The sequence below is a fragment of the Anolis carolinensis genome, chromosome 2 (assembly GCF_035594765.1).
Source record: "Anolis carolinensis isolate JA03-04 chromosome 2, rAnoCar3.1.pri, whole genome shotgun sequence".
NCBI lineage: Eukaryota > Metazoa > Chordata > Lepidosauria > Squamata > Dactyloidae > Anolis > Anolis carolinensis.
The window spans coordinates 289,784,484-289,894,672 of record NC_085842.1 but is presented as its reverse complement, the minus strand read 5'-3'; the positions used below and the strand labels follow the sequence as shown (position 1 = coordinate 289,894,672).

The 110,189-nt window shown below is 40.5% G+C and overlaps 1 protein-coding gene across 2 annotated transcripts; it reads left to right on the top strand.

Moving 5' to 3' along the window:
* The first annotated feature begins 13,500 nt into the window (after window positions 1-13,500).
* arsb (arylsulfatase B) lies at window positions 13,501-108,664 on the top strand. Of its 2 annotated transcripts, XM_008102914.3 has the most exons (8): window positions 13,502-13,858; window positions 26,664-26,850; window positions 31,425-31,615; window positions 33,195-33,402; window positions 55,816-56,059; window positions 60,572-60,642; window positions 104,108-104,230; window positions 105,426-108,664. In XM_008102914.3, the coding sequence occupies exons 1-8, from the start codon at window positions 13,583-13,585 to the stop codon at window positions 105,689-105,691; spliced, it is 1,566 nt and encodes a 521-aa protein (XP_008101121.1). In that variant the 5' UTR covers window positions 13,502-13,582; the 3' UTR covers window positions 105,692-108,664. The 2 variants fall into 2 exon arrangements, with proteins under 2 accessions (XP_062828424.1, XP_008101121.1); XM_062972354.1 differs by lacking the exons at window positions 104,108-104,230; window positions 105,426-108,664 and adding an exon at window positions 97,026-97,393 and having other exon boundaries at window positions 13,501-13,858.
* The last annotated feature ends 1,525 nt before the right edge of the window (window positions 108,665-110,189 follow it).

Sequence of the window (110,189 nt, the reverse complement as noted above, 5' to 3'; positions counted from 1 at the left end):
GGTTTGTAATGTCAGAAGCTTAATTTTTTGTTCGTTTGTTTAACCTTTAAATCATCATCACACACACACACCCCTTTTTAAGGCCAGTCTTTGTATTTTCTATGGCAATATGAAGCTGAGCATAAAACATTAAGTATTTTGACATTTCCCTTGAATGCATAAATGTGTTTCTCTCCTCAGGAACATAATAATTAATCTAAAAGAAGTATCACTTCACCTACTCTTTGTTTTCTTTAAGAGGATTATCATAGCTATTCGAATTCCGCTCTTTTTAATCAATCAGTTAAATTAAATGGCAGAGGGCCTGTGAAGTGAAAGGAAAGTTATGCATATTTGTATATTGAATTTAGAATCATTACAAAATGTAATATTTAACAGCTTGGATTCATAATGGATATTATGCAAATAAAATTCATTTTGATGTTTCAGGGGCAAGAACTGCTTTGTCAAAATAACACTCCACACTAGAGAGAGAGGACACAACTTTTTACAACTGTTGTTTGGCCCTGCATAGGTCCAGATCTAGGTCTGACCAAACCACCTGTTGATTGATGAAAACCACTCCCAGAAATGTTGAGATGATAGGATGGATCCAGCTGAGTGGATGCCCCCCACATGTTCCTCCTGTCAAACTAAGTCAGACCAATAACTCACCATAGCCCCAGAATCCCACATGGGAATCCTTCCCCAAATTATTAGTGCCAGAGACCCTGGTAATAGATGTCCTAGATTCAAGACTCTTGCCAACCACCCCCAAAATTATGACAAATGACAAGGAATCCAATATATCAAAATACACACACATAAAACATGTACGTAGCTCCCACCCAATCAGAGTGAAAATAACATCTGAGTCATTTAAAACCATTGGCTGCCAGTACCTGTTTCTTTTCCAAGGCTGTGCTAAGGTGCACAAACTCATGGGAAGAAGGAGCCAGTGATCCACCAGGAAGATGAACTACCTAGGCTCCACTGCCACTCCAACTCTACAACTACACTGTAGAATTAATGCAGTTTGACAGCACTTTTACTGCCATGATTAAATGTCATGGAATCTTGGAATTTGTGGTTTATTGATCTACCAGCACTCTTTGGAAGAGAAGGCTAAAGATGATGTAAAACTACAGCTCACGTGATTTCATAGCATTGAACCATGGTAATTAAAGTGATTTCAAACTGCATTAATTCTACAATATGTGTGCACATATGAAGCCATATTCAGAAGTCAAGGAAAAAGGAAACATACCGTACTGCGCTGCTTCACCTCAAACTAAAATATTTTCAACTGTCCATGCAACAGCTGATGAAATCCTGACGAGAGTGCAATACTCAGGAATGCTTTCGCCAGTTCCTTCCCCTGAAATACAGCCTACAGCACCTGGTGTTTGTTAGCAGATACCCATCAAAGTACTAACTCAGCCTAGCTTCCAAAATAAAAAGGGAAGCGGTGCCTTTTGGGTACTTATGCCTCTAAAATAGTAGTCCTCCCAAAATATTGGTACTCTAGAGATAGCTATTAAACCCAACAAGTGAATGACAGATATCAAACAATAAAACAGTGATTATTTTTTATGTTGAGCATAAATGTTAGTATTTTATGTCAGTATTAAAATAGTGCTGGGCTTGCATTCACACTTTTGAGCAATAAATTTCTACAGTACTTTTTGAAGGTCATTTAAAACTAGAATTGCCCAAAAGTGCAGGATCTTGCAAAGGAACCGATATATCTAAAGCTTCTGTAAAGAAGCTGAAGCATAAATAAGACATGCCAGTAGAAACACAGTTTGAATAATGAGCACCTATCATTGCCAAGGATTTAATGCAGTTTGACATTACATTGTACAGATCTGAACATCCGTTTACAAAGCAGGTCACAGTAAAATATAGAAACTGACAGGATCGCTCCAAATGGTAGCTGGAGTGGGTGAGGGGAACCCATTTGGAAATTCTTCTCTTTAAATGATTTAGACCTCTTTTGTTCAACCACTAAAAAATCAGTTCTTTCTTAAAAGGTGACATTGCATGTAACCAAGTAGCCATTGTATATTTCTTTGCCAATACTTTTAAGAGATGTTAAGTAGAACCCAACATGATTACGGAAAAACAGACAGAGGCACAGAAAACTGTCTAGCCATTTTTGCACAGTTCGCACAGCTCATACATAAGGAACACACAGGGGAAACTATGCATCCTCCCATTCTTTTGAACTGCCTAGACATGCACCTGCAGTGTAGCATTATTGCAGTTTGACACCACTTTAACAGCCATGACTCAATGCTATAAAATCAGGGGAATTGTAGTTTTACAAGGTCTTCAGCCCTCTCTGCCAAAGAGTGCAGGGGCTTCACCAAATTACAACTCTCAGCCTTCATCTTGACCAGTGAGGACCCCCTGCTTCAGCATTCTCGCTATCTCTATTCCGTTTACTTAGATATATGGTGAGATTTTACTATTCTTGCATATAAAATATGCATATTAATTTATGTTGCTGAATTCAACACCTTTTCCAGGATAGTCTTCCTTCCTGAAATATTTGCCAAATTATGTTTCAAGAATCCACCATGTCGGAATGATCTGATGTAAACTTTAGGTAGGGATAGCTGAGGGGAAAATGTCTCAGCCTTTTCTTGCAGTGTCTTGTGACAGTTTGTGTTCAGGGAGTAAAGAAATCTAAATTTGTCAACACAACTTTGTATAGAAACCACTATGACTAACTAATTTTTTAAATCTGGATATTTAAAGCTAATTGGTTAAGTAAAATAAGCAAGTGTTTTAGGGTTTTCCTTTGGCAAAGAAAACAAAAATATTTATATTAAAACGCGGAGTACAATTACGGCATTTAGCAGGAATACAGAAGCAATTAAATTAATTACTAAATATTTTAAAGAAGGGCAAGGGTCTATCCCAACATGCCAATTAATATGTAATGATATTATATTTTAATAGGTTTTTAATTTTATTCAGATTTTAGTGCTGCTTTTGGCAGGAAATTAGTGCAGAAATACGACAAGTTACTTACATGTAACTCTGGTTCTTTGAATGAGCCTCACTACACAACGATATAGAAGTCAATCATTTTTGGTGTGAATGGTTAAGACTTTCTCTGTATATATTTCAGATTTCAATATTAATGTCAAAAATACGTAGTATGATTTTACAGAGGATTTGTGCTACATTAGAACAGTAAAGACAAATATCACTTAAGTAAAATAAACATTAAATATTAAATAACCAAAAAATAAAATAAGGTGTAAACACTAAGTTAATCTGGGAATCTGCTATTGCAACACATCCAATGAAGTGGTTTAAAACCAGTATAAAGATAAGGACTAAGTACGTTCTAGTCTACTTGGAATACACGAAGCTCGTTCCAGAAGCATGTTTAAGAACTGGTCCAAGAGTCCAGAAGAGCCTTGACTCTTCTGCACACAGGCCTAAATGGGGCCAATTCCATTCCCTCAATTCAATGTCTGCTGCTAATAACAGCCAGATAGGATGTCAACCACCAGATGAAGCACGGGGTGCATGAAAACCAATGACAGGTAAGCCACGTGTCCTTTACACTTCATTGGTGATTAGTGAGCTAACTTTCCAGAAGATGGGTCACTTCTTCTAAAAGAAGCATCCTGCCAACTTCTTGAGTTTAAATGATAAAGTGACAAGAATAAAAACAGTTCCAATCAAGTGCCTGCTCTGCTGAAGCCCAGAGCTGGAACGTTCCCAGAAAGCCTGCAAAGATGGCAACAGCAATGACAAAATGCATCTAAATATTAAGAGGTTTTTGGCATTCCAGTCAACTGACTGGTCAACAAGATTGAATAATTCACTTGGCAAAACAGCAGATGAGCCAGGAGTGCCCTTTTTAAAATTAACTTAGGAGGAAAAGGTGAGATGTTGTAAACCATTGATTCTAAAACTGCAGGTCGCAACCCCAAATAAGTTCCCCTTTGCACAATGTTGGGGTCCTGAAAAAATTGGCAACAGCAAAAGGTTTCTGAATGCCACCCATTTACACAAATCTGTTAGCAACAACATGCAATGTTTACAATGGACTCTGCAGAAAATGATTTAGCTCAGTGGTTCTCAACCTGTGGGTCCCCAGATGTTTTGGTCTTCAACTCCGAGAAATCCTAACAGCTGGTAAACTGGCTGGGATTTCTGGGAGTTGTAGAACAAAACACCTGGGGACCCACAAGTTGAGAACCGCTATTTAGCTGTACTCCATAAAAATGGAAAAACAGCATGTTTAATAAGCCTTGCAAATGCTGATTCGTTATTAGTAAACATTTGAATTTTATACCTTTTTATATACCTATATAACTGGGGTTACATAAAAATTTCTCAGATGGAAAGGGGACACAAGTAGAAAAGTTTAGCAAGCCCTGTTTTAAACAATCCTGTGTGGTCCATCTACATTCAAATAAATCAAAAAATGTTCCTAGTGAATTTATGTATAAGTTCTAGATAAGAAGCTGGGAGAACTACTTATAGTGCAAAGAAACTATATAACACATGGAAGCAAAAGGATCTGGCTTCTGAAGCATCTTGTCTTTGTAGGAAATTACAATATAAAGGATCTGAACAAAGAACAAAAAACTAACTTGCCTGACGTATCAATATAACAGTAAGGAAGGTGGCCTTGAGGGTCAGTACCCTTAAATCAGCAGAAGGGAGTGGTTCAAATATTTTCTTCATAAGCTTTGAAAGAACCACAGGTAACAGCCATGAGGGCAGAAATAGATTGGAACAAACAATTGTAAGAACTTCTTAACCAACAGGGCTTTCAGGGTCAAAAAAGGGGTTTATTATCAAAACTACTGGAAAAACAGGAAGAAACAACCACTAGTTATTCTTTTATAATGAAAGCCAAACCTTGTTCTTACAAATCTGATAGAAAATGTATGACTGCATGGATTGAGAAAGCTGAAGCAAAAGAACCATTTTCACAGCCGTACTCTGAAAAGTTTTCAGTGCAAATAACCAGTGTTATACATAGCTTAAGACATGCTAAAACCACTCTATTAATTCCTACATTTTTCAAAATGGCAATTTGAGTCAGGCTGTGAGTTGGAAAGCCAGGTCCAGATCATAGATTTCATTTCTCATTTGTATCATGAGTTCTAGCATTTGCAGAAGGGGAAGACTTGTCCAGCATGACAATGGAAACATAATAGCCATGACGACCACCATGAGGTGTATCTTGTGTTCATTGCCTTGTGTTTCCACCAGCACCGTAGTTTATAAAAGTAAAAGGTGAAGAAATGTAATGGAAAGGATAGTTCCATTTGTACATGAAGACACCCCCTTAAGGATTTGCAGCCTACATGCTTTTGCAGCAATGCACCTCAGATTTTATGTCATCCTGCAAAGTGAAGACATTTATGTGATACATTTCCCATTCAACCTAATCTGATAGAACATCTTTGGAAACAAAAAGCACCCTGAGCAGACATGGGTTGATCTCTTCTGAGGAAATCAATGAGGACATTGTCTAGCCCAGCAGGTGAATGGCAAGGAATGCACTCTTGCTTCACCAAGGGCCACACATTTTGACAGCATTACAACCATCTCCCCAGTTTGAGATGTTATAGTAATAGTGGGACATGGCTTCCAAAATGAGAACCTGCTTTAATTTGATGATGTCTCCATACAACATCCCACAAAATTGGAGCTAGTTGGTTGGATCTCTTGAGCCATGAATTAATTTTTGGATAAAATAATATTACGGACTAGTGTAGTCGGCTTCAGAAATGAAGTCTGGCATGGTGAATCACTACTGTGGTAGATAATAATAATAATCATAATAATCATAATAATAATAATAATACAGTAGAGTCTCACTTATCCAACATAAACGGGCCGGCAGAACGTTGGATAAGTGAATATGTTGGATAATAAGGAGGCATTAAGGAAAAGCCTATTAAACATCAAATTAGGTTATGATTTTACAAATTAAGCACCAAAACATCATGTTATACAACAAATTTGACAGAAAAAGTAGTTCAATACGCAGTAATGCTATGTAGTAATTACTGTATTTACAAATTTAGCACCAAAATATCATGATGTATTGAAAACATTGACAATAAAAATGCGTTGGATAATCCAGAACGTTGGATAAGCGAGTGTTGGATAAGTGAAATTCTACTGTAATAATAATATCTTTATTTATATGCCACTTTTCTCCCTCACGGGACCCAAAGCGGCTTACAACATATTAAAATCACATAAAAAACAGTGTATATCAATAATATAAACATAATAGGCTAAACAGATAAAGAAAAACAACTAAAGTTCATGAGGTATGATGAAGTTATGAAGCTCTCAACTTGGTAGAATATATTTTGGGAATACTTTGAAGTACTTATCAACCTTACGGTTTGGGACCCGCCTACCTTAGAGACCGCATTTCCCCCCTACGAACCCACATGATCTCTTCGCTCGTCGGGGGAGGCCCTTCTCTCGCTCCCACCACTCTCGCAGGCGCGGTTGGTGGGGACGAGAGAGAGGGCCTTCTCTGTCGTGGCCCCCCAGCTTTGGAACTTGCTCCCTAGGGAGATTAGGCTGGCCCCCACCCTCCTCTCCTTCCGGAAGAACCTGAAAACCTGGCTTTTCCGGAAAGCCTTTGATGGGTGATTTCTGTTGGTTAAAGTTGTCTGCCTACGTAATAATAGACCCACTGATTCGCCTTCTTATTGTCATTATTGTCATTTCTAGTACTTTAATGACTATGTCAATTACGTAACTACCTCCCCCCGATTTGACGCATTCGTCCTTTTGGCCCAGATTTGTGTTTTATATCTATCTGTTTTTAACGTTTTTTCTTGCAAGGTTGTTTTTATGATGGTTTTACTGATATTGTTGATTTATTGTTGTAAATTTGTTTTGATTTGTTTTTATATTGTGATGTTGGGCAAGGCCCCATGTGAGCCGCCCCGAGTCCCTACGGGGAGATGGGGCGGGATACAAGAATAAAATTATTATTATTGTTATTATTATTTGATAGCCATGTTTTCACTTACATTTCAAAAAACTTTCCCACATCCCTGCAAGTATTTGTGGGCCTCTCTAGGTCCTCCAGTACTATTCCAAAGTATGCTCCTGGCCCAAGCATAGTCAAAATATAGGGTTTGCTGTTGTCCATGGTTTCAGATATCTACAGGGGATCTTGAAATGTAATCCCCAAAGAAACAGGGGTTGAACTGTACTACTTTGTTCCTTCACCCAGAAAGGTTATAAGCGCTGAAAGGTTATAAGTGTTTCATACTGTTCCTTTGGTAACCTTGAGGTTCTCAGCTGTGCACTACCAGCTGGCAAATTACTCTCCTTGTTTCTAGCAGGGCCTCTATTTGGCCTTGATTGTAGCTTCATTCATAATACTGTATAGCAGCACAACAAAGGATAGTGCTGCTGGCTTCCATTTTAGAGTTTCCACTCCTAGCAGATAATTATCTTCATAGCTATTTTATATGAATTTGTGTGCTGATGGTGACACTATGAGAATAATATGTTGTGCTTATGAAATCAGCAAGAATTCAGAATAAATCGGTATAGTATAGTGGCACCTACATTTATATACAGTACACCAACCAATAGCATTTTGGCATTCTATTTGACAGGGTTTTGTGCAGGCTCAGAATTCAAAATTATTAGTATTTGTTGTCAGTTGCTGTGTTTTTCAGAATTTCTTAAAATATTATTTTAAATCATGTCAATGTCTTAATCACACATTCAGATGTTATTGAAGTTCACAATGATGCAAGTACACATAGTTTGGGGTATATAACATATTTCTCCTGTTTTTACACAAACTTATTTACAGAAACTACTTTTGCTTGTGTTTTTGTAATATGACCTTCCTTTCCACATTTCACCTTCTTTATTGCACTAGTTAGGCTATATGTAAATAGATATATGCATTTTGTGTAAATATGTGTATTTTGTATAAATATACTGTATTTACTAGAATCTAATGTTCACCTTTTTTGACTAAATGACCTTACCAAAATTGCAGTGCACATAATATTTACGCCACACAGTAATCTTAGTGCTGAGCCAAAGCAAAAGGGGAAGCTGCTTCAGGAGTTGCACCTGGAGCTCCTTTTTGAGGGATGTCATCTCTAATTAAATGCTATGTAATCCTGGGATTTGTAGTTTGGTTAGGCATCAGTAATCAGCATTCTTTGGCAGAGAAGGCTCAAGACCTTGTCAAACTACAGTTTCTATTATTCCATAGCATTGAACCAAGGCAATTAAAGTGGATTCATTCTACAGCAGAGATGCACCCCAAGGTTTTCCTTTCCACTAATGGAAGCTTTGGTGTTCCAACACAACTGTTTATAATAAAGGAATTCTAAGCAGGCAGCAACAGTAATGCACACCTTTTTTGGCCAAATTGCAAAGAGCTTACCTTTTGCTGCCACACATTACATTCAGCAGCAAAATTTGGGGTTTTTTTTTGTTTCAGGGTTTTGAAACTTGAGGTGCTCATTAGATTCGATGGCAATTAGACTCAGGTAAATACAGGTAACTATGTATTTTCCATAAATGAAGATTCAGACAGGATATATATATCTTTTGTAAATGGGAATTCAGACATTCAGCCATCCATATCCATTCATTCTATATCTACCAATTCAACCAACCACTGCTCAAAAATATTCGAGGGCAAACCTTGATTTTACCATGGACCAAGCACTGTTCTGATGTGTAGACATACTGGTACTCTGTATACTATGCCAGTGTACATAATGGGGCTTGAACATCCATGGATTATTTTTTTTTTTGCCATGTCAGTTCCGAAACTAAAAACCAGCCGATACCGTGGGCCCACTGTATATTCTAATGCTTCCATTAATTTTAGCTCCAAATCATGACGTTTATATTTGTAAAGCTAGTGTGCTTAAAAAAACCATAATTTCTATATGTTGTTGTCACATCATCTTTCTTTTTGCATTCAGTGCATGCTTCTTCTTAGAGTGCATCTATACTGTAGGATTAAATTACTTCCATTGCTATGGCTCGATGCCATGGGATCGTGAGTGTTTAGCCTTCTCTGCCAAAGAGTGCGGGTGCCTCACCAAACTCCAATTCCCATGATTCCTTAGGATGGAGCCTAATGAAAGTGCTGCCAAATTGCATTAATTCTATAATATAGATGCAGTCAATAAGCGGCTGAGGGGGGAAAGGAAGGGGTCTGAAGCTGTTAGGAATTGTGGGAGTTGAACTCCAAAATATTTGGAGGGCCCAACTTTGCCCATACCTGGTCTATAGTAATATTACTTTGTATAATGTTTGTATCTACTTGTAAATCTTCTTTGTTTGGTTCTCAAACTTGTCATTTAAAACAATATTCTTATTGAGAATTTTAAAAAACACATGAAAAAATACAAAATCAAAGGAAAAAGGAAGCAAAAAATCTTCCTTTTGACAGTTCTATGTGCACATATATTTATTTATCTTTCCCTTTAAACATGACCATATATTATTTCCTTTAAAAACTCTAATCACTTTAATCAGAACCCAAAATCACCAATTTGTTTTCTTTCTTTTTCTTTTTTGTAAATCTTTTACATCAATTAGCTTTGTCTGTTTGATATGTGTTGGACTGCACTTACATAAACATCACTGAATACAGGACTTGTGAATAAGTCTGAATTGCATTGATTGTTAATTGCTTCATTCAAATCCAATTCATCTACTGCCATTAATCTTTCTCCTGTCTCAGCACTTTTTGTCTTAGTTACCTCTCTTTTATCTCTCATGAAAAAAATCTGTTTGATTTTCAAAAGTGCTGTCAAACACCTTCTGAAGATTTAATTGTTTGTTTGATGGTCTATATGAGAGGCGGCTCTTTTGTAAGATTAAATTGCCTTTTGCTAAATACTAGCCTTCACAAACCTTTGAGGAATCAAATTATAATTGTTCTGATCTGAAGTTGATGCTGAAATGGTTAAATAATGAGACAGATTTAACTGCAACTGGCTCCATGATTGACAGGACTCTCAGCAAATGCCCTGTGATGCTCCCCTCCTGTGTTGTGGGGGTTTTTTTTGGGGGGGGGGGGTTATGCAGTGACAACAAGTGACTAACCTGGAGCTTCCTTGAAAATGTCCTATAATTTCTTAAATCCTACAGAATAGAGATATTACATCTGGGTTACTCTGCAGTGTTACATATATACACATACTATATAGATAGCTTGAAGGAATCCATCACTCAATAGAGTGGATGCTGGCTAGGCATCAGTGATGATCCTTGTTGGGATGCTTTGCCCCATTCATTTTCTGAAGATGCTGGGCGATGATGAAGCATCATTATTTTTGGTGTGAGAGCCGTGGTGGCACAATGGATTAAACCTTTGTGCCGGCTGAACTGCTGACCTGAAGGTTGCGTTGTTCACCTGAAGATCAATTGTTCGAATCCGCAAGATGGGATGAGCCCCCATCTGTCCGCTTTAGCTTGTGGGGACATGAGAAAAGCCTCCCAGCAGGATGGTAACATATCCGGGTGTCCACTGGGCAATGCCTCTGTGGATGACCAATTCTCTCACACTAAAAGCAACTTGCAGTATATTCTCAAGTCACTTCTGACTCTCTCTCTCTCTCTCTCTCTCTCTCTCTCTATATATATATATATATATGAGATACCCAGAACACATGGGAGGCAAGTATGGACCTCTAAAGGACTTTGGTCTACATTAGCTACCAGTAATAATGGGAGCTGTAACTGTAAACATGGCCACACCTTCCCTGTTTTTAGTGTGGAAATGCCTTGGTCTTTATGGCCCATTCTTTGTCTTCTAAACCGATTGCCTGGTAAAATCCAAATTATCTGCTCTGAACTGGACTTTGAACTTTGGACTCATAATCCAGTTCAAAGAAGATAATGAGCCTTACTGGTTTGATAATCGGGATTATATGGCAGTGTAGAGCGGCCTCAGTGTGTTTCATGGCTGTGAGTAGATTCCAATCTTGTTGTCCAGAGTCTTTGAATGCATCTCTACACCATATTAATACAGTTTGATGTTGCTTCCATTCTCATGCTCAATACTAAGGAATCAGAGGAGTTGTAGATTTACATGGGCAAAACGTCAGGAGAGAATGTATGACATAGTCATACAGCCCGGAAAACTCACCACAACCCCGTCATTCCAGTCAGGAAAGCCTTCGACAACACATGATTCTATGAAGCTAGCTTCAAACTGCGGTGCCCATGTGTGAAAGAAAGCTCTCAGTGTGCACAGGTGCTCTGTGGTTTGTGTTCCCACCATCCAGGCCTCAAACTGGTCCCAGGGTTTCCTGTGTAATCATCTGCACAGCAAAGCTATTTTCTTCAATGCTGATTTGAAACTACATTCAAGGGACAGCGTTGATGTGCCCAGAGCCCACTACAATGCCCGGGATTCCATAGTGTTGAGCCATTGCGGCAAAAGTGTTGCCAAGCCTAATTCATTCTACAGGGTAGATGCACCCCTAGTAGAATACAACTGCTGGGAAAAGCACAATGGAGGTGCATTACACGGTCAGTGTAGATCAGGCATGGGAAAACTTGCCTGATTGGTAGGCTGTTAGGAATTGTGGGAGTTGAAGCCAAAACACCTGGAGGGTCGAAGTTTGCCCACGCGTGGTGTAGATCAGGCATGCGCAAACTTCAGCCCTCCAGGTGTTTTGGAGTTCAATAATTCCTAACAGCCTACCAGCTGTTATATACTAATGTCCTTTGACCAGTAGCTGGCCACTTGGAGTGCCTCTGGTATTGCTGTGAGAAGGTCCTCCATTGTGCATGTGGCAGGACTCAGACTACATTGTAGTAGGTGGTCTGTGGTTTGCTCTTCTCCACACTCGCATGTCGTGGACTTCACATTGTAGTCCCATTTCTTAAGATTGGCTCTGCATCTCATAGTGCCAGAGCGCAGTCTGTTCAGTGCCTTCCAAGTCGCCAAGACTTCTGTATGCCCACAAGGGAGTTTCTCATCTAGCATCAGCCACTGATTCAGATTCTGGATTTTAGCCTGCCACTTTTGGACTCTCACTTGCCAAGTTTTTTTTTAACTTTGTGTTTTCAAATACAACTTGTACTTTCGGTTCGCTTTTGACACTATAAATAAATCTTGCTGTTATCATTGCAACATTCACACTTGCCTCAAACAGGTAAGAGTTTTTTCTCCCTCCCTGGACATTCCACAGTTACAAAAACCCCACTTGACTAGTTACCAACAGACCTTAACAATCTCTGAGGATGCTTGCCATAGTCTAAATCATGTTTTATTAAGTCTGCTATTTTATCTCTATATGTTAATGTTTAAATTTTATAATTGTGCATGTCTTTTCTTCATTGTTTTATATTGTTATTGTTTTTATTTGGGCATGGCTCCATGTAAGCCGCCCCGAGTCCCTTCAGGGAGAAAGAGGCGGGGTATAAAAATAAAGTTATTACTATTGTTGATGTGGGCGAAATGTCAGGAGAGAATGCTTTTCGACCATGGCCATACAGTCCGGAAAATTCACCGCATCCCAGTGATTTTGGCCCTGAAAGTCTTCAACAACACAATAAAATAATTACTGGCATTTCTTTCATTGTAAGACACCATCAAGGAGCCCTGGTGGCGAAGTGTGTTAAAGCACTGAGCTGCTGAACTTGCAGACCAAAAGGTCCCAGGTTCAAATCCCAGGAGCAGAATGAGCACCCGCTGTTAGCCCCAGCTCCTGCCAACCTAGCAGTTCGAAAACATGCAAATGTGAGTAGATCAATAGGTACCGCTCTGGCGGGAAGGTAAGGGCGCTCCATGCAGTCATGCCAGCCACATTATCTTGGAGGTGTCTACGGACACTGCTGGTTCTTCGGCTTAGAAATGGAGATGAGCACCAACCCCCAGAGTCGGTCACGACTGGACTGAATGTCAGGGGAAAACCTTTATCTTTACCTATTATTATTATTGTTTTTATTTGGGCATAGCCTCATGTAAGCCGCCCCGAGTTCCTTCAGGGAGATGGAGGCGGGGTATAAAAATAAAGTTATTATTATTATTTTATTATTATTATTATTATTATTATTATTGATGTGGGCAAAACGTCAGGAGAGAATTCTTCTCGACCATGGCCATACAGTCCGGAAAACTCACCGCATCCCAGTGATTTTGGCCGTAAAAGCCTTCAACAACACAATAAAATAATTACCGGCATTTCTTTCATTGTAAGACTCCATCAATTGTAACACACATGCCAACAGGTAAATAAAGCTGTTATGAATTGTGGGAGTTGTAGTCCAAAACACCTGGAGGGCCGAAGTTTGCCTTGCCTGGTGTTGATGGTGCCACAGGCCAACGCCACCAGGAGGTGGAATGCAACTTCAATGGAACCCGGCAGTTGTGTTCCACCAGGCGGACTGCGAGGCGTCCCAAGGCGCTCTCTGTATTCTATCCTCTTGCCGCTGAACTCGGCTTTGCAAGAGGCGGGTCGGGTTTCCTTCCTCTTCCCTTCCGAGGCGGGCGGGATCTCTGCTCTTTGGGGGCGGAGGCTGAAGTTCTCGAGGGCCGGCTTCTTCGTCCTTCCTTCCTTCCTGCTGCCAGTTCCTACCAGCGATGCCCACCTGGTGCGTCCCATGGCTGCTCCAGGTCCTGTTGCTGCTGCTGGGGCTGCGCTTCTCCCTGGGCGCCCCGCAGCAGCAGCGGCCTCCTCCACACCTGGTCTTCGTGCTGGCCGACGACTTGGGCTGGCAGGACGTGGGTTGGCACGGCTCCCAAATCCGTACTCCGGTCCTCGACGCGCTGAGTGCCGCGGGAGTGCGCTTGGAGCGGTACTACATCCAGCCCCTTTGCACCCCGTCCCGTAGCCAGCTGCTCACCGGCAGGTATCAGGTAAGGCTCCTTATCTTCGCTGCAAAATGCATGCAGCTTGACCCTACCTTCACTGCCATGGCTCAAAGGTATAGAGCAGGCATGGGCCAACTTGGGCTCTCCCTGCAGGTGTTTTGGACTTCAACTCCCGCCATTCCTAGCAGCCTCAGGCCCCTTCCTTTTCCCCCTCGGCCGCTTAAGCGGCCGAGGGGGGAAAGGAAGGGGCCTGAGGCTGCTAGGAATGGCGGGAGTTGAAGTCCAAAACACCTGCAGGCAGGGCCCAAGTTGGCCCATGCCTGGTATTGAGTCTTGACGATTTAAGTAGATTCACCCTCGGTAGTTTGAAGGAAGATTGAGGTTTGGGAATGATATTTCTGAAGCTCTATGAACTCTCCTATCTCTTGTCCTGAAGTTCAAAGTTATTGGCCCTCCACTAACTGCTTCGTGCCCTGAAAGGTTTTAAAAAATTTTATTACAAAAACCATAGCAAATTCCGCTCCTCGAAAAGTGCCATCAGGTTAAGTAAGAATGGTTTGGTTTCGGGAGACCTCTAGTGGCTTTGAAAACTTATTTCAGAATGGTTACAGGATTTTAATCTCATGGCCTGATTATTTTAATTTTAACAAAATGTTCAGACATTTTGTTCCATTTTGCTTTCAGCTTGCCATAATTTATTTATTTATTTATTTACAGCATTTATATTCCATCCTTCTCACCCCAAAGGGGACTCAGGGCGGATCACATTACACATATAGGCAAACATTCAATGCCTTTTAACATAGAACAAAGACAAGACATAGGCTCCGAGCGGGCCTCGAACTCATGACCTCCTAGTCAGAGTGATTCTTTGCAGCTGGTTGCAGCTGGCTTGCTCTCCAGCCTGCGCCACAGCCCGGTGTCATAAGCCACCTTGAGCCCTACATCATCAGGGTAAAAGAGGGATAAAAATTAAATAATTAAATAAATGAAGGTCTCAAGAGGTAGTTTCTCAGCAATTGTGACTTAGCGCAAGCTAACACAAGGGGCTGACGCTCAGCCAGCATAGTTGATCTCTAATAAGTGCTACAGTCGAGTTGTATCAAAAGAATTGTTTTGAATTGAGCTCTCTCTGAAGAAGCCCTTCTTACATTTCAAAACATGCTTGTAAGACTCCATCAATTGTAACACACATGCCTTGGAGGTGTCTACGGACAACGCTTAGAAATGGAGATGAGCACCAACCTCCAGAGTCAGACATGACAGGACTTAACGTCAGGGGAAACCTTTACCTTTACCTTACAAGACTGTAAACAAGAACCACAAGTTTTGTGGCATTTTGGACCAAAAAAACAACAACAAACCAACACGAGCTTTTATCAGATCACGAAGTGTTATGCAAAATTCATCTTATGTATAAACTGTGTGACTGTATATGTATATTAGCATATATACATGCACATCAGACATGGCTGATTATAGAATTGGAATTTAGAGGGATTATAGGTAAAGGTTTGTCCCCTGACATTAAGTCTAGTCGTGTCCAACTCTGGGGGGTGGTGCTCATTTCCATTTCTAAGTCGAAGAGCTGGCGTTGTCCATAGACACCTCCAAAGTCATGTAGTTGGCATGACTGCATGGAGCGCCGTTACCTTAGCTGGAGCGGTAGCTATTGATCTACTCACATACAGTATATATGTTTTCATCCTGCTAGGTTGGCAGAAGCTGGGGCTAACAGTGGGAGCTCACCCTGCTCCCCAAATTCAAACCGCCGACCTTTCGGTCAGCAAGTTCAGCAACTCAGCAGTTTAACCTGCTGCGCCATCAGGGGCTCAGAGGGATTATACAGAAAGTTACTAACAGTGCTAATTCTTCAGTTCTAATACACGCTCTTCCCTCCATATAAACATCCCATGTAAAAATAGGATGCATCTTTGTATTGTGGGGATATATATATATATATATATATATATATATATATATATATATTCTGTTGGCATGTATTTATAACTGATCATGTCTTACAATGAAAAAAATGCAGGTAATTATTTTATTGCTTTGTTGAAGGATTTCATGGCCAGAATCACTGGGTTGCTGTGAGTTTTCCGGGCTGTATTTACAGTATTTATTATTTATTTACAGTATTTATATTCTACCCTTCTCACCCCAAAGGGGACTCAGGACAGATCACATTGCACACATATAAGGCAAACATTCAATGCCATAACATAGAACAGAGACAGAGACAGACGCAAGCATGGACTGGCCTCGAACTCATGACCTCTTGGTCAGAGTGATTTGTTGCAGCTAGCTGCTAACCAGCCTGCGCCACAGCCCAGCCATGTATGGCCATGTTCCAGAAGCATTATCTCCTGATGTTTCACCCACATCTATTGCAGGCATCCTCAGAGGTTGTTAAGATCTGTTGGAAACTAGGCAAGAGGGGTTTATATATCTGTGGAAAGTCCAGGGTGGGAGGAAGAACACTTGTCTGTTGGAGGCAAGTGTAAATGTTGCAATTAGCCAGACATTAAATAGCCTTTCAGCTTCAAATCCTGGCTGCTTCCTACCTGGGGGTATCCTTTGTTGGAAGGTGGCCTGATTTTAGAGTTTTTTAATACTGGCAGCTAGATTTTATTCATTTTCATTGTTTCCTCCATTCTGTTGAAATTGTTCAACATGCTTGTGGATTTCAGTGGCTTCTCTGTGTAGTTGACATGATGGTAATTAGAGTGGTCCAACATTTCTGTGTTCTCAAAGAATATGCCGTGACAGGGGAATTCCAGACAAGAAACAATCAGGACCAGCTAACACCTCCCAGCAGCAGCTATTATATATACCCCCAAAGAGAACTCAAAGCAGCTGTGGCTCCTTCTACGGTGCCATATAAAATCCTGATTATCTGCTTTGCACAGTGTAGAAGGAGTGTATGTTTCCACCTTCATGGGCCAGGTGAGAAGACCCCTTCCTCAATCTTCAAAATTCCAACCTTTGAAAATAGCTCTTGAGCATCTCCTGGCTGTCCAGATTTGCTGCCAAGGAAGTGGCTGGGAGGAAAGGCCCTCATTGTGGGTAGCTGTGACTGTATGTTCGTTCTTTCACCAAAAAGATTCAAAGGGTTTGGGGGGAACATGTGAACATCTGGGTCATGGAAAAGAAAAATCATCAATACTCAAACCCATAATCAATAGTCCTGGTGATGTTCTTCCAACTCACTTCAGGAAATAAAAAGTCAACCTCTTTCCAGAATAAATATCACCAACGGGGAAAAGTGGAATAACAGTATGAGTGAAGGGGAAATAACCACTAGACTTGAAATGTGCCAAATGTATATCTATATGTATATTTTATGAATGTTTAATGTATTTGATTTTAATTGACTGAGTGAACTGTATTATTTTTATATATGTGTTTTATTGTAAGACGCCCTGAGTCCCCTATTGGGTGAGAAGGGTGTGATACAAGTATTGCAATAAATAAATAAATAAATAAATAAATAAATAAAATAAACAAGTGATTTTAGGCAGTTCCTCTGATTTAACCTGTTTTTTATTTGTGTCTATTGCTATATTTGATTCTAAGATAATTTTCTAAGGTTGACGTGTACCTGTTAACTAGGAAGTTTGAGGTTTGGGGTAGTTGGATGGAGAAAAAGCAAAAGGAAGTGTGCAACTAGTGGTTTAGCTTACAAAAGCCGATATTGCAGCAACTGATTAGTTTCTTTTAACACTCTGACAAGTTTCTTCATCAAAGACAATGTGTCCCCCTTGCAGCAGGAATGGAAGTAGATAGTCATACCTATTATCATTCACCTCATGATCTAACTATTGACATGTTAACAACTAACAGAGAACACCAAAGAAGCCCCTGCATTTCTCATACAGGTGTATAAGGCCCAAAGCCAGCAAAGGTGTTTTGGCACATCATGCAGAAATTATTATTATATTTATTTATACCCCCCTTTCTCTCTCACAAAGGAGACTCAAAGCAGCTTAACATAAAAGCATTAGTATTCAATTTAAAATATACAGATACGCAAACATTAAAATAGAATTAAATATAAACAGTAGTTTAAAATCTGAGTTAAAATCCATTAAAACATATTCAAAGTTTAAAATGTCCAATAAACACTTTCCCTGTTTCTGTCTGTAAAAAAATTTATTATTACAGTAGAGTCACACTTATCCAACCTTCGCTTATCCAACGTTCTGTATTATCCAACGCAGTCTGCCTTTTACTAGTCAATGTTTTTGTAGTCAATGTTTTCAATACACTTCGATGTTTTGGTGCTAAATTCGTAAATAAAGTAATTAATACATAACGTTACCATGTATTGAACTGCTTTTTCTGTCGATTTGTTGTACAACATGATGTTTTGGTGCTTAATTTGTAAAATCATAACTTAATTTAACGTTTAATAGGCTTTTTCTTAATCCCTCCTTATTATCCAACATTTTCACTTATCCAATGTTCTGCCAGCCCGTTTATGTTGGATAAGCGAGACTCTACTATATTAATTATTATTAAACCACTGAGCTGCTGAACTTGCTGATCGAAAGGTTGGCAGTTCAAATCCAGGGAGCGGGGTGAGCTCTTGCTGTTAGCCCTAGCTTCTTCCAACCTCGCAGTTTGAAAACATGCAAATGTGAGTAGATGAATTGGTACCACTCCGGCGGAAAGGTAACGGCACTCCATGCAGTCTTACCAGCCACATGACCTTGGAAGTGTCTATGGACAACGCTGGCTCATTGGCTTAGAAATGGAGATGAGGACCAACTCCAGCGTCGGACCTGACTAAAGGGAAAACCTTTACCCACTACCCTTTTCTGATACTCCAAAATTTGCTTTATTGGGTTCTACTACCATTATGCCCAATGTCCATCCCTGGCGGGATCTGGGAATTGTAATTCAACAACCTATTTTTCCAAGCTTTAGTTCAGCATTTTCCCCTCTCCTCTGCTTACCATATATCCATATACAATAGTCATCCTTAGAATATTATTGGCATGTAGTCCCATATATGCCCATTACAAGCATTCCTCAGTTAGTAAAAGCTCTTTTTTACGACAACTTTTAAACCCACCAATTCCTCTTTTCTCCCACATACTGTATTTAGTCGAATCTAATGCTCACCGTTTTGGGGGCTAATTCACCTTGCCAAAATTAGGGTGCACATTAGATTAGCTTAATACGGTAATCTTAGTACTGAGCCAAAGCAAACCAGGAGGCTGCTTCAGAAGCACTTGGAGCTCCTATTTCGAGGGAGTCATCTCTAATTAAAAGGCCAGGGCTCAATGCTATGCAGTCCTAGGGTTTGTAGTTTGGTGAAGCAGCAGCATTCCTAAATGGACAAGGCCCAAGACCTTGTCAAACTACACCCCCCATGACTCCATAGCATTGAACCAAGGCAGTTAAAATGAATTCATTCTACAGCATAGATGCACCCAATAATTTCTTTTCCATTGCTGCAAGCTTTGGTACCGTAACACTTTTGTTTTTAAAGAAGGAATACTAAGGATGAAGTAAGTGTAATGGCCATATTATGAAGAGTTCACCTTTTACTGCTGTGCATTGCATTTGTCAGCAAATACTTATTTTGCTTTCAGGGATTCGAAAATTGAGATGCTCATTATATTCAATGACACATTAGACTTGAATAAATATGGGGTAGGGAGTTAGCTTAGAAGTATTATTTAGCATCATCAGCATTAGGAAGATGGTAGAAGTTGTTGTTTTTGGCCTACAAGTCGTGTCCGGTCTAGGGCGACCAAAAGGGAAACCTAATACAAGGTTTTCTTGGCACGATTTGCTCAGAAGAAGTTACCTTTACCATGCTCTGAGGATGAGACAGTGTGACTTGACAGTTACCCAGTGGCTGAGTGGAGGATTTGAACCCTAGTCTCCAGAGTCCTAGTTCAGTGCTCAACCAAACCACACTGACTTTGTGTGGTGAAGGAGAGCCAGAGAAACACAGGTGCTCTGTGCCAGGTTGCAGTACCCTGTATGCAGTAAACAATGCAATAAAACTTGATCTGTGAAAGGGCAGATTTCTGCTCTACTAGATCCTACTGCAGTTATGTTTGCCTGCCCACAACCGGTACGGTAAATGGCAGCCTAGCTAGTGCAGGGAAGTTTGCTGTTTGTTTTGGGGTATATCTAAGGATCAAAGCCATGCTGCCGAGAAGTTATAGCATTGGAAAGCATTGGAAAAGTCACTTCCTTTTTTAGGAGCCTAGATTTAAGTGTTTCAATACTGCTGCTTTAAATGTGTGTGTGTTTTAATTCTAGTACAGTAGAGTATCACTTAGCCAACATAAACGGGCTGGCAGAATATTGGATAAGTGAAAGTGTTGGATAATAAGGAGGGATTAAGAAAAAACCTAAACGTCAAATTACGTTATGATTTTACAAATTAAGCACCAAAGCATGTAATTACGTTGGTGTAATTTTTTTGTCGACCAAAAAAAAGCAGTTGAATACACGGTAACGGTTATGTAGTAATTACTGTATTTACAAATTTAGCACCAAAACATTGCAATGTATTGAAAACATTGATTACAAAAACTTTGACTATTAACAAATTGACTACAAATAAAGATAGAATTGCATAAAATGAAATTACAGTAACAACATTGTTGGAAATTAAATCTCTAAAAGTTCAGTCCTTGCTGCCTAGAGAAAGAGCTGTGGATCCGGGTGGGAGGCAGACTGTGTTTGATAATCCAGAACGTTGGATAAGCAAATGTTGGATAAGTGAGACTCCACTGTACGTAAATGTTGGGTCTATATCCTTTTATGAGTCTCCTTTTGTGTACTGATATAAGCTATAAGCCAAAGCACATTCACATGTCTCTTTCGAACAAGGCTGTTAACTGCTTCTGTATCCTGCAGTGTTCATTATTTCTTACCATATATGTCAAGACGTGTTTGCAGGCTCATCTGGTTGTTTTGCAACTGCTCAGCAGATGGAGGTAGAGGAAAACAGTATGGGAGACAACTAAACTGTTAGGCAGCATGACTTGCTCGTGACTGCTGTCCTGTGATATCCATTCTAACATGGAGATCACAAGAATTATATGCATCCAAAATGTATGCAGTTGTAAGTGGATGGGGAGAATATATGTAAATATTTTCAGTCATTCAATGGATGTCATTTAGGGAGACAGAAGCTGAAAGTTTTGATGCTTATTTAAACACTTCCTTTCAATCATCTTGTTAGGTCAACTTGCAATGTTGCAGTATTCTTTCAGATTCAATCTGAAAAGTTTTGTTACTACATTTTCCAATTATTATAATAATTACCTATATATACATATACATGCTATTATTGGTTCTCAGAAAAAAAATTAAATACTGATGGTGGTTTCATGCATTTATTATGCTAATGTTATAACTCTTTGTTGCTCAACAGATGCATAGCTTTTTCTGCAAAGGGTTTTGCAGGTATGTTGAAAATGCCCAATAATGCCTAACCACAAAGTCATTCCTCTTTCCTTGATCTTTAGTGTGTAGGTTGCCTGATTCAGTTTTCTTTGTGCAGTTACTATTATATTTACTACAAGAAGAAAATACTAAAATTTTAAATCGCCTAGGTAAAGGTAAAGGTTTTTCCCTGACTTAATGTCCAGTTGTGTCCGACTGTGGGGGGGTTGTGCTCATCTCCATTTCTAAGCCGAAGAGCCAGCATTGTCCATAGACACCTCCAAGGTCATGTGGCCTGCATTACTGCATGGAACGCTGTTAATTTCCCGCTGGAGTGGTACCTATTGATGTACTCACATTTGCATGTTTTCGAACTGCAAGGTTGACAGAAGCAGGGGCTAACACCGGGTGCTCACTCCACTCCCCGGATTCGAACCTCCAGTGTTTCGGTCCGCAAGATCAGCAGCTCAGCACTTTAATACGCTGCACCATCAGGGGCTACGCATTCTTTATTTACCTCTTTGAAACTATTTTACTTTTCCTTCGTCATTTATTTTTGTTATCTGAGAAGAAAATGGTGAAAACTGTTGAAGCCCCTTCTCAGAATCTCATTTTTGGAATTTAAAAAGCTAAGAGATCAATTTACCAGCTTCAAAAAATCCAAGGTGCCAACATCCATTACAGTTTGTGGCTCACATTCCATACCTATCAGATGCAGTCTCTCCCATGCGTAGTTTCTTAGACTAAAATGCAGCTCTGCTAGTGAAATTGATTTCAGAAATGAGACCTGTGGAACTACAGTAACTACAGTAATTAATGGGTATAGGATACAGTAGAGTCTCACTTATCCAACACTCGCTTATCCAACGTTCTGGATTATCCAACGCATTTTTGTAGTCAATGTTTTCAATACATCGTGATATTTTGGTGCTAAATTCGTAAATACAGTAATTACTACGTAGCATTAATGTGTAACAAACTACTTTTTCTGTCAAATTTGTTGTATAACATGATGTTTTGGTGCTTAATTTGTAAAATCATAACCTAATTTGAAGTTTAATAGGCTTCTCCTTAATCTCTCCTTATTATCCAACGTATTCGCTTATCCAACATTCTGCCGGCCCATTTATGTTGGATAAGTGAGACTCTACTGTATTGACAAAAATAGTGTTTCAGGGTTTGTATAAAGCATTCCAAATAACACATTTCACACTTCTAAAAAACCAAGATAAACCACAGTCCAACCATCTCAATAGTAGCCTTCAATCATGTCATTAACAGTTTACAGGGTTTCATTAAAAACATTGGTACATAAGTATATTCCAGGTTGTCAGGAAAAGCTCTAGATTTTGTTTTAAAAAACAAGCAGCATCAGCAATATTTTGGCAAGGAGCCCATTCAAGGAGCATAAATAAAGCCAAACACTTTGCCAAACACTCTGATGTCTGATAAGAGGACCCATAGGACGTCATCCCCACAGCAGGTGTGTCCATTGTAGGTACAGTTTCAAGATGACCAAATCTGTATACCACATCTGCAGGTACATATTTAACATCACATTTACCATGTACAGCAGCAGTTTTATTTATCTATGCCTAACGTCTTTAAGGACTAATAAAACAGGTCCCTTCTTAATGATTCATTTCCTGGAACAAAAACATTCTATTGCAGACCTTATATCTTGGCTATAACTTAGGTAAAGGTAAGGGTTTTCATTAGCTCAGAGATACCATCCACTGAAAACGAAGCCCATTCTACATCTTGTTCTTTAACTATTTCATGCATTCCCTTTACAAGCAAGAGCTATGAATAGTGGGTGGCTTTTAACCTTTTGTTCTCATTCATTTTTCCTCTTCCTTGCTTATGCTTGTATGTGTTGACATTCAGTTGCTCACCCCAATTGGAGCTAATTAATTGAACTAGTGGGATTACTCAATTTCCCAGTCATCCGATGGATCTAGCAGGGTAGAGTGGTTGACTGGAAGCCACAAAATAAAAAAGAAACCCCAATTTGTTTTAGAACTTGATCAGTATTACTGGATTGTTGGCCATCTCCATTCCCCCTTCTGTCTTAGTCAAAATGATCAACAACACACATGGACTTACAGGCCATTTAATTTCCTGGCATAAGAGTCCCCATGTCAGTTCAGCCTGGCCATCTGGTTTCCAATCAAAATTGAAAATTGATATTTTACTGCATTGGTTGGTAATATTGACTTCTCCCATTGTTTGTTCATGAAAACCTTACACCAGATGCTTGCTCCCTCCCTCACAAATGACACACCATCTATTTCTGCTAAAATGCTCTGTCTAGAGAGCCCGAAGAAACCAAGTTACTGATTTTGTAGCACTTTAACACGTACTGTGTAGTCCAAAGGAAAATGGTGCTTGTTTTTCCATCCTAATTTGATTAAAACATAAAAACCTAGAAAATTATTAACCTAGTGATAATGACTGGTATTCCTGCCTCAGAACTGACCATAAATCAGTTATGAAGTATCAGATCAGAAGTACTGTGTCATTTTTGAAATGGTTTTTCTTTTACACTTCCCACAAGAAAAATATAACCGAATGACAGCAGCACCTCCATACCACCCTTTAAATAAAGTCAATATGTATAATAAATATTTGACAGTGCTTTTTATTTGAACGAGACACGCTAAGCAATGAAAATTGATGCTCTGTTTTGCTTAAAATTTTGAATAACTTGGCTATTCATGAAATGCTCTGCATGGCTGTCGCTGAATGGTTGATGGGTCATTTGTAAATGAAGGCAAATAATATGCTCTGGTAGTCTGGCAATAACAATATTTTTTAAAAAAAACTTTACATTTCCATTTTATGTTTATGTTCAGTTTCAGTAGCTCCTTGTTTCTCTGCTTTCTGGAGCCAGCAAGAATCTTTCATTTGGATAATCTTCAAGCTCCTCGGCTCTTCCAATTATTATGTTTGGCTGGCATGAAAATCTGTTTTACTACATGATCTATTTTTTGTTAATTGTGAGACATTTGGTATTCCTCTTTAAATGCTGCTTTCCAAAATAGGTTAATGGACCCATGACTGGAAAAATGAAACATGAGTATTTGTCATTCCTGTGGTTTGCTGTCCTGAAGTTGGAAACAGAATGACATGCAATTAAAACTTGTAGTTTTAGAAAACGACTTTGTGAAAAGTTTGCAGCATCATACATGAGGTTGTGTGCACATGGATCTCACTCCTCCTCCAAATTATATTTAATTATTAGGGGATTTATTATTGAGGTTTCTAACTTTTAGAGCAGCGTTTCTCAACCGGGGGGGGGGGGGGGTCAGGACCCCTTGGGGGGGGGATTGTGAGGGGGGTTCAAAGGGGTTGCCAAAGACCAGTATTTTCTGTTGTTCATGGGGTTTCTGCGTTGGAAATTTGGCCCAATTCGATCGTTGGTGGGGTTCAAGGAGCTCTTGGATTGTAAGTGAACTACAAATCCCAGCAACTACAACTCCCAAATGTCAAGGTCTATTTCCCCCCAAACTCCACATTTGGACATATTGAGTATTTGTGCCAAGTTTGGTCCATATCCATCATTGTTTGAGTCCACAGTGCTCTCTGGATGTAGGTGAACTACAACTCCCAAGCTCAAGGTTAATGCCCACCAAATCCTTCCAGTATTTCCTGTTGGTCATGGGAGTTCTGTGTGCCAAGTTTGGTTCAATTCCATCATTGGTGGAATTCAGAATGCTCTTTGATTGTAGGTGAACTATGAATCCCAGCGACTACAACTCCCAAATGACAAAATCAATCTCTCCCCAACCCTACCAGTATTCAAATTTGGGCGTATCAGGTATTTGTGCCAAATTTGGTCCAGTGCATGAAAATACATCCTGCATATGATATTTACATTACAATTCATAATAGTAGCAAAATGACAGTTACGAAGTAGCAACAAAAATCATTTTATGGTTGGGAGTCACCACAACAGAAGTAACTGTATTAAGGGGCCGCAGCATTAGAAAGGTTGAGAACCACTGTTTTAGAAGCTCAGAAGACTTCAAAGGCTTCATGTGTTTCATTGATCTATGAATGTTGGCCTACATTATATGACTGAATGATAGAAGTATTTTCATGGGTTCCAATGCAAACTATTTTGGTGCTTACTTTGGCATCAGTAAAAAAGAGGAAATGCTTTAAAATGTGGAGGAAAGGGACACATTTTTGCTAAAATTCCCATATGCTATTGTTTTTGTATATGATTACATTGTTAGATTTTTCTTACTAGAGTGATGATCCAATTTTCAGTTAATGTCAGGTACCCAGTATTCTAGTGGGTCAATATTTCATCATGAAAAGGAGCAGACAGATAATGCTCATAGAATCCCTTAAAATATTGAGGATTGGTGAACCTGTTGAATAGTAGAAAAGCAAGGAGAAGCACCTTCTCTGATTAGAGGAAAAAGTGCCTCCATTTCTCATTTCCTATCTTCCTCATCTCCTCCAGCCTTCCAACCCTTTGCCTCAGGGTTTCTCAGTATTTAAGGGAACATTGTATGAAATCTAAGGGGAAGGAGGAGTTGAAAGAGGTTGGCTTCCATCTGCTTCTTTCTGCAAATGGATATAAGTGATGGATCCCTTCTTCAGCCTGACATCAGAGTTCCTATATTTTTGGGTTCCTGTCATTCACGTTTCCCCTACAGATCCCTCCCTGGATGATCCTGATGTGAACATAACATGATCCTTATGTGGAACTGTTGTTCCTAGGGGTTCCCTATGGCAAGTGTAATGAAACCTTCTATCAAACGTAATACAAATAGCCAAACACAGTTGTAAAAGGAAGAGAACAAACAAGTTGTTATTAATATACAATTTCATTATACATTAATCCCTGGAATAAGATATTTAAATATGAACAGCAGCTCAAAATACCATGTACTTCTTTCCCTGGCCGACTCCTCCTATCTCTATTATAGCTTTCCACAATCTTTCCCCTATCTCTCTAGCTAGGCCATTGTTCCCTATGCCATCTTTCCACTCTTTGCCTTCTGTCAGAGACAGACCTCAGTTCTGTATCCTTTATTTCCACTTCACAGCATTTCCTGAGTGATGATGTCCCCAACTCTTCCCTTAACAATATCTAGCCTCAGCCCAAAATGGAAAAAGTGGGACATCTGTATTTTGTTTCCTTTTAATTGGGTGCACAGCATGGGTGCCTTCCAAATGTACACTAATTATCTTCAAATGATCTGCGCCCCACCTCTGCCACCCTCCTCAGCACGTGTTGCTGTTTGTCTTCATAACATCTCTCAGGTGCAATACATGTGAACTTGCATTGATTGATTTAGGAGTGTTCAAATTGGTTCTCCTCTAAAAATAAATATGTGGCTGCAGACAGGGCTGTTTATGCATTGCCATATTTTCTTGTAACCAATATGTAAAGTACACTTGTTTTCATTAGATCCATACAGGTTTACAGCACGAAATAATTTGGCCATGTCAGCCCAGCTGTGTCCCACTGGATGAAAAACTCCTGCCTGAGCTTCTTAAAGAGGCAGGATACGTTACTCATATGGTTGGGAAGTGGCATCTAGGAATGTACAGAAACGAATGCCTTCCAACTCGAAGAGGGTTTGATACCTATTTTGGTAAGTAACACACATACTCCTCCTTCCTTTAGAATACCACCACCTTCTAGAACTGTGATACTATAATTTACTTAGTGCAAAGTTGGGGGATTGGTGAGCCTCCAAACATTCACAAATTCCACTTGTTATCAGCTTCTCCCAGCATGGCCACTGGTCAAGGATGATGGAAACCGGGCATCCAGTAACTTCTGGAGAGCTACACATTTCACTCCCCTTAAAGGAAATGGGAAATGGTGAGGAACCATGTAGGAAGGGCAATGCTGATTTGCATGAGTGTAGCAATCTGATGTATCTGTAAAAAATTAACTTTGCTCCTCCCTCCCCTTTAAGACAGTTTCTGGGATGTTGCCATAGTGACTACATGTGCACTTGATGCCACCATGGAAGCACCAGTTTGCAACCATAGATGGTTGACATAAATCGGTGGCCAGAAAAGTGCTCTCTTATAAAAGTATACAGTATTTCATCTGTATAATAGTTGCATTTTAATGCATTTTGGCTAAAAAAAGAGAAGTGCAACTATTATGCAGTGAAAAAATTAATGCCAGTATTATGTATTGTCCCCTATTCATGATTACAAAGACATTTTATGCATGATACTGTAATTTACTTCTGGCAGATAATTTATATACAGTACAGTGGAGACAGTGGAGGGAGACAGCTTTCCTGCTGTAAACAATCTATTTATTTGGGACATTTCTATATTGTCTTTCTCCAAGGACTCAAGGCGGTTTACAACCTTAGTTAAAACATAACAATATAAAATAACTTATTAACCCCTTAGCTAGATTCCAGGCTTCCGTCTTCATGTGAATTGCTGCACTGTATGAACAACACCTTGTCTGCATGTCCACTTCCCTTTCAGCTATGCTGCTTCACTTGGCTGAGTCCAAAATCACTGGATATTGTCACTCTCTTCAACTCAAGAGTTTTCAAACTCAGCCGAGGGAAGCACCATAGCTGTAAGTGGGATGGGCACACAGGTGAGCTGTTGTTTGTATAGTGCAGCAAGACACATGAAGAGGGAAACCTGGAGTCTTCCCCGCACTAGCTGGGCTGTTTACAGGAGGGAAGCTGTCTTCTTCCACTGGGTACACTCAGATCCTCTGCCAGCAGTACATTGAAGCAAAGAAACAAGACTGCAAAGATTTTGTAACTCTTATGGTAAACTTCCACTAGATGTTGGAGGAGTCATGCTGGAGGACCTATAGAGATTTCTATAGAGGTGTTCTTGCATGTAAAAGTAGTATTTCTCCCATTTTGTGGGAAAACCATTATCCCATTTTTGTGAGAGTCCTATCACCTAACCCCAGTGACTCTGGAGGGCTGACTGTATAATGAAACAAATATTATTTCTACCTTCAATTCAGAAATCTTTTTTACTCAGTGTTAGTAAGCATAAATAAATGTTTCACCTGTATAGAACACGCTTCCAAAATTAGAATAGCTTTAACAACATTACAACACCCTTGACAGCTAATCCACAACAACAGAGCAGAAATAGCCTACTTTCTTAAAAATATATCTTCAGGGTAGAATGAAAACCAGCAAGGGCTTCTAGATCTATAATACTAATAGTTGTGCAGAAGAGATAATTTCAGCAGGTGTAGCTTGTTACCTGGCTATATGACAAGCAACACTTGCTGAAATTTCCTCTTCTACAAGCCATGAAGGATACAGGAGATGTTTTCAGGTTTTAATTTGGCAATTCTGTCAAGGCGTTGGTAAAAGCATCTACATTGAAGGGTTAGCAGCTGAGAAGTTTGCTTTGCATGGAAAACACTCAGAAAAGCACAGTTGCACAGCAGTAAGGAAGTAGAACTCAGTTGTTTTATGCTGTCTGTGTGTGCCCAGGCTTGCTAATTAGCTCTCCACCCTTGACACTTTTGCTAGCACATGGGCCTCCCCTTCTAGAGCAAAGTTAATGCTTTAAATCAGGCCTGCAGGTGTTTGGGCCTTCAACTCCCAGAAGCCCTGGCCAGCTTGTCCAATGCTATAAGAATGGTATATCTATATTAAAAAAAACAACAACAACTTAAATGTATATACTCTCATGTTAGAATTTCTGGGAGTTGAAGGCAAAAACATCTGGGGACCCACAACTTGAGAACCACTGCTGTAGATTAATATTTTTAATGTTGTGATTTACAGTAGTTGTTTCAAGCATTGGCTCTCCATATATTTTTGATTCACTTCCCAAGAACTCTAGACAGCATGGCCAGGTGAGGAATTGTGGAAATGAAATCCAAAACACCTTGAAGGTAAAAAGTTGTACAGCTACTAAGTAACTTTGTTCCTATGCTCTCGGGGTTTTTTTAAAAAAAGAAATAATAGTCATTTAAGTATTACAGATGTTCATGCCAGTCATTAATTGACTGCAGATTTGTATTAAGAATGGAAATAGCTATTAGGAGTCCATTCAATGGTTAGAGATATTGATTTAAGGAGCAAGCACGGTAATGCCTTGGGGAAAGAAACTAAGTTTTAGTGTAGGAACTCAATTCCAAGATTGGAAAGATACTCATGGATTTAATCTAAACTAGCTAGATCATGGAAAGTTGAGAGAGGCATCATGGGAAGAAGAAGAGGCAGGGAAAGATCCTTAAGGGTATCAGTTTATATCATAAAGGGGTCAGGATAGGTAGACATATAGGGAAGGTGATACAGGTTACTCAAACAATCAAACCCCATTACTGCTGCTCACTGGGATACATTCTTCTATTCTAAGCAGCGTTGTGTTTCCAATAATAACAGGAATGAAATCTGAGCCTATACAAGTAAGAAGAAAGTGAGGGGGAAACTGACAGGTATCATTGTCATTATGATCAGGTTGGGAACATGTATATTGTCCATATTTTTTTTGACTATAGGTTGAATCAGGAAAATGCTTCATGTTTCTACTATATGCAACTCCAAAGAAAAAATATTTTGAAGGTGTAGGGATAAGATAATGATCATTGTTAGGGAAGCAAGAATTGTGTTTGTTTTATAAAGCACCTTTCTGAAATGAAAGGCTTACATGGTATAATCTTTCATCTGTGTTGGCTCATGCACGTCTTTCATAAATGTTACAAAAGGGCCTAGTTAGAAGCTGACAGATGCACACAGGTCAGTGGAAAATATTGCAGGAGAATATCTACTACCCCTTAAAGGAACATCGTCATCCCTGAGTTAATTCATCATTACTAAGTCATGCTCAAGTAACAGTTGAAGAATTACCTTGGGAAATTCAATTTCTAAATTTGGGAAAGGAATTTGCTTGCCTGTCTCTAGATCTGGCAACATGTGATCCGCCTGGGAAGATCACTGAGCCTTACCAAAGTAGATCTTTTCTGGGTCAGAATATACCTCAAGGAAAGATATTTTATGGCCACAATAGAAAGAAGATATTCTATGGTATATTCTTACAGCCCTTTCGCTCTCCATTGATTTTGAGCAGGGGTGAAGTGAGCTTTCTGCCTGCATGAGCACACTCTCACAGTCACATCCAAAAACCACAAGATGCAGACCTGCAGGCTTTTGTGACTATAACAATGCCAGTTCTGTTTCCTCTGCATGATTTTCTCCCTCCCATCTTTGCTTGATGAAGATGTCAGTGAGCTTTGACATCTAGTGTAATGTATTTCATACTTTCTGGTTGGCCTAATAAAGGTATCTATCACCAATATGTATTGTAGATTTTGAATTTAGAAATGGCGATAGTTGATTCTGAACAGTGACTGTCTTATTCACCAGTTGGTGTCAGCACCAGATCAGAAATGTTCACATAGTTAGCATGAAAAAAATATTTTGATCATGTTATTCTGTGAATAAAAAGAACACAACAGTATTAAGTTATACCTACACTAGCTGTGCCCGGCCACGCGTTGCTGTGGCGAAGTATGGTGGTATGGGAAATAAAGTATTGAAGAATTGGTGGTAGTTAAGATAAAGGGTAAAGGTTTTCCCCTGACATTAAGTCCATTATAAATGGGTTATATAGCTGTGTGGAAGGGCCTTGAGTCTACACTGCCATATAATCCAGTTAAAATCAGATAATCTATATTTTATAGGCAGTGTGGAAGAGGCCTGAAGCCTAACTCTGCCTGTCCCCTGGGCTGAGTGGGTTGCTAGGAGACCAAGTGGGCAGAGCTTAGCGTTCTAACTGGCAGCAATTGGATAAAACACAATTATTCCTCTCCCTCTAATTAGGACTTTATTTTTCTTTTCTTTTTGTTGTATGAACGTAGAGGCATGGATGAGGGGTTGTGCTGCCAAGTTTAGGGTTTCTGGGATGTGTAGTTTTGTTGTTTTGTCCTAGGCCGAAATTTCATTACCCTTTTATATATATAGATTGTCAAGCCTGTATATGTTGATATTATTTCCGGGGCTTTCCTTTTTGTGTAACACTTAGTAGAAAATATCTTCCCAAATGAATTGTTGATTAGTTTGATGTTTTAAAAATGTTGTTTAGACAACAGTCTATGTTTTTCAACTTATTTTAAAAGAAAGCTGTGATTCTTGCTTTCATTTCTGTTTTAATGCCTGTTCTTCTGATGTTGTGATATGATTGATCTGTTTTCTTTTTGCTTTAGGGTACCTTCTTGGAAGTGAAGATTACTATTCACATGAGCATTGTGTGCCTATTGTATCGAAGAACGTAACTCGATGTGCTCTTGATCTTCGAGATGGAGAAAAAATTGCAGATGGATTTAAAAATATGTATTCTACTAATGTATTTACTCAAAGAGCACAAGACCTTATAGCAAATCATCAGCCTGAGAAGGTACCCTGTCTCTCTGTTTCTTAAAACATAATACTAGATTATGCATTTTGATGCATTTCTGATCAAACAGGTCTAGATCCCCGTGAAAGTGGAAAAACCATCAATATCTTGAGGCCCCCAAACATGCATGCTATGTCGTCATTGTCTTCATCCTTCTCAAGGAGATAGAAAATAAGGAGGAAGACATAGAAAGACATTTTTGCAGCAGCTGCATGTCTTGTTCTCCCCCCACTGCCAGGCCAGAGGTGGTATGGTGAGGGTGGGAGGAAGGCAAAGGCAGTGGGAAAGGGCTGAGGCAGCTACTCTTATGGAGGCTGCCTTGGCAGGTCTGATCCTAATAGGAAGTCCCAAGAATGACAAGTATCTGCCCTCCTGAGTGAGTAAAAGAAGAAGGGAACATATAAGGCAACGTCCAATCACCTTTCCAGTTTCAGTGACTCCCAGTAATACCAGTGTTATAAAACTCCCTCTTGAAATGGTTCAGAGCAGTGGCAATGGCAGCATTATGAATTCTAACCCACAGAGATTGAGAGACTATAGTTCTGTGATTAGCCACTTAATTGGTTATGATAAAGGACTTATTTATTTATTTACAGTATTTGTATTCCGCCCTTCTCACCCTGAAGGGGACTCAGGGCAGATCACATTGCACACATATAAGGCAAACATTCAATGCCATAACATAGAACAGAGACAGAGACAGACGCAGGCACGGGCTGGCCTTGAACTCATGACCTCTTGGTCAGAGTGATTTGTTGCAGCTGGCTGCTAACCAGGCTGCACCACAGCCCGGACTTACAACTGTAGAACATATGGAAACAACTTTGTTGGGCTACAACTCTCGAAACCTCCCTGCCAACATGGACATAACTTTTGTTAAGGACATATGAGTAAATAGAATTTCATGCATTTACTTCATAGACATCACGAAGTCAGGGCAGCAGAAAACAAGCTTGCTCCCTCCTCCATATGATTTCCCTTCACATATTTATACATGGCCATCATGTCTCCTCTCAGTTTTCTCTTCTTCAGGCTAAACATGCCCTGCTCTTTCAGCCGCTCCTCGTAGAGCTTATTCTCCAGACCCTTGATCATTTTAGTCACCCTCCTCTGGTCACATTCCAGCTTATCAACATCTCCCTTCAATTGTGGTGCCCAGAATTGGACCCAGTGTGATTCCAGGTGTGGTCTGACCAAGGCAGAATAGAGGGGTAGCATGACTTCCCTTAACCTAGACACTATACTCCTATTTATGTAGGCCAAAACCCCATTGGCTTTTTTGCTGCTGCATCGCATTGTTGGCTCATGTTTAACTTCTTGTCCATGAGGACTCCAAGATCCTTTTCACACATACTGTTGTCGAGCCAGGTGTCCCCCATTCTGTATCTTTGCATTTCATTTTTTCTGCCTAAAGGAAAGCTGGGTTAAATCATGAAATACAAAAAAAATAGAAATTCACCCAAAAGAACTTCCTCATTCTTCACTATGGAAGTATTTTCAGGTAGAAGCTTGTCTACCATTGTTTTGGTTCTTACATTTAATATTGTGATGTCCTGTGTTCATTGCGTATGTGTTGCAGCCTCTCTTTCTCTACCTTGCTCTGCAATCAGTCCATGAGCCTCTTCAAGTACCTGAGAAGTATGTAGAGCCATACAGTTTCATTAAAGATGAAAAGAGGCGCAAATATGCAGGAATGGTATCCATTCTGGATGAAGCTGTAGGAAATATCACTGAAGCCCTGAAGACACGTGGACTTTGGAACAACACAGTTCTCATCTTTTCTACAGGTAAAATTGAATAGTCATACCCACAGTTATAATTCTGTTTTTAATTATCTTGATGTAACAATTAACTTATTGATATGATGATATTACAACTGAGGAAGGGGAAAATGTGAGGGGATAAAATGATAGAGATCTGGCATCACCATTGTGACATGGATTATGGTACTCCAGCACTGTCGGAGCCCTCAGTGGTGCAATGGGTTAAACCCTTGTGCCAGCAGGACTGCTGACTGACAGGTCGGTGATTCAAATCTGGGGAGAGTGGGTGAGCTTTCTCTGTCAGCTCCAGCTTCCATGCGGGGACATGAAAGAAGCCTCCAATAAGGATAGTAAAACATCAAACATCCAGGCATCCCCTGGGCAACGTCTTTGCAGACGGCCAATTCTCTCACACCAGAAGCAACTTGCAGCTTCTTAACTTGCTCCTGACATGAAAAAAAATTGTTGTTATAACTGATGGCACACACTCCACTCCCTCTGCAGCCAGACAGTGCCCCAACCAAAGCTTTTCTGGGGCACTGAATCTCAGGACAATGGGAAATGAGATTCTCAGTGCTCTCTCAGTTGCAGGTGCCACAAAAACAAACAGCTGGTTTGAGTTTCCTGTGTTCTGATGGTATGTCAGTTGGCAAGCCATTTTTTTCACATACTTTTAGTGAGATGAAAGAAACTGTTTTTTAGAATAACATCAGAACGTCCAAACAAGGCATTACTATGTTTGACCAATAATCCTTTCATTAGTTCAGCAAAATTACATATCCATTACTACATTTATTACCTTCTGATGTGCAATATTTTAATTTATAAAAAGCATTTCCCAGATATTTTTAAGTATGCCCGTTTTATTCCGTGACCTGATGATCATGCAGACTAGATTATAGCACAATTCGTAGGAACTGAAGAGCTATCTCAGCTCTAAACAGGAGAACATAGAATAAAATCTTGCACAGCTTTGTCCTTGTATTTGGTAGGATTGTTTTTTCTATGCCTGTTTTTGCACTTAAATTAATAAGGCCCCAGCAGCCGTTTAATAGATAGCAACTTGTTGCAGCACAAGTAGTCTTTCACATGACTCAATTTAGAGCATAATGACGCCAGTTTAATTGCCATGGTTATATCATATGGATTCATGGGAATTAAAGTTTAGGCAGAGATATTCCAATTTTCAGCCCCCCAAAAAACCAGGATTCCGTAGGATGTCATCATGACAGTTGAAGCTATGATATGTAAGTTTTTATAATGTGGTGGAAAGACTCTGAGATTTGAAAGGTTGTCCCTGTTGTATCAGATGCTTGCCTGAAGAGGGTGCCACAAGAATGGAATAGGACTTCTGTTTTGAGAATTGTGTCTGTATTGTTAGGAAGAGTCCACACATTAATTTATTTCCACTCTGGATAAGGTTGCTTTGATAATTTCTCCTTGATTTAAAATGTAACCCTTTTCTTTTCTGCTACTTCTGTTACTAATTCTCAGAGTTTGTCACACTATTCTCACCAAGGACAACAAAACAAAGGCTTGTATGTTTTCTTCCACTGACAGCTGCCCCAAGTTAGTCAACATCCTGTTCCTAGTTGGCATCTTGGAGACAGTTGTATCAGTTTTTCTTCTAGTAACTATAGTAATGAAGAACAGCTGGCCCTTTTGACATCTTGAGTTAGGGCTGTATAGTGGTCGGTGTATCTATCTAACTATGACTGGGAGATCAAAGTTCAAATCCCTAGTCAAAACTTGGAAGTAAACTTTAGTTAGTCACTATCTTCAACATTGCTGGCCTCATCTTATTATTGTGAGAAACAAAGGAGGGACTAAATCAGGCATGGGCAAACTTCACCCCTCCACAGGTGTTTTGGACTTCAAAACACTTGGAGAGCTGAAATTTGCCCATGTCTGGACTAAGGTTATTGTGAGCTTCTTGGAAGAAAGGAAGCAGAGTCCACATGGAATAGGCACATATATGTATGTATGTATATGTATAATTGCATTTATTGCTGACTTTACCCTTTGATTCCCACAACCACATTTATATAGGATATATTTCAAGGGTTTAACGAAAATCTCACAAAGAACAGCCACTGAAGATAAAAGAATGTTATAACCCTTGTACTGTGGATGGTATTGTGGTTGTGGTTGACAAACGGTGGGATTCTTATTAAAATCACATGATTAGGGCTTGTTGGGTCCTTCCAAAGAACTTCTTTAATGTGCTTTGCTATGCCTTTCCACCAACTGTGCCAACAGTTAGACAGGAGAGTCCCAACAAATCCTCTTATCCCACTTTTTCAGCTGCTTTTAAAGTATCCCAGTTTTTCTCACCTTCTCCCGCTTTCCCCCTTTGTCCTCAGTATCTAAGCTGCAGAATGAATGCAGTTTGACACCACTTTAGTTGCCCTGGTTCAATGCTATGGAATCCCAGGGGCTAGGAGCCCTGGGAGGAATGGGTTAAACCCTTGTGCCGGATGAACTGCTGACCTGAAGGTTGGCAGTTCAAATCTGCAAGACAGGGTGAGCTCCTGTCTGTCAGCTCTATCTTGTGGGGACATGAGAGAAGCCTCCCAGCAAGATGGTAACACAACCAGGCATCCCCTTGGCAATGTCTCTGTAGACAGCCAATTCTCACACACCAGAAGCGACTTGCAGTATGTTCTCAAGCTGCTTCTGACACAATAAAAAAAATCCCAGGGGCTGTAGTCTTACAATGTCTTTAGCTTTTTCTGCCAAAGAATGCTGCTGCTTTATCAAACTACAATTCCCTGGATTGCATAGCCTTGAGCCTGGGCAATTAAAGTGCTGTCAGACATGAAGGAAAAAAGAAAAGGGTGGTGAGGAGATACAGACATGCTTTGGTTCAGCACTAAGATTTCATGGCAGGCAGGGAGGGGAAAGTCATGCATAAGTCGGATGTTCGTAACTTGGAGATTGCCTATATTGTGGTTTGTCTATCAAATTAGGTCAGCAGAAGTGCCTGATGTAATGGAAACATTAAGGCCGTGTTTCAAAATAACTAATACGTAGCATAAAGTTCCATTTGGAAATTTCAGTAAAGAGTAATTACATTTATTTAGCATTTTCAAGTGGGGCCCCTGGTGGCACAGTGTGTTAAAGTGCTGAGCTGCTGAACTTGTGGACCAAAAGGTCCCAGGTGCAAATCCCGGGAGCGAAATAAACACCCGCTGTTAGCCCCAGCTCCTGCCAACCTAGCAGTTCGAAAACATGTAAATGTGAGTAGATCAATAGGTACCGCTCCGGTGGGAAGGTAACGGCGCTCCATGCAGTCATGCCAGCCACATGACCTTGGAAGTGTCTATGGACAACGCCGGCTCTTCGGCTTAGAAATGGAGATGAGCACCGACCCCCAGAGTCGGTCACAACTGAACTTAACGTCAGGGGAAACCTTTACCTTTAGCACTTTCAAATTAATTTTACGAAGTTTATTCTTTTTTTCTGTTTACATATAATTGTGCTAAAATGTTGCCCTGAATGATCACATGTGGAGGATATAGTTGTTGGGAGAATGTAGAAATGCAGGTGGATTTTCCACTTCGTTTCTTGCTAGTGGCTCAGGGCCAGAGTATCTGGAACACTACCTCCCTCCATATATATCTATCAGATACCTAAGATCATCAACAGATGCCTTACATATTGTATATCTCACTATCTCATGAGGTTACATGAGATAGTGGTATGCACAATACGTGATTATTCAGGGAAATTTCTCTTGAGGAAGGTCAGTGTGTGTCCATTCCTTTGGACTTTCTGGCAGCCAGAAAAAATTGTGCTGTTTTGCATATCCTTTTGCTTTTAAAAATAGGGATGTCTGCTCTTTTTTTAAATTGGTTTTAGTGCTAGTTTTAAAGAGGCATTTGCACCTTTTCACAGTTATTTCAGTTACTCATTTTACTTTTTAAAAGTCTTTTTGTTGGATTGTTGTGTGTTTTCCGAGCTGTATGGCCATATACCTCACAACCTCTGAGGATGCCTGCCATAGATATGGGCGAAATGTCAGGAGAGAATGCTTCTGGAACATGGTCATACAGCCCGGAAACACAACAACCCTATGATTCTGGCCATGAAAGCCTTTGACAAGTTTTTTTGTTGATTGTGCACTGACCCAGGGACACTGACAGCCTGAAAGACGATAAATAAATGCCTTCAATATATTAGCCAAAGGTTATTTGTTATCTCTGTGTCTCTTTACAAATGTTTCCTTGCTTTGAGAGGGGATTGTATTTTTATGCATATACGAGTACAATCGCTTTTGAAACTTTCAATCAATTTTAAATAGCTAGCACAAGCCTTTTGAGTTCTGATAGCAGAATAAAAATAATAAGACATACTTTTTGCGATCTGTATGGGGCTGTATGTCTTTGATTCATTTTTAAATGCCTTACTTCAGCCTATTCTGTTTTGGCTCAGTGTAGCTATGATATAACAGTATGTCTTTCTAAGTCAGTATAGACAGAAATGGAAGCACTTGTGCATCATACAGAGACAGAGAGCCTTAAATCCTTCAGTGCAGAAGTTCAAAAGTTCGGTTCAGCAGGAATGCTAGAGGTCAGAAATGAACTCACTTGGTTGAGCTATGAATTGAAGCTTTCATGGAGGCGGCATAGCTGTAGTAAATACTATTAATCCTTCCCTTTCATAAGCTCTGAAAGGATTCACCCACACAATTTTAGAACCAATAATGAAAAATAAATGACATGCTTTTATTGCTATCTTTGGCACTTGGTTCTGAATGCTTTGACCGAATTGAAATGTACAGAAGAGAAGCCTGGAGTCCTTGTAATCTTGCCCTTTAGTTAAATTCAGTCCACAACCTCATGCCTTTTTAATAAGTAAACGTTTCAGACATTCCTTATTGGCACCACCCTGTATAATTCTTGGCATATATGGTCTCTTTCTATTGTGCCTAATATAGATAGCTAGACTTCAGACTTGTCAGATGGATTTAGGTCTTCTTGCCAAAAGGGATTCCAGATACCAGATGCCTCATGTTGCTGGTTTACTAACTTATTGCTATAGCTTTGAAAGTTAATCTTAAATATGAAACTGTTTTAAACTTTCCAAAGAAAAAGGTGACTAAAGAAAAACATGTTATAGGTTTTATAAAAATTCTGTATAGTGTGGATAATGTGGATGGAGGGATAATTTTCTCCCTCTTTTACTAGTAGAACAGGGGTCATCCAATGAAATTGATTGCAAGTCCCAGGAGATAAAAGAAAAGTTGCACTTCAAATAGTGTATGTTTAACTTAAAGACAGCACTCTTGAGGAAAAAGAACTTGAGAAAGCTGCATTTCGGGGTCATGTCTCCCAGAAAAATTCAGCCAGTATGGCAAATATAAATTTTAAAAGGTAATTTTTTCAAGTTGTGGGTGATTTTTGGCTTTTGTAATAGTTTGGGCTCATTTCGACTGAGAAGACTAGACCTCTTTGTAGCTGTTAATTGTGATAGTCAATTAACAGTCCATTCCTAGAAGCATTATATCTCTATTTACCACTTAGTTGAGAACAAAAGCAATGAACTGTTACTTTTATTCTGTGTTTGTGGTCTTTTAGGGTTATCTGACCGTCAAGTTACCCTTGGAAACATGATGCTTGATCTCTTATCTCTGTAAAAGAACAATAAACATTGTTTGATTACTGCAGCAAAGCTGTGGTCTTATCAATCTTCCTAGCAGCTTCAGTTCAATTTAATTGGGAATTTAATTGGGAACAAACATATGTAATATAGCATACTACATTTGCAAATACATTAAATTGTTTAGTTGTAAATAGTTTAAATGGTAAATGAAGTAAAAAGGTTCTGCGTTGTGAAGTTCAGTCAGTGAGATCTTTGCATTTACTACTATTCCCATTTGTAGTTTGGCCTAAATACCCTAAAGGCACAAAATCCATCTGGATCTTGGAGGCTAAGCAGGAGCAGCCTTGGTTAGTTTCCGAATGGGAGACTGCTAATAAATTCCCGGTTATATTTCAGAAGAAGGAACTGATGAAACCCGACCTAGGATTCCCTACCTAAAAAGCCTTTGAAATTACTGGAGTTGTCATAAGTCAACAGGTGACCTGAAATCATGTGCTTCACAGATTTGAATGTTTGTCCTTTTAAAGGAGCAGACACATAGAACTGCCAACATTGTTTTCCTTCTTTATCTTCTGGAAAAAGCCACAGGGTTAAACTGCACAAGAGCTTAGTCACATAGCTCAAGCCTTATGTGCAGGATCTGTTTCCTAACAGCTAGCCATTAAAAGAGGCTCGATCCATATTGGACATCGCGAAAGTTTAAATAAGTATTCAGGACTCCAGATGTGGATTGTGCAAGAAAACAGAGGTGAAAGAATTTGACTCCTGCCCTAATATGCTGGGATCTTGATCTGATTTGTGGACACTCTGGTGGTTATTTGTTAAACATAAAAATTACATTCAGTTGCATGCTGAAAGCCAACTTGGAAGGCGCTGAACACTGCGCTCTGGTGCCACGAGATGTAGAGCCAACCTTAAGAAATGGGGCCACAAAGTGAATCATGTGAGTGTGGAGAAGAGCAAACCACAGACCACCTACTAGAATGCAGCCTGAGCCCTGCCACATGCACAATGGAGGACCTTCTTATAGCAACACCAGAGGCACTCCAAGTGGCCAGCTTCTGGTCAAAGGACATTTAGTATAATGCCAAGTTTTTAACTTTGTGTTTTTAAATACATTACAACTGTACCCTCGGGTGGCTTCTGATATGATAAAAATTTAAAATATTACATTCAGTTTTGTGTGCAGAAGCAGTTTTCCTAAACTTAGTTCTCTAAAGTGATTTGAATTAAAGAAGTCAGAAATAAGGGAATATTTAAGCATTCTAAGTCTTCTCAAGTCAAAGTTGTATCATTCCCAAAAATAGGGGAATACATTTATGTATTGTTATATGCATTTCTTTATTATGAGGCTCTGAAAAACATTAATTTAAAAGCATATTTCATCCAGATTAAACTTTGGATGTTTTTGAGTCCAGAATTTCCCACATGAGCAGAAGAGCTCCTTCCTGAGAGCTTTTTTAATGGAATCCTGCTATACTGGAAGAAAAGACAGTCTTGTATAAATTTAGTTCAGTTCATGAGTTTAGCATATACACATTCAGTAAATGTGCAGCATGTTGTATTAATAGAGTGCTAACCATAATCTCTGTAGTAAGACAGGTTTATTAATAAATATTACATTTGCCATGTCCTGCTACATGGGCATTGGATTTTTGCCATTTAAAAAATGTGATTATGTAATTCCCTGGGAAGACATTTTGTTTTTCTTGTACATTAAGCGGTTTTGCCTTTAGGTGTTCTGTGTAATTTCTCAGATTCCGTAAATGGTGTGGAATGAGACAGTGAAATGTTACCACTTGCTGCACGCCTGCTGAGATTTTAAGACCATCAAATGATTTTCTAGTTAATTAATAGCCTGTCTTTTCCTTGACAAGGAACAAGCCGATTTGTCACCAGAGCTCAATAGCTGATTGTGCTCTTGTTTGATGAATCAGATCTCCTGGCTTAAGCCAAGCTTCATCCTTGCATACTTCAGTGCCACAAACCACTTGTGATAAACAAGCAAAAGGTTTGCCCCCTTTATTCCTTTCCTTTTGGGGGAATTTAATCAAAACAATGCAGTTTATCCTAGTAAACCAAAATAGCATTCTTTTCCTAGACAGAGATAGTGGAAAACACTAGCATGTGATAAAGTTTGCCATAGATATGTGTGGTGTAAGTTAACCACTACAGTGTCTTGGTAGTCCAAGGACACTCATGCCCCTTACCTACAAAGAGGTACAGCATCAAAAGGGCTGGCTGTCGGCCCTCCATATCCATGGATTCTGTAGCAACAAATTCAACCATCCATGGCCTGAAAATATTCTTTAAAAAATCTGAAAAGCAAATCTTATTTTTTCTGTTTTATATAAGGGACAGCATTCTACTTCACCATTGTATATAATGGGACTTCAGCATCCACAGATTTGGGTGTTCATGGGAGGTTATGGAAACAAGCCCCAGTGGATACCAAGGGCCCACTGTGTCCAGCCAGCATTTCACTTGCCAACGAAAGTTGCCATATGGCATTTGCAACCAGAAGCAAAGAACACAATGATGTATCCTTTATTTTCTTGCATAAAACTGAAAAGACTGGCAATTGAATCATTCATCAGTGCTGACTGTAGAAGAGTATTCTCTGCTATACTTAGGACCAATTAACACTACGTAATTATAGCATCGTTATTTCAGTTTAACTGCTGTGGTTCCTGGGACTGGTAATTCAAGGAGAGATATTTAGAAGTCTCAGTCATAGTGCTTCTCTCTGAGCTACAGACTTCAATATCCCCTAGGATGTTGCTATGTTACCTAAAGTGGAACCATAGAGCTATAATTCTGTAGGGTACTGTTCCATTATCTAGGCAGAGGCCACTAGGAGGTGCTAGAGAGAGCAGGGTAGTCCATTTTACGGAGAGGGGGGAGTTGAAGGAGGAAAATCGTTTCTCCAGTTTTTGCTAGTTATTCCCCCTTTCCCCCTTCCCATATCATAAACTAGGGTTGCTTCCACGAGAGGGACATGGGTGGGGAGAATAACAGGAAGACAGGGGGAAATGGTTTTACTCCTTCAACTCACCCTCCACCCCCATAAAATGGACTATCCTTCACTCTATAGCACCCCTAGTGGCTTCCACTTGGATAATAGAACAGTACAGTAGAGTCTCACTTATCCAACCTAAACGGGCCGGCAGAACGTTGGATAATCGAATATGTTGGATAATAAGGAGAGATTAAGAAAAAGCCCATTAAACATAAAAATAGGTTATGATTTTACAAATTAAGCACCAAAACATCATGTTATACAACAAATTTGACAGAAAAAGTAGTTCAATACGCAGTAATGCAATGTAGTAATTACTGTATTTACGAATTTAGCACCAAAATATCATGATATATTGAAAACATTGACTACAAAAATGCGTTGGATAATCCAGAATGTTGGATAAGCGGGTGTTGGATAAGTGAGACTCTACTGTACCTTATGTAGTGTGAATTATCCTGTGGCAGTTTTTAAACTGCCAGTATCAGGTTTATTACAGTATGAGTTGTCATGAATTATAGCCCATTTTGTCAGTTATTCAGCATTATTGTGTCTAACATACATGGGAAAAGAATGGGGGAAACGCTTGGAAGGGTAGAGGAAAAATAAGCATATTTGGGTGCCAGCTGTTGCTACATAGTAACTAGCTAGAATCAAATGGTCATAGTTTGGACAAGTTATATTCTGAAGTTCAAGTCTCAAAATTTCCCAGGCAATGCAAATGATAAAGGTTTGCTGTGAGATTTCTGGGCTGTATGGCATTTCACCCACATCTATAGAAGGCATCCTCAGAGGTTGTAATAAAGGGACCATTTGGCCAGACCAAGTGAGGAAACCTCATTTCCTCACAACTGAAACAATTCCTCTTTTAATGTTATGGCTTGACATTAATAGTTGTTTAAGGTCAGTGTTTACAGATCAACACTAAATACAAGTTGGTTCTTTAGAAGTATTATCTCCATTACTTTTTGGCTAAATTGGAAGTTGTTGGCTGAAATCAATGTCTGCCACCTCGCACAGATAATTTAGTTATGAACGAAGGCATGCTGGCACTTTATCATCCCCAGCCAACGTGGCGTGTTCCACCCCAAGCAGCTTGGTGGGACTTGCAGATTTTTCAGTGGAGGGCGCACACCATGACTGTGTGTAGCAAACATATTAAGGACTTTAAACTAGGATAACAAAGTTGGGAGATACCCAAAAATTGAGCCCATAATGCACATCAGTGTGCCTAAGTATAAACCACATCATATGGCCAATCCAATAATAGGACAGGTGCCCTGCACATGTGCGTATCATCAGGGAAAGATTTTTTTTAAAAAAAAACCTGGTTCCTCCATAGCCGTGAAACTGCAGATCCTGCAGATCTTGGAATTGGTTTGAAGTCAGCCTCTGCAGTGCATATAAGTACCATCAAGGTTATGAACCAATCCCAAAACTTCAAATGTAATCATTTGCACAGTGAAATCACTTCCTTCTTTGCCTGTTTCACACTGATTTAAGTGGTCAGTGTTAATGTGTCCCTAGTAAGACTACATTAATCAAATTTTAAATAATGAGATCTGAAAATGTCAAACCTGCAAATGTGGAGGACCTACTGTACAGTACAACACCATGGGATACATTCTTGGACTTCAAAGCAAAATGTGAAACTGTGGATCATAGTGAACATTATTATTTTCACTGGAATGAATGTTGGATCTACTGCGATATAAGAGACCTGTAGTTAAACTGTGTATATCAGCTCTGTAAGTAAAGAGGCATACTACATATCAGGGCCGTAGCCAGAAAAAAATTTCGGGTTTTTTTTTTTAATTTCGGGGGGGGGGGGGTTAACCCCTTGCACACACCCCTCCCCGCTACAAACCTGTCAATATCTGCTTGAGATAGTGCCTGGAGGGACTCTTAATGTTTTGTGTCTCATAGACTTAGCATGGGGATTTGGTTAACCAGTTAAAATTCATGAGTAAACCAGGGTTTTTTTTATAACCTGAAAAATTTCGGGGGGGGGGGGGGGAGTTGAACCCCTAATGTCAAGGACAGAACGCCACAAGATTCAAAGTAACAGAGTTTATTAGATTACAGAACTCAAAAATGCCCGTAAAACACAAGGGCCAGGCAGTTTTTGCCTTTAGGAGCAAAAAGGTGCAAAAGTAAATGTTCAAAAGATAAACCGGATTAAACCGGAGTTTAATCCGGGTAAAAAACAAACTGCTTGCGTCAGCCTGGGTATAAACGAAACGAAAGCCAAGGAACAAAAGATACAAAGAATGCAACTAATTGGCAGCAGATTCCTCTCTGCTGCCAACACTGTGCTTAGAGTAACTTGCGTCGCTCCCCCACACACACAGCAGACAGGATCTCCAACACGAGTAAATCAGCCAAGGATTGTAGCAGTTGAGTAGACCAGTTCCGTTCCGTAGATCAAAGCCAGAAGCAGACGTTTGTAGTTTTTCCAAGTCCAAGAAGGGGGGAAGACAAGCCGTGGTCAGTTCAGTCCGAGTTCTCAAAGCAGGAGATGGCGTCCGTCAAGAAGACGACGGAGGGTCAAGCTAATAAGAGTAAGCACAGGTTTGCACAAACAAATGCCCACACAATCCCTCCCGCCGTCTGACCCTGGATTCCAATCAACTTACGTCACAGCACAGGAAAGCACACAAGTCTTCAGGGAAGCGTCCCACACACACACGGATCCCAAGCGTTTGCCCAGATTACCTTGCCCAACGCAATTTGCAATTGCTCCCAAGCCCCATTTTATGCCAGTTACAAATCTTCATCACTGTCAGCTGTCCTCCTTAACCCGGGCGTTTCCTCATCACTTTCCTCGTCAGAGCTGGAACACCTCTGACTACGCCCAACAGCATCTCCAGCTGTGGATCCCGTCCCATCCCTCCAGCTAAACCATGGGTCTAATCCTGAAGGTCCCCATTCATCTTCTGTCCCATCATGGCCAGTGGCACCCACTTCCTCCCTTACCCGAGTCCAATCCATCTCATCCTCCTCTGAGCTAACCAGCCCCTCCTCCATTCTCTCCGTAAACCCTTCGAAAGACTCCTCGTCAGATGGTGCTGCAAATATGTCTCGCAGTCTTTTTCTCTCTCGCTCCTCGAGAGTATCTGACTCTCGAGGAGTCTTACGCCCACGTCTGTCAGTAACAGAGCCATGAGGCTCAATCATAACACTTAAAACCGCCCCCTCGCTACAGGCCTGCTACATATGCCTTTGAAGGCTGTCAGAAAGGTAGTAATGCCAGAGGTGAATGTTGGACATGATCCAAAATGATATGCTTTTGGAATTCAACTTTTAATGAAATTGAAGGTGTGATAACATACATAATCACTGGATCCATTGTTATGCAATATTTGTATTTCTTTTTGAGGATATGAAAATGATTATCCATTTGTTAACAACAGCACAGGTGGCCATCAACTACAAAAGGGGGGATTTATCTTAGTATTCATTACAGACAGACTGTTAAGAGATTAAAATATGGTGTATATGGCCAGATTAACCTAGTGAAAAGAAGACAAGCAGATAATTGATAGAAAAAGGTGGTGTTTTTGTAATATTTTGGAATAGTAAGTATATAAGTTGCTGTCCATCCCCATGCTTTACTTTATGTAACAGAAGTGAACAACTGATTTAAGTGAAGCAATTGTGCTGTTTTTCTTTTCTGATGTGCAGGAAAAAAATGTGTGGATATAATTTCTCATTTTGCATCATATTATTCTTTTTAAATGCATAGAAAATGTGTCTGTCTAAAGCAGAGCTTTCCAAATTGTATGTTGGCTTCGAATGTAAAAAGAAATCACAAAAATCATGGAAATGTATGTTATTATCTGACAAATCATATATTTATAAAAATGTAAATGGAAGTTTTTCATAAGAGATGCTGTATTCCCATGCATTTCATTATTACAATTTAGGTATGTGTCTATATCTCTTATAAGGAGTTGGTTTAACCTCCAGTTTGCTAGTAAAATTGAATGCAGCAAAATAGTATTGGTATAAAAACAGACATGGGCAAACTTTGGCCCTCCAGGTGTTTTGGACTCCAACTCCCACAATTCCTAACCATCTCAGGCCCCTTCCTTTTCTCCCTCGGCCGCTTAGTTAGGAATTGTGGGAGTTGGAGTCCAAAACACCTGGAGGGCCAAAGTTTGCCCCTGCCCAGTCTACAATGAAATGAAATGTTTGGAAAGCTCTGCTATTTACAAAGAGAAATTTGTTTGGGAAGTAGATGCAAAGTGTCATAATTTCCAGACTTGCTTCATAGTTCATACTAAGATCATTTATCGTGGATAGTGGTCTATATTTTGCAAGTATGTCCCTTTAATTACAGCTCTCTTTATTTGTGAATCATAGTTGAAGACAGGGAAATGCAGAGCAAACCACGTGGAGCTAAAATATCCCTGATGCGGAATTACAGCTGTGCCATTCATGCCACTAATGCTGAAACGCGTAATCCTTTGTTTTTATTGTTGGTGTTCCTGGGTTGGCTTGGGCGCTCAGATGCTGGCCAGTGTTCATTGGCTGCAGGGATTGTTATTGGAATGGCTGACAGCTGTCTGCCAGGCTGTCTGCAGAGCCTTCCTGCGCTTGCTGCTGTTCAGCTTCACAGAGCCATTGTTCGCACTGAGACTCCCTCCCCACCCTCCCCCCACGTCTTAAAGTCTTTCCCAGCCATATCCTGATACGGTAAACCGTTTAAATTAGCTCCAGATTGCTCTGTTTATTTTGTGTGAGATAAGCGACAAAGTGCACCCGCAGCCTTCCACCTCAAGTAAACCAAGGAGAAAAAGAGAGGAGGAGAAGGTAATCTCTGGAACCAAAGGCAAGCTTTCCCCAAACAAAAAAATATACATATGAGGAAGCATTCACATACATAGATTAGCTTTCTCTCTCTCTCTCTCTCTCTCTTTTCTCTTCACCACATGCCAAACCTTTGCCAGGCCTTTTTCCTGGAAGTTAGTACAAACTAAAGCTGTGCTTATTTATTTTAAAGGAAGCTGTTCTTGTATGGTTGGCAGGGATGGTAAGGAATCCCCTGCTTGTTTCTGTAAGAGCTTTTTAAAAAAAAATTTGGGGAAAACCTGTTGCAAGATTAATGCTTAATGTTACAGTCAGCCCTCCACATTTCCAGGACCCTCAAGAAAGTGAAAAACAATGAATAAAGAAATTTCCATTTTCCTCTAAAGAATTTTTAGGTCTTCCAGCACATCTCTGTGATCAATGTCTGCTAAAAACGGACCATAAGATTTCACTGCAGGACCTAAAAACTCCTAATTTCCTCCATTATGACCCAGGAGCTTAAGGAGTAGGCAAAGAGTAAGCATTCCATCTGAAATCTTGTGGCTGCCTCCTGCAGAATTCTGGGGCTTGTAGTTCAGGAGAGGGACTTTTAAAATGCTCAGCCCAAGCGGTCCTGGGTCTCACTAAACTACACACCCCAGAATTCTGCAGGAGGCAGCCATAGGATTTCAAATGGGCTGCAAACTCTTTGCCCACTCTGCTCTAGTGTGATAATGCAGTCAACAGTGGTGGACCTAGAGAAAATCCTTTAATCACTTATATGTGGAAGTCCAGCTGTTGTTCTCATACACGTTCTGAATTTTTTTTTAACTACAATGCTCACACTCCCCTAATTTGCACAATTGCTAGCCATGTAGGTTCGAGAATTCAGTAATAATAATATATATATTAATAAAACTTTATTTGTATTCCGCTCTATCTTCCCAAGGGGATTCAAGGCAGATTCCAACATACAGTGCCTCCACAAAACAAACAAATACATAAAATCCCAGAAAAAACCCACATATGAAAATAACATTAAGGCCTAACATCAAATTAAGGCCTAACAACAGTAAATTGAACATAACATCATTAAATTAAACTACACATAGGTAAAAGTAAAGGTTTTCCCCTAACATTAAGTCCAGTTGTGTCCCACTCTGCGGGTTGGGGCTCATCTCCATTTCTAAGCCGAAGAGCCGGCGTTGTCTGTAGGTGCCTCCTAGGTCATGTGGCCGGCATGACTGCATGGAGCGCCGTTACCTTCCCGCTGGAGCAGTACCTATTGATCTACTCGCATTTGCATGTTTTCGAACTGCTAAGTTGGCAGAAGCTGGCACTAATAGCGGGTGCTCATTCCGCTGTCCGGATTTGAACCTGTAGCCTTTTAGTCCGCAAGTTCAGCAGTTCAGTGCTTTAACACGCTGCGCCACCGGCGGCTCTAAACTACAAATAGTCAGACTAAATTATATAATGTTATAGTCCCCAAAGTATCTTTACCAAGCCTTCTTGTATCTGTGAGTGTTGGTGATAACACTATTAACACAATTTTTGTTCCTGGGTTATAAATGTCATTTCCTAATTGGTTCTGTCATTTAAAAAAAATGAAAAAAGTTTATTAAACTGCAAAAACTTCATTTTTGTGGGACATCCTGCGGCACATTTTGCTATAGCTTTTCAATGAACCATAGCAAAATGTGCCGCAGGATGTCCCGCAAAAATGAAGTTTTTGCAGTTTAATAAGCTTTTTTCATTTTGCTATAGCTTTTCAATGAACTAAGGAGCCCTGGTGGCGAAGTGTGTTAAAGCACTGAGCTGCTGAACTTGCAGACCGAAAGGTCCCAGGTTCAAATCCCGGGAGCGGAGTGAGCGCCCGCTGTTAGCTCCAGCTTCTGCCAACCTAGCAGTTCGAAAACATGCCAATGTGAGTAGATCAATAGGTACCGTTCCAACGGGAAGGTAACGGCGCTCCATGCAGTCATGCCGGCCACATGACCTTGGAGGTGTCTACGGACAACGCCGGCTCTTTGGCTTAGAAATGGAGATGAGCACCAACCCCCAGAGTCAGACATGATTGGACTTAACGTCAGGGGAAACCTTTACCTTTTACTTCTATGAACCGCTTATAGAGTCTCAACCAATTTAACAGAGTTTGTGGCAGCCACAAAAACAGTGTTTTTGGATTATAACTACTTTAAAACTAAGTACCGCACAATCAAACAGGAAAATAACACTTTCAATCCAGCAATGAAACATTTTAAAAATTTTGTTACATAGTGTAATTTTTCTTTACTGTCCAGTAGAATTTGTTTTTGTGGCTGTAAAAGTTTATTTTCCATGCAGCTAGGAGTGTAAGATGTGAAATTTGGCTCTTTAGAGTTCCTGTGTAACATCTGTAAAAGCGCCTTAGCCGTGCTCTCATTTCCTCTATGGTCCTTTTGAAGACATTATAAATATACATTTCAATTAGGCCCTTTAAGTTTGAAAAGAAGGGAAGGAAGATCAGATGAGTACATTCTTTCTGAAAAGAACAAATTGCTTTGGAAAGCAGACGGGAATGCCCAAGCAGGGCCTTCAAAATAAACTTCCTTCATTGATTAAACACACACACACAAATGTTCCAACCACATTTTAACATGTTTTGACCCTTGGAATTCAGTATTCTGTTCAGTAGACACAAGGCTTTGGCTGTGGTCCTAAATAAACGTACATGGAAGTAAGTAGGCCTTCCTTCCAAGAAACTAGTTGGCATCTACAGATCTTCCACATTCAAAAACAGGCATGTATGCAGAACAGCTATTTGTCTCTCTCTGGCACCTTGCAGAAGAATGTGGCATGCAGAAAGTCAGGTTGCATATGGAAAATGTCTTTCCCATGGACATTGAAACTTGTTTTCATTGAACATGTTTTGTGCATGTGATTTTTTCTTGTATTCTCATGTGGCATTGCATCACTGACTTTGGGCTGCTGGTTCAGGATATGCTTCAGATTTGGACAGAATCTTGAATCCATAACCAAACTGAGCTGAGATTAAGGAGATATCTAAATGCATGTCCAAACATTTACATACTTCTCCACACGCCCTTTACATAAGGGAGAAACCAGGGAAAGAAAGGGGAAGACGTCAGAAAGGCTGGATTTTCTCACACCTCTTTAATTTATAGGCAGTACATAATCATATTGGAAATGGAATTAAACACAGATGTTAACATAGCTTTAAAAAAAACTATACTTGGATTCAAAACCAAAACCAAAACATCAGTCGAGAAATCAGATAAAATCTAAGACTTGGAAAGGCCATCATTGAAGAACTAGGTAAAATCTTCAAATGGAAAGAGTTATCATTAAATGCCGATGTCAGAATAATCCAGGCCATGGTATTTCTGACACATATATATTGTTCTGAAAGTTGGGCATTGTAAAAGCTGACAGCAAAACATCAACTTATTTAAAATGTGGTGCTGGAGAAGGGTTTTACAGATGCTGTGAACTACTAAGTGGATTAAATGCAGATTATTGTATTTGGATATATAATGTGATGATATGACTAATTGGAAAAGATGCTAATGCTTGGCAAGGTGGAAGGCAGTAGAAAAGGAGAGAGAGAGAGCACTACAAGTAGATATAGTTTCAATAAAAGAAACCTTGTCTCTCAGTTTTCAAGGCCAGAGCAGGCATGTTGGCGGCTGAGGCTTTTGGTGGTTTCTCATTCATAGAGTTGCCAAAGGTCAAAGTCAAATAACATGAATCCCCTACCCCTGTTCTGTTGTATTTTCTGTGCCTTTGCTGCCAATTGAGAAGAAAACAAAAATATATTAAAGTGGTTATAAATCTGTACGATGTTTTATATACAGATTTTCCCCAAACCGATGAGGAAAATAAAGGAAAGCATATCACTGTCTGAAATTTGTAACATTCCTTTCCCTCCAAACTTATAAATATCCTTCTGAAATATTAAAAAATTCTTAACTAGGGCTGTCATTGTTCTGTATGTCATGTATGTTAAAATGTCCCTTTTATTGTTTCTGATTTTTTTTCACACCCTCCTAACGGTAAATGCTGCACCTATGCTGAAACTTCATCGAATTCTGCCAATAAGTTGAAAAGTTACCTTCCCCTTTTAAAAATAAGTAGATAAAAGCAAGTAATGTTAATATCCCTGCATATATTTGTTTGAAATTTGGAGTCTGTGAGCCTTTGTTCCTCTAATTGCTTGTTGCTCTGTCTGCAAATCCAAATAGGAAAAAAAACTCACGAAAGCCATTGGTTGATTTTAACTGATGATCAATCAAACACATAAAGATTGGGATTCAAAGTCAATTGGCTTTGGATCACAACTGAACTTTATGGTTGGTACACTACACACATCCATACTATCTGTTGTGTTTGTGCTTAAGAGAGGTGTATTTGTCAAGCTACAAGTCAAGCCTAACATCTTCCCACCATACGAAAACAATCAGTTAACTTATTTTAAGAAGAGCTCCTGCTCAAAGAGTGTAGAAATAGGGTGTGTTTTGCTGCAGTTTTGCAAACTAGTAAAACTACTGTAGCTTTTACTGTTGAGTGAGTCAGTCATACACATTACTGTGCTTATTAATTTCTATATTTTCTTCTGAACATTATGTGCACGTAGTTTGTACCGAATTACTCTCATTGCATAAAAACAGCATGTCAGCAACTCTTATTCTTGGAAGAGTCGAGGCAGACGAAGTAATTTTTATTACTTCTGCTATTGAATTTATTAAATAAAAGAGACTACTAAGTTCTTTATTAAAAAAGAGTCACTAAGGAACACATAAGTGTGCTCATTCATTCCACAATTTAATTAATTGTCACATTTTCAGTGTGGCACTGTGGAATTGGAGGGATTTGAAGGTCACTCAACCACAGAGAGTAGTCTAATTCAACCTAAATTCAACAATCAAAATTAACTTAGTTTTCGCTACCACAGAATATTGTGATTAGCAATTTGTTAGATTTAAATGCCCTTTAAACATACTGAAAAATTATAAAGAGCGATGTTGAGATTTGCATTACAGTAAATATCAAGCGGGAGCCCCCGCTGGCACAGTGGGTTAAACCGCTGAGCTGCTGAACTTGTTGACCAAAAGGTCAGTGATTTGAATCCCCCCCCCCAACTTCTGTCAACCTAGCCATTCAAAAACATGTAAATGTGAGTAGATCAATAGGTACCGCTCCAGCAGGAAGGTAACGGCGCTCCATGCAGTCATGCCGGCCACATGATCTTGGAAGTGTCTACGGACAACGCTGGCTCTTTGGCTTAGAAATGGAGATGAGCACCAACCCTCGGATTCTGACACGACTAGACTTAATATCAGGGGGAAACCTTTACTTTAGATATCAAGCAGGTATCCAAACTAATAGCTCCAATCTCACCCCTCCATTCATGTGTGATTTGCAGAATCAGGGCTGAGTGGGATCAAAACTGAGGGAAGCCACCCATTCTAATGAATCCTAACAGCTTTTTAAAACAATCAATCCATTCATTAAAGCATGGGATTAACTTTAACTCTGAAACAGGATCAGGAAACAGTGAGTTAGGCCACATCACGAGAAACATCTTGTGAACCAATCAAACAAAAAAGTTCATCAACTCATTATTCTTAAACTTGCATTTGGGATATCCAGACTAAGTTCTATTCACAGATGAAAACCATGACATGATCTTTGACCAATCGCTTTCTCACAGTGTGATTGACCTCACAGGATTGTTGTGAGAATAAATGGAAAGGGAGATATATTTCTCACTGAGCTCATTGGCAGAAAGGTGTGCCATAAGTGTTATATATAATAAACATATTCCAAGTGAATTAAAAAAATAGGATGGATGACATAAGGCATTAAGCAGTTTTGTTTTAGTTGCATGGTATAGGTGCCCAAACAGAGCACAGAATTTGTATTTACTTGAAATGTTAATTAAGTTTTTACTTTCCCTTTTAAAGTATAGTCTGTGTTACATATCTACCGTTAAAGGAAGTTTAGGTGCGTAAGCTGTTTGTATTTCAAATAACAAGGCATAGGATCAAAAATTTTTAGAGGCCTCCAATGAAGAATTCATGGGGATTATGTCAATACACACAGCACTGACATAGCTAGCCATGGTTCACTTCCCTGATGAAAGTAGACATACTTCAGGTGCTTTAGGAGGCTTTTGAAGCTTGCTTACCTACTGCCATTGACATGTTATTATGGCCTGTCATCTTGAATCAACTGAAGTATATCAAGGTGATTGAGCAGCAAATAGTGTCTTGACCACCAACTCTTCATTGTGTTATTTTCTGTCTCGTTATTTTATTTTCCTTAGGCAAGAACATTTTATGAGTCAACAATAAAATACACTTTTAATTCTAAACAGTAAAAATCAACAAATATAATGACTCTCAGATCTCTCATATCAGTCTGGCTGACAAAGCAAAATGGAATTGTTAATTTGTATCTGTTTTGTTAATGTCCTTACAGATTGAGATATCCTTGCACTTCCAGCAAGGCCCTGAATGGAATTAAATATGATAAATGCTGGGACTGTCACAATCCTCAAAACATAAGCAAGAAATGGGGAGCGGGTGGGGAAGAAATATGGGAGCCCTTTTAAAACTGGTTTTTATTTTTGCATAAAAGTGTGGGTTTCATCCCTGCTAAGGGTTTAATAATCGGATGGCTTCCCTTCTACATGGGTTTCCTAAAAGAGAAGGGGCAGGGAAATGCTACTTTGTCAGACCAAACAAAGTAAAAAAGTGGTGGAATGGGGACAAGGAGAATGTTTGGCTGATTTGAAAATACTTAATCTGAATCCGGTCCAGTTGTTTCTTTCTCATAGAAGTGAGTGAGATGCTCCTGCATGCGGCAAAGACTGCAGTTACTGGTTCAGAATCTATGACGCTTGAGTTTTTGTACTTTGCTACCTGTCACAGGGCTGCTGACAAGATCACAGAGACCTGCTCATTACTCATTGGCTTGACATATTAAGTGATGGGTTGCAGATGTGTTTCTGGCCTTTGAAGTTAGATCACCTTGCCAGAATTTCCCTATCATGAGATACAAAGCAGGGTGCCTCTTAATGGAGGCAGGTCATTTGAGAAAACAAGAGTATCCCTGAATCTGCCAAAGCAAAACAACATTGTTGACTCAAATTTCCATTGTATCAGATGGAATGTCTCCTTGATTGAGACTTTTGTAGGAAGATTTAGGACTGTGACAAATCATCATATGGAACACATGGCAATTTGTTGGAAAATGTAAAGGAAAAAAGGATGGTATTACTATAGGCATTTGTGGATGGGAGGTCAACAAGGGGGAAAGGGCTGAAGGGATTTTGATAACTAAAAGAAGTAAAGTTTCTGTATTACTTGCCCAAACTATAAGAGGATTCTGTGAAGAATTATGGGAGTGGGAATGTGCAAATAATAATCGTGCTAATGCAGTTGAGTCAAAGTGAATTGTGCAAGTCAGGAAATGACTTCCATAAGCATGATCAGACTATTGCACAAAGCATCAGATAACTATGAAAAGTAAGTTGAAAACTTGTCAATTGGATACAACTCTGACACCCTCTTTCCATGTTTTGAAGCAGGGCTGGACAGGTTGTTTTTGTAGCTCTTGATTCTCCAAGACTTCACAAAACTTCCGTCCCCCCGTGTCCCCCCCCCCCCCCAATTTGTTTCTCTGCAAAGTTTTGAAGTATCCTTTTAAATAGTCCACAGGGTCTATCAGTGTTTGAACATGAAAATGCATTTCTGACAGTCAATGAAGCTATATGTATGGGATCCCAGTGGCTGAAAACTGATCCTTGGAGCTGCTCAAGTTGCCCACCCCTCCACTAAACATTGCAATATATTTATCAATTGATACCTATAGGTTTGCTTTTAGAAGATAATTTTGGATTGACACATATTTTTCGCAAATCAAAAAGCACTGCTGCTATGTATACCGTAGATTTTAGTACATTTGTACCAAACCAGCAGTCAGAGGAGATTTCTTGTTTTTGCTGTCAGATAGAGCACATTGATGTTGCTGTGTTCCTTCAAGTCATTTTTCACTTATGGCGACCCTAAGGTCATGGGTTTTTCTTAGAATAGTTTGTGTCTTTCCCTGAGGCTGAGACACTGTCATTAGCCCATGTTCACTAGTAGGTTTCCATGGTTGAGTGAGAATTTAAAGCCTGGTTTTCCAGTGTCCTAGTCCAACCACACCGGCTCTCAAGCTATTATTACTGCTGTCAAAATCAAAGAAAGGTGTTATAGTTCAGGTGTGCATTGGCACCCATTACTCTGAGTAAATATAGCTGCAAGGTGTTAGAAAGCAACTTAGGCTCCAAGAACAAGATTTGCTGCCAAAATATACGTATATTAGCTGATGTCTTAGCTAATGGAAATCCAAAGTCCATCTCCTGTCACTTAGTATTTACAGGTCAGAGAGAACGCTGAATTTTGTAATGCAAGCACTAAAAATATGTCAAAATTATGTCAGAATTACTACTGTTAATGAGTGTGATTGATATGTCGGCCTGAGTTTCTTGTGCTCTTGAGAACAATACATCGATAGTATTGTAAACATGATTGCATTAGATCATTGATGGCTTTGCAGAGGGATTTTAGAGCCGTGTTGGTGGTGACCTCATTGGGCATGTTAATCTGACAGGGACTGCTGAGTTTGCAACTGATGTACAATTTCGCACACAGTCTAGAAGTCGGAGATGAGTGCTGAAGAGCCACATACTCTCTATACTGCTGACACAAGTTCGGTAGCAATTCTGTGCAATAGATATCAATAGTAATTCTCAAATGCTCAGTAAGAAAAATGCACCAGAAGCTATATGAAAGGTAACTTTTCTTGCTGTTGGTCAAGAAAGTTTGCTTTAAAAAGGAATTGACACTGTAGATATTTATAGATGTTCTCCAAAACACAGCATACATAACATATTTGGTTGGATATCTCTTCCAACTCTATGATTCTATGACACAAATATTTTCCACAAATATTTTCTCTTATCAAATATGTTTCAGATAATGGAGGCCAAACTTTAGCAGGTGGAAACAACTGGCCATTAAGAGGGAGAAAATGGACATTGTGGGAAGGAGGAGTCAGAGGCGCTGGTTTCGTTGCAAGTCCTTTACTGAAACAAAGAGGAGTGGAAAGTCATGAACTTATCCACATTTCTGACTGGCTGCCGACTCTGGTGAAACTTGCTGGAGGATCCACAAATGACACCAAACCTTTAGATGGTTTTGATGTATGGAAAACACTAAGGTAAGGTCTAAATACCCTAAAGTCACCAGATCTATCTAAGGTGGGTCAGCCCTGGTTAGTACCTGGATGGGAGACAAGCAATAAATACTAGATCCTGTGAGCTGTATTTCAGAGGAAGGAACTGACAGAACCCTATGTAAGTTGTAGGACTACCGTATATCGACAGGCAATTTGAAGGCACACACACAGACACAATACTCTCAGTCAATCATCCAAAGCAGATGCTTTAAAGACATCCCCCCAGTGGATATTTATTTATTATTTATTTATTTACTGCATTTATATACCGCTTTTCTCACTCCTGGGGGGACTCAAAGCAGTTTACAACATAATGGCAAAATGCCAACCCTACATTAGAAAACGTAACAGACTGATCAAATCATATTGCAAGACCCAACCCATTATTAATCAAATGAAAAAGAGAGATATATTTTTAAAAATATTTCAAAATGCAGTCAGAAACACATGCATGTTTTAGTAGATTTACTAAGGGGATCATAAAGAATATGTTCTTGACGCTGGGATATCAACACAGTGTTTTAAAAAGAGAGGTTGGCCATAGGGTGGAATAAAGCAGTATAAAATGTACTCAAGAGCACATTTAAATAGATGGAACTTTGGAAAATGCTTTATATGTGAAAAAATAAAGGTATAAAAGAAAAAATATGAAAATTTCACTACTTATAAGAAAACTTTTATGATGGAAACATCATGAGCCAGCATTATTATTATTATAGTGATCTGACTTACGGCCACTGCACCACACATGTCAAGCATCTAGTCATGAGAAAGGTATGCCTTTTATGTCCCACTCCCTGCCCATTGTTGTTGTTTACCTTCAAGTATTTCTGCCAAATAATGACACGGGCTTTTTTTCTCAGCAAGATTTTTTTCAAGGAGGGTTTGTCCTTGCCTTTCTCTGAGGCTGAGAGAGTGCAATTTGCCCAGGCGACTGGGTGGTCCTCCATGGCCAATCAGGGATTCAAACCCTGGACTCCTTGAGTGTTGTCCTTGTCCAACACTCAAACCGCTACACCATGCTCCCTCTCTAACCCCCCTCCCCATAACTCTCCATATTATTTGCAATGGACCCAGCATTCCCTTGTGTACTAGTTGTTTAAAGAACGTAACCAGATACATTCTGGCATGATTGAAAAGTAACTGGTTTTCAATATCCTAAAGTAAACAAGGTAAAGGAGGTGATAATTGCTTAATTAAGCTATCCGTAGTACAGAAAGTGGTTTTCAGGCTTCTATTGTTTCAGGGAGGGCATTTAATTGAAACAGTAATGCCTAGTTTTTTTTTAATAGATTGGATTAAAGTGTCTAGGTTTTAGCAGTGTGATATATGCATTGTGTGTTTTATAGAATTCTTGGTAGACCCCCATGCAAGAAAAACATCTGCAGCAATTACAGTTTTGTAATAGAGGTACATGAAATTGACCACAGTCTCCTCCTTGCTTGAATCTGTCATGCATCAGTTACTTACAACAGCTTTCTATTAGAGCTATTTAAACTATTTTCGCCTGCCTGCAGTGATGTTTTTATTATTTTATCTGGTTGGACAGGCATCTCCTGAGATGCTTTGGGTATTGAATATCCTCCTGCTCTGGGAAACAAAGAGTTGTGTTGTGTTTCACGAACCACCGGGCATTCTCTAGCCATTTGGTTCTGTGAACTTCCTAAGAGGTCAATGTAATCATATTGTTGCCCTTGCTAAATTCTTGTTGTGTGTTATTATCTGACCTTTTCCCCAGTCTGAGAACTCAAAGCTGCTTACAGAGTTTTAAACAGATACAACTGAAAAGTCACTCTATACAAAAGTTAAAAATATAATTAAATGAACAATAGAATTAAAATCAGTTAAAAACTTGACCACTGAAAAGAAAACAAACCATGCAGCATGTTCTGTTATGTCCCTTTCCCCTTAAGCAATCTGTCCTCAACTTTGAAAGGCCTTCCAACACAAAATGTATTCTCCTGCCTTTGGAAATATAGGGAGGAGGGCAGCAGTCTCACCCAGGTGCTTCAGAGCCTTGGAGCAGCCACTGAGAAGGCCCTCTCCCATGTTCTCACATAATCTATATATATAAAAGAGTGATGGAATCCTGGCACCGAGCAAAACAACAAAACTAAACACCCCCCAACCTCAAAATTTCACAACACAATCCATCATCCATGCCTCGAGGATGAAACCACAAAATATCACGTCACGAACCTCCACAGGGCCTAAAAAAACCCAAAAACCGGAGCTATTTAGTGCAATTCCAATGGGCCACAGCAACACGAGGCAGGGCACAGCTAGTATACTTATGAAGTAGTTGAGATAGAGAAATGGACTTCCCCCAGAAGATCTGAAAACATAAGCAGGCTCATATAAAAATATGGCCCTTCAGGTAACCAGGACCTGAGCCATATAAGGTTTTTTATATGGTTTTATAGTTTTTTACAGTTTTTTAAACCAACCTAAGTTTCTGAATAGTCTTCAAGGGCAGCCCCACATAGAGTGTGTTACAGTAACCCAAACACAATTAGGCAGTTCAATGATCGTTTGCCCTCACCCAGTTCATTACAACTTTTTAACTTACACAGCTTCTTTAGATTGAAGTGGAAAAGGGTGTTATCTACCTACCGATGACACCAGACTCCAAAAAAGATTTGAACAGTTTGTTCTTACTATTTTAGTGGTTTCGTGTATATGTTAAAAAGCAAAGAGGAGAAAATTAAATCCTAAGAGCCAAAAAAGCCCAGTGGCTAAGGGGTTGAACAGGAACTTCTGAGAGTGCTCTTTTGTGAACAACTGAAGCTTCTGCCTCCCACCACACGTTCCAGCAAGGTGACCAAGAATGGCACCGTGGTCAGTGGTATCAAATGGCAGGAGAAGTCAAGCAGAGCCAAGGAGGGCAAAATCCCCATGCCTCCACAAGCATGGTTGGTGCAGACAGGATTTCTCAGGGTTTGCCTAGACTCTGGAATCCTCTTCCCTTTGAAGCCACAGTGGTCCCCCTCTGTTGTCCTTTCATCAAACCCCCTTATTAATCCAACAGGCTTTTATACAGATAGTTTTTAAGAAACAGTCTAGGGAGTGCTGTATTGTTTTAAACAGCTTTTTTAATTGTATTGTTTTAACTAAAGATTTAAGTTTTAATTTTGCTTCATAGTCACTTTTTGTGTGCTTTAACTGTTGCCCATTTAAACTGTGAGCTCCCTTGAGTCTCAATTCTGGGAGGAAGGTAGGATAACAACAACAACAATACTTTTTAAAAAAAGAACTATTTTTAACATCCATATATACTGAGTCACGATTTCATGGAAACCTTTTGTAGCTACACCTGGTACAAATTGTTGTTACTTCTCCTTTACGATCTGCTTTGGTCTAAGATTTATGTTTTAAAGGTAGCACTTCCTATCTGCTGATTATCTGGCTGAGTTAAAGTCTTAATTACAAACGTATATGCCTATTCAACTAAATCTTGTTAAAATTTATAAGAAGCCCTATTCCACGTTCTTTCTATCCATGTGATAAAATCTGTCAACAGGAATAAAAGCCTTCTCAGTGGTGGCACTTCAGTTTTGGAAACATTGACAACCTTCAATCATTTAAAACAGTGGTTCCCAACCTTTTTTTTGACCAGGGACCACTTGCCCAGGGACCACTCTCCAACATTAGTACCAAAAGGGTTACGAATAAATTTTGGGCAACTTTAGATTCGGTTTGGTTATTTGGGGTGCTGATTCAGAAAATTGCACTGGATAGACCATATCAGCTCTAGTTTCTGATACAGAAGCTATTATTTCATACATTTGTATCCCGTCCTTCAGGGCGGCTTCACAACCGGCAATCATTAGATGCCAAATCAACAATTATAGAAACAAATTACTATTAAAACAGATAATTAAAACAGCAATTATAAATCATATGCCATCCAGTAGTCACCATCCGCTCACCCACAGAAAACCATATTTAATAATCTAGAGCTGATGTGGCCTATCCAATGGAATTTTCTGAATTTGTACCCCAAATAACCCCAGGAACAGGCCCAAAAGCAAAGAGGCTGCGGACCATATTTTAGTTTTTGCAGACCACTGGTGGTCCACAGATCAACCACAGGTTGGGAACCACTGATTTAAAACAAATTTAAATATTTTTGGTTCAGGCATGTTTTTATTGCTTTGGTTTTTATTTACATGTTTTCTGTGTTATAGTATTACTGTGTTGTAAAATCTCCTATATTGACTTGTTATTTTTAGAAGTATTGGGTGTAAATCCCATTGAATATTCTCTTTTTCTAGGGAATAACAATATTCTCATCCTAAAATCAAATAAATAGAGCTGCATTTCCCAGTGCAGATCAAAGACACTCGCTATACTGTACCCAATTGTGTGCAGCCTTGCACCATTAATTGGTTGACAGACTCCCATTGTTCATTAGAAAGATCATAACAGGAAGCATTGAAATGGTAGGCATCTGTTTCTGTAAAACCATGTAACATTTTCCCTAATTTATTCTAGTGAAGGAGAACCATCACCCAGAAAGGAGCTGCTTCACAACATCGACCCTATTTTCGTGGACCCATCTCCATGTAAGTTTGTGATTAAGGGAGGGGAGGGATTCTCCCTAAATTCAGGTTTTATTTTTCTCTGGGTGGAGAAATTAACACCAGCCATTTTGCCACTTTGCCATAAAACATTGTGGTGATCTCATCTGCAGAGTGTAGTTTACTACCTCCTAAATCATTCCCAGAGTTTGTTGCATTCTCTTGTGGCTCACAGTTACTTGTACGTAAAATGTAATGTAAGCCTGAATGTGGAGCTGTTGACAGATAGCCACATGCCTTCAGTACCTAGTGAGGCACCATGCCAAAGACCAAATGGCTTCCAGTGCTGAAAAATGACTGTTACCTCCTGATAATGATGTATATGGATGCGTACGTTGTTTCATATATAATAAAAGCATCATTGTTGGCCTTGCAGATGAGGGGATGAACAGAGAGAGGCTTCCCTTCTAATGTGGCTATGATGTTCCAAGTCTCATTGTTGCATTTGTAGTGTAATCACATGAGTCTGAGATTTTTCCAGTGCTGCCTCTCTGCTAAATGAGGTCTTCTTTACAACTTTCCCTAGCTAGTTTTGTTTGCTTGTTTGAAAAAAAGATTTTTTTATCCAGAGGGGAAAAAAATCAATATGAGGTTTGTTCTAAGGACATTTAAATTGGAACACATTCTTTTTACACTCTTCATTCCTTAATGAAAATACTACATAATAACAAGGAGGATGTCCAGAACCGCAGATGGCGGTTTTCCTTGCCGGGTTCCCAGGTCTTGTGACTGGATCAGCCTTGCACTTTTCCCTTCCCCCTTTCTCCTCTTCCAGAGTGGAAGTGAAGGAAACAAAGTCTGGGGAGGGAATTTGGACTGGGGAACCATACTGAATAAGAGGTGCCATGCCTTGTTCCCTTCTGCCCTCTTGTCCAGAGGACATAGTGGTGCACAATTGTGTGTGACAGACAGGCAGACAGACAGACAGACAGGAAGGAAGGAAGGAAGGAAGGAAGGAAGGAAGGAAGGAAGGAAGGAAGGAAGGAAGGAAGGGAGAAGGAGAGAAAATGAAGGGCATAGCTCTTAGCCAGTCCTCATGGAAAGGAAAAGAAAAAGCCAGAAATAAAATGTGCTCTGACTCTTGGCCAGGCCAAAAAGTATACTGCCTCTGAAGTCATACATAGTGCTCTTAGAGTATATTTTTAGTCTTTTTGGTGCCACAAAAAAGTAATATGAAGCACAAGATGGAGCAGCTGGCTCACCATGCACACCCTTGCCGCCATGTGCCAATGCAAGCCTCCTCTTAGCTGCATATGGGAATCCCTCCGAATTCTTCTTCATGCCATATGGTTTGCTAGGTGTGAAAACCATCACTCCTGAGAAAAGAGTGACAGCTGTGTGAGAGAAGACTTCCGTGTGTGCTGTGCTCCAGACATTTTCTCTATGCTTTATTTACATTCTAGTCTTCCTCAAAAGAAACTAAGGTGGCAAACATTGATCTATTGGGAAATCTTCCAAGCAGATCTACTATATAAATATAACTGCTCCAAGGTCACATTTCAGCAAGGTTGCTGTATCCTGTATCTTTAAGACAAATTTTTGGGATGCCTATTCTCCTGCAATCAACTCCAATCTGGGAGGCTTCCTAATGAGTATCTCCTGGCAAACTATGACTCTTTCCTTTCTGCACAATTTTTGAGATTCTGGTTTCCATTTCGATTAGCTAGTTTACTTTCTCTTTCAGTTGGTTACCAACATGTGGCTTGAATTTCACCCGGGAGTTCCCCCTTCCGCTAGCCTTTAAATGACCTACTCATCATTTATCAAAGCATAGCCTAGAAGTAATGAAAAGTAATGCAAAGTAATTGTAGTTAATTCTTTCCCCCTTTTTTGATAACAAGAAGACATTAAAAAGGTACATTATGATTGTAATGTAACAAAGGATAACTTCACTTCTTTTGTGGTTTAACTGTAATATTGGTTTGATTATTTTTGTGGCTATGAAATGTTTATAGCCTATTTAAGAGTATACATCCCTCTTGTAGTGTCTAGTCCATTGCTCCAATTTTTCCCACTTCCTCAACCTGCCTGAAGTGCAGGAAGTAAACTAAACTTATATTGCTCTTGTTGGTGGACTACACGGAGAGAAGGCAGAGAAGAAAGAGTGTTCAGTTCCCACTTATCCTGTTGTTGTTTTCAGAGACCAAGGATTTTTAGAAAGGATAAGCTGGAGTCAAAACAAGCCTGGAAGATCTAATGTTTATTTTTGCAGTCCCTTTTCTCGTCTACCAGACTGTCCTTGCTTTTCCAATCTCATCTGAATCCTATCCTGGAGTATTTGTGATTAATATAAGACATTGCTCTGGTAGATCTGTCAATAGACATTGTGGCAGATCTACCAGGATTTTAAAAACAGGGCACCTTGGAAGTCTCCCATCCATATTTGTATAGACCAGTGGTTCTCAACCTGTGGGTTCCCAGATGTTTTGGCTTTCATTTCCCAGAAATCTTAACAGCTGGTAAACTGGCTGGGATTTCTGGGAGTTGTAGGCCAAAACACTTCAGGACCCACAGGTTGAGAACCACTAGTGTAGGCTATTATTCAGAAGGAGGAACTGGCAGAACCACCTCTGTGTATTCCTTAAGAAAGCGCTATAAAATTCATTTAGGTCAGCAGACAACTTAAAGGCACATGTACACATTTATATATACAGTAGAGTCTCACAACATAAACGGGCCGGCAGAATGTTGGATAAGCGAATATGTTGGATAATAAGGAGGAATTAAGGAAAAGCCTATTAAACATTAAATTAGGTTATGATTTTACAAATTAAGCACCCAAACATCATGTTATACAACAAATTTGACAGAAAAGGTAGTTCAATACGCAGTAATGCTATGTAGTAATTACTGTATTTGCGAATTTAGAACCAAAATATCACGATGTATTGAAAACATTGACTACAAAAATGCGTTGGATAATCCAGAATGTTGGATAAGCAAGTGTCGGATAAGTGAGACTCTACTGTATATGGATATGTACATGTGTGCATGTGCCTTTAAGTCATCTGCTGATCTAAATGAATCCAAGGTGCCCTGTTTACAAAAACCTAGTGGCACAACTGTGTTTTTAGTTGCCCATGGAAAGAGAGCAAGGCAGGAGCCATCCTGGCCTCCTTGGGGAAGGAGTTCCAAAGAAATGCAGCAGCCACTGAGAAGTCCCTCACCCAAATAAGCCTATGAAAGTGGTGGGACAGAGAGATGTCCATAGATCTCATTAGGCCTGTAAACAGAAATTCAGTAGTTCTAATATTCTGGAACCAAGCCGTGGAGGGCTTTATAGGTCATCACCGACACTTTGAATTCTACTGGGAAACGGACAAGCAGTTATTGGAGTTTTTGCAACAAGGGAATTGCATACTCTCTGTAGCAGTCTGGCTGCAGCTCTTTGGACCAGTTGAAGTTTCTGAGTACTTTTCAAGGCAGCCTAATGTGGTATCCTATTGGGAAGCATGTGTTACAATACTTCTGCATGAGCTACGTGTTTTTCTTTACTTTTATTAAATATTTATGCTTGCTATTCTGGCAGTTGCAAACACAACTCTCAAATAAATGAAAATCAATATTAGCATAATAAATGTAGCAATAAATAACAATGAAAAATACTGTGGCAAAGTCATAGAAATACAAAAATGCCAAGACTAAACAACATAAAGCAAATAAAGTAAGATGAAACAAATCAATGTTTATTTGGGTATCTAAGAGCTGTTGAGCAAAGTACCCACCAGGAAGGTGAGTCTCTGATATATGGCTATTACAGCAGAGAAGACTTTATATTTAGCAGTTGTACTTCTTAGTTTAGGAGGACACGGGTCCCAAATAACAGTCATGAATGTATGGGAAGAATAAAGCCTTTAGGTAAGCTGTATTTTAATGTATGAAATATACTGGATATACAGAGTTAATTGTTGCCATGAGTAGTTCAAACATGCCCATAGATTTGTTGCTGATTACTTCCCAGATGTTTCTAAGTCAGCCTTTCCTTATACACATTTAACTGAATTTATATGTAATCCTGTATATGCAGAAGTGAAAAAGATATCTAATATATTTATGGATACATATGCAGCTGAAATGTTATCTTTTTCATAACATACCTACTGAATGCTGTTGCCCCAGTGCGAAACAAAAAAAAAATGGAACTTTGCTCAGGTGTTGTTTTTTTTTTCAGCAGCAGCAGCATAAAATATTGGAGAGGACATAACATAAATAGCTATAATTTACATGAAGACAATGTTTTTTTTTAAAAGTTTTATTCCAGTAGAATAAATTCTAAAGTCTAGTTTCAGTAAAAATAGTACAATTGGGTCTCAACATTTGCAGGTTTGTGGATTTGATTATTTGCAGATTTTATTAATATGTCATCTCTAGAAATCTTTAGGCTTTCCAGTGTAATGATAATGATAATTTATTTATTACCTGCTTCTCCTTGTGGCTTGAGACAGGGTGCATCATGGTTTAAACTTTGAGATAAAACAAAATACTATTAAAATACATATAACAAATATACACAGATAAAAGATAGATTAAAATTTAACCTACAGGTGAAAATTCACCAGTAAAAACTGACTGGGTAGGTCTGTCAGAAGAGAGAGGTCTTCAATTGTCTTTTAAATTCCAACAGCAGCTGTTGGAGCTCTTCTGGCAGGCTGTTCCACAGCAGGCATGGGCAAACTTTGGCCCTCCAGGTGTTTTGGATTTCAACGCCCACAATTCCTAACAGCCTACCGGCTGTTACTACCTGGTCAGGTTTAGACTCGCTGGGACTTCAAACCGATTAAGATGGTCCACCCCAGGAGGCTTATGGATCTGGACAGATTCTTGATGGCTCTTGGGGACTTTCCTATCACCTTGGCAGGCAAATTTTAACCTGATGTTTTAATTTTGTGTTGTGTTTTCTAACTTATTGTGTATATTTTTATTGGGTTTTGTTTTTGTCCTTTGATGTTTTATATTTTATCATTGCTGTATTTTATTTTGCTGTAAGCCGCCCCGAGTCCCCTTCGGGGGAGATGGAGGCGGGATATAAATAAACTTATTATTATTATTATTATTATTAATAATTCTGTCAAAGCTCTGGCTGGAATGGGGAAATAGCCAGGACAATGGACATAATAGGTCCTGAACGTCCCTTCTCACAGAGCAGAGTCAAACCAGCCCCTTGGTTTTCCAAGAAGTTGGTGGTGATGAAGCAAGTGAGACGGAGACTAGAGCAACATTGGTGGAGAACTCAAAGCAAATCTGACCAAAGCTCCAGATGACCTCTCCCAGTGATATTCAGGCAGGCTTTTAAAGATGGAGATGTTTAAGATCTAGTCAGGGAGTGCTTTGGTTTTAAACTGTTTTGACGGCTTTTGACTGTGATTTTTTTTTTTTTACTGCTGTATGTATTTAATTCCATTTCAGTGTTTGCATTTTTGTATATTTTAAATTATATGCTAATGCTTTTATGTCAAGCTGCTTTTGAGTCCCTTTTGGGGAGATGAAGAGGAGTATAAATAATAATAGTGCTATCATTGTGGAATCATAGTGCTATCATTGTTTATAATGATGATGATGATGATTATTATTATCATAAACAATGATAGCACTATGATTCCACTTCAGCTTTCATGTCAACATTCTATGATATCCTGGAATTTGCAGTTTAGGAAGAGAACTTTTACATTCTCTGCCAGAGAGCCCTTCATGTCCTACTAAACTACAAGCCTTAGATTTCTGTAGGAGGCAGGCATGACAATTAAAGTGGAATTTAATTCTATATATGTGGAGTGTGAAAGGGAAAGAACAAAAAAAAATCCTTTGGTTCACATGTGGCCACAAAACCACATTTTGCCCACCCTTGATATACAGAAACACTATGATTATATGATAGGTATATGTTTCAAATTAAGTGGATTTTCGAGCACTGGGAAGAATATTGCAGAATGTACACTTCATGCACATTTGTTATAACTTTGCATCGTTCCTTTAAAAAACAAGTTACTGACGGCTTGGCAGCTGTGAAAATGATGTCAGCTCTTCCATTGTGACGGATCTGCTTTCTTTTAGATTGTCTTATGGCATTTTATCAAGTTTCAGTGATTCAGCTGAATTAAAAACCAACTGGATCTAAGTCAAAAACTCCCCTAACTGCTAAACCAAACATATTTCTGGCCATGCAATCATTTCTACATGGCCTATTGTACAGCAGTACTCTGTTATCAGCAATTTTATTTTTCAGAATATAAACTGAATGATGTCATGAAAGGAACTAAATCCAAGCCGGAGCTGAGGGCTATTAATCATAATCTGTCAATATACTTCTCCATGTGGCCTTTTGAATCATATATAAATCAAGAAATGGTCAAAATCTTGGCAAGAAAACATTATTCTTATCAATCTGAAATTTTTGAAAAATAACAGGAGTTTCCAAAGGAGGGGGTGAACAATTTTGGCAGGTCCAGAGCCAATTTTCTATGTGTTAGAAGTGCCAAAACCAAACAAGACAAAAACAAAATGAGACACAACTAGAAGCCTTTTTTGGCATTGAAATGCAACCTATTTTAAAGGTAAATAGCCATACTTCCAGAATAGTAAATTCTCTTTCTTGAGAAGGCAGGAGGAGGAGGAGCAGAGGTGAGCTCATTGACTTCTCTCATGTTCCTTTGGACTTTCTGAAAGATGAAGACATGGCTACTAGTTTGACACTTGTGTTCTTGCTCCTTAAAGTCCAATATTTGATATTTATTGATATTGTACTGCTTCTTCTTACAAGGTAGAAAGAAACTTACCAGGCAACAAAGAAGGAAGGATGTGTTTGGGGTAGTTCTCTTGGAAAGCCCAATCATCTGGACAGTTTCCTCCATGGCCAACCATTGGAGGTGCACTCAGGTTGCCCAGCCTCGGTTTCAAAGGAAACAGCAACAAATCCTATCAGCATGAACGCACCGCACCTGACCACCTAATATTGCCATAAATTGGAACCAGTCATTTGCATCCAACATAGTACCCAAATATTTGTGAGGTCATGGGTCATTAATGGATTGCTTCCAGTTAAGAAACATTGATTTCCCAATGATCCAGCACCCATACAACACCGAGAGAGCTAGTGTGATAATGCTCAGCCAAAAATGAATACAATACAGTGCTGTTGTGTGTTTTCCGGGCTGTATGGCCATGTTCCAGAAGGAACATGGCCATACAGCCCGGAAATCACACAACAACCCATGAAAGCCTTCGACAACACACAATACAGTGCAATTGAGATATAACATCATCTCTTAATATCATTTGTCCACCCTAGTCTAAAGGTTGACTTCCAAGCTTGAAATTAATGTGCTGACATATGGAGACTTCTGAGTAGGAAACTTGCAGTATCAATCAAAACATTACATATTTCACACATGACAAATCAAATGTGCATTTCTCATTGCAAGTGCCAATTTGCAAATTGTGGGTACTAGTAAAGAGAGGTTGGGCATCATGTTCTAGGGGCCAAAGCTGTTTTCTTTCCCAGAAGCCCACATGCTATGGGCAGGGCTCAGAAACCAGTGAAGACTTTTCTCAGATCTACTCTCAGATTATATGTATGGTTTTCCACACAGTGCCAAGAGTCAGACTTTTTTTTGTCTCTACCCAAACTTCTGCCTGGGCAGTTTTGGCATGCAGGCCAGATTTAGTAAGGGGAAAGATAGGGCCAGTGTGACTTCCATATACAGTATGGAGGTTTCCTTAAGGGACATCAAGTATGTATGGAATTAGGGCGCACCCAATTGGTGGGCAAATAGCTCTGCTTCACTTCTAGGAGGCAGGAGAAACATGGAGTGGTTTCAGCACTACTTAGCAGTCAGGTTGGGTGAAAGGTTTTCATTGCCCAGTAGGCAGGTCAACTGATCAATGGGTTGCTGTTGGATAGCAGACAGGTCAGTCAATGCCTCGATCTAGATCCTTACTGCAGGCCAAGCCTATTCTGCCGTGGAGTGTGGTGGAGGCTCCTCCTTTGGAGGCTTTGGAAGCTTTCAAGCAGAGACTGGATGGCCATCTGTCAGGGGTGCTTTGAATGTGATTTTCCTGCTTCTTAGCAGGGGGTTGGACTGGATGGCCCATGTGGTCTCTTCCAACTCTAGGATTCTATGATTCATCTAAAACCAATAAAACTGTAGCTTTTCCTGTTATAATAAAATATGGTATGTATTCATTCTTTCTAAATAAAAAACCCCACACCCACTTTAATATATGAGCCTTTAAGTCTACACATCATAACGAATTTAGTTTGGACATATTTGCACTTAAAGGCATAGATCCAAGACATGGAAATTAAGTGACTGTATAAAATAAGTCTATTTCTTAGTATGAGCCAATTTAATCAAAATTTGTGGTTCTACTCTTGATATCTTCAGATGCATTACTTCATGCATTATACTAATAATGGCCAGAATGAGTAGCCACAGACTGAAATCCTGCTCTGTATGTATTATTACATATAAAGTGGGGCAAAATGTCAAATAAGCACATTGCTTGTAGATTTGTGCCTAGTGTTTTGTATGCAGGTCAAGTGATTTCTTTAGAATTTGCACATCAATGACCAATAGTCAAGTAGCTGTCATGGATGAGCACCATCCAGCACTGTCATTAACTGAAATTAATTCATTATGTAAATGAAAGCAGATGGACACATGTGCAGTTTCAAAACCCTCATGGAAGATAGAAATAGAAATGAGCCAAGTAGTCATTACTCCACTGCTCCAATGTAAAGTTTAGCTTCTAGCTTGGCTGAGCAAGTCATGAGGGGCTTTGTGAACTGGCTCATTTGATCCAAGAAAGAGTTAGGGCATTTGAGCTGGATACCACATCACCCAATGAATGATGTTATCTCTTGATAACAAATGGATTATATTGCTTGGGAACTTTACTGTCTTGCAGTCTACCATATGCCAATTCTGGAGGGGTGCCATTGCTCCCCACACTATCCACTATCACCGGTTATTGTGTTTGATATGGCACACCTTTTTAGCATTGTACAATTTTACGCTATAGTGAAGTTTCCGCATTGTTCCAGAAAACAGCATGTGCTGCCTGTGATGTCATATTCATCAGTACCTTCAAAACTGTGCTCTTTTGTATGAGTGCCATAATTTATTGTGGAATTGCCAATTTCATTTTTAAGTAATATTTTACAGTGTGTGGATATTTAGTTTATAATAAATCACTCCTGAATTCCATTGACATTATATATTGCATATGGTGGAAACACCAGAAGAATTTGTCTTTATTATGGGACAGTTAGCTCCTTTGGGCTCCATTTTTCACAGGCTGCACAAGGGCTAAAAGAGATTCTGCGAGTTATTAAATAGCTCAGTTGATTTGTTTCACCTTTTTTTTACACTGTTGGGTAAAATATAGAGTCAATATAAAGAGAACAAACAAAGATGGTGTTACTTCTTTTTTGTTGTTTGTTTGTCTGTTTGTTTTATGGGGATGGTGGTGTACATGAATGTGTGTAGTAGTCTATATTATCCCTTTTAAAAATAATGAAAATTACCTGACTGTTGTGTCTGTGCACTTCTAACAACACCTGACATCATTTGAAGAAATAAGTGGGTTAACAAAATGTATGTGATCTTTTTCTGCTAAACAGTTGAATCCGAAACTGTAGAATTGTAGGATTTCTAACATTTTGAACTACTGCCTCTTTTTTCTGATTTCAGGGTAGGAACAAAGCCTCTACAGGAGTTGTTCTCAACCTGGGGTCCCTAGATGTTTTTGGCCTACAACTCCCGGAAATGCTAGCCAGTTTACCAGTTGTTAGGATTTCTGGGAGTTGAAGGCCAAAAACATCTAGGGACCCCAGGTTGAGAACCACTGCTCTACAGGCACAAGTGCATAATAGTTTTATAGGCATATCCAAGATTACTTACTTACAAGGTTAGAAGTTAGAGCAGTAGTTCTCAACCTGTGGGTCCCCGGATCTTTTGACCTTCAATTCCCAGAAATCCTAAAAGCTGGTAAACTGGCTGGGATTTCTGGGAGTTGTAGGCCAAAACACCTGGGGACTCACAGGTTGAGAACTACTGGGTTAGAGGGATGCTTATGTACATGAAAATGCCTTTAGAAGGTAGAACAGATGCTGAGTTTGTTTGTATAACTTTAGCCCCATGCAGGATTTTGCTAAGCATGTTACCATGTTTCCCTGAAAATAAGACAGTGTCTTATATTAATTTTTGCTTCCAAAGATGCTCTAGGTCTTATTTTCAGGGGATGTCTTATTTTTCCATGAAGAAGAATTTACATTTATTGCTGAACAAAAAAATTGAACATTTATTATATACTGTACAGTAGTTGTCATCACAAACCAGCATAACTAGACAAACTGCGAATCCTATCAAGAATTTCTTGTTACTACCATTATTTCCATGTACAACAATCTATAGTACAGTATGTACATTTACCGGTCCTGCATGCTCTGGTGTTCTGTTTGGCGGGCATGCTTCCAAACAAAACCTTTGCTAGGTCTTACTTTCAGGGGAGGCCTTATATTTAGCAATTCAGCAAAACTTCTACTAGGTCTTATTTTCTGGGGATGTCTTATTTTAGGGGAAACAGGGTAAAATAGCATACTATTGCTACTCCCTTCCTTTCTCCGCAATCTTCAAATAGACAAGTGCTTCATCTCCATGCCTTCTCTTCCAGAAAGACTCTGGAAAGAGATATGCAGGGATAAATTTAAGTAACTTATGTAATCCTATTGAGACATTCACTAAACATGTAGACAAGGGGGAGCAAGTTCTAGATGTCCAGGAGCCATTCTTTCATTCCCAGGCTCTTCTGAAGACCACACCATCTCCATTCAAAGGTGGATTCCTTAATTTAGAGGCAAATCGCTCCTCTTAAAACCGTGTTTCTCTAATTTTAAGAAATACACAGAATTTCGTGGGAGAAACTTCTCCTCTGGGGGATTCCAGGTGCCACAACAATGGCTTTGGAAGTCTACATGAATTGAATGATTCCCTCACCAAGTTTAGTCCAAGATTATGTGACTTCAATGCTGCTCATGCTATGGAACTTTGTTATTTTCTCCTTATCATCACTACACCCCAATGTTCTCAAACCTCCATATCATTTTAGGAGAGAATGAGATACAGTGTAGAGTGGAAAACCTCTACTAGTGGATACGATCCTATCAGTAGGGCATAGTTAGATGTTGGTCCCAGAGAGCCTTGCCAGTCAGCCTGCAAAAGATGAACATGATGTCCGGTTCTATATTAGACAATCTTGTTCCAGTGCATGCAGCATAGCCTTTTCAACCCTGCATCCATATTTCCCTTTGTTTCATATTTGTTTCAGAGTGTTATGTAACACTGAATGGAGGAAAACTTCACGTATTGGTAATTTTCTTGTTTCCTTATTCTCTTTTAATAGCATTGGTTAAAAAAAAAAAAAGCTTTGGCAAACTTGATTTTCCCAGATTGTTGTTAATAAAGTCACTTCTTTAAAAACGGGTTTGTTTTTTTTTTTTGAAAGGTGATAAAAATTTTTAAAATCATGGCAAATCTTATAATCTCATATGTCATTACTAGATAAGGACCATCTCTTGACAATCATCTACTGTTAATTAAGCCTTTCATCTTGAATCAAAGCTTCTTTGTATAAAACTAATACTATTGGCATGATAAAGAATAAGTATATCTTAATACTCGGAGGTAGCGATTCAGTTGATAAACTGAAGAACATTGTTTTGGGTGGGTTTTTTAAGACTTGGGGGCATTATTGGCATGACAGTAATAAATAAGAGTCCAGATAATAGCCAGATTTTCATCAGTTCCTTCAAAATCAGTATTCCATTAATTTTTCAAAGGTCAAGGTCACAGCTATTCCTCAAGCATTCTTATTTTAATAGAGTAAGTGAAAGTGTCTGAGTTCTGCAGAAAATTCATTATCGCCATAAAGCAGCAAAAGGTCACAAAATGTCTTTCTTCACTGAAGTAGCAAAAATTTTTATTTCTCCAATAATTCATTATCACAGTGGAGCCTGAAGGAGCCCTTGACATTTCAGCATCCTCCTCCTTCAGGGGAAATAATTGTTTTCATATATCATGATTTAGCAAATGACAGAAAAATTAGTGAAAAACAAACACAAACCTTTCTGCTCTGGGAACCATCTGTATTACTCTTTGTTCCTAAAGCTTTACCTCCCCATCCCCATCTTCTGTCATTGATGCTCTCTGCATCTTTGCGCTTGTGCAAAATTGCAGGCTGGATCTTTGAAGTCTCTTCCAATGCTTAGCCAGAGCTTGCCAGCTGTGCTGTCCAGATACAAACCTCCTTGAGTTAAGGGGGAAAACTGTCTTTCTGGAAAGGCACAGAGGTTCAGTTAGTTTTTTGTTTAATTCCCACACAGAACAGACCAGTCAAAGATGAGTGTTTGCAAGTGTACCTAATAAAGATGACCATCTTTGGTTGCCTGTGACTGTATCTAGTGACTACCATACTAAGGAAGCAATAGTGCCAAAATATTGACTATGCTTGTAGAAGAGGACTGCGAAACTGTTGCCCCTTCATATGTTCTCAAACTCCTCATTAACTCTTCTTGAGGGGAGTAGTAGTTCATAACTATCTAGAGCAGTGGTTCTCAACCTGTGGGTCCCCAGATGTTTTGGCCTCCAAATCCCAGAAATCCTGAAAAGTTGATAAATTGGTTGGGATTTCTGAGAGTTGTAGGCCAAAACACCTGGGGACCCACAGGGTGAGAACCACTGGTCTAGAGGGTCTAAAGCAGTGGTTCTCAACCTGTGGGTCTCCAAATGTTTCGGCCTTCAACTCCCAGTAATCCTAACAGCTGTAAACTGGTTGGGATTTCTGGGCGTTGTAGGCAAAAGCACCTGGGAACCCACAGGTTGAGAACCACTGATCTAGAGAGTCCATGTTCAATCCCTGCCATTTCCAACTGAAAAGTTATTTTATTAATCCATGTAAAAGAATATGACTGTAAAGCTATAGAGCCACTTCCAATAAGAACAGAAAACACAGATGATCTGAATTATTATAGCGTAATTTCTTTTGTGTTGCTTCTGGGCGTATAGAATACCATAATTACTAATATTCCATGAATCTGTCTTTGCATAATCCCAGCTTGAAAATGTTGTGCAACAAGAGGGTTATGACTTGATGCAGCAACTAAAAAAAGCCAATACAGTTCTAGGCTGCATCAACAAAAGTACAAGTGTTGAGATTAAGGGAAGTCTGCCTTGGTCAGACCTCACCTGGAGTACTGTGTTCAGTACTCCAGGTGAAATATGTCCAAAGAAATATGACCAAAATGATAAAATGGCTGGAAGCCAAGTCTTATGAGGAGCGGCTGATGGAGCCAAGGGAGCTGGGTATGTTTAGCTTGGAGAAGAGAAGGTTGAGAGAGGACATGAAAAGATGCCACACTGAGGAGAGGGCAAGCTTGTTTTCTGCTGCTCTGGAGACTAAGACACAGAGCAATGGATTCAAATTGCAGGAAAAAAGATTCAACCTAAACCTTAGGAAGAACTTCCTGATGGTAAGAGCTGCTTGGCAGTGGACTATGCTGCTGCCTTGAAGTGTGATGGAGTCTCTTTCTCTGGAGGCTTTTAAACAGAGACTGGGTGGCCATCTGTTGGGAGTGCTTTGATTATGTGTCCTGCATAGCAGGGAGTTAGACTGGATGGCCATTGTGGTGTCTTCTAACTCTATGATTCTATGAATCTATGACTTTGTATAAGGGGTATTCCACTTGTAGCCCTCCAGATGTTTTTGGTCTGTACTTTATCACATTGGTGATGCTGACCAGTGCTGAAAGGAGTTGAAGATCAACAACATCTGGAGCATCATTAGTTGCCCAGTCTTGCTTTGTGTATGTATGACATTTAAAATATTCATGATACTTTTGATCAATTGTTATCCCTTTCTGTTTTGGGCTTGTTTGGGGTTATTTTAGATAGATAGGGACAGGGATTAGGCTATCAGGTTTGTCATTTCTTTTATTTGGATGTCTCTGTGTGTATATATTTGTAAAATACAGTATAATAATTCGCTTCACAAAGAGAAAAGGCACAGAACGTTTTCATAATGCTTCAGTCTAGGCACATAGACAATACACAGATTAGGCAAATGGTTTCTATAGACCTTATGTCTTATGAGGAGCCTTATTAATATCTATAGGTCACATATAGATATGTGTTCCTGGAGTGTGTCTCAGTGAGACATCATAACAGTTCATATTTCATCTCATCTGGTCATAATAGTTTATTCACAAACATTTCAGTATTTGATAGCATTTCCAGTACAATGTATTAATTCCATATAATAATAATAATAAAACTTTAGTTATATCCCACCCTATCTCCCCGAGAGCGCTACAATAATTGTTTCAGATAATAAAACTTAATGTACTAGACTGACATTCAGTCAGAGTATTGAATTCCTTAGTGTACACTTTTGGGGTGCACATTTTATGTCAACAGAAGCACAAAATTTGGAAGAGTAGATGATATTCTAGTTTGCATATTAAGTCAGGAATTTACATATATTCTCTCAGTGCTCTCTCTTAATTTGTAGACCTTCGTTTATTATTTCTGTCCCCCTCCATCTCTGCTTTGCCAGAAGACATAATTTTGTTGTTGCTTCTCGTTCCAGAGGTTAAACTCTCAATTTTTCTTGAAAGTATAGATTTCAGCACTGATGTACAAATTAATTTTCAGAGCCATTTCAAAAGTGCAACTAAGTATATGATATATTCTGCTATTATTCTGTTATAGCATTTTTACATGCATGCATGTCAAGCTCTAAGAAAAATAGTATCTCAAGGTGTAAGCTTTCTTCTTGATACATTCACTTCATGTCTTCAGTTTAGTTACATTTCTTTTAATAGTGGCAAGCTTCCTTGAGACCTAGATTGGGAAAAATCATGGCAGTAATGATGGTGATATTTACATGTTTATTTTTAGATAATATACATTCAAGTAACTTATTCCCCCAGAGCCACAATGGCGCAATGGGTTAAACCCTTGTGCCTGCTGGACTCCTGACCTAAAGGTTGGGTTGCTGATCTGCAGGTTGCCGGTTCAAATCCACAAGACAGAGTGAGCTCCCAACTGTCAGCTCTAGCTTGTGAAGACATAAGAGAAGCCTCCCAGCAGAATAGTAACACATCCAGGCATCCTCTGGGCAACGTCTCTTTAGACAGCCAATTCTCTCACACCAGAAGCGACTTGCAGTATGTGCTCAAGGTGCTTCTGACATGACAAAATAACTAATTCCCCAGTTTCTCTCCTATGATTCTATATCACTTCAAGTGAATGGTACTGTACAGTCCTATACAAAAACAGTATTACATCAGAAATTCTGTATGCATAGACTCTTAATCTACTCAGCATTTTAAAAACATTTTAAAGAAGTGTACTAGACATATGAGAAGGGGGATAAAGAATAAATAACCCATCCTTTTGTACAGATGTAACTGGAACAGGAAAACCATTGTTGGCAGAGCCCTACTGAAATCTTGAACTAATGAATGGAAACATTCTGGAAGCAATTATTTTACAAGCAAGACTTTTTTGTTTTTTAAACCTTTCCTTTTCGTTTTTAAATGTTTCAGCAGAACTGCCTTTCTGTTGAAGATATCTGTGACAGCAAACACATTTCTGAGCCCAGATGGTCATGGGACCATACGTTTTAAAACATTCTTTTGGGACCCTACTTCTCAAATCTCAAATATCTGAGAATGTTGCATGCTATGGTAGAGAGAGGTATGGTTTTATGATGTTTTAAACACTGCTTCAATATGAGTGCTTTTTAGGGGGGAAAAATCCATTGAGTGGAAGCCAGTGTCACACAAGCAGAAGTCCAGTGATCCTCCTACTTCTTCTGAATCTCCTTCCCAGTCCCCTTCTCCAAATGTACTCTAGAGACTCCCATAAACACCTAGAGCAAATTTTGAAGATATGAAGCATGCAACAAGAGAGAGGAATCCCACCTGCCCCAGTTTTCTGAGTGGAGGAGTTCCAACAGCAGTGAAACTTTGGTGGATTTCTTCCTTCATAGGTTTCAGGCTCCTGCAAGTGCACATCAAAATGGTGAGGGACAAAAGGCAAACCATTTGATTGATGCAGAAGATTTCATAAGGAGGAGCAGCATTTTCCAGACATTCTCATAATATCTGTTTTAGGGTGAAATTTCGAGTCCAATCAAGGAAGTGATATCATTTTAGACTTTTGTGTGAATACTGCTTAAGGCGTAGCTTCATGGCCTGAATCCCACATATCAATTCTCCTTTTATCAGCCCTGGGACAGAAAAATGAGATGGGAGAGTTGGGGAGAAATCATAATTTTCCTCAAGCAGGTTTTCTCCCTTGGGAAAAAAGAAGAAGAAAAGCTTATTTTCCAATGGTTTCCATTTCATTTTTTCAGGCTTTTGCATCACTGAGCATACTCTGTAAATACACTACTCCCTCCCTTTGCTGGCAGTTGTAAGATACAGCTCTTTCTATTGTCCTCAGATTTTGACTGGAATAGTAGGGACCATAAGGTACACTAAATAGGAAATGTCCTTCCTTTTCTGTTTAGGTTTTCCTGGTTAATTCTGCCATTTTGTTGTGGGACATTATCCGTTTTGTTTCTCAAGAATGTTTTGCTACATTTTTATTGCATTTTATATGTGTTGCCTAGAGTTGTGAAAATAAATAATCTTTGAGAACAAATTAATGTTTAACCAACTATCCAGAGGCACCTCTCCAGCAGTCTAATACCACTGAGATCTGACACTGTGTCAAGTTGCATGATTGGAACCATTTTAGCTACATTTGAAGAACAGACATTGTATCCGCTCTCTACATTTTGGTACTTAAATGTATTGTTTTGATGCATTGTTTGTTTTTTCATTGTTCAGGCATCCAAGGGCTGACACCAACTAAAGGTGTTGGTCCCATGGATTCCCTTTTTTTCCCTTTCTTAAAACCAGCAGCCACACATAAGGGCTTTTACTATCTGCCCAGCTTTTACTATCTGTCTGGAACTGCAAAGCGGTGAGGTGGGAAGAGGTCACAGCATTTGCCAGATCACAGGACAAGGCTGGTGCAGCTATGAGATTGCTGCTACATATTTTTATCTGATGAGTCTCACTTTGTGGAGGCCTAGATTAAGTCATGGCTGCATCTTCCGTAACCCTAGTTTTAAATCCCAACAGGGCAATAGCGTTTGCTTGTGTGATAGGATTTCATTTATCTCCAGTTCCCTGCATAGCTGCCTGTGTGTGATGTCTCATGGGCCATGTAGTCCCGTTCCTAGTACTATTGTGGCAGACGAAGAGGAAAACATGGGATTTACACCGTTTGAGCCAGAAACGGAGCCCTTGCACCTGGAGGATGTTTGCCCTCAAGAAGTCAGCCAAACAAGCTGTCACGACCCAGGCGGCAGAGGCACCAATAACCATACACAGAGGCCAGAATCTAACTAATATCTTTATTGAAGGAATATATAAAGTTAATAAAAACAAGTATAGAAAATAGTCCAGAATTAGACCCTTCAGGAAAGGTCAGAATTAGTCCAAAAAAGCAATGTCCAATAAGAAATATTAAGGTCCAAAGTTGTAATCCAATAACCGAAACACTCACTTTGCCAAGCAAAGTGAGGGGAGATGACAAGGTCCTTAGTCCATAAAACTTGAGCGTGGCTAGGAAATAACTTGATACTTGAAACAAGGCTTGAACGTGGAACAAGGTAACTAAGAACAAGAACAAGGTCCGTGGAATAACTTGGTAAAATCCGTGAAACAAGGCAAGGATTAGTCCTGGGAAACAAGGCAAAGTCCGTAGGTAAACAAAGGCTGGGAAGCAAGGCGAAGGCTGGATAGCAAGGCAAGGCTTGAGCTGAAACGAGGCTTGAATCGGAGCGCGCTGTCCAGACACAACTCGCTCCGTAGGCTGACGAATTGACTCCGCGAAGTTGCTACGCGGGCAAAACACCTATATAGAGTCCAACTTTCTCACCAAAGCGGTTCTCTGGGAATCAGAAACGAAAGCTAAACTCTGAGACCAGATGTTAAACTCCTTAAAGATTCTCACGAGAACCAATGTTAATTGGCAACATTCTTAGCTGCTATCCTCGCACTCCTGCGCGAAGCTGAATCCAAACTTCTCTGTTGTTTACAAAACTCCCGGCGCAAGAACACGGGAGAAGTAGGCTCTGGGGTTGTTTGACATACTTCTGGGGCACAACTTTCTTGCAGGTGCAAGGTTTCCAGATCTGCCTGGGAAGGATCTGGCTGAGAGGAATCCAGTTCAGACTGGGAAGGTAAAAAACCCAAGTTTTCATCTTCATCAGGGATTACAATGTCCTGAGCAGGACTACAAGGCCCATGGTTCATCACACTATCCCCCTCCTCAGGGCCCCTCCCAAACTGGGGTCCTCTCCCCGAGGCGCGAGGTCGCGGTTTGGTGGGATAGGTCAGATGGAAGCGACGGGTTAGATCAGGAGCATGGACTGTGGAGGCGTCTTCCCAAGAGCGTTCCTCAGGCCCAAAACCCACCCAGTCAATGAGATATTGTAGGCGGCGGCGATGAAAGCGAGAATCCAAAATGTCCTCAACCTCGAACTCCTCCTCCCCATTCATCAAAACAGGAGGGGGGGCCGGTTGGTCTGTATCAGGACGCACACCATCCGCCGGAAGGAGCAGGGACCGGTGAAACACTGGGTGAATGTGCATTGAACGCGGAAGTTGGAGTTTGAAAGTCACGGGGTTTAATTGCGCCACCACTGGATAGGGGCCAATGAAGCGGGCATCTAACTTCCGGCATGGGCGGTGGGAGGGCAGAAAGCGAGTGGACAGAAAAACCCGATCTCCTACCTTGATTTCGGGGCCCGGCTGGCGGTGTTTGTCAGCGTGGCGTTTATAGTCCTCCTTGGCTTGGTCCAGTTGCTGGAGCAAAAGTTGTTGCACCGCTGTGAGTTCCTGCAGCCAATCCTCTGCTGCGGGAACTTCCGAAGTTTCAATGACAGGGGGAAAGAAACGTGGATGGAAACCGTAGTTTGCAAAGAACGGCGTTTCTTTTGTAGAAGCTTGAACTCCATTATTGTAGGCAAACTCAGACAGTGGTAACAGAGAAGCCCAATTGTCCTGTTGGTAGTTTACATAACAGCGAAGATACTGCTCCAAAGTGGCATTGGTGCGCTCCGTTTGCCCATCTGTTTGGGGATGATGAGCTGAAGATAAGCGAGAGTCTATGCCCAGTAGTTTTTGTAGTGCCTTCCAAAAACGAGAGGTGAATTGAGATCCACGGTCTGTGACTAAACTCTTGGGCAATCCATGTAGTCTGAAAACATGCTGAAGAAATAGATCCGCAGTTTCTTTGGCCGTGGGGAGGCCTTCGCAGGGAATGAAATGGGCTAACTTGGTGAATAGGTCCACCACCACTAAGATCGTGGTGAATCCACAGGAAGGTGGTAGGTCAGTGATGAAATCCGCGGAAATTATTTCCCATGGGCGAGATGGGGTAGGAAGGGGGTGCAAAAGCCCTGAGGGCTTCTCCCTTCGTATCTTGGAGCGCTGGCATACTGGGCAGGTGTTGACATATTTTTCCACATCCTTGCGGATCTTGGGCCACCAAAAATCTCTTAGGATCAAATGCATGGTTTTAAATAGTCCGAAGTGTCCTGCTGGTTTGCAGTCATGACACAGACGAAGCGCTTTTTCCCTGCCCGGTCCGGGTGGGATATAAACATGGTTTCTATAGCAGAGCAGCCCATCTTTAAGCGAAAAGGGAAAATGCAGACCTTGGCGAAGTTGGTCCTGCGCCCAGGCATCTGCTTGCTGACTAGCCCTGATTTCTTGAGCACAGATGGGTCCTGGAGTAGGGGAAGTTGAACCAATGGGACTGGATTTGGTGTTCCCCACTGTGAGCGTGGCAAAGTTCTCAGGTTGTAGCAGTTGGGATTCAAAGGTCTCCTTGCGTCCTGCAGCGTATTCCGGTTTACGTGACAGGGCGTCTGCTTGCTTGGTTTGAGCTGGGGTCACATAATGGATCTGGAAGTTGAAACGTTCAAAGAATAAAGCCCAACGTTGCTGCCTCTGATTTAGTTTGCGGGCAGTTCTTAGATGTTCTAGATTACGATGATCAGTGTGGACTTCAATGGGGAATTTGGCCCCTTCTAGCCAATGTCTCCAAGTTTCAAAGGCTGCCTTTATGGCCAGTAGTTCTTTTTCCCAAATGGTGTAATTCCTCTCTGGTGTGGTTAGTTGACGAGAATAAAAGGCACAGGGGTGGAGGTGATCTCCCACCGGTTGTAAGAGTACAGCCCCAATTGCCACATCAGAGGCGTCCGCTTGCACCACAAAAGGGGTTCCAGGATTTGGGTGCTGTAGAATTGGCTGGGAGGTGAATAGTTTCTTCAGTTGCTGGAACCCTTTCTCTGCTTGATCAGTCCAGCGGAAAGGCTGCTTTCCACGGATGCAGCTAGTGATGGGGTCGGACCAGCGGGCAAAATCTGGAATGAACTTGCGGTAGTAGTTCGCGAACCCCAAGAAACGCTGCACCTCTTTCTTGTTAGTTGGCGCCCGCCATTCCAATACTGCTGAAACTTTGGCTGGATCCATGGAAAGCCCTAGAGGCGAGATGCGGTAGCCAAGGAAATCTACCTCTTGTAGATCAAAAGCGCATTTTTCTAGCTTGGCATAAAGTCCATGATCCCGCAGTCGTTGCAACACCATTTTGACGTGGTTCTCATGTTCTGATTGTGATCTGGAAAACACCAAAAAATCGTCCAGGTAGATTATCAAGAATCTGTCTAGATAGTCCTGAAAAATATCGTTGACAAAATGCTGGAACGTTGCGGGAGCTCCGCATAAACCGAAATTCATAACTCGGGACTCGAATAATCCGAATTTAGTCTGGAAGGCGGTCTTCCACTCGTCCCCTTCTCTGATGCGAACTAGATTATAAGCCCCCCGAAGATCCAGCTTGGTGTAGACCTTGGCTCCTCGAAGTCGGTCCAGTAGATCCGAGATTAAGGGCAGGGGATAGCTGTTCCGCTTGGTGATATTGTTCAATGCTCTGTAGTCCACCACCAAGCGTAATTCCCCTGACTTCTTCTTCACAAACATCACTGGGGAGGCGGCTGGGGATTGAGAGGGTCTGATGAACCCCTTGCGAAGGTTTGTCTCTAAGAATTCCCTGAGAGCTTCTTGCTCTGGTTCAGTCAGGGAGTAGAGATGCCCTCGCGGGATCGGGGCCCCCTCCACCAAGTCAATGGCACAGTCATAAGGTCTATGTGGGGGTAATTTTTCGGCTTCTTTCTCATTGAATACATCCCAATACTCGGAGTACTTCTTTGGCAAGGTGATGATGGGCTCGGAGTCTGTGGCATGGCATACCTTGGCTACGAGGCAATGGTTTTGGCAGTACGGTGAAGCAAACTGCAGTTCTCTGTTGGACCAGGAGATGTTAGGGTCGTGGAGTGTCAGCCATGGAATTCCCAAAATCACAGGGAAATGGGGAACCTCGGTAACAAAGAAGGAAATCTCTTCCATATGTTCCCTTATCCACATCCTGGTGGGTTCCGACCACTGGCTTACGGGGCCCGTCTTGAGGGGACGGCCGTCTATGGCTTGCACCACACGGGCATTCTTGAAATCATGATATTGTAATCCCAGAGAGTCGGCATACTCTCTATCGATGAAATTGTTGGTAGCTCCAGAGTCTATCATGGCGTGGATCATGACGGGTCCCCTTTTTGCTGACCATAATGTGACCACGAGAAGGAACAGGACCCCGGTTGGCGGCTCTTGGATGGATTTTTTGACCGGGTTGGCGAGCCTCTCTACACCCGGTCGTTGGCTTTCCCCGCCGGCTGTGTGCCAGTCGGCTCAGACGCCTTCGACTCCGTGGAGGACGCCGCCGCAAGACGGGCGGCAGGCTTCCCTTTGGCTGGGCACTCTCTGGCGAAATGGCCCCCGTTCCCGCAGTACCAGCAGAGGTTCAAGCGTTGACGACGGGCCTTCTCGGCGGCATCTAGTCTGGGACGCACATTGCCCAACTGCATCGGCACCTCCTCGCCTCCTCTGGGGTATGGGGTTGGCGGCGGGGGTCTCCACACCGGACGTGGCTGAACACTGGCGGGAGCGGGGGGTTTTGCCCCGGCTCTACCGCCCTGGCCTCGAACCCATTGTTTCCTGTTGGCAATCATGACTTCAGCCCGTAAACATTGATCAATGAGTGCCTCGAGGGTCTGGGGAGGATCCACCTTGGAGATTTCTTCCAGCATTTCAATGTTGAGACCCTCCCGAAATTGTCCTCTGAGGGCTACATCGTTCCAGCCGGTGTTGTGGGCCAGCACGCGGAACTCGGCTATGTACTGAGACATGGGTCTGTCTCCTTGAAGGAGGCGCCGGAGTTTGTGACCGGCTGCCTCCAAATTGTCCTCGATTCCCCAGGTCTCCTTAAGGTGATCCAAGAAGCGTTGTGCTGAACTTAGGTGGGGGGAGGCTTGATCAAACAGGGCCGTCGCCCAGCTAGCCGCTGGTCCGTCTAGAAGACTGTAGACCCACGCCACCTTGATGTCTTCTTGGGGAAACTCGGCATCACGGGCCTCTAGATAAGCTTGACATTGGCGGCGGAAAACATGAACCTTAGCAGCTTCTCCAGAAAACTTGGTAGGCAACGCCATGGCCGGGAGGCGAACTCCGCGCTCCCTCAACCCTTTTATTTCTCCATCCTGCGCGTTGAGTCTGTCACGGATGCGGTCCACTTCGTCCTTGCTGATGGTGTAGCTGAGCGGCTGTCCAGCCGGCGCGGCTCCGGTAGACATCCTGGCCTCGGTTAGTTGGTGCTTATGGGTGGCGGAGTCAAACTGTCACGACCCAGGCGGCAGAGGCACCAATAACCATACACAGAGGCCAGAATCTAACTAATATCTTTATTGAAGGAATATATAAAGTTAATAAAAACAAGTATAGAAAATAGTCCAGAATTAGACCCTTCAGGAAAGGTCAGAATTAGTCCAAAAAAGCAATGTCCAATAAGAAATATTAAGGTCCAAAGTTGTAATCCAATAACCGAAACACTCACTTTGCCAAGCAAAGTGAGGGGAGATGACAAGGTCCTTAGTCCATAAAACTTGAGCGTGGCTAGGAAATAACTTGATACTTGAAACAAGGCTTGAACGTGGAACAAGGTAACTAAGAACAAGAACAAGGTCCGTGGAATAACTTGGTAAAATCCGTGAAACAAGGCAAGGATTAGTCCTGGGAAACAAGGCAAAGTCCGTAGGTAAACAAAGGCTGGGAAGCAAGGCGAAGGCTGGATAGCAAGGCAAGGCTTGAGCTGAAACGAGGCTTGAATCGGAGCGCGCTGTCCAGACACAACTCGCTCCGTAGGCTGACGAATTGACTCCGCGAAGTTGCTACGCGGGCAAAACACCTATATAGAGTCCAACTTTCTCACCAAAGCGGTTCTCTGGGAATCAGAAACGAAAGCTAAACTCTGAGACCAGATGTTAAACTCCTTAAAGATTCTCACGAGAACCAATGTTAATTGGCAACATTCTTAGCTGCTATCCTCGCACTCCTGCGCGAAGCTGAATCCAAACTTCTCTGTTGTTTACAAAACTCCCGGCGCAAGAACACGGGAGAAGTAGGCTCTGGGGTTGTTTGACATACTTCTGGGGCACAACTTTCTTGCAGGTGCAAGGTTTCCAGATCTGCCTGGGAAGGATCTGGCTGAGAGGAATCCAGTTCAGACTGGGAAGGTAAAAAACCCAAGTTTTCATCTTCATCAGGGATTACAATGTCCTGAGCAGGACTACAAGGCCCATGGTTCATCACACAAGCCTTGGGCAGAATTCTCCCCTGTTTTCTCGAAGAGACAATTATAATAGAGATAGAGGAAATAGGGAGGCGAATCGCCGGAGCGCCAGAATCGCAGCCAAACAATTAGCTGATTAAGTCTGCTTCCCTTGGGAAATTCTAAGGAGTCTTGCATCTGGACTAAGTTGAGTTTCACTTCTAGTTCTCCAGGGAAAGTGTTCTTCTGGCGGGAAACGAGACCCTATTTAGGTGTTTGCCGCAAGGGAAACTTTGCGGAGTCAATTCGTCAGCTGGAGGAGTGAGATCGTGTGTAGACTTCGTACTCCAGTTCCCTGTTTCCCGGATCAAGTTTCCAGCCTTGCCTTGTCCCGCGTTTACCACGGACCTTGTTTTTGCTCTTGTTGCCTTGTTTCAAGTCTTGTTCTAGCCAAGTATCAAGTTTGCTTTCCAGCCTAATTGCCAAGTTTCTATGGACTTAAGGACCTTGTCTTCTCCCCACACTTTGCTTGGCAAAGTGTGTGTTTCAGTTATTGGATTATAACTTTGGACTTTAATATCACATATTGGACATTATTTTCCTGGACTATATTTGACCTTTCCTGAAAGGTCTACTTCTGAACTATATTCTACACTTGTTTTTATTGACTTTATATATTTCCTTAATAAAGATATTAGATAGATTCTGGTCTCTGCGCATGGTTATTGGTGCTCTGCAGCCTGGGTCCTGACACTGTGCCATCCAGAAACCTGCACCGAGGGAATGCTGCTGCATGGGGAGCTGTCCTTGAAAAAGGGATCTCCCTATTCTTTGTGTTTCCTCTCCCTCTCCCTACTCTTTGTGTTTCCCCTGTATCTTCACACCAGTGGGAGAAAGAGAAGGACTGGAATGAAAGCTTAACACAGGCATTATTTAAGATGCTTCTTGCTACTGAAAAATTAAGTTGCTGGAAAATGCAACACAGGATAAAATTGAAAAAGGAATTCTGTGCATATGTAGTTTCCCTAAAATAAGCTCAAGTAGAACTTTTAAATGTAAATAGAAATGTTGCACTTCTCAAAGTGCAAATATGCTACCAAATGGGATAAAGAACCAAAAGGACTCAACAGGAGAGTAATCGTCTAAGATATGTTATGTGTTAATTCAAAGGCCACTGCTTGATAAGATTCAGTTATCTCAAAAATGTATCCTTCTAGTTCTCATTCTCTTATTTTTCTTTTAAAACAAATATCAGTATTTCAAATATAAGCAGTGCCAACTGGGGAAGACTCAATATCCCCCATCCAACCAAAACATGGAACTTTTTTGCACAGTACAGATTTCAATATTATTGCATTACCTGTACTAAATGTGCAGCTCACACTACCAAGGTTTTAACAATCTGACCAAAAAGCTGAACTTTACAATACATATTATATGGAGAACAAGCTAGTTTCTAGAAAGTTTCCTATCAAAGCTCTGTTAAAGGACATTGTGATGGCCTTGATTTATAAGTTAGACTTCTGAGAAACTGGAGGAAGAGGAGGGCCATAGTTCAGTGGCAGAGTGAATACTTGATATGAGAAAGGTACCAGGGCTCTGTCCCAAGGAACAATGGGCTAGTAACCTGATTCATTTATAAAGCAGCTTCATATATTCTTATCAACTCACAGCTTCCCAAGTCCCTCAGATAGCATGGCCACTGTCCATGCTTTCCTTGAGAATCTGGGTGATGTAGATCAAATCAAATAGTTCCCCAGTGCTGTCAGTTATATACTTCGTTTAGACACTGGCAAATAGTGCTCTCCCCAAGACTTAATGGGCAAACACCAGCTTTGCAGGAAAAAGATCTTACATTCACCCCTAGCTGTTGCCAGGTAGGACTGGCACGTCTTACTGTCTGAAATCCTGCAGACCTGGAGCCTTTTCACACCACATAATAGCACTGTAATTTCACTTTAACTTCCATGGTTCCATTCTGTGAGATCCTGGTACCAGCAGTTTGGTGATGCAATTGAACTTTGGCTCAGAACTGTAAATGCTCTTTCCTAAGTTATCAATCTCAGGATTCTGTTGGACAGAACAATAGCAATTAAAGTGGAATACCGACGTCATAATTCTATAGTATGAATGGTGCTATTTGGTATGGACCAGCATCGGTCAACCTAGAATCTTCAAACTGTAAGGGCCTGCATGCAAACTTCCAAACAGAATAGATAGAAGGTCATGGTGTTTGTGGAAGATGGTGGCTGCAGAGGATGATATTTGTAGTTCTTAGTGGAGTGTCCCAGTTTGTGGAAGAAAGCTGGAACAGATCGTGCCGAATTTAATGGTATAATCTGAGAATAAAGCCTGGATGTCATATCTACACTGACCATTTAATGGAGTTTGATGGTAGCTTGACAGCACGGTGTTTGTTACACATGTCATGAATGTACACTGCAGCATGCTTTAAGGGTGTTAAATAATAATATTCAAAGTTGAGGAATGCTGTGAAATAGAGTCCTTAATGTGTTTTAATGTAAATCACAGTGTGCAGTAAAAGCAATTAAAGGACAGTTCATTGTGTGTGGGGGGAGGGGGGGAGGAATCCACATCCACAAATACTGCGGATCCTGGAACTGATTCGATGCCAGCCTCTGTGGTGCATATAAGTGACATCAAGGCCTTGAACCCATTCCAGGACCTGTCAGCTAATCATCCGCACACCAAAACTGCTTCTTACTCTGCTGGTTGGACACTGACCTAAGTGATCAGTCTGGATCAAGATTCAAACTAGGAAAAGAGGAAAAGAGATTCCATTTTAAACATTAGGAAGAAGTTCACAATGGTAAGAGCTGTTCAACAGTGGAATAAACTGCCTCTGAGTGTATAGTGGAATCTCCTTCTCTGGAGGTTTTAAACAGGCTGGATGACCATCTGTTGGGAGTGCTTTCATTGGATTTTCCAGTATAGCAGGGGGTTGGACTGGATGGCACTTCTGTTATTTTCCACTTCTACGATTCTATGATTCCATGAACACACTGTTTCCATTGCAAGAATTATATGCTTTTGGGAGCAGGATGGAACAGGAGAGCTCCTCTAAACAATGTTTGTTATATGTTTGTTATTTTATATGCTAATGAGTTGACTTTTGGAAAAAAAAATAAACCAGTTTGAACTAGTGCTGCTTCCCTGCTCTTTATAGGTCCAAGACTTTTTGTTTATATTATCCGGGGCTTAAATTAGTACCACACTTGAATGTTTTTAATTAGCCAATGGAACAATATATTTAATGTACAATGCATTTAATTCATACCTTCTTGCATTAGTTGTACTTCCATGAATGAAGGAACAAAACGTATATTTCAAGTTTTGAAAAAAGTCAGGAAAAGAGTGAGCAGTAGAGACTCGAAACATTGGGTTTGGGAGGAATTATGGCTCCCAAGTTATCATAACTTCTTGTGAGTCCTGTGAAATGCAGGCCAAAGAGTAATTTTTTCAAGCTCTGAGGAAAAAAAATGTCTTTGACCATTTATAAAGAACTTCAGCGCTTTGGCAATGTTGTAACTTCCCTTCCTTAGGGTTCCTGGTACCACTTGGATCACATTGCTTTTAACAAATGTAAACAATTGTCTTCTGTTCATTATCCTCAAAATCCTCCCATCTTTGAGGCTCTCAAACATTCAAACCATTAAAAGGGAAGGAAAAAACTACTTGTTGGCTTTGGGGGATTCTGGGTGGTGTAGTCAGAAGAAAGTTCCTTTTCAAGCTCTAAAATGCCTTTATATATATCTTGCATATATTAGTTTATTTAAGGAACTTTTGCGTTGTCTTAGGAACTTCTTAAGATTGAGACACGCCAATGTCAGTCTACTCTATTTCTTCATTACGGTAGAGTCAGGTGTAGTTATGTGCAACTTGGACCAGTGCCTTGATGCACTTGTGGGCTGGATGAAGGCTAACCAATGAACCTGAATCCCAGAAAAGGAGATGCTCTGTGGGTAGGTGTCTCCTTGGTCTAGAAGAGTCACAGAGTTTGGGAAAGATTCATACCTGTTACTAGAGTCCTAAGTGGCAATGCCTAGCTTAACTGCAGCTTAATGGCAGCTACAACCACACCAAAACTTGGACAAGCTGGATGCAATGATTCTTGCATTAGCACGTTCAAAATTGGAACATTGTAGTGCCCTTTCTGTGAGGCTACCCATGGGTGTCCCAGTTAGGATCTTCTACTGGGCAAACAGATCTGCTGAAAGATCTGCACTAGTTCTCAAGTGGATACTGAAACAGATTCAAAAACCATGGTATCTGAAAGATCATTTTCTTCTGTATAAACCTCTCCAGGAAGAGCCTAAATATCCTAAAAGTACCCATTCTGCTTGGTTGTGGAAGCTAAGCAAGATCAGTCCCTGTTATTACTTGGGTGGGAGACCACCAACAAATACCAGGTGCTGCAGGATATATTTCAGAAGAAGGGACTGGGAAAACCACCTCTGAGGATTCCTTGCATAAGAAAAATCTGTTAAATTAATGGAGTAGCAGTAGGCTGACAGGCAACTGGAAGCCACATGTAAATGGTTGCAGTGCAAAAGAGAACCCTGCCATGTATCATTTATCTCTTCATTGAAACCAGAAGGCCCTGCACTATTGGATGCTTATGTTCTCAGCTAATCAAAGGGAGGTGACATAATGAGGAAAACCCCAAGCATATTTTAGCTGTTGGTTGTTTTATGGTAAAACACATTGATTTAAAAAAAATGGCCAAAGATACTTAATTATATAAAGTTGTTAGCTTCCTTGAGTCCCTATGGGGAGAAAGGCGGAATAGAAATGAAGTTAATAACAACAGTAATACATATGGCTATCCTGAAGCTGATATCACATTAGCATTATAAGGCAGAGGTGCTCGTTTATCACCTGGTTTGCTTCTGCAGAATTTTGGGATATGTAGTTTCAAGCAGGGTCTTTGGAATTCTCAGCTAAAGAAGTCCTTGGCTTCACTAAACTACATTTCCCAGGATTCTGCAGGCACAAACCAGGCAATAGCAAAGTGGGGACCTCCGTTTTATAATGCTAATTTGACATTGTCCCATATGTTTCATTTCTTTCACCATTAGCTGTGATGGATATGCTTGATGGGAATTGCAATCCTACAATAACTGGAAAGCCATCCATTTCCCATCCCTATTTTAGAAACATCACCAGCATAACACTTAGTTACCAGTTTTGCAGCTGTTCTTTTGTCCTCTCACCAATCCCAGAAGTACCTCCCTTTGCTAGCAAGAGCGGAAGAAATATTTCTAAGTTGAATGGCTCACATGTTAGGCAGGTGCCTAAGATGTTGTGATTTGCCAGCAACTCATAAGGTTATACCTAGGCCAATTCCATAGACATAATTATGGAGCAGAGCAAAAGAAGAACAGATGTTGTTGATGAATAATCCACATTTCATCCATCATAGTACATGAGCCATCACAATTAGGTTTTGTTCAACACAGTACATTAGCAATGAGTAATCTTCCACATACTGTTAGCAAATCCTTTCCCTTTTTTGCTTATGTTCAGTGAAGGGTGGCTAGCAAGAAAAAATGCCTGTGGAAAGTAAGCTCACATGTCAGGCATTGTGGGAGAAATGATTGGGCATGGCTCTGCTTCAAAATGAAGTATTATATTTACATGGTTTCACTCTTCTCTGCCGTTTCTCTCCACGTCACAAAATGGACCATCTGCATGTTGGCATGGACCACAAATACTGGAATATAGAACGTCTTAAGTTTTGTGGTTGGGTTTTCACTAAATACTATGTTACATTCTTTGATCACTTGCCACGCAAGGAGGGGGAAAGGTTCTCTCTCTCTCATCATGTTAATCATAGACTAAAGAATGAATGTATTTGGTTCATTTTAAGGCTTTTTTACAAAAAAGAAAAGAACGTTTTCGGCCTATTTATAGTTCTTCTGGTTTTGATAACAAAGCTCTTATTTAAGAAGTGAATAAATGAAGAATATAAATAACGGCTTTTCTATAAAAAATGATGTAATTGTTACCACATTCATTTGTGTGAATATTTTTGGGAAACCATTCTTTTATTCATATTTTACTATGCAGTTTCAATGTATGATCATAGGGGAATAAATGCATGTGGCAATTGACTGAAATTGAGAGACATTGTTTATATACCTTGAAATACAGTTCTACAAATTTATAGTTCTTCAGACCTTGAAGGTCTAGTTCTACGTGAATTCTGCAACAAAATGTAAATCTGGATGACTAAAATGCCTACTTCAGTGAAGCTTAGCCTCTGATGGGAATGGTAAGCAAATGGACACTTTATTACAGTTAAGGGCAAGAGGTTAGGCCACAAACTTTATGACTTTCTCCCGTCTAGATAACTAGGCTCAAACTCTGTTTTCTATTTTTTAAAATTGCCCTTTATTCAGTACAACCACACAAAATAGATAATAGATGCCTTGGCATCCTTTAAATATACATTATGGCTGCACTATACAGTCTGATATTTGCTTTTGTAAACTAAATTTCAAAAAGTTTGAGTCAATTTAGAACAAGTCATATGGAATGTACACAAAATGATGAAGGATTTCAATTTTCCAGGCCAGATAATAAATGCCATGTGTGGCACTATACCTCATGATTTTCAAAGTCATCTTGTGTCTGGCAATCTTTCCCTTTCATTTGTTTTCCATGTTGAAAGCAGAGCAAGAAAGCTGCTAAAAAGCATAATGAAATTTACAGAGATCATGAAATAAAATAAACCAACATCATTTGCTCTGGAAGTCTAGAGTGGGCCAGACTGGCGTATTTTGCACATATAAACAGTGTGGGAAAGGGCCTGTTCTGAGAGAGTATATCAAATCTCATGGAAACGTTTAATCATCAGCGCGTCTCAAAAAGGAGCGTTTCTTCATAAATGACTTCATCCACCACCCAATAAAATGCTGTGCATTTCATTAAAGCTATGGATGAATTACCTATTGTCAGAAAGTAGGAGAAAGTTGCAACCCATCCTGTGCTAGCCTGAGGCAGATTCAACTTCAGCCATACAGCTGCAGTAAAATAATGACAATAATATTAATGATCTAGCTTACACAGATGTTATAGAGATTGTTGAGATAATATACATGAAGAGTTTTGAATGCTGTTTAACTGCTAAGTTTGGGGCAGGTACCTTTGAGGTGTTTGGCTTCAGGACTGACTGTGCCATCAGGCACCCAATCTATGAGTAGCCACTTCATGAAAAGTCAAGTAATTAATTTACTTATTCTTGCTTTATTTTTACTGCCCAAGGCCAACAGTGTAACTTGTAGGATTTTCAGATTTATAAGCTAAAATGTCATGGAGCCAGATCCCAGGGCTGAATTTCCAAGCCCTGAATCTGACTTCATAACATAAACAATCCTGCAAGCACCTGGCGGGAGAAGATAACATGAGCCTGGGAACTCAGGGTTGAAAGTATAAACAATTATAATTGATGTAGTGTGTGGGAATGGTAGTAATGTGATCCAGGGGGTGGGATTTGATGATGATATTTGCGTGTGGTATTACGTTGCATCAGAAGTGATAAAATTAGATGTATGTAAACATTAGGTCATTCTCGACTTTTCCAAAGTCATGTATTCTTCAATAAAGATTGGATTTGAGAGCAGCTATCTTTGATCTGCGTTCAGACTGGTCCTTTGAAGTGAGCCTGACATTTAAGTCGAGAATCCAGTTCTCACCCTCCTGCGGAATTCGCAGTGAAGTGATAATGAGTGAAGAAGGAGATCAAAGCCCAAATGGGGCAGGGAGGCCTTTGCAAGGGGCCCGGCCGAAGAGAGAAGAGACGCTGCAAGCCATAGCTTCCTCTACGGGGTACCCCAGGCCGAACGGCGTGACCCAGAGGATTCCCAGGGGAGGAAGAGGCATCTCTGCGACTGCAGAAACCAGTTGGGGATCTGGAGGAAGTATGCCGGAGACCGTGGCCCTGCGGTTATCCATCCTGGAAACTAATTTATCCAGGCTGTCGGAAACCGTGGGGAGGTTGGTGCCACTATTGGAAGAGAATCTCCAAAAGGAGCCCATCCGATATGGCGCCGAGAGAGAGCCAAGTAAAGAAGGAGATTGGAGCCAGAGGGGCCAGCGAGCGTCAACGCAGAGTCCCGTGGCGGCAAGGGACGAGGGAGACGAGGAATACTGGCAGGAGCTGGAGTTCCGAGACAGAATGGCGCGCGAAGTGGAGCGCCAGCGAGCTCTGGGAACTCTGAGGCCGCCATCTCCAACAGAGCTCCCAACCCCCCGAATGGGCGTCGGGGTGGAAAGGCCACTGGGGCCAGGGATCGGGTCCAGTGGATTTGCAGACGAAGGCGGAGAGGAGCGGGGGATCCAGGAAGAGGAGGAGGATGTGCCGTACGACGAGGAAAGGCGAGATGAAGGGGCTACAGCGAGGCCAGTATGCGGATGGGCGGAAGGGCCGACAGCGGCGGCAGACTTTCGGGAACCGTGCAGAATGACCACCGGAGTGGAGCGCGGTGTGTTCCAAGGAGCCGCCCGAGGAAACCTGATGCAACCCTTCCCCATGCCTCCCAGACAGCATCAACGGGCCGCAGAATGGATGCCAAGAAGGGAAAATCTCAAACTAGAATACGGAGGGGAATCAGATGAACTGAACTTTTTTCTAATTAGCATCAGAGGATACATGGAAGACAATGCACACACATTCCCCTCCGAAGCAAGCAGGGTTCGAGCCATCGGCAACACACTGAAGCGAGGAGCAGCCAGCTGGTATGTGCAACTACATGCCAGACGTGACCCATGCCTGAGGTCAGTGCCCCGCTTCCTCGCCGCACTGGAAAACCGGTTCAGAGACCGGCTAGAGCAATTGAGGGCTCGAGACCAGCTGAAAGGAATAAAGCAGAGGGACAAAACAGTGCCCGAGTACGCAGAGGAATTCCTCCACCTCGCGGAAAGGGTACCAGAGTGGTCTGAAGTGACCAAAGTGGAGTTATTTAAAGAGGGACTACGCCCCGAGATTTTCAGCTGGGCAGCGCACAGAGATGACCCCGAAACGCTCCAGGGATGGATTCAACTAGCGGGGCGCGTCGAATCCACCCTGGCCCAAGTAAAGCGCTTCAGGAGCAGCAGCGGCCAGCAAAGACCAGTGGCGAGAGGTCGAGGAGAAACGAGGAAGCAGGAAAGACCCGGAGGGAGGCCGGGGATTCCCTCCAGAGGAGACGACAACAAACCTAAACCGGGATGCTTTGTATGTGGGAAGACGGGCCATCGGGCAGCGGAATGCTGGGCCCGGAAGGGGGAGCCGCCAAAACCCCCAAAGCCCAAGCCAGCAACCGGGAGGCGCGCGGAAGAGGAGGTGCAGGCCCCAGAATCTTCAGAAAAATTGGTGAGTCGGGACAAACGCATGATAGTAGTGCCAATCTGCCTCTCGGGGCTAGAAAATCGGGCCACCTGCAAGGCATTTGTGGATTGTGGTTGTTCTAGAAATATTATAACTCCGGAATTAGCAGGAGCGCTGAAATGTCAGCAGATGGCGCTTGACTCCCCAATTGCATTTTCGCAGCTAGATGGATCAGTCGCTGCTGGGGAAGTATCAACAAAGGAAATACGGGGGGTCCCATGTAAAATAGGCAAATGGGAAGGAAGAATATCCTTTGTGATAGCCCCTATTGCCACATACCACGTAATATTAGGGATACCATGGCTCGAACAGGCAAATCCTGAAGTAGATTGGAGAGGAAAGAGCCTAGCATTCAAAGAACAGCAGACGCAATGGGAGATAAGCAAAATTGCAGAAGAGGAGGACGAGGAAGATGAAGCAGGTGAAATAGACCCACAGCTATTACCACCTGAATACAGAGACTTTGTGGATGTTTTCAATCAGAAAGAGGCCAGTAAATTGCCTCCCAAAAGGAATATAGAAGTAGAAATTGAAATAACCCCAGGAGCAAACCTACCAAAACCAAAAGTATATCCCATGTCTGTGCAGGAGAAGGAGGAATTGAGGAAATATATTGATAAAAACCTGGCGCGAGGCTTCATTAAGCCATCCAATTCTCCTCTCGGGGCCCCAGTGTTATTTAGGAGAAAGAAAGACAACTCCCTACGATTGTGCATTGATTATCGAAATTTAAACGCAATTACTAAGGACAATAAATACCCTATGCCCTTAGTAAAGGATTTAATTACCGTATTGAAGAAAGGGAGCATATTTACTAAACTGGATTTAATTGAAGCGTATCATAAATTAAGAATCAAACCGGAGGATACTTGGAAAACTGCATTTTCCTGCGCATTCGGCCATTTTGAATATAAAATTTTGCCTTTCGGTTTAAAAAATGGAGGCAGTTGCTTTATGCAGCTTATAAATGAAATACTACACCCATTGTTGTACAGAGGGGTATTCATATTCCTTGATGATATCTTGATTGTGAATGAAGATAAGGAAAAGCACGTAAAATTGGTCCGGGAAGTTTTGCAGAGACTAAGGGAAGCAAAGCTGTACGCAAAACTGTCCAAATGTGAATTTAATAAAACTCAAATTGACTTTCTGGGGTATCGGATATCTCCAGAAGGGTTAGCTATGGATCCAGCTAAAGTGTCAGATGTGAAAGAATGGGGAGTGCCTCAAACAAGGAGGCAATTGCAATCATTTCTGGGGTTTGCAAATTTTTACAGACCCTTCATAAAAGGCTTCGCGCAAATAACCGCACCCCTTACTGAACTTTTAAAAACAAAAGGGAAAGGGGAGACAGCAAAAGTGAAAGCTCCTGGCGCCAAACTGGGTTGGACGCCAGAATGCCAAAAGGCATTCGAAACCCTAAAAGAATGCTTCACAGAAGGACCCATCCTAAAACACCCCGATATCAGGAGCCCTTTCATAATCCATTGCGATGCCTCAGACTGTGCGTACGGGGCAGTACTATTGCAAAAAGATCAAAATGGGAACTTAAAACCCTGTGGATATTTGTCCCGGAAGTTCAGCGAAACTGAAAAAAGTTGGCCGATATGGGAAAAAGAGGCATTAGCCATATTAAAAGCCTTAGAATGCTGGCGACACTTCCTCGAAGGAAGCGGAATCCCATTTGAAATTTGGTCTGACCATAAGAACCTCCAGTATTTAAAATCTCCTAGAAAATTATCTCCCAAACAAATTAGATGGGCGCAATACTTCAGCAGATTCGATTTCCAATTAAAATTTTTTCAAGGGAAGCAGAATGTCTTGGCAGATGCTCTTTCACGCATGCCTCAACACGAAGGCACAACCACAGCAAAAGAGGAGACAATATTCTCTGACAAACAATGGGGCTTAGCTGTCAGGACAAGAGCACAAACCCAAAAGGAGAACACAGCTTTTGTTGAACTCGGCGGGGAAGATAATTGGGGAAATGAACTGAAACAGTCTTATGAAGGAGATCAATGGATCGCATCCAACGCAGAAAAGGGGGAGCAGAAGGGGGGATTTTGGTTTGTAAACAAGAAACTGTATATCCCAGCAATATTAAGGATTAAGATTTTGCATCGTTTTCACAACAACCAGAGCGCTGGTCATACAGGAATTACAAAAACAACAAAGGCAATAGCAAAACATTGTTGGTGGCCAGGAATGAGGAAGGACATAAAGAATCATGTTGTTCAATGTGATGATTGTGCCAGAAATAAATCGAGGGGAGGGAAGCCTATGGGATTATTACAAACGGTAGCGGAACCTACCAGACCTTGGGAATGTGTAGCTATGGACTTTGTGGGGGAACTGCCGGTTAGCAAAGGACATCGTTATATTTGGACAGTATTAGACCTGTTTTCTAAACAGGCCCACTTTATAGCGCTGACGAAACTACCATCGGCCGAGAAACTAGCTGAACTGTACATAAATCATATTTACAAACTGCATGGATGTCCCAGTAGAGTGGTCAGTGACAGAGGAGTACAATTCACAGCAAAATTTTGGGAAAAATTCTTGGAAATGCTAGGAGCAGAAAGGAGTCTAAGTTCTGCTTTTCACCCCATGACAAACGGGGCGGTAGAACGTACTCAGCAGACGCTTGGGCAGTTCCTTCGAATGTACTCTAACATGAGACAAAATGACTGGTCTAGGTGGTTGGCTTTTGCGGAACTAGCTTTTAATTCGACTATACATTCAGCAACAAATAAAACCCCCTTTGAAGTAGTTTACGGGTATGAAATACAGCCTTTACCCCAGTTGCCAAGATGGACAGAGAATGAGGAAACAGAGGCAGGGAAATGGAAAACGCAAATGCTAGAATGCTGGAGTCAAGTGACTGCATCCTTAAAGGAAGCACACAAAAAGTATAAAGCGTTTGCAGACAGAAAGAGGGTGGAAGGCGATAAACTGGATAAAGGAGATCTAGTGTGGTTAAGTACCCAAAACATCAAATTGGGGCTACCTTCAAGAAAACTGAGCCCCAAATATATTGGACCATTCAGAATACAGGGTGTTATCAATGAAGTAACTTTCCAGTTGGCATTGCCAAAAAGTTTAGGGAAAATACACCCAGTATTCCATCGCAGCTTACTGAAAAAGTATATGGGGACTTTGGACAAAATGGACACATAGAGTTATTGTTTGATTTGTTTCAGAACTATGATGAAAGAAGAACCGAAGAGGAGGACGAAGAAAACGAGGGCGCCATGTCATGGAGCCAGATCCCAGGGCTGAATTTCCAAGCCCTGAATCTGACTTCATAACATAAACAATCCTGCAAGCACCTGGCGGGAGAAGATAACATGAGCCTGGGAACTCAGGGTTGAAAGTATAAACAATTATAATTGATGTAGTGTGTGGGAATGGTAGTAATGTGATCCAGGGGGTGGGATTTGATGATGATATTTGCGTGTGGTATTACGTTGCATCAGAAGTGATAAAATTAGATGTATGTAAACATTAGGTCATTCTCGACTTTTCCAAAGTCATGTATTCTTCAATAAAGATTGGATTTGAGAGCAGCTATCTTTGATCTGCGTTCAGACTGGTCCTTTGAAGTGAGCCTGACACTAAAATAAGGCATTTTAAATGTGTTGTTAATTTCTACTGATTTGTTTGGCATTGAATCTTGCCGGGTGTTGTAAGCCGCCTTGAGTCCCCTCGGGTGAGAAAGGCGGGGTAAAAATGTTGTAAATAAATAAATACATTTTGCTTTGGAATATCTTGTCCTGGCACTATTTGGATAACAATGTCCATAACCCCAACCTTTGGCAATGCTAGCTGGAGCATCAGTTTTAAATTAGTTTTCTGTTTAAGCATCTGTCTGCCAGCCATAAGTGATAAGGAACTGCATGCAAGCCGACTGCCCACAGAGGAGATATTAGGCATGTTTGCATGGAACCAAGTGGGCTGCAAGGGGAGAAAGAAACTCACTTGCCTGTAACAAGAAGGACAAGGGTCTTGTTTCTCATCTGCCAATGTGTAATAGACTTGTCGGTACTGTTCCATTATCTGGGCTGAGGCCACTAGGGGGTGCTAGAGATAAAATAGTCCATTTTATGTGGGTGGAGGGTGGGTTGAAGGAGTAAAACCATTTCTTCTTGTTATTCCCCCCACCCATGGGGAGGGGAAATAACGAACGGGGGGAAATGCTTTTCCTCCTTCAACTCCCCCCTGTAAAATGGACTATCCTTCTCTCTCTAGCACCCCTAGTGGCCTCCGCCCGGATAATGGAACAGTACTGACTAGTCAAACAACAATTTCAGGCCATTAAAACTGTGCTTATTTACAAGGCAGCTAAAATACCCCACATTGTTTAGGAACAGGTTAATTGTAGGATTCTGTCCTTCTGAATGAATCTGTCAGCTTATCAGGAGAAACTCCCTTCTATTTCTTCCTGCCCATACCACTGTCACCCTCACCCCTAGTTAAGAACTCATGAAATTGGGTTATTTCAGTTGTAGTATTTACAAGGGCATTGCATAATTTACTGTAGATAATGTTCTGGGTAGGAGCAGCGTGCTGGTGCCCCCCACCTCCAGCGTAATGGTTGTTGACTTGCTTCTTCCTCCCAGGATCAAGCACAGAACTGCCAGGCAAATAATTTAAAACTAGGCTAGAATTCATTGGATGGCAGGCCCAGATCAGAGGGACACCTATGTAAGATTCACTCTGGTCAGGCATGTCTGTATATGGGTATTAAATCACAGACTCTCTCAGGTGCTTAGCAGTTGCTTTTGGAACATTGTCCCAGGCAGGCAGGCACCCCCCCCCCCCCAAATCAGTGATTCCCAACCTTTTTTTGACCAGGTCCCACTTGACAAGGACCACTTTGACCAGGGACCACTCCCCAAAAGGGTTATGAATCAGATTTTGGTCTACTTTAGATTCGGTTTGATCATTTGTGGTGCTGATTCAGAAAACTGCATTGGATAGACCACATCAGCTCTAGTTTCTGATACAGAACATTTGCCAACCAGTAGTCACCATCTGCTCTCCCACAGAAAACCATATTTAATAATCTAGAGCCAATATGGTCTATCCAATGCAATGGTCAGTTCTGCGGAAAAGAGCAGAAATAAAATTAATAAAATAAAATAAAGAGAAAGGAGGTTTACGGACCAGATTTTCATTCTCACGGCCCACTGCTGGGCCACGGCCCACAGGTTGGGAATCACTGCTCTAATGTGTTGTTCTCATCTTATGCTTTTCTATGCTTGCACATGTTATCAATTATGTTCTTCAATTCTAATTGTCGAAACTTTGGGGGTAGTTGAGATGGGTCCTAGATCCAGGACATCTATTAACATTATCTCTCGGGCACTGATAGCATTTGGGATTTCCTTGAGGGGCTCAGATATGCGGAGTGAAATGCATCTTCCCTTGCTGAAGGGCAGGTGCCTTTTCTGCAATTCTTGGTGGAAATAGGAACAATGCAGGGAGTTTTTACCTATGTGGATCCCAATGTGATCCCACCTTAAGAGAACATGCAGAAGTTGTGGACAAAGTTCAGCTCGTGGGAGAAATGTAGTCCCCACAAGCTGTTTTTGCTCCTTCCTGGGCCACCCACGAATCAAAAGGTTGCCTCCAAACAACTCCAATTCTGTGAACACAGAAGGATCTACTTTAGAGCTCCCTGTCCTGGGAGATTTGTACAGCTGATTGTTAGTTTCAGGCCGGGTCTTACTCCATGGAAAGAGCCAAAAGGACCAGAGTCACAGCAGGGCTTATTACATTTTGAAATAAGTGAGGCAATTGTTTGAGACCATTAAGTTCAGGGTCTAAAAGTAGCTCGCTGCACCGCTGATGCTACCACCCTCTTCCCAGCCCTTTGATGGTTTATACCATTGCATGCCTGCTGTAATCTGCTGGTTTTAAAAAGGCTTTAATTCTGTGGATAGTTTAATTGGATTTTAACAATATTTTGAATTTTTCCTTATGTGTTTGTAAGTGGTTTTATCTGTATTTGTTTTTATTTCTGAAAGTCCCAGTTTGGGAGAATTGACAGGATATAAAATGAATAAAGAAGTCATTTTTATTTAGATTTACTCTTGGCCAATAAGTGGGATATTTCTTTTCTCTCTAAAAATTGCTTATATGGTATTTAAAATACTTCTTCACAATAATATTTTATGTCTCAAACTGGGACGCAGTTCTCCGAGGAATTGTTCCTTCCAACCCAATGTCAAACTGCCCATTTTCGTTATTATAGATGTCGCTTGACGGATCCAGTACTTATATTTATCTGCAGTCTCTTCTTTCATACAGTCTTAAGACATACAGTGGACAGTCCGAGGCCTCTGTACTCACATTTTTGTGATTGCTACTGAGGATAAGTATAGTTTTTATCATGTCAGGAGCGACTTGAGAACATATTGCAAGTCACTTCTGGTGTGAGAGAATTGGCCGTCTACAGTGACATTGCCCAGGAGATGCCCAGATGTGCATCCTGCTTGGAGGCATCTCTCATGTCCCCGCAAGCTAGAGATGACAGATGAGAGCTCACCTCTTCTCGCAGATTCGAACCGGCAACAGGTCAGCAACCCAACCTTTAGGTCAGCAGTCCAGCCAGCACAAGGGTTTAACCTATTATGCCACTGCGGGTCATTTAATATGGTACTGGAAAAAAGCTATACAGCTACCAGGATGGCCAAATACACCATTAGTAAGTCAGTAGGAAAAAGAGGAAGACTGCATTATACATACATGGATTTACACTCAGAGAAAGGATTGGTCATAGGGGGTGTCAGAGGGGTCATCAAAGACCATCAGAAAACACATTCACATTTCGGCATATTGTGTATTTGTGCCAAGTTTGGTCCAGATCCATCGTTGGTGGAGTTCATAATGCTCTTTGATCATAGGTGAACTATAAATCCCTACAACTGCAATGCCCAAATGACAAAATCAATCCCCCCCCCAACTCCACCAGTATTCAGATTTGGGCGTATAGGATATTTGTGCCAAATCTTGTCCAGTGAATGAAAATACATCCTGCATATCAGATGTTTATATTACGATTCATAACAGTAGCAAAATTACAGTTATGAAGTAGCAACAAAAATATTTTATGGTTGGGGGGTCACGGCATTAGGAAGGTTGAGTTAGGTATTTCTTTTGGCCTAGGGGAGGTATGAATCAAGAAAATGTGGAAATCTCTGCTCTGCAAAACTGTTGTGCTGCATTCCTCCTTAACTGTCATTTCAACATCCTATGGAAATGTTGGAATTCTGGTGTAGGGAGGAATATTTAGAAAACGTAGTCAGAACCCTCTAATATCCCCCCCCCCCCAAAAAAAACAACCTCAGGGCTGGAACCACGTCAGTTTAGAGTGGAATAATAGCACTATAACTAAGTTGTGTGAATGTGCCCTTAGTTGCTTCCTACTGGAAAAAAGGCATATCCTGGGCTCAGAAAAGCCTGATGTAGCAAAAAAAAAAAGCCATGTGACTCTCACCCATGCCACCTGGTGGGGGGGTCATTTGGAGGACAACAAATTGGATTTTGATAGGAGAGATGTAATGGGGTTGTGTGTTTAGAGGAAGGAACTGGAAATCCACCTCTGAGTATTCCTTGCCTTGGAACAACCTATAAAATTCATGAGATCACCATAAGAGACTTACAGATACATGTCATAGGGGTGTTGCCCTATAAAATAAAATAAAATAACAGTATTACTATAGCCAGCTGGTTTGAGTTGTGAGTAGGGATGGAGTTAAAGAAAATTGTATAAATTGTGGCTTATGTGTGCATTTGTTTGAAAGATTTGTAGTGTAGCATTGTGGTTATTCTAGGCTGCATCCCTCTCACTAGGCTGGAGGCTTTGGGATACATGTTGATTATAGTATTTACTGCAGATTAAAGGTCCAACCATGTTCCCAGGCCTCCCACAGCAGTGGTGGTCACATATTCTTTCCTTTGTGCTAGTGCAGAAGCAAAAATGTATTCCTGCACATATGCATGTGGATGCACACACACATACTATGTACTTCTATGTGAAATTACACAAATTCACCGGGTTCTGAAATCATCTATCCTTTTCTAGAAAGAGGCTGTTTTTGGTGCCATCGTGTCCACACTGCTTTGAGATGCGCCATACACTGTAAATGGCAAATCCTAGGATTTCATAGGACATAACTGTAGCGGTTAAAGTAAAATCATACTATGTAGTGTGAAAAACCCCCAGAAAATTCAGTGATTCCAGAGAACAGATTGCTCCCATGAGGGGGACTAATGGACCGCCAGAAATGGCCACACTTATCTGATGGATTAGGGACTGCAGCAGAGTCAGAAAGCAAAATTGGTTGGAAAGTAGACACCGCATAGGGAACATGAAAGAATTACAGAGGCTCACTTGGGGCCAACCACATGCAGGCATGTGTTGCTCGCATAATCTGCACATGAGTGTTTAGTCCCAAGTGAGTCTCTATAGGCAAGAAAAACTGACAAAGGCAAAGGTCCTCAAATTTGAATTTGCAAGTTGTGAAAGAGCAAGCCACTGGAAAGGAAAGTGTCAAAAGGTAAAGGAAGCCTATATAATGCATGGGGATATTGGGACCTATTTAAGAGGCAAATTGCCACTTCTGGCAGCTTCTAGAAAGGATTATTCACAATTTTTTGTGCAAGAAAAAGGACAATCCAGGTGAGCATAGAATGGCTTGCTAAGGAAACCAAATAGCACTGCTCAAAGTACTGGGTCCTGAACCAGAGCCAGTCCCTTGCATGCATCCAAGAAAGAAAGAAATAATTACAGCCAGTGGGCAGAAATACAGTGTCAGTTCCCAACATGCTGGAGTAAAAACTACCTGGCCCTCACATGGGACAGAGCATCAGTACCTACAAGGACTGTGGAGAAGACAGAAGTTTAGCAGGTTACAGTTGTGTGACAAACATGGGAGTTTGTTCTCCTACTCCACTGTGAAAGGTGTACAAGGCTTGCTTTGTATTTGAAGGCTATAAAAACAGCCTTGGGGGCCACATACAGCTCCAGAGCTGGACTGTATCTATACCACCTTATATAGATTTTGCCAATGTTTTTGGTTCATGGTTTGTTTCACCACTCTTGCTGAAAATAGTGCCTTTCAACACCAGCATTCAGTTCATTATCAATATCTTGACATGTAGTATCTGAAAATTTACAGAACTTTCCACTGGTTGCTCATGGTGAGAAAACAATGTCTGCATGGAATGTGTATTTTTTGGAATGCAGTACTAATTTCTTGCTTGAAGAGAGCAACAAGTAATTTTACAAATTCTTTCCACTGCAAAAAAGTACGGTTGGCCCTTGGTATCCACTGGGATTTGGTTCCAGGACTCCCTGCGGATAGTGAAATCCATGGATGCTCAAGTCCCCTTCTAGACAATGGCCTAGTAAAAGGGTGTCCCTTATACAAATGTCAAAACCTATTTTTGCTTTTTGAAGTTAAAATATATATATTTTAAGCCCTGGATGGTTGAATTTTTGTTTACAAAATCCATGGGCATGGAGGAGCAACTGTACTATAACATTGCATGATTCTGAAGACTATTTAGTTTGGGGCTCAATCTGAACAAAATTTTCACATTCTTTTAACAGAAAAAACTACTTTCTGTGCACAAAACACCATTTTCTGCACATAAAATGATATATCTGCATTCTAATACACTTTTTACACACACACAAACCTCTTTCCTGCATAGAAATTGCCAGAAAAAGTAAGGTTGTGCACCATTATGTTTCAGATTGGATAGATTCTTGTCAGTCCAGGATTTTCCTTGTCAGGGTTTCCTGACATTTGAGAAATAATATTCTTTCAATCCCTAGTAATGTATGTGTTTCCAAACTTGTCCCACAGGTGTTTGTTCAGTTTTTACCTTGATTGGTCCAAGACATTTTGTGCCTGAATAGGAAATATAATCTCCTCCTCCAAATCGAGATGCACAGTTCCTAGCCACATTATTGGCTCAAACAGAAACCCCCATAAAAATCTTCTTGCTCTCCATGGCAATAAAACTATAACAAGAACAAATTATATAACATAATGGTTGAAAGTCTGTGATACGCAAAATCGTCTGTGTGAAGTAACTGCCTCACCCAGCCAACTTGTTCTTTATGCTTAGTTTATTTGGTAATCAGTCAAAATATTTCTTACAAAATACAATATGTAAATTTCCATATATTTTCTGCCACAACTGCATTCTAAATGCAAACAGTACAATTGTTCAATAGATATAACTCTAGTCTTCTGTTCCATCTTAGGTGCCGGTAGCAGCCATGGAGCTTCACCACAAAGTAATTATTCATGGGCAGATTCAATCTTCAATATTTCTATACATGCTGCAATTCGTCAGGGAAAGTGGAAACTGCTAACAGGCAATCCAGGTAATTTTGGATTCTTACAAGTTTCACCAGGTCTTGGAAAAGTTACTTTTTCTTACTAAAACTTCCAGAATCCCCTACAATATGGCCAAGGACCATGAAAAATTGAATGCTTCATATTGTACATACCAATATTTGTTATCTTAAATTTGTGATTTTTCAATCTTATAGTCTGATTTGCATAGTAATTGATGTTCCATAGGTAAAGGAAAGAGCTGAATGATAAAGCTGATAAATATCTCCCCCTCATTTTAATTGTATATTACTTGCAATTTTCACAATTTAGAAACTGGACACATTGTAAATTCTTCCCGGGCAGTGGACCAGTTCTACACTTTCTCCCCTCCTTCAAGTTATTTATTTCAGTGGGACTGTTCTTCACAAATGTATTAGATTTCTAGGCCAATAGTTTCCAAACTTGAGTTCCCAGATATTGGATTTCGGCTTCTCGAATTCTTGATCTTTGACCATGCTGGTTGGGCTTTCTAGTCATTGATCTCAAACCATATCTGGTGACTTAAGTTTGGGTCAAGAAGAAGTATGGATTACTTGTCAGTTGAAACAATTAAGGAATGTATCAGCAAGAGAATTTATTTGCCAGCAAGAACTCCATATATAAATTTTATTTGTAGGTTAGTGTCTTGTTTGTAGTGGCAGTTATGTGTCACCCTTTAATATGAGCACAATATGAAATTTTAGTGAAATACATTAATATAATTTAAGTACATTAACATATTTAAACACTACCAAAATTTAAATTCAATTCAGAGAACAGAAATGTTTGGGCTTCCAAATATTTTGGAGTTATATTGCCTACACGCATTGAACTTTGGCCATGCTGGTTGGGACATATAGGGTGCAAGTCAAAGGATAATTTATTCCCCTATCTGATTTAAAATTACAAATTTCTTTCTCACCACATCTAAACAAACAAATAAATGACATTTTACTTTAAAACAACTGATAAAATGTCTTAACTTACCATCTAAAAGACAACAATGTAAGCACAAGATTGACACACATTTATACCAGGAACTTTTCTTATTCCCCATTAGCAGACCAAAACAGAAAAATGTAATTCCAGGTGGCAAGTTCTATTCCATCCTTCTGAAATTAAGTCGGATCTGTGAACATGCTGGGGAGAAATATTATGAAACTGCTCCAACTAACGTCTAATCCTCTCTGATCCTGTTCTTAGGTTGCAGTCACTGGTTTCCACCACCATCTTTATTCAATGAGTCAAAGACAATGTCATCTGACCCACTGACAAAGAAACTTTGGCTCTTTGATATTGTTCATGATGCTGAGGAAAGAAATGATTTATCTGATCAATACCCTGACATTGTGAAAAAGCTCCTCATTCGCCTCCAGCATTACTATAAGAACTCTGTTCCTGTGTTCTACCCAGACGATGATCCTCGATGTGATCCAGAGGCAACTGGAGCCTGGGGGCCTTGGATGTAGGGGGAAGGCCTACACAGCAGGGGAATGTACATCCTAACTTCATTTTTTTTTGTACAAGAACAAATATTTGCAAAGGTTTTCTCCCCACTGGGCAAGATTACAAGAATTTCTATGCATGGTTTTTGGCACTTCAGGATACGTTTGAAGCAAATTCATAAGTATTGAAAACATGCATATTTTTTTACTCAAAAATGTGGGTCTAGCATACATTTTTGCACAAACCAGTTGATTTTGCACAAAAATTCTGTTTTCTGTGCAAAAATGTTTTCCCACCTCCAGTTTGAGATGAGATTTCTTTTCTAGGAAAAAAGTCCCGAAATACAAAAAATCTTGCAGCGGTGACCATTTTCTCAACAAAGTGTCTCAATGCATCGTGATGCGCTCTTTTGCGCAACACACAGCTTTCTCCTCCAATGCTTTTTAGCCACTTCCCAATTGCTGCTGCCTGAAATGTTTACCTCCCTCTGCCTAATGATAGGGCCAACCCTTCAGTGTCCTTGTGTACCAGTGCGCACAAATGTACACACATGAATCAGCCTGGAAACTCAGGGAAACAACAGATGCTTCTGCTCTGATTTATTTTTACTTCTTTGACTTCAGCTTCAGTCCTCTGGATTCAGTTCTTTCTCAAAAGCCCAGTTGGGAGATCCAATTTCACCTCTGATTGTGTCTGAAGTTCTCTTACAGTCATAAAATATGCCATTTGGATGTTAGTTTTTGTCTATGACATGTCTCTAAAGCAGTGTGTAAAATGATGCCGCTTTCCTAAAATCACTGGCCAGCTGGGAAACATTATTTTTGTTGGAAAGCTCTGAGTCATGGGGCAGGGAGCAGGATTTTCTAAATTATTTTACATTTGAAGTCAGATGCTCGATTGCAGACTTGCCAACAGACGGCTTTCACTAGAGGCTGATGTTGTAAAGAAGGTGGAATGAGCCATTTGTTCGAAATCTCATGCCATTCCATTTTCTCACCTTTACCTTGTCATACTATCCATAATGGATCTATTCCAAAATGATTGTGAGTGCAACCTTCTAACTCCTACTCACCAAAGTCTTAGCAATACCAGGGTTCATATCAATCCTGTACCCAAAATGTGTTGGTTCTGCAGTGAAATCTTATTCCATAAACCTTGAGACTTTTCAAAAGTTTTTGATGAAGTCCATTAGCAAAGACTTCTGAGTAAACATCTCAGGCTGCCCTAAAAATCAGTTTTGGTTATAAAAATAGAAGGCAAATAGACAGTTGCTGGACTTGCAATGTGCCTCTCCCTCTCCCTCTAGTGCTCCCCTAGTGTTTTGACTCCTGTCAGACTCCCCTCCCCCCTTGGTCCCATAACTGCTTTGTTAAATGTTTTTAAACAGGACTGTTTTTAAAAAACTGTTTTCTAATCTGTTTTATGATTGCCTCCCTAAGGAACTGTGTTTCCCCATCCCAGGGCATTTGTGTCCTTCTCTGTGCTGGTCATGGACTGTAATAAAGTCTTGGTTGATAGACAGTTCTCATAATAGAGGTTGCTCAAAAACCAATTTTAATTTTGTTGATAAATGACCTTGAGTTGGAGCTGAACAGTAACGTTTACTGACAACACCAAATAAAACAAACTGTAGATTGCAACCCCCCCCCCAAAAAAAAACCAAAAGGATCTTTCCAAAAAGACAGTTGGTCAAATGCAATTCAGTATCATTACTGTATACACTCATGTTTGTGTTGAACTCTCATATAAATTGGGAGCATGTTTTAGGTCCAAAATTATGGATTTTGATATGATCCATGGATAGGTCAAGGATCATTCCACATAGAACAGAATACACCAATGCCAGCTCAGAGAGTCAGCTGCTCTTGCCTGCCACCACCATTTCTGCACCCAAGCAGTCAAAGAGGCTAGGACCTGTACTATGGCAGAGAAAAGGATGGTTCCTTTTCTGATAAGAGTTAAAGTAGAATACTCACATTGAACTGTGTATAAGTTGACCCAGTTTTTTTGTTTATTTTTAAATTATAATTTCTAGACTTACACATGAGTATATGAGGTAAGTATAAATAAATGCAAGAAAAGTAAGAACATAAAATATTATGTTTGCTTGCATACTGATAGAATATACTTGTATGATCTCAACTAGTAGTGACTGACCTGGCAAGGGATCTTAAGATCATGTTGATTCAATGTGTGACAGCCTTGAAATGGGTGAACTCAATGCCAAGGATCACTAGAAAATAAAACTGTCGTACATCAATATAATGCCTTTATGGAAACCCGTGGTCAAACCATACTTGAAATATTATAATTCAGGTCATTGCATTACAAAAATGATGCTATAGAGCTGAAAGGGGTGCAAAAAGGAGCAACAGCATCCTTATGAGGAAGGTTTTTAGCATGTTAGAGGTTTGTTTTTAGGAAAGAAGACATAAGTAATAAATATAAATATATGAAGAAAATGAATATATATAAAGAAAGTCTACCATAGCTGAATAGTTGGAGATTCGGGACAAATTGAAATATTTATTCTCTCAACTTGTAATTGAATTGTTAAATTCAGAACTACATGTTATTGTGATCATAGCCAATTTATGTGATCTTCAAAAAGGAATTACTATAGTCCTCACAATTATTTCAAACTGATCATGCTGGCTGGGGTTGCCTATCACTCTCCTATACATTAACAGGAAGATTGTTTTATTTTCAATATTAAAACATATTCATTTCATAAAACATATTCATTTCAATATTAAAACATATAAAACATACATTTACTAGTATTTTTAATTTCTTAACTTTTGCATCATCCCTCAAGTCCTGTCCTTTCGAGAAGAGCAAGATTGTTCCTTAGGGGAAAACTGTTGGATGAATAATTGTGTGATGTATGTGCAATTTTCTCTGTAAAACCATCCTCTTTTTCTTCTGTAGAACTTCTGTAGAACTGTGTTGTTTGCACAACAAAATTACAAATGAAATAAACCTGTATAAAGACATTCAAAGTAATCCAGTGTATCAATATTTATGCACCATAATTTGCACTAAAATGGGGATGTGCGCTGAATGGACCACCCTCTGTTGACAGTAATGAAGGGAATATACAGAATTAATATAAATCGTCCAGATGTTTAGATGCCATTTTATATTAGATTTTTAATACAGATAATATACAGAAGAGATTGGCTGAACTATATCCATATGAGAGATATCATATAAGTGAGTGTGTAAAGAGAAGGCTTCTTATTATTTATTTATTTATTTATTTATTTATTTATTTATTTATTATATGCTGCCTCCATCTCCCCAAGGAAACTCGGGGCGGCTCACATGGGGACAAAGCCCTAAAAACAACAATTGACATATACATAAAATAGTACAAGTTACAACATTAAAATACATAGCAAAAGCCAAAAAATTTCTTGCTGCTTCTGAAAAACTGGGGTATTGTAGTAGTTCAATTATTATGAAGAAACTGACTCCTTCAACTGTACAGTGTCTACACTTCTCTATCCTTGTGAATTTTAGCTTGCATTTAACTATGAATCAAGGAGTAATCCTTCAGGTATTTGAATCTCTGCCAAATACATTGCAGTTCTATCCCACATCACTTGTGCTTTTGAAATAGTCAAGAAAGTGTGTGTGTGAGAGAGAGAGACTCAGCATAAGTATGGAATAGGACCTTTGATCAGCCATTCAATTTATCTGCAGTTTTCTGGTATCCGTTGTTTTACTCTGAAGATTGCAGAGCAATTCTAATTGCTTTGAGCGGCCATTTGAGAATTGGTAGCATTGATGGGAGTTGGCATGATGTTGAGGCACCAGTTAATCCCATGGAAAACTCCACAAATGCAAATTTACTGCTAAATATGTTGTATGCATAGTAAAAACAATCTTAAGTTCCCAAACAGTGTGTTCTGGAGACAATAACCACTAGATCAGAAGCCCTTCATTTTTCTCAGTGTCCATATTACTTTTAGTAGTTTTTTTTTTCATTACCAGAATACAAAGCTTCTCCCAATACAGCCCCTTTTCATCTTTTTAATATTGGTAACATGCAATTTAGCAGGATATTGATGGCATAGAGGACAAAAATCTGATTGTTCACTGCCAGCAGCTTTTTAGAGAAGCAGGACAAAAGGGTACCATGATTGATGCTATGAAAAGCTGCTGAGAAATCCAACAGAACCAACAGGGAGATACTCTTCTTCTCCAGTTCCCTGTGTAGGTCATCCATCAAAGTGACAAAAGTTATCATCATCTCAACCAATATATCTCGATAATGCATCTCATCCAGAAGCCTCGCAGTTGGGTGGACATTACACACTCCAGAATCTTATCCCCAAAATGGATTATTAGAGACCAGCCATTCTTTATTCAGAATGATTGACTCCAGGTAGAAATTTTTAAGTAACAACTTCACCATGCTTCTCTTAGGCAAGATAGTCACTTCCCTTGATGCAGTGAGGTATTCACTGCTCCCATTACACACTTGGCCAGGCCCTTCCAAGCTGCTCTCAGAAG

Excerpts from the sequence above, each read along its gene's own strand:
- arsb (XM_008102914.3), top strand. The coding sequence starts at position 13,583 with ATGCCCACCTGGTGCGTCCCATGGCTGCTCCAGGTCCTGTTGCTGCTG. Across the intron at positions 33,403-55,815 it reads AGTTCTCATCTTTTCTACAG|ATAATGGAGGCCAAACTTTA; the intron begins GTAAAATTGAAT and ends AATATGTTTCAG. Across the intron at positions 60,643-104,107 it reads TTTCGTGGACCCATCTCCAT|GTGCCGGTAGCAGCCATGGA; the intron begins GTAAGTTTGTGA and ends GTTCCATCTTAG.